At 43.0% G+C, this 144,179-nt stretch overlaps 3 protein-coding genes and 1 long non-coding RNA gene across 11 annotated transcripts; 2 read left to right on the forward strand and 2 right to left on the reverse strand.

Moving 5' to 3' along the window:
• Window positions 1–34,882: 34,882 nt before the first annotated feature.
• n6amt1 (N-6 adenine-specific DNA methyltransferase 1) lies at window positions 34,883–41,569 on the forward strand. Its single transcript, XM_071387797.1, has 7 exons — window positions 34,883–35,021; window positions 36,403–36,596; window positions 36,941–37,027; window positions 37,200–37,290; window positions 39,303–39,386; window positions 39,496–39,637; window positions 40,006–41,569. The coding sequence occupies exons 2-7, from the start codon at window positions 36,466–36,468 to the stop codon at window positions 40,113–40,115; spliced, it is 645 nt and encodes a 214-aa protein (XP_071243898.1). The 5' UTR covers window positions 34,883–35,021; window positions 36,403–36,465; the 3' UTR covers window positions 40,116–41,569.
• Window positions 41,570–45,606: 4,037 nt separating this feature from the next.
• LOC139566505 (trifunctional purine biosynthetic protein adenosine-3-like) lies at window positions 45,607–69,498 on the reverse strand. Of its 2 annotated transcripts, none has more exons than XM_071387796.1 (21): window positions 69,234–69,498; window positions 66,731–66,880; window positions 66,474–66,569; window positions 66,076–66,250; window positions 65,793–65,904; window positions 65,128–65,196; window positions 64,722–64,847; window positions 64,489–64,576; window positions 64,281–64,366; window positions 63,817–63,985; window positions 59,601–59,832; window positions 57,270–57,364; window positions 55,156–55,265; window positions 54,565–54,763; window positions 54,016–54,267; window positions 53,474–53,626; window positions 51,065–51,268; window positions 50,625–50,789; window positions 47,417–47,689; window positions 46,974–47,089; window positions 45,607–46,284 (listed from the first exon to the last, which is right to left on the reverse strand). In XM_071387796.1, exons 2-21 carry the CDS (start codon window positions 66,873–66,875, stop codon window positions 46,087–46,089), a joined length of 3,063 nt encoding a protein of 1,020 aa, XP_071243897.1. In that variant the 5' UTR covers window positions 66,876–66,880; window positions 69,234–69,498; the 3' UTR covers window positions 45,607–46,086. The 2 variants fall into 2 exon arrangements, with proteins under 2 accessions (XP_071243897.1, XP_071243896.1); XM_071387795.1 differs by having other exon boundaries at window positions 57,270–57,367.
• A 559-nt stretch (window positions 69,499–70,057) lies between these two features.
• LOC139566352 (uncharacterized) lies at window positions 70,058–86,476 on the forward strand. Its single transcript, XR_011673088.1, has 3 exons — window positions 70,058–70,110; window positions 70,917–70,958; window positions 86,164–86,476. It is a non-coding gene; the product is annotated as an uncharacterized lncRNA (long non-coding RNA).
• Window positions 76,652–91,964, reverse strand: LOC139566351 (uncharacterized). Of its 7 annotated transcripts, none has more exons than XM_071387474.1 (5): window positions 91,849–91,964; window positions 79,364–79,679; window positions 78,726–78,992; window positions 78,487–78,639; window positions 76,652–78,159 (listed from the first exon to the last, which is right to left on the reverse strand). In XM_071387474.1, the coding sequence occupies exons 2-5, from the start codon at window positions 79,662–79,664 to the stop codon at window positions 77,990–77,992; spliced, it is 891 nt and encodes a 296-aa protein (XP_071243575.1). In that variant the 5' UTR covers window positions 79,665–79,679; window positions 91,849–91,964; the 3' UTR covers window positions 76,652–77,989. The 7 variants fall into 7 exon arrangements, with proteins under 7 accessions (XP_071243575.1, XP_071243573.1, XP_071243572.1 ...); XM_071387472.1 differs by having other exon boundaries at window positions 79,364–79,682; XM_071387471.1 differs by having other exon boundaries at window positions 91,837–91,964.
• Between the last annotated feature and the right edge of the window lie 52,215 nt (window positions 91,965–144,179).

A 144,179-nucleotide genomic window follows, 5' to 3' on the forward strand; every position in this document is an offset into this window, starting at 1 on the left:
CAACCTTACAGAGCTTGAGAGGATCTGCAGAGAAGAATGGGAGGAACTCCCCAAATACAGGTGTGACAAGCTTGTAGCGTCATACCCAAGAAGACTCGAAGCTGTAATCGCTGCCGAAGGTGCTTCAATAAAGTAATGAGTAAAGGGTCTGAATACTTATGTAAATGTTATATTTCTGTTTTTTATTAGTAATACATTTGCAAAAATGTCCAAAAAGCTGTTTTTGTTTGGTCATTATGGGGTATTAAAATCTCCTTCCAGACTCACATTAAGCATCTCCATTCCAAACTTAAATCTAGAATCGGCTTCCTATTTCGCAACAAAGCATCCTTCACACATGCTGCCAAACCCAAACCCTCGTAAAACTGACTATCCAACTGATACTTGACTTCGGTGATGTCATTTATAAAATAGCCTCCAACACTCTACTCAGCAAATTGGATGCAGTCTATCACAGTGCCATCCATTTTGTCACCAAAGCCCCATATACTACCCACCACTGCGACCTGTATACTCTCGTTGGCTGGCCCTTGCTTCATATTCGTCACCAAACCCACTGGCTCCAGGTCATCTATAAGTCTTTGCTAGGTAAATCCCCGCCTTATCACAGCTCACTGGTCACCATAGCAGCACCCACCCGTAGCACGCGCTCCAGCAGGTATATTTCACTGGTCACCCCCAAAGCCAATTCTACCTTTGGCCGCCTTTCCTTCCAGTTCTCTGCTGCCAATGACTGGAACAAACTGCAAAAAATCACTGAAGCTGGAGACTCATATCTCCACTAACCTTAAGCACCAGCTGTCAGAGCAGCTCACAGATCACTGCACCTGTACATAGCCCATCTGTAAATAGCCCATCCAACTACCTCATCCCCATACTTTTATTTATTTTATTTATTTAGCTCCTTTGCACCCCAGTACTTGCACACTCATCTTCTGCACATCTATCACTCCAGTGTTTAATTGCTATATTGTAATTATTTCGCCACTATGGCCTTACCTCCCTTATCCTACCTCATTTGCATACACTGTATATATACTTTTTCTATTGTATTATTGACTGTATGTTTGTTTATTCCATGTGTAACTCTGTTTTGTTGTTTGTGTCGCACTGCTTTGCTTTATCTTGGTCAGGTCGCAGTTGTAAATGACAACGTGTTCTCAACTGGCCTACCTGGTTAAATAAAGGTGAAATAAATAAATACAAATAAAAGTATTCTGTCTAGATTGATGAGGGGAAAAAAACAATTTCATACATTTTAGAATAAGACTGTAACATAACAAAATGTGTAAAAAGTCAACAGGTCTGAATACTTTCAGAATGTACTGTACATAGATACATGCATACACGGACGCGCATGACGCACACATACAGATATATAGATTCAAATACATTATGATGTATGTCCTTAAAAGCGCACACACACATTAAATGTGTCTCGCATATGCATATACATACAACAGAGATATTTTCAGTTTCCCAAAAATGTCTGCCTCAGCATTTTACAGTCTTTTTTTTTTTCATGAACAGATTTCCCTGAAAAGTTGAGAGTCTTCCCCCAGGGGAAAAGAAAATACACATTTGCAAATGCCCCCACACCTCCTTCTCATCCCCCTCTCCCGCTCCTCCAATTTACAGTCATCCATCCAGACAAGAGAAGCACATTAACCCAGCTTCAGTGACCCACCAACACTTTCCCTCTCCCACTCCATCCTCTTTCCATCTTTTTCCCTTCACCAATCCTCTCCTTCTCCCACATACAGCCCAGGCAGTGTATGACAGCCAAGGGGCCAGGGTTCCGGTCTAGAAGCACGGTTTTGACTGCTCCTACAGTTTTGCTTCGGTACTACAGTTTAACTGACACCCAGCCCATAAAGAACATTTCCATAGACGGCCACATAGAGAAGTCGGATTTGAAAACTTCTAATAAGACACTGAAGACATCACCGTTGTGCACAAAACATCCATTGAATAATTCAAATAATTGTCTCTGAGGCCAAATTTCTTTCCATCACTCACAGCCGGAGATACAGTATTAAGATTTTATATTTAACCATGTCTGCCATGTTTTTGGATGACGTTGTCGCTGCTGGACTGCTCCCTGTGCACACTGACTGCTAGTGCGCATGTGATGTTGGTCCATATAAACCAGATGCAACCCAGATATAGATGGTCCATAAATCCGTGTATGTGAACTTGAGTAGATTACCTTGAATGCGGTCTCCAGTTGTTAATACAGTTTACCAGTGATGGCGGCTCCAGCTCAACTGAGTGACACACTTGGCAGTGGCTCAAAAGTGTGGTTAGACCAGGATAAACACGTTATCCGAAACCCTCCTCTCCCCTAGCTACCCCCCACTCCCCTCTCCCTCAGCTACACCCTTTAGTGCATTTGGGCAGTGTGGAAAGTGAATGCTGATGTTATAGGGGAAGGTCTGATACTTAAGTTCAGAGTAAGAGACTGTTGGAGTTTGATACATTCTTGATACAGAGACTACATTAGACTACATATTCGGTTCTACTGCAGCGCAGAGGCAGACAGATTGAAAGACAGACACATACCATGCGAGAAACGACACAGACACACACCCCACCGCTGACAGCCAGGCCACACTCCCCACCCACTCTACCCACCCACACCATTGCCTGTCAGCGTGTGCAATCATCTAGAAAGGAGCAAACACAAGAGAGTGAAAGAAGTGGTGAGGAGAATCCATCAAATCTCCAGGTCGGCCTCCCGGGCTGTGTCGCAGCCGACCGGGAGACCCATGAGGCAGCGCACAATTGGCCCAGCATCGTTGGGGTTAGGGGAGGGTTTGGCCGGCGGGATGTCCTTGTCCCATCCCGCTCTAGCGACTCCTTGTGGCGGGGCGGGCACATGCACGCTGACTTTGGTTGCCACTAGTAGGGTATGTTTCCTCTGACACACGGTTGCGGCTAGCTTCCGGGTTAAGCGAGCAGTGTGACAAGAAGCAGAGCGGTTTGGCAGGGTCGTGTTTCGGAGGATGCATGGCTCTCCACCTTCGCCTCTCCCAAGTCCGTACGGGAGTTGCAGCGATGGGACAAGACTGTAACTACCAATTGGATATCATGAAATTGGGGAGAAAAGGGGTAAAAATATCTCCAGCCCGGAGACACACGTTTTTCCCAAAACCACCTTATCATACTACTCTCAGCTCTCCAAAAGGAATGCAAAAATAACTTTGGCTTCTTTTCAAAGCATTCTTGGCACTCTTTCCCCCCACAGCCTGACAATTCCTTTAATTGTTTTCCCTTGGCAAGAGTAGGGCTTCTTTGAACCTCCAGAGTAGGATTAAGGCCTAAATGCAGAAATTCGCTTGCTGGATTCTGGATACTCCATATACTGTACTTAAGGGAATCATTGATCATTGGGACACAAACACCAGCATGCCACGTGCGGGCACACATACACTCGCAAATGCGTGCACACATACACATGCCAATCCCTGTTGCAGTACATGCAAATGCACGTTCTACACATATGTGCGCACACATGCATGCGCATGTACACACACACACACAAACACACAAACACACACTTCCTAGAGGCCTGAGGTTTGTCAGGTGACACCATCATAAATCAGGAGTGTATGACATCTCTCTGAGACCGGGGACCATGAGAGAGATTACCTATCTCCCATGTCCAAAGTCACATAGCCAGATACACACACACTGCTCCTACATGCAAATGTATTGCTCCCCGGGGGAAACATTGGTATGTGTGTGTGTGTGTGTGTGTGTGTGTGTGTGTGTGTGTGTGTGTGTGTGTGTGTGTGTGTGTGTGTGTGTGTGTGTGTGTGTGTGTGTGTGTGTGTGTGTGTGTGTGTGTGTGTGTGTGTGTGTGTGTGTGTGTGTGTGTGTGTGTGTGTGTGTGTGTGTGAGAGTGTGTGTGCGAATGAGCCCTTTTATAAGCCTGCTCCTATTCTTGGCACTGGGTGGTCACACAGGAGTTGTAGAGGCTGAGGAAAGCAGAGAAGACTCCCCTCTCTCCTTGTCTCTTTCAGTTTGAACATCGATGGCTCGCATGTTTACTTTGCTAGGGCTGATTCTGTTGCGCAGCGGGACACTGCTCTCGCCATGCTGACGGCTCATTTTGGGGAGAAAAGTTACCATCGTTTTCCTCCTGAGAGAGTATAGGCAGAAATAGCCGATCCCTCTGCGCCTGGCCCCCGACACGTCAGCAAAATCGAACAGGTCCATCTTTATGTCTAACAGTGTCCGCTCAGAGTGGAATGAATGGTAAGACTCGATATTCACAAGTCCATCGTGAAGTATAGTATATACAGATCTTGAGTGGCGCAGTGGTCTAGGGCACTGCATCTCAGTGCTAGAGGCGTCACTCCAGTCCCGGGTTTGATCCCAGGCTGTATCACAACCGGCTGTGATCGGGAGTCCCATAGGGCGGCACACAATTGGCCCAGCGTCGTCCAGGTTAGGGGAGGGTTTGGCTGGGGTAGGCCGTCATTGTAAATACAAATTTGTTCTTAATAACCTCTTGAAGCTAGAGGGGCAGAATCTTTATATTTGGAAAAATAACGTTCCCAATGTAAGCTGCCTATTTCTCAGGTCCAGATGCTAGAATATGCATATAATTGACAGAGTAGGATAGAAAACACTCTACAGTTTCCAAAACTGTCAAGATATTGTCTGTGAGTATAACAGAACTGATTTTGCAGGCGAAAACCTGGGGAAATCCAACACGGAAGTGCCTCTTATTTTGAAAAATTGCCATTGCCTGCCTTTCGTCCATTTAAAGGGATATCAACCAGATTCCTTTTCCTATGGCTTCCTCAGGGTGTGACCAGTCTTTAGACATAGTTTCAAGCTTTTATTCTGAAAAATGAGCGAGATTTATCAAATCGCGTCAGTGGATAGCTGTATGTCCTTCCATTAGTTCATGCGCGCGAAAGTTGTAGCTCAACATTTTCCTAATCTCTGTTATTGAATAGTTTACCGTGCGGTTGAAATATTATCTATGATTTATGTTAAAAACAACCTGAGGATTGATTATTAAAAACGTTTGACATGTTTCTACGAACTTTACGGATACTATTTGGAATTTTCTTCAACCCTTGATGACCTGCCTAAGGCTGTGGAATACTGAACATAACGCGCCAAACAAATTTAGTTTTTTTTAAATAAAAATAATCTTTATCGAACAAAAGGAACATTTATTGTGTAACTGGGAGTCTCGTGAGTGCAAACATCCGAAGATCATCAAAGGTAAGCGATTAATTTTATTGCTTTTCTGACTTTCGTGACCAATCTACATTGCTGCTAGGTGTTTGTAATGTTTTGGCTAGTGATCGATAAACTCACACAAACGCTTGGATTGCTTTCGCTGTAAAGCATATTTTCAAAATCTGACACGACAGGTGGATTAACAACAAGCTAAACTGTGCTTCGCTATATTTCATGAATATAATTTTTTTTTGCTATTTTTTTTTTATTTGGCGCTCTGCAATTCAGCGGTTGTTGATGAAAATTATCCCGCTAAAGGGATCCGTGCGTCAAGAAGTTGTTTATACTTGCGTACTATTGTTTGTACAGATGAACGTGGTACCATCAGGCGTTTGGAAATTGCTCCCAAAGATGAACCAGACTGGAGGTCTACAATTTTTTTCTGAGGTCTTGGCTGATATATTTTGATTTTCCATGATGTTAACTGACTTGTCTTGTTAAATAAAGGTAAAAGAAATACAGTAGGCAGTGCAGGGATCACAGTTGATATTTAACTAGCAGATCCCTATTCCTAAGTTTAACTGTAACACACTCATACAGTGTCTTCAGAAAGTATTCATAACCCTTGACTTATTCCACATTTTGTTGTGCTAATCATAAAAAAATGACAAAGGGAAAACATGTTTTTAGAAATAATTGAACATTTATTGAAAATGAAACACAGAAATATCTAATTTGCCTAATTATTCACACCCCTTAGTCAATCATTTGTAGAAGCACCTTTGGCGTTGATTACAGCTTTGAGTCGTTTGGGTCTGTATAAGCGTTGCACATCTGGATTTGGGGATTTTTCCCCCATTCTTCCTTGCAGATTTTCTCAAGCTCTGTTAATACAGTAGATGGGGAGCGGCGGTGAACAGCAATCTTCAAGTCTTTCCCAAGATTTTCAATATGGATTAAAGTCTAGGCTTCGGCTGGTCCACTCAAGGACTTTCACATTCTTGTTCTGAAGCCATTCCAGCATTGCTTTGGCTGTATGCTTGGGGTCATTGTCCTGTTGGAACATAAATCTTCACCCCAGTCTAAGGTCGTTTGCACTCTGAACAGGTTCTCATCAAGAATTTGCCTGTATTTGGCTCCATTCATTGTTCCCTCTGTCCTTACCAGTCTCGCAATCCCTGCCGCTGAAAAGCATCCCCATAGCATGATGCTGCCACCACCATGCTTCACAGTAGGGAAGGTGGTAGACGAGTGATGAGATGTGCCTGGTTTTCTCTAGACATAGCGTTTTGCATTCAGACCACAGAATCTTTTGCATTATGCTCTGAGAGTCTTTCACTTGCCTTTTTGCAAACTCCAGGCGTGCTGTCATGTGCCTTTTTCTTGGGAGTGGCTTCCGTCTGGCCACTCTCCCATAAAGCCCAGATTGTTGAAGTGCTGTAGAGACTGTTGTCCTTCTGGCAGGTTCTCCCATCTCAGCTAAGGAACTCGGTAGTTCTGTCATAGTGGTCATTGGGTTCTTGGTCACCTCCCTGGCCAAGGTCCTTCTTGCTCGGTTGCTCAGTATGGTCGAACGGCCAGCTCTTGGCAGAATCTGGGTAGTTCCATATTTGTTTTATTTCTCAATGATGTAGACCACTGTGCTCTTGGAAATGTTCAGCACTCCAGAAATTGTTTTATACCGTTTCCCAGATATATGCCTCATCACAATTCTATCTCGGCATTCTACAGACAGTTTTTTGGACTTCATGGCATAGTTTCTGCACTGACATGCATTGTCGACAGGTGTGTTTCTTTATAAATCATGTTCAAACAATTTAATTGGCCACAAGTGGACTCAATCAAGTAGTAGTGACGTCTCAAGGATGATCAAAAGAAATTGAATGCTAAGAGCTCAATTTGGAGTATCATAGCAAAGGGGTTTGAATACATACGTAAATTAGATATTTCTGTATTTCATTTTCAATACATTTGCAAACATTTCTCAAAATATGTTTTCACTTTGCCATTATGGGGCATATTGTGTGTAGATGGGTGAAAAAACAACAACATTTAATAAATGTTTTATTCAGGCTGTAACACAATAAAATGTGAGAATAAGGGGTATGAATACTTTCCAAAGGCACTGTATATATGCCGGTCAAGCATCCACTTTTGATGCAAATTTGATTTGATTTGATACTTACAATCATCCAATGTTGAACAAGCTGATGCTGGGCCTAAGTAATGCAATAAACTCTTATTTTGGTTGGTGATGTGAACGGTGATATGTATCATGTTAAGAGGGGAACTTCATCTTCATCACAGGCAGAATATTCAGTGCACATGTCCCCCGATGCAGGAATCAAACCCACAACCTTGGTGTTGCAAGCAGCATGGTTTAACCAACTGCATCATCAGAACTAAGTCATAAGGCCCAGATTTGTTTTGCTGACCACACGGCCTATCCAGGAAAAACTCTGGTGGGGTCCTAGTCAACCATGCACCAAAGCAGGCAACCAACCTCCTGTAGGCTCACCAGCAAACCACTTCCCTAGCAACTGCATGGCCGAACAGCAATGCTGCACAATGCTTTGCCAGTGGCTCTTGGCTAACTGCTAATAACGGAGTCATCAGAATCACTATGAGTAAGGCTCTGAATTTTGGTCACCAAACCATTAGCCTAGCAACACTTTGACTGTGCAGCTATACTAAGCTATTACACTGTCTCTTGGCTAATTGCTAACTGCGCCTCAGATCCGGTCATGGCTAGATGGGATGCAGCTTATGTCAAACTGAAGTCAAAAGTTGCATGTTTGGGGAAAATCTTTGCATTTTAGCTAACCCTAACCCTTTACCTAACCTTAACCCAATTCTCTTAACCTGCTACGTTAATTCTCCTGACCTGCTGCCTAAGTTCTCCTAATCTGCTACGAAAAGTCACTTTTGTATACCATCTAGTCAAAACCCTTAGACCCAGATCACCAGCAAATGCTAGTCTACCTTCTCACAGTTACTCTTGGCTAACTGCTCCTTAGTTCCTCACTCCTTACCCAGAAAATATTGGTGGGGACCCAGTCAACCATACACCCAAGCAGACAACCAACCTCCTTTAAGGTCATCAGCAACTGCTAGCTTAGCAACACTTTGGCTGTACAGCAACTATGCTATCATATTTCAATGGCTATTGGCTAACTGCTCCATGGTTCCTTACTAATTCTCTGCTTTTTTAAGAGCTGTAGCAAGCTAGCTAGTTGCTAGCCTAGCAACATTTCAACAGTACAGCAACTATGCTATATTACCTCAAAGTGGAGCTCGGCTAACTGATCCTTGATTCCTCACTCCTTCCCATAAAAAAATGTGTGGGGTCCCAGTCAACCATACCCAAGCAGACAACCAAACTCCTTATAAGGTCACTAAATCACTAGCCTAGCATCACTTTGGCTGTAGAGCAACTATTCTGTGTCTCTTGGCTAACGTCTAACTGCTTCTTTCACCAACTGAGTCAACAGAACAACCGTAAGTAAGGCTCTGAATCTTTATCACCAAACCACTAGCCTAGCAACACTGTTCATATATCAGCTATGCTACTTTATCCAGTGGAACTTGGCTAACTTATAACTCACTCCTCCTTTCCTCACTTTTTCATTTTTCATGAGATGTAGCGGAGCTACAGCGTCAGCGTGTTGCTTTAGCACCCTGCCTGTAGTTCACTGGGGGCACATTTGGCCAACACATGTTCTCCCCTTGGGCCTTGTTCCTCGCTGGGCTGGGGTGAGGCTGGAACCCGAATCAACAGGACCACAGACCACAACAACACGGCAGCTCAGGCAAAGGGGCATGGTCAGCAAAATACAACGTACACCTACCTAACCACCCCGTTCGTCTTCATCTAATGAAATACTGTCGATCTGCTTTGTGTTTGTGCGTGTGTGTGTTTGTGTGGGTGTACGGGTGTGCATGTTTACAGACGTGATATACACTAAGTATACAAAACATTAAGAACTCCTGCTCTTTCCATGACCAGGTGAATCCGGGTGAAAAGCTATGATCCCTTATTGATGTCACTTGTTAAATCTACTTCAATCGGTGTAGATGAAGGGGTAGAGACAGGTTAAATAAGCCTTGGGACAATTGACTAAAATGATTGTGTACATTTGCCATTCAGAGGGCGAATGGGCAAGACACAAGATTTAAGTGCCTTTGAACGGGGTATGGTAGTAGGTGATAGGCGCAACGGTTTGTGTTAAGAACTGCACAGCAGGCTGGGGTTTTCATGCTTAACAGTTTCCTGTGTGTATCAAGAATGGTCCACCACCCAAAGGACATCCAGCCAACTTGACACAACTGTGGGAAGCATTGGAGTCAACATGGGCCAGCATCCCCGTGGAACACTTACGAAACCTTGTACAGTCCATAGCCCGACGAATTGAGGCTGTTCTGAGGGCAAAAGGAGGGAGGGGGGTGCAACTCAATATTAAGAAGGTGTTCCTAATATGTGGTATATTCAGTTATGAGAGAGATCTACATGAGTCCTCTAGATTATACAATCAAAACCTGATTCATGCTGGCGAACCACCTGAGTCTAGAGTCTGGCATGTGGACAGTTAATCGCGCTGACATTTAGATTGAGACACTGAACTGCAAGTGTGAGCATCTGGTTTCAAACCCGGGTCTAATGTATGCCAGAAGAGTGCATGATTAGCCTGTTGAGTCAAACAATATGGCCTTGGGCATTGTTCAGAAGCCAATGTAACTCTGCAGGTCTTATCCAAGGTTACTCGCCATGTATGTGTGGTCAACAAATCACCTGCAGACACCTATAAATCTTCACTCTTTACATGTTGTCATCTCTAATTGATGTTGTGGGCACAGCGAAAGATGTTTCACCTTGTCGGCTCTGGTATTCGAACCAGCTGCTGGTTCTACCTGCTGCCGCATATTAGTCCATGTGTGTGTGGGGAGTGGTGGTGGATTGTGTGTGTGTGTATCGGTGCGCACATCTTTGTGTGCTTGCACTCACGTGGGTGCACATGTGTGTATCCTGTGTGTGGTAGTGTACCACAGCTGTGCCAATAAAACATTCGCATAGCTCCTGGCTCTCATCAGAGAAGGAATATCTAATTGTGTGTGTGTTTTAGGTACCGTTTCCTCTCTTATTTCCTCTCCTCCATTCTAAATTACACTCACAAGTAATGACTCAGCTTTTAATTGGAGTAGCCACGGTGACTTCTACTATAAAATAACATGTGTTTGAAACATGTATATATGAATCTCCAAAAATGACTCGTGATTAGAATGACTATTTCAACTCCTTCACTTCTAATTCCTGTGTCTTTAGCAATATCTGAAAATCTGAAAATCCTATAACGACCTTGCAATTTCCTTTTCCATTCTCTGGTATCCTTTACTTCAGCAGTTTGCCTTTGATCACACTGTAACACTGGGTTCCAACACATAAAGCAAAAAGACTTTACAGACCAAATACTTTACAATTTAGAAAACACGAACATGTAGTGCGCATGTTTGTGCATCTATCAGTTGCACATTGTGCCGTGAGGTGTTTTATTCATTTTTTAAAACCAGGTTTGCTGGTTACTTGCGCAATATGAGATGGAAGGGAGTTCCATGCAATCAAGGCTCTGTATATTACTGTTTGTTTCCTTGAATTTGTTCTGGACTGTGAAATGACCCCTGTTGGAATGTCTGGTGGGGTAAGTGTGTGTGTCAGTGTTGTGTATAAGTTGACTAACACATTACTGTTTCTTATAAAAACAAGAAGTTGAGGAAAGTCAGTCTTTCCTCAACTCTTAGCCAAGAGAGACTGGCATGCAAAGTATTGATATTTGCCCTCTGATTACAATGTACATTAAAACGTGTGGCTCTGTTCTGTGCCAACTGCAGTTTAACTACAGTAGATCCTTCTTTGCAGCACTTGACCATATGACTGGACAATAATAAAGATAAGATAAAACTAGAGCCTGCTGGACTTGCTTTGTGGGGTGTGGTGTCAAAAAAGCAGAGCATTTCTTTATCATGGACAGACCTCTCCCCATCTTTACAACCATTAAATCTATATATGTTTTGACCATGACAGTTTACAATCTAAGGTAACATTAAGTCATTTAGTTTCTTCAACTTGTTCAACAGCCACACCATTCATTACCAGATTCAGCTGAGGTCTAGAACTTAGAGAAAGATTTGTACCAAATACAGTTTTAGAGATGTTCAGGACCAGTTTATTATTGGCCACCCATTCCAAAACTGACTGCGACTATTTGTTATGGGCTTCAGTCACCTCATTAGCAGTGGTTGCTGATGAGTATATGGTTGAATCATCAGCATACATGGACACACATGCTTTGTTTAATGCCAGTAGAGGGCCTAGAGAGCTTCCCTGTGGTACACCACACTTTACATATTTGACATTAGAGAAGCTTCCATTAAAGAAAACCCGCTGAGCTCTATTAGACAGATAGCTCTGAATCCATAATATGGCAGAGGTTGAAAAGCCATAACACATACGTTTTCTCAACAACATGTTATGGTCAATAATATCAAAGGATGCACTTAAATCTAACAGTACAGCTCCAACAATCTTCTTATTATACATTTCTTTCAACCAATCATCGGTCATTTGTGTCAGTGCAGTACATGTTGAGTACCCTTCTCTATAAGCATGCTGAAAGTCTGTTGTTAATTTGTTTACAGAGAAATAGCATTGTATTTGGTCCCCCAAAAAATCCAACAGTTTGCTAAAAGCTGGTAGCAAGCTGATAGGCTCCCTCCAGGCCTGAGGAAAAACACCTTCCTCTAGGCTCAGATTAAAGATATATGATAGCTAGGAGTGGCTATAGAGTCCGCTAACATCCTCAGTAGCTTTCCATCTAAGTTGTCAATGCCAGGAGGTTTGTCATTATTGATTGAAAACCCCAAAAATCCACCTCTCTCACAATAACTTTACAAAATTCAAATTTGCAATGCTTTTCTTTCTCTCTTTTATTCGTTTTTTTTATGCATGAATACAATGACGCACTGCTCGTTTTGGGCATTTCCTGCCTAAGTTTACTCACTTTGCCAATGAAGTTTGCCAATGAAGTAATCATTAAAATAATTGGCAACATCAAATGGTTTTGTGATGAATAAGCCATCTGATTTGAAGAAAGATGGAGTTGAATTTGTGTTTCTGCCCATAATTTCATTTAAAGTACTCCCAAGTTATAATATTGATCTTGGATTCATAATACAGTTTCTTCTTCTTTTTGTTGCGTTTAGTCACATACATATTTATGTTTGCAGTAAGTCAGCCTACCAGATGTGCAGCCAGAGTTAATTGCCCTCCTTTTGCCCCATCTCTTTCATCCATACAGTTTTTAAATTCCTCATCAATCCATGGAGCCTTAAGAGTTCTAATAGGTGCATGTTAATCAATAATTGGAAGAGGCATACTCATAAATTCGTCAAGTGCAGCGTCTGGATGCTCCTTATTAATCACATCAGACCAACAAATACTTTAACAACATCCACATAAGAGTCAGAGCAAAATCTTTTTTTATGATCTCTTATATGCTATTTTAGGCCCAGCTTTCAGAACTTTGGCTTTCCTGGATATAACCACTACACTGTGATCACTGCATCGAATGGGTACGGATACAGCTATAGACCAAAGTTCTACAGTATTACTAAAAATGTGATCAATACATGTGGATGATCTTGTTCCTGTAGTGTTTGTAAACACCCTGGTAGGTTGATTAGTAACCTGAACCAGATTACAGTTACTGGTTACAGTTGAAGCTTCCTCTTGAGCAGACTGCTTGATGAAAGCCGGTCAATATTATGGTCACCAAGAAAGTAGACTTCTTTATTTACATCACATACACTATCAAGAATTTCACCCACATTATTTATATACTGACTGTTAGCAAAATAATAGGCTTTAGGTGAGGCAGGTGTACCTGCAACCACAACACTCCAATAACACTTGACATGAGATCTAGGGTTATGGCTCCTAGATACAGCAACATCTCCCCCATAAGCACCTGTCTCTTCTATAGATGTTATATCCTTGTATTGCTACTGCTGTATCATCAAAGGAATCGCCCTGAGTGAGTCTCAGAAATGGCTACCGTATGAATGATATCTGATGTTAGCTAGTTATTGATTTCATTAAGCTTATTTCTAAGACTACATATTAATATGGGCTATTTTCATCCCTTTCCTGGTTAGCTTATCAGAGATAGACATCAAATGGAAAAGAACAAAAAGCAAGAGGGGAAAAAAAGTCCATTCATCTGTTGGTGTGTTTAAGTGTGTGTGTCTGTGTGCTGAGGTTGAAGCTAGGAACCCACAGTCTTAGCTCTCTCATCCCACCAGGCTTTTGGGACGGGCGGTGGACAATGAGCCTGTCATAGCGGATGTAAACAATGTCCCCACGTGCTCTGGCAGCTTTCATGGCTTGGATGAGTTCTTTCCGCTTCTGGCGCACAGCTTCAGGATAGTCCTCATTGAGGAAGTTGTACAGTAAATTCATCTCAAATTCTTGGCACTTTCCAGAACAGCTACCTTGTCCTTTAACGTCAGGAACTTGACCACTATTGGCCTGGGCCTGTCACCTAGGCCGGTGATGGGTTTTCCAGTCCCGTGGGCGTGCTCCACCTCAATTTTCCTGTGGTCCATCTTCAGTTTCTCTGAGATCATTTATCTGTTTGTCCTCAGAATCTGTCCACAGCAATGTTGTTCCACCTTGATTGTTTCGCGTTTAGCTAGCTAAAGACTTACTACTGACCTAGTAACCTTTTTGTTTTTTTGTTTGGGAATAGATCTGCTATGAAAATAGCAGACAGATTAGTTCATCTCAGCCTATGCTGCCCTTCAGTCCCCTGATTTTTTTGGCCCTGACGGAGACATGAATCACCCCAGCTGACATTGCTACTCCAGCTGCTCTTTTTTCATCTGACTACATTTCCTCTCATAGTCCGAGAGCATCTGGTCGCCACGGTGGGGGCACAGGTCTACTAATTTCTTCTAAGTGGAGATGTTCTAGTTTCTCTCCCTCTTACCTGTCCATCTCCTCATTTGAATTATATGCTGTCACTGTCACTTGTCTACTCAAGCTTAACATTATTGTCATCTATCGCCCACCAGGTGCCCTTGGAGAGTTCCTCAATGAGGATGACACCTTAATAAGTTAATTTCCTGACGATGGCTCTTCGTACTTGGCGACTTCAACCTCCGGAAGCCTTCCTTCGATTTCTCTCTCTCTTTCCCCTCCTTGCCTCTTTTGACCTCACCCTTTCCCAATCCCCTCCAACTCACAAGGCAGGCAAGACGCTTGACCTCATCTTTACTAGTGGCTGCTCACCTATTAATTTCACTGCAACCCAACTCCAGGTCTCTGATCACTACATTGTTTCCTTTTCTGTTTCCCTTTCCTCCAACCCTAACCACTCAGCCCCTACCCAGATGGTCATGTTCCCTTGCAATCCTCGCTCTCTCTCTCTCCCACTACTTTCTCATCTTCTATCCTATCAACTCTCCCTTCTGCTAAATCTTTCTCCTGATTCTGCCTCTCCTACTCTCCTCCTTTTCCGCATCCTATGAGTCGCACTGTCCCATTCCCTCCTGGCCGGGTCGGCCCTCCCCCCCTGCTCCGTGGCTGAGTGACTCATTGCGAGATAACAGCGCAGGGCTGCAGGCAGCTGAGTGAAAATGGAGGAAAACTGAACTTCTGGAGGACCTATCATCTCGTCACTCCCCGCTCTCTACCATCTCTTCCTCTATATCCACTGCTAAAGCCACTTTCTACCACTTTACAAGCTTCTGCCTCTAACCCGAGGAAATTATTTTCCACCTTCTCCTCCCTCATTAATCCTCCACCCCCTCCCTCCTCCCTCTCTGCGGATGACTTTGTCAACCACTTTGAAAAAAAGGTTGACAACATCTGCTACTCATTCACTGAGCCCAATAAGTCCTCTGGTCTCATTCACACAGAACTACCCTACGCCTTGACCTCTTTCTCCCCTCTCTCTCCAGATGACAGCCTGCGACTAGTGAGGTCTGGTCGTCCGACAACCTGCCCGCTCGACCCCCTTCTCCCTTCTCTAGACCATCGCTGGAGACCTTCTCCCATTCCTCAATTCCCTCATCAACTCATCCCTGACCACTGTCTGCATCCCGTCTGACTTCAAAATGGCCTGAGTTGCTACCCTCCTCAAGAAACCAACACTCGACTGATCAAACGTCAAAAACTATAGACCTGTATCCCTTGTTTATTTTCTTTCCAAAACACTTGAGCGCGCTGTCTCTGATAAACTTTCTCGTTATCTCTCTCAGAACGATCTTCTTGACCCTAACCAGTCAGGCTTCAAGTCAGGTCACTGAACCGAGACTGCTCTTCTCTGTGTCACGGAGGCTCTCCGCACTGCACAAGCTGACTCTATCTCCTCTGTTCTCATCCTACTAGATCTATCTGCTGCCTTTGACACCTTGAACCATCAGATCCTCCTCTTCACCCTCTCAGGGCTGGGTGTCTCAGGGGCAGCACACTTTTGGATTGCATCCTACCTGGCAGGCCGCTCCTACCAGGTGACATGGAGAGGATCTGTGTCTGCACTACGTACTCTCAATATTGGTGTCCCCCAGAGCTCAGTTCTAGGCCCTCTCCCTGTTGTTCTCTGTAAACATCAAAGTAGTGACCCGCTCCTTCAGGTTCATGCTCTACAACATCCGTAGAGTACGACCTTACCTCACACAGGAATACGGCACAGGTCCTAATTAGGGCTGTTGCTTGGACCGTATTACCGCCACACCGGCGGTCATGAGACACGAAGTCAGTCAAATTCCACGTGACTATTTAGTCACTGTAATTAGGCTTATCCAAGCTCTGTTAGCCTACCAAACTTGCTAACTGCCTGGTACTCAGCACTCTATTGTCCCTCTAATTACACTGACATCAATGCAAATGTTTTCAAAAATCGAATCAAACACTTAATGAGAGCCCATGAGCTCGTGTTGCGCAACATTTCTATAGTCTATCCAATTGCGCAAGAAAACAGAGTGATGGCCTCTACTAAAAAGCAGAGGATCCCATCAGCTCTCTATAGGCTAGGCCTACCATATTTATTTCTCAACTTTCCTAATATTAAGCACATTGTTTATCTTGTAAACAATATAGAATAAACAACCCTTCACATAATACCATAGAAGCAGTGTTCTGATAATATAACAATGTGCACCTTTCATCTTTCCTTCCCAGCCGATACAGATACTGTGCCTATCTGCATTTTGTTTGTTGGTAATGGGGCTGCCTTGGCAAACATGTCAGAGTGGTCATACCTTCCTGTGTGGTGTCCCGTAATCAACAGGAGTTCCTATACCCCAAGGTGTCTCCCCCCCCATATTTACCGATACCATTCAATTCAATAATAAAAAAGACAATACAAGTAAAGGTTGTGTCTTGCAAAAATGTCAGAGTGGTCAAACCTTCCTGTGAGGTGTCCCATATACAACAGGAGTTCCCTGATTCTGGTGTAGAATACTGGTTTCTACCTTCCCATATTGACTGATACCATTCAATTCAATAATAAAAAAAGACAATACAAGTAAAAGTTGTGCCTAGTAAACATTTTCTATTACCAATGGCAGTTAGGATAGGTATTATCTGACACACAAACAGGTACTATGTTGAAGTTTGAACAGGTCAGATTAAACCTACCCAATGATGGTCTCCCCATCAAACGACTGAGGCTTCCGTGGAATAAGCATCTCTAGTCCATCTGTAGAAATAGGCAGAGTTGAGGCAGAGTTCTCCAGTGACAGATGAAATGAAAAGGGTGTTGGTATTACTGGACATTTGTGATGTACTGTATTATTAGTAATCACCTCATTGTGGATGTGTTGAGTGCCAGTTCTCTCTGCATCTCATGCCTCTTTGAAAACATACACACAGTCACTGTTCTATTACCAATGGCCGTTAGGGATACGTGATATCTGACACACAAGCATATAATATGTTGAGGTTTGAACAAGTTCTCCCCATCGACGACTGTTGGTGAGCATACAAGAGGTGAGACTGGAGGTGAGGTCTTTGCCAGAGCCTCAGTGATGGGCATATCAGCAGTAGATCAGCTCCTGGCCCCTCCTCACAGATACTGGTCAGTCACACACTCACACACAGAGCACTGGTTATGATTAGATTGGTGCAACCAAACTGATTGATGCGTTCAACTTTCTATTTCCCTTCAGATATCATAAAATGTGATGTGAAATAGAATGGTGAACACAGCGACCAGGCTGGTTCCACCATGCTAGGTTGTGCCCTGGACATTGTATGCGTCTAAGAAGTAGAGAACAAGCAAAAATGATGATTCACAAAATTACACTGTTTCTGACTCATATCAATGCCACATAAGCCATTTTCAAAGGGATTCGATGGTTTTTAGGTGAAGATACTCTTTAACTCTTGCACAGAATACAACCTAGCTGATGCGATGCAATTTTCACGATTTCTGATCACTTTTTTTCTCTGGCCTCCATTGATTTATTCACCCTAATTCTGGACATCCTACAAGGTAAAAACTCCAATAACTTCTGAATGGATTATGATAAAGATATGACAATTGGACTATTGCTTTTCTTAGATGATTATTATACCCATTGGACAAATTATGCATTTTTGATTGGACACCCTGCATTTAGGCTTGTCACCTACAGTCGGTAGCAGAGGGGATGAGAAACAACACTAGTGACCATTGTAATCATTGTGGGGCTGGGATTACAGATGGAAAAAATAAATGAGTCAGAGAAGGAGAGCGAATGAGAACGCTAGTGAAAGTGAGGAAGAGGGGGGGGTTGTTTTTTTACATTTTAAGTGTGTATTAAGTGTTTATGAAGTATATGACACATTACTCTGGAGCTGTGCTTTGCAAGGGGGAGAAGAAGAGGGGAGGAGAAGAGAGTAGAAATAACAGAACAGGATGGTCTGACCTGCTGTGTTCAGTGAAACACACACTACACCAGAGCAAAGAGCAAACCCTTCATTCCCAGTGGAGACTGATAACAGTTGTGACTATTCCCCATCACCCAGTGCTGAATGTGGGTGTGGTGTGGCGCTGAGCCATGACTGAGCCCTGGTGGTGTACGTGGGTGTGCCTGGGACAACCCTGAGGTGGTGGATTGTATTATGAGGTTAGATGAAGGCCACTGTGAACCCCTGACCCGAGAAGGCTATAGCTACAGTATACTGTATACCTCAGGTCCAAAACATTTTCACAGGGATCCACCCAGCCTCAGCCACATGTAGCCACACACACATGCGTGTGTGTGTGTGTGTGTGTGTGTGTGTGTGTGTGTGTGTGTGTGTGTGTGTGTGTGTGTGTGTGTGTGTGTGTGTGTGTGTGTGTGTGTGTGTGTGTGTGTGTGTGTGTGTGTGTGTGTGTGTGTGTGTGTGTGTGTGACACTGCAGAGAGTTGTGGTCGAACCCTAAAGGAGGAGTGGAGGTGTGAGGTGATAATGCAGGAAAAATCTGCTGTTTGTTCTACACACTCCCACTGGTTGGCTACTAACTCCCATAACTCCCCAAAGACACACAGTGTCAGCTTACTCACTCTCCCACCTTTGATAGTAATAGCCTGAGAACCACTTGGGGGCGATTAGGAGCAAAACAACTCAGTTACTGTTTTTATTGGTCATCTGGCGAATGTAGGCCACATTCTCTGTTCATGATAGCCCCCCCACCCACATCTCTCTCTCTCTTTCTCCTCCTCTTTTTCTCCTCCTCTCTCCTATCTGCAGTATAATGCCAGACTGACTTTAACAGGCAGCAGCTGTTCACTCTCCAGGAAACTCCAGGGAGACTGAGCCCATGGAGGTGGGAACGACGCACCTTCTCCCTGAGGAACGTCAACGCAGCCGTCAACAGGGTCTCTGCTCCTACTGCGGGGAGTCGGACAATCCCAGGAACACCTGTCCCAGAAGGAGAACCAGGAAGCAACAGGCCGAGGAGCGCTCCTGCACCTTCCCAGGTAGGCGTGGAAGTTCCTTGCTCCTCTCTGTCCCAGCCCACCCAGCCCGTCCTCCTCCCTGTCACCTTCCCTGACTATCCTGGCCCCCCACTGAGTCCTGCCCTAGTGGACTCAGGTGCTGCAGGCAATTTCCTAGACGGGTCAGTGGCCTTATCATTATGCATTCCTCTAGTCCCTTTACAACTCCCTATCCCAGTCCTTGCCCTAGACAACCGTCCCGTAGGAACAGGACTGGTGCGCCAGACCACGATTCCCATTTCCCTCACAGTTACTCACAACCACCATGAACGCATCACTTTCCTCATCTTAGACTCTCCTGCACACCACATAGTTTTAGGTTTCCCCTGGCTTCAGTTGCATAACCCCAGTATATCGTGGACAGAGAGGAGGTTGTTGGGTTGGTCGCAGGAGTGTCAGGTGAGGTGTCTCTGTCTCAATCTGTGCCACCTCCGTGAAAAGTCCGGAGCAGTCCACCCATATCCCTATCCCGGAAGAGTACCGGCACCTACAGGTGGCCTTTTCGAAGACTCGTGCCACGTGCCTGCCCCCTCATCTCCCTCTCATCGACCTACTGTCTGGTGCTACCCTCCCACAGGGGCACATCTACCCTCTCTCGCATGCATAGATCTAAGCCATGGAGGCCTACGTCCAGGGGGGGGTGCTGGCCCAAGGATTCATCCGTCCGTCCACCTCTCTGGCCGCCTCCAGCTTCTTTTTCATGAAGAAGAAGGAGGGTGGTCTCCACCCCTGTATCGATTACCGGACACTGAATAAGGCTACTGTTAAAGGGGCTGGGGGCTGTTCTCTCCCAACGCACAGAATCGCCACCTAAACTCCATCCATGCGCCTTCTACTCATCGAGCCCTACAGGAGCCCTCAGCTTCCCACTGTTCTGAGGGGCGTATCTACGTGCCCTCTGATGTGCGGGACCGTCTCCTCGCCTAGGCACACACAGCACGTGTGTCGGGGCACCCGGGTATAGCGCGTACTATCGACTGTCTCTCCGCCAAGTACTGGTGGACCACCTGGACGTCCAGGTTTATGTCTCTTTCTGAACCACCTGCGCACAGAGCAAGACACCTAGACACCTCCCTATGGCAAACTCCACCTGCTGCCGGTTCCACAATGACCCTGGTCCCATCTCTCCAACTTTGTCACAGACCTTCCCCCCTCGGATGGGCACACCACCATCCTAGTCATTGTGGACCAGTTTTCCAAAGCCTGTCGTTTGATTCCTCTGCCTGGTATCCCTACGGCCCTGCAGACCGCGGAGGCTCTCTTCTCTCACATCTTCCGGCACTATGGGATTACGGAGGACATTGTGTCTGACCGTGGTCCCCAGTTCACCTCCCGTGTCTGGAAGGCCTTCATGGAACGACTGGGGGTCACGGTCTGCCTCACCTCCGGGTACCGGCCCCAATCAAATGGGCAGGTGGAAAGGGTAAATCAGGAACTGGGTAGGTACCTTTGTAGTTACTGTAAGGACCGGCCGGGGGAGTGGGTTGCGTTTCTGCCTTAGGCAGAATACACACAAAACTTCCTCCATCACTCCTCCATTAACCTCATACCCTTTCAGTGTGTTCTAGGCTATCAGCCAGCCCTGGCATACTGGCACCAGAGTCAGATCGAGGCTCCAGCGGTGGATGATAGGTTCCGGCGTACCGAGGAGGTATGGAACACCATGCACACCCATCTCCAGCGCGTCGTCCTCCAGCAGAAGGCACAGGCCGATCGTCACCTCAATGTGGCCCCAGTCTTTCACTCCGGTGACAGGGTCTGGCTTTCTACGAAGGCCTGTCCGTCCACCTGCCCTGCCGGAAGCTGAGCCAGAAGAGCGGTGCTGGGTTCCGGCGCAGGACGTCCTGGATCGTTCTCTCATTCGGGACTTCCACAGGCGTCGTCCCGACCGACCGACCGGCCCGCACCGTGTCTCTGGGGTTGTCCCCAAGGTCGGCAGGGGGGGGGGGGGGTACTGTCACACCAGCCTTCGCTTTGGCTCCCCCACTTGTCCAGCTCAGGGTCAGGCCTTCTAGCTGCTGCCAAACCTACTGCTGGAAAACACCCAACATTTTTTTTATTTCACCTTTATATTACCAGGTAAGCTAGTTGAGAACAAGTTCTCATTTACAACTGCGACCTGGCCAAGATAAAGCAAAGCAATGCGACACAAACAACAACACAGAGTTACACATGGCATAAACAAGCGTACAGTCAAGAACACCAAAGGGAAAAAAAGAAAGTCTATATACAGTGTGTGCAAATGGCGTGAGGAGGTAAGGCAATAAATAGGCCGTGAAGTGAAGTAATTACAATTTTGCAAATTAACACTGGAGTGATAGATGAGCAGATGGTGATGTGCAATTAGAAATATGGGTGTGCAAAAGAGCAGAAAAGTAAATAAAAACAGGATGGGGATGAGGTAGGTAGATTGGGTGGTGTCATGACTTCCGCCAAAGTCGGCTCCTCTCCTTGTTCGGGCAGCGTTCGGCGATTGACGTCACCGGCTTTCTAGCCATCGCCGCTCCATTTTTCATATGTCCATTTGTTTTGTCTTGTTCCATACACACCTGGTTTTCATTCCCCAATCAATCTACATGTATTTAGTCCTCTGTTCCCCATCATGTCTTTGTGTGTAATTGTTCATTGTTAACGGTGTATGTTCACGCGCGATACTTTTATAGTTTATGTTCCGTGTTTTTGGGCACTTATGTCATTTTTTGTGCTTATTGTTGAATGGAATAAAAGTGCTCCTGTTTATTCTACTCTGCTCTCCTGCACCTGACTTCGCCTTACACAGCCTTAACAGGTGGGCTATTTACAGATGGGCTATGTACAGCTGCAGCAATCGGTTAGCTGCTCAGATAGCGATTTTTGCAATTCGTTCCAGTCATTGGCAGCAGAGAACTGGAAGGAAAGGCGGCCAAAGGGGATGTTGGCTTTGGGGATGACCAGTGAGATATACCTGCTGGAGCGCGTGCTACGGGTGGGTGTTGCTTTCGTGACCAGTGAGCTGAGATAAGGCGGAGCTTTACCTAGCATAGACTTATAGATGACATGGAGCCAGTGGGTCTGGAGACTAATATATATTTTGAGCACAACAGGGGTTGGGTTTAGTCCCGCTTTGTTCTATGGTGCTTAAATAAATTCAGTAGTTCTAAACCTACGACTACCTCCTGCCTACTCCTCTCTACACCAGTGACAACATCCATTTTAGTGAGCATTTATCCAAGATAATCCATCCCCCTGACAGGTGTGGCATATCAAGTAGCTGATTAAAAAGCATGATCATTACACAGGCACACCTTGTGCTGGGGACAATAGAAGACTATAATTTTCAGTTTTGTCTCAAGTTTTGACGGAGCGTGCAGTTGGCATACTGACTGCAGGAATGCCAGATAATTGAATGTTCGTTTCTCTACTTCGTTTTAGAGAATTTGGTAATAGGTCCAAACGGCCTCACAACCACAGACCACCTGTAATGCATCATTGAGCGAGCGGTTTGCTGATGTCAACGTTGTGAGCAGACTGCCATGTGGTGGTGGTGGGGTTGTTGAATACTGTGACAAGGTCCTGAGGCCCATTGTGAGGCCCATTTTTTAAAGATATCTGTGACCAACAGATGCATATCTGTTTTCCCAGTCATGTGAAATCCATAGATTAGGGCCTAATTCATTTATTTCAATTGACTGATTTCCTCATATGAACTGTAACTCAGTTGTACTGTAAAATCAATGAAATTGCTGCATGTTGTGTTTATATTTTTCTTCCGTATATTTAGGGAAAATGGGAAACAGCAGAACACATTTTATAGAAAAGGTTTTATGTCTAGTTCCTCGTTTAGAGCACATGGAGACAGGGTGTTGAGGAAATGTATCCAAAAGGACTCTCGTCTCAGGAGTAAATTGTCTATACCCCCCCCCCCACACACACACTCTTCAATTTACAGTAGCTATTAAAGTGAAAACATACCACGCTATCGTTTGAGGAGAGTGCACAGTTATGTACTTGAAAATGTATACATTGACCAATTAGGCACATTTGGGCAGACTTGATACAACATTTTGAACAGAAATGTAAGGGTTCATTGGATCAGTCTAAAACTTCGCACATACACTGCTGCCAACTAGTGGCCAACATCTAAATTGGGCCTAAACCGGAATAATACATTGTGGCCTTTCTCTTGCATTTCAAAGATGATGGAACAAAAAAAATGCATGATTTTTCTTTGTATTATCCTTTACCAGATCTAATGTGTTATATTCTCGTACATTAAATTCACATTTCCACAGTGTTTCCTTTCAAATGGTATCAAGAATATGCATATTCTTGCTTCAGGTCCTGAGCTACAGGCAGTTAGATTTGGGTATGTCATTTTAGGCAAAAATTGAAAAAAAGGGTCCGATCCCTAAGAGGTTGAGGAGGCGGAACACACCTCAATTCAAACTGTTGTTAGAAAATCATTTGAAATTGACGATTTGAAACATGGCCTTTAGATAATTAGCAGGCAGCGTGCCTTGGTTTGAGGGCAGCGTGGGTTAACTGTCCTGTTGCGTAACAATCACATTTTGGAACACTGAGTGCATTCTGACATAACACGCATTAAAAAAAAACTCATACTGGGTAATTGTTAGAGATATTTGAAACTCAGGTAGGAAAAGGTAAAAAATAAGAACCAGGATACAGACAGCTGAAGAGACATAGACATGCAGAATTTTTTTTTTTTACAGGGAATGAAGCATACTGATTACAGCTCTAGATTGCAGGAAAAAAAGCTGTTTCAGGTGTTTGAAAAATACAAAATTCTCCAACCACCCCAAGCTATCCTTATTTACTTTGTGCCCCCTCAGATTTTTGGGGTGCCTGACACCCCTTATAATGACCATCGATAGATTCAATAAACCTTCAATATAAAACTAGCATTTTACTCCTCTGTACCAAATGTTACATTACATCCTCCTCAGTTACACTGTGGTGTTTCACTGAAGAAAAGAAATCCTTTGAAATATTTTGATTACTGGTCGGTTAACAATAGTCGCCCCATAAAATACAACTTGAGTCACGTGAGAAGAGTGGGTAACTGGGTAACTGAAAAGTATGCAGTCAGTCAGAACATGCTGCACTGTATTAGCCAACAACAAAGCTAGCGATAGCCTCTTGACGCTTTGGCTGAGGGATGAAGGAGAACAATACTGCCAGTTGCCTAAGCTGGGCTAATCCTCGCTCATAAAGTTGTCAGTCAGACTTCTGAGGGAGAGCTGGAGGGGAATCAAAGTCTCAAAGATCTGAGCATACAGAGTTGGTTTTGTACCCATTAGCTTTAGTGCTAGAGGGAGCACTGCATAGGCGGTAAGCTCCAGTTCTGTTGGCTTTAAAGTCAATTAAATTTCCCTATCTTTGCTCGCATGACGAAGCAAGGACTACAGTATTTTGGCCAAATCATGACACAGAAATGACAGAGAAATAACACAACATATTATTTTCAACATAGCCAATGCATGTGATGACTGGTGATATTTGATGCAATAATAGGCATTTATTACTTGTACATCTTCTAACTAACTGAGATCCTCACAGCTGACCCATCCACTATGGAGAGGGAGTTTGTGATGTGCTGTCATAGACACCGAACGCACACATGCATAAAGGGTCAGTATGGTATATGTCAGCCCTCGGCTCCCCTTTTCAGACACGCCTTCTATGGTCACTGATAAGGTATCTTCTATGCTATGTCAGTTTAAAAAACATTACATTTTTGTACTGATGCCAAATTCCCCCCTTATGACTCATCCATACCAGGCTATACTTAGATATAGTCTAACAGGAAATGTATGGAGTAAAAGTTCAAGACCAATTGGTTGTGATTTGTGCTATACTGTGTAAGCTCCCTTGACACTCGCCTCTTGAGTTATACTTGGTATGCACCTGTACTGGGTTTGTACTGGGGAATTCAGTGATTATCAAAATACAGCCAAAGAAGCCAGTATTAATACCCAGAGAGAATCAGATCTTCAGGGATGGTGAGCAAACACTAATCGGTGCTCCGAGTTGTAGGGAGTTTTCTAAGATGTCTGCCCACACACACGTTCACCTTGTGATGGTACAGGAGGGTTGGCAGAAAGCCGTGAAGGTCAGATTTTAGTGTTATCCTGAGATAAAGTGGGATGAATCCTACATAGCTATGGTTCCTATCAAGAAGCTAGTTTCAACGTTGTTATGAAGAGGCCCACCTTTCTAACACTGGATTCGGCAACGGATAATAACCAGTAGGGTTAATGACATTAAAAACAAACACTTGCAAAGCATGCTGGGTATTATTCTAATAAGCTCTGCTCCCACACAAATAGAAATGTGGTCGGTCCAGGAACAGATCCAAATCTGAAAGAATGAAAGACGTCTAGGCTACAGTGCATTCGGAAAGTATTCAGACCCCTTGACCTTTTCCCACATTTTGTTAAGTTACAGCCTTATTCTAAAATAGATTTAACTGTTTTCCCCCCCTCATTAATCTACACACAATACCTGATAATGACAAAGCAAAAACAGGTTTTAAGAATTTCTTGCAAATGTTTTAAAAATGAAAAACAGAAATATTAAATTTACATAAGTATTTGGGATGGTGCCAGGTTTCCTCCAAATGTGAGGCTTGGCATTCAGGCCAAAGAGTTCAATCTTGGTTTCACCAGACCAGAGAATCTTGTTTCTCATGGTATGAGAGTCCTTTAGGTGCCTTTTGGCAAACTCCAAGCAGGCTGTTATGTGCCTTTTACTGAAGAGTGACTTCCGTTTGGCCACTCTACCATAAAGGCCTGATTGGTGGAGTGCTGCAGAGATGTTTTTTTGTCTGGAAGGTTCTCCCATCTCCACAGAGGAACTCTGGAGCTCTCTCAGAGTGACTATCGGTTCTTTGTCACTTCCCTGACCAAGGCCCTTCTCCACCGATTGCTCAGTTTGACCAGGCGGTAAGAGTCTTGGTGGTTCCAATCTTCATCCATTTAAGAATGATGGAGGCCACTGTGTTAATGGGAACCTTCAATGCTGCAGACATTTTTTGATACCCTTCCCCAGATTTGTGCCTCGACACAATCCTGTCTCTGAGGACAATTCCTTCGATCTCATGGCTTGGTTTTCGCTCTGACATCTGCGGGACCTTATATAGACAGGTGTGTGCCTTTCCAAATCATGTCCAATCAATTAAATTTAACACAGGTGGACTCCAATCAAGTTGTAGAAACATCTCAAGGATAATCAATAGAAATAGGATGCGCCTGAGCTCAATTTGATCAATTTTAGAATAAGGCTGTAACGTAAGAAAATATGGAAAATGGAACCGGTCTGAAAACTTTCCAAATGCACTGCATGTTTCACAATTTTGAACATCACAGTACAGCAGGGCACAGTTTAGTACAGTAAAGCACAGTAGAACACAGAAGAGTATGGTACAGTACAATATGGCACGTTACAGGACAGTAGAGTTTTATTCAGTAGAGTACAGTACATTACAGTACAGTAGTTTAATTTATTAGAGTGGAGTACAGTAAAGTACAGTACAGCAGAGAACAGTATAGTTTACTTCAGTAGCGTGGAGTACAGTATTGTACAGTGCAGTACAGTAGAGTTTAATTCAGTAGAGTACATTAGATTACAGTACAATAGAGTACAGTACAATAGAGTACAGTATAGTTTAATTCAGTAGAGTAGAGTACTGTACAGTTTAGTTAAGTACACTATACTTTACTTTACTGTACTCTAGTGTGCTGTATTGTATTGTACTGTACTATACTCTACTTTTCTTTTCTGTACTGTGTACTATAATGTACTGTACTCTGCTGTGATCTTCTGTGCTGTACTGTGAAGTCCAAATTTGTGAAACATAGGCCGTGTCTAGACATTACAGTTCATGCAGTTTTTGTGTTCTGATCATGGAGGTCTGATTATGGAATTCTGAACACATCATGCATCTACACCTACATTTGATTGTGTCTACTGTGTCCACATTGTGTCCAGATTCCTTTTCCCTGCGATATATTCAAATACCAGTATGCATTCTGAAAACGGTGGAACAGGCTAAATCTGATAATATCACAACAACAACTTGATGGCAGTAGCTACTGTAGCTAAATAGCCGGTTAACCTCTAACTAGCCAGCAAGCTAGCTAGCTAGCAAAGTGAAAGGGATTGCAAACAGGTTAGCATAACTCTAGCCAAAAAAATGTTTTCCTAATAAGCTAGCCGGCTAGCATTTATGAAGCCAGCAAACATATTCCTCAAAAACTAGGAACGTATTTCCTCCAATGTTTAAGGAAAAAAGATTCCTTTCGCTCCCAAAATACATGTTTTCTGGAGACTTGTGGGCAGACTGTTGATGATGCCACCCACTGTATGTGATTTCGGTGGAGAAATCAGCACACAATGTGTCACTGACCACCTCCTGAAGTGGCCAGCCAGATCTGAACAAAATCCGACCACATTGCGACTTCCGTGCATCTAGACTGTCTTTTCAACGCAATCTTCGTACTGAAATAGAAGAAGTTGAATGTAAGTGTCAAGTGCAGAAACACAGCCATGGACGTTTATGATTGGTTCTGAACCAATTATAGAAGTCTATGTTTAAGCTAAATCAAGGTCGGTTCGGACCAAATCTGAACATCTACAGTATGTTTGGGCCAAATACAGTTGAAGTCGGAAGTTTACATACACATAGGTTGGAGTCATTAAAACTCGTTTTTCAACCACTCCACACATTTTTTGTTAACAAACTATAGTTTTGGCAAGTCGGTTACGACATCTACTTTATGCATGACAAAAGTAATTTTTACAACAATTGTTTACAGACAGATTATTTCACTTGTAATTCACTGTATCACAATTCCAGTGGGTCAGACGTTTACATACACTAAGTTGACTGTGCCTTTAAAAATACAAAAAAATTATGTCGTGGCTTTAGTAGCTTCTGATAGGCTAATTGACATCATTTGAGTCAATTGGAGGTGTACCTGGGGATGTATTTCAAGGCCCACCTTCAAACTCAGTGCCTCTTTGCTTGACATTATAGGAAAATCAAAAGAAATCAGCCAAGACAGAAAAAAATGGTAGACCTCCACAAGTCTGGTTCATCCTTGGGAGCAATTTCCAAACGCCTGAAGGTACCACGTTCATCTGTACAAACAATAGTATGCAAGTATAAACACCATGGGACCACGCAGCCGTCATACAGCTCAGGAAGGAGACGCGTTCTGTCTCCTAAAGATGAACGTACTTTGGTTTGAAAAGTGCAAATCAATCCCAGAACAACAGCAAATGACCTTGTGAGATGCTGGAGGAAACAGGTACAAACGTATCTATATCCACAGTAAAACGAGTCCTATATCGATGTAGCGGTCTTTATATGTACCACAGGAGAACCAAGAAATGAAGAGCGACACCACGGCTCTTCTTGGCTTTTATGTCGATCTGCAATAGTATTGTGAAAAGACAGGACCGGAACACATCAGTCTCCAATGCACCATCTGACAAGTTGTTCTATACAGGAGCATGAAGAAAGGTAAAACACATATCCTGTCTCACATCCCCAATACATTGCTAGGTGCTTTCAGTGTTGACAGTACCAAAATACAACAACTCATGTACAAAAACACTGCAACACAAACCAGTTACAATGTGAAATCACCTCTATCCCATTCAGACCTAAGAGGGCCAAAACTACATCTCCCATAATGCAATGCCCACACCAGTCGGTAGCTCAGCTAACCATCTGCGTCACAGAAAGGCATGCCAGCTAGCAACAGCAACACCTTTTAGCACTCTGTAAACTATATTAATAACAACAATGAAACTCTCAAAGTTACATGTTTCAATAGTCTCACATATCTACAGCATTAACCTCAGGATGTTTCATTTATTTCACATTATGGACTTCTACAAAAGGAGTAATCTGCAACATATACCTTTCTCTCAGTGTTTTCTCAGACTGAGGAGAACGGGAGCTACAGGTAGTACAAGGGTGTTAGTAGGTGACGCAAGCACCCAGATGAAATAAAATACATTTAATGAAACAAAACCCGAAGATGTTAACATCATTCAGCTACTGTAGCTGCCTACCTAACATCAACAGGCAGCACCAGTAGCGCAGCAATTAAAAATAGACACTAAAAGTAAAGTTCCTGGCGATCATAGCAATCTGACTGCCCCCTTCTGTCTGAACTTGGAATATTCATCTACGCGGGTTTGGGCCACTGGCCTCCTGATTGTTCTGTTCTGTGTTGTGTACTATTCTAATAATTTGAAGTTTGATGGAATAACCTTTTTAACTCTCCTACATCGACATAACCTGAAAGGTCGCTCAGCAAGGAAGAAGCCACTGCTCCAAAACCCCCATAAAAAAGCCAGACTACAGTTTGCAACTGCACATAGGGACAACGATTGTACTTTTGGGAGAAATGTCCTCTGGTCCAATAACACAAAAATAGAACTGTTTGGCCATAATGACCATTGTTATGTTTGGTGGAAAAGGGGGGAAGCTTACAAGCCGAAGAACACCATCCCAACCGTGAAGCACAGGGATGGCAGCATCATGTTGTGGGGCTGCTTTGCTGCAAGAGGGATTGGTGCACTTCACAAAATAGATGCCATCATGAGGATGGAAAATTATGTGGCTATATTGAAGCAAAATCTCAAGACCTCAGTCGGGAAGTTAAAGCTTGGTCGCAAATGAGTCTTCCAAATGGACAATAACCCCAAGCATACTTCCAAAGTTGTGGCAAAATGGCTTAAGGACAACAAAGTCAAGGTATTGGAGTGGCCATCACAAAGCCCTGACCTCAATCCCATAGAAAATATGTGGGCAGAACTGAAAAAGCGTGTGTGAGCAAGGAGGCTTACAAACCTGACTCAGTTACACCAGCTCTGTCAGGAGGAATGGGCCACAATTCACCCAACTTATTGTGGGAAGCTTGTGGAAGGCTACCCGAAACGTTTGACCCAAGTTAAACAATTTAAAGGCAATTTTACCAAATACTAATTGAGTGTATGTAAACTTCTGACCCACTGGGAAAGCTGAATTAAATCATCCTCTCTACTATTATTCTGACATTTCACATTCTTAAAATAAAGTGATGATCCTAATTGACCTAATACAGGGAATTTTTACTAGGATTAAAAGTCAGGAATTGTGAAAAACTGGGTTTCAATGTATTTGGCTAAGGTGTATGTAAACTTCCGACTTCAACTGTACAGGCCGGTTCGGACCGGACTATGATTGGTTCAGATTTGGTTCGGACTGGAACAAAAATCTATGTCAGTGGATTTTGAAATCAAGGCCAGTCTGGATGGACCACACCAACAGCAACAACAAAAAAATATGGGGGAAAAATGATGTCAAATGCTTAGTGGGTAAGCACTCCTCTTCCAAACCTTCCAAAACAGAGGAGAGCGAAAGAAAGTAAACACAATCATGTTTTTCCTTGTTCAAGAGAGACCAGTGTCAGGAAAATACACACACACAATCCATTTCTGGGTCAGTCTGTGTTCGTTTGTTGTAAAGATCCATGCTGCCCTCCAGTGGCAATGAATGCTAAAATAACACTTTTTGAGAAAAGTCAAGAAACACCATCAGACCTTCACTACATATTTATAGTTGCCCATGAAGGCATTTCAGATTAAAATATTGTGGATATAGAGTCTTCATATTGGGGAAAATGCTTACTTCCTAACTTTGCATTTTGACTTAAGTCAACCATTAAGTCTCCCAAGTCTGCGCATGCTCCGAGGCAATTAAACGTGTTAACCCTCGCAAGGCTGCCGGCCCAAACGGCATCCCTAGACACGTCCTCAGAGCATGCACCATCACACTGCCATATCCCATCTGGACAAAAGGAATACCTATGTAAGAATGCTGTTCATTGACTATAGCTAAGCATTCAACATCATAGTACCCTCCAAGCTCATCATTAACCTCGAGGCCCAAGGTCTGATCCCTGCCCTGTGCAATTGGGTCCTGGACTTCTTGACGGGTCGCCCCCATGTGGTGAAGGTAGGAAACAATACCTCCACTTCGCTGATCGTCAACACTGGGGCCCCACAAGGGTGCATGCTCAGCCCCCTCCTGTACTTCCTGTTCACCCATGACTACGTGGCCATGCACGCCTTCAACTCAATCATCAAGTTTGCAGACGACACCACAGTGGTAGGCTTGATTACCAACAATGATGAGACAGCCTACAGGGAGGAGGTGAGTGTGGTGTCAGGAAAATAACCTCTCACTCAACATCAACAAAACAAAGGAGATGATCGTGGACTTCAGGAAACAGCTGAGGGAGCACCCCCGATCCACATCGACGGGACACCAATGGAGAAGGTGGAAAGTTCCTCAGCGTACACATCACCGACAAACTGAAATGGTCAACCCACACAGACAGTGTGATGAAGAAGGCTTGTCACCTAAAACCCTCACAAACTTTTATAGATGCACAATTGAGAGCATCCTGTCGGGCTGTATCACCGCCTAGTACAGCAACTGCACCGCCCACAACCGCAGGGCTCTCCAGAGGGTGGTGCGGTCTGCACAACGCATCACCGGGGGCAAACAACCTGCCCTCTAGGACACCTACAGCACTCGATGTCACAGGAAGGCCAAAAAGATCATCAAGGATAACAACCACCCAAGCCACTGCCTGTTTACCCTGCTATCATCCAGAAATCAAGGTCAGTACAGGTGCATCAAAGCTGGGACTGAGACAATGAAAAACAGCCTCTATCTCAAGGCCATAAGACTGTTAAATGCCATCATTAGCAGAGAGTGGCTGCAGCCTACATACAGTCTTGAAATCATTGGTGACTTTAATAAATGGAACACTAGTCACTTTAATAATGTTTACATATCTTGCATTACTCATCTCATTTGTATGTACTGTATTCTATACTATCTACTGTATCTCAATCTATGCCGCTCTGACATTGCTCGTTCATATATTTATATATTCATAATTCCATTCCTTTACTTAGATTTGTGTGTATTAGGTATTTGTTGTGAAATTGTTAGATATTACCTGTTAGATATTGCTGCACTGTCAGAACTAGAAGCACAAGCATTTCGCTACACCTGCAATAACATCTGCTTAACACGTGTATGTGACAAGTAAAATTGGATTTGAATACATGACTAAGTGAAAATTCATCTTAAGTGAAAGTTAGGTTTCGCCATGTAGAGAGTAACATCCCCATTGATTTCAATACATGACTTAGTAAAAATGCTTCTTATTGGAAGTTATAAGTTATTATCCTTGACTCAGTGAAAATGTAGCTTTTGTGAAAGTTAGGATTCACCTTGTAGAGTGACACCCTGCCTGAAGGTATGGGGAGGCAGCAACGGGATGGTTACGCAAATCCAGGTAAGAGTTACAGGCAGTTTCCAGGAGGTCAGAGGTCACAGATAGGGAGGGCCATGGGCATAGGTTGAGCAGGATTAGTGACACGACCAGGTGGGCTCAACTCAAGCCATGCACATCATCACTTTTCATTGAACAGCTCATGGCACACAGAAATGTATGAAAAGGGCCTATAGAGCCACCCAATCCTAACACTAGCGCCTTCGTGGCCACATCTGAGCAGCACATCTGAGCATAGGCCTGCAGTCGGTTATTGGTGTTCGGCCCATCTATGCCACGCCTCCAACACGCAGCCTCCATTTGGTGTGTTTGGGCCCCTATTAATCCATGGCTCTCTTTGAGATTAAAAACAAGTTTGATTTATCACTCACCACTTGCAAAAATTAAATGTTTTTACGGCCCTGTTTTTATTGGTCCCGGTTGTGTCTGTAATTCAGAGCGAAGGAGATCGTTAACGAGTTAAACAGCACATTTAATGTTCTGAGGCAATATGGCTGAGTTTTCTAGCTCTATATACTAGCTCTGGTCCAGGGTGTTACCGTTAAAAGTCACACTTGCTGATTGACATCTATGTTTGATTCAGATATGGTCTGGTCCGGCCGGAATTGATTTAGCCCAAACATAGGCGTCTATAATTGGTTCAGATTTGGTCCGGACGGGACCAAATCTGAACCGATCATAGACATCTATGTTTCACAAGTTTGGACAGCAAAGTACAGTAGAGCTCAGCAGAATGCAGTACATTACAGTATACAGTACAGTAAAGAAAAGTAGAGTATATTAAAGTACAGTACAGCAGCACAGTAGAGTACAGTAAAGTACAGTAAATAAAAGTAACCCACTTTAATGTACCCTACTCTACTGAACTAAACTGTACTGTAGTGTAGTCTACGGTATTAAACTCTACTGTCCTGTACTGTGCTCTACTGTACCATAATGTGATGTCAAAACTTGTGAAACATAGACTAGACATCCATGATTAGTTCAGATTTGGATCTGATCCCCACCGACCAAATTTGTACTTTTTTGAGGGGCGGAGCTTATCAGAATAATTACCACCATGCTTTGCAAGTGTTTGGTTTTTACATTTACATTTTGGTTATTCAGCAGACGTGACTTACAGTCAGTGCATTCAACTAAGGTAGATCAACAATAACATATCACAGCCATAGCAAGAAAATAAAAAGATGTAACCGTTACTGAGAATTATATTTTAGTTGAAGTGGTATGTTGCTTTATTCTATAGTTTGGATTACTTTGAACATCACTGTGGCCTGTTTCAAAGCTTTTGAAAAGGTTAATATAAGTGCATGTGACAGATGGGAGCAATAATAAATATCTGTGTTCAACCTTCAGTTTCCGCTTTCCTAAAAGAGGCTTGTAAAATTATTAGTGACATAAGGTCTACTTATTTGAGAACATACGTGCAGTTAAAATTTGTCTATAGATGTATTTTCAACGTCTGTAAATGACATATTTTCGACGTCTGGAAAATACGTATTTTCAGCTTTCGTTCAGCACCTAAAATGCACTTGATTTCGTCGTCCGGGAAATACGTAGTGTTTTCAACGTCCTGAAAATACGTATTTTCAACATCCGTAAAATACATATAAAATAGATACATACAGTCAACGGCTGTAAAATGAGTATTTTACCTTTCATTCAGCACCTAAAATGCACCTGACGTCAATGTCTGGAAAAGACGTCGAAAAGACATATTTTCAATGTAATTTTGCTTACTGGGATAGGCCTATTTCATTCATATAGAAAGGGGAATGCTTGAAAGTAGTATCTTTTCAGAATTTTCTGAAGCATGCAGTAGTCTAAGCCTCTGTCCCAAATGTCACCCTATTCCATTTAGTGCACTACTTTTGAGCAGGGCCTACTGTATGAGTAGAATAGGGTGTCATGTGGTATGCAGCAGCAGGACACAGTGTTAACAAGGATGATCCCACAACCCGCCTGGTGCCTTCATGTCTGGTTATGGCGTGTAAACCCAACACTCTGGATGCATTAATATTACCATTCTCTTTGGTTGTTAACCAACCCACATAAAACATAATGGCCATATGACACGCAGACTTGATATATACACGGCTTCTGCTGATGTCCATCAGTACTGTTAGTTGACTCATTCTAATCTTACAGTTCACTTATTTTTAAAAATCTTCCATCGACACAGTCTATCATTAATGATGTACTATATGTACAAATTAGCACAATGTTTTTATGTACTAATAACACAGACTCTTGGCGCATCGAACTCCAATGCCACGACCGTTCTGAATCTCCCATCATTATTGTTGCAACAGTGTGCTAATCAGAACGACAATTCCCACAATGCACTGCAACAACCGGAACCAGGAAAAACATCTAGTTAGTTACACGTGTGCCTCTTCATCGGCTTCAAACAAACGTATCATACCAAAAGCTTCAGGTAAATGTAACTTGCAGCTATGTAATCTAACAATAAACATTTGATCTAACATTGTCACTTAGTGTCGTTGAATTTGGCATGTACATGCATTACATAGTGAAAATGCAATATATTTGAAAAACTCATTCTCGCAACCTAGCTAGCTAACGGGTAATTCAGCTCTCATCATCAAATTGGTCTACGCCGACTAATGCTGTGTTCAGAACAACTCTGAAACTCCGTCTTCCGAGCGTTCACGACAACTGGGAAATCGGGAAAAAACGAGAGACAACTGGGGGAAATCTTTTGAACTGCCGACTTTCCGACCTGAAGATCACTGAGTCATAATTGTATGTCGTATTGTTCCGAGTTCCGAGTTGTCTTGAACGCACCAATAACACCGGTATAGACATATTTTTTATAATTTAACCAAGACATACACCAAACTGTTTCCAATGGGAAGAAATGAGGCAGTGGGCCAAACTGGAGTAGGATCCTATTGGCGCATTCATGCACACATCTGCATTTTTCCGTTAGAGAACACCTACAATGTGAAGTACATGTGTGCAATAACACAATTCGCCTTTGCGCTCCTTTTTAAACAACGCGAATTTAAAACGTTTACAAAGGTATGACGTTTACAAAACTTAGTCCACTCAGTTCATAGCATATTTTAGTTTTGGGGACAGAAACCGTATTGAGATCAAATGTTTAATCGATGGTAGTGAGTGGAAACGCCAAGCGGTGAAATGTCTCATTGTTCTATTTGTGGTATAGAGCTCACCAGCTCGTAGTCCTAATTACTTCTGGGTTCTTCATCCCTATGGGGAAATTTTTATTAAATTGTTGCGTGTTGTTTATATTTTTGTTCAGTGTAGGTCTATGCCCCACAGCTACTTATATAGGTCCATGCACCACAGCATCGTGCTTAGCAGTTTATGAACGTGAAAGTTGTTTATGAGTGTATAATGGTCATCAGACATCGTAAATGGCACCCAGAAAATATACTTTTCTAATCCTTTTGTTTTTCCACACTTTTACATGGCTGCAGGCGTTTGGTGCAGTTAAAACACTGCTTGTTAAAATGTCGAACATATGTGAATATACTGTCATGAATTTTTAACAGCTTCATGAAATGTTACAAACTTCTGTTGAACCCAGTCATTGGTGTGTTTCCTAAAAAACATTTATGCCATTGGCCAGTGGTCTCAGAAATATGGCCACCCAAGGCGCTGTTTGGGTTCATTTAGTGCAGTTATTTCTTCCTATGACCATCCAATAACCCCTTGACCTCTACCAAGTTGTCTGAAATCTATCCTGTCTCAGAGTTCCAGCACTTTGTATCAACCTTAGGATGACACACATTTACCTAATAGTTCTGTGTGTGTCCATCTCTGTACAGCTTCTAGTCGAGCACATCACTGTCCCCTGCCTGACGTCCTTTGTGTGTAAGTCAGTGGGCCAGATGTCCTTTCCCACCCCATTGTACTCCCATGCGGGCCGCGGGCCTTTCACTGACGTGTACGAGCCAGCCGAGGACTCCTTCCTCTTGATAGATGCCCTTGAGCAGGATGCTGACAGACTGAAGAAAATTAGGTGAGCAGCTTGTCACAACACCTGGGTTGTATTCATTAGTGCTTATGTAGCAAAAGATTTCGCAACAAAAACGAGAGTTTCTTATTGGACAAGTTCAGGTAGCCCGGCCCCGTTTTGATCCGTTTGGTATCTAGTGAAAATGACCCTTGGTTGTGTTCATTAGGTACCAAACAGAAGAAAACAGACTGAAAAGGGAGGAACTCCCTGGACTGGTCCAATAAGAATTTTTGCTTTCTGTTGCAAAACGTCTTTAAAGGTTTTCTGTTGCGTGCCCTAATGAACACCACCCTGATAACTGTTACTGGTCAACAATACCGTTCCTGACCTTTGACCCTCTTCTCCAGCCCCTCTGTGTGTCTAGAGGTGGGCAGTGGCTCTGGGGTGGTGTCCGCCTTTCTGGCATCCGTGATTGGACCTACAGCTCTATACCTGTGAGTAGGGGTGTGTGTGAGAGACTGACTGTGTTTGTTAGGATGTGCTTTAGTAACATGCCTATATCTGTGTTTAGGACGTTTTGTAAAAATAACTGTCTAGAGGGCTTGTGACTCGTATGTGTGTTTTAACTGATGTGTTTGACTTATTGTGTGTGTGTGTCCTCCCCAGCTGTACTGACGTGAACCCCGCAGCAGCCCAATGCACTCTGGAGACGTCTCGCTGTAACGGCGTTAGTCTGCAACCCATCATCACTGACTTGGTGAGACACACACACTAGGGATGTGCATCTTTCTCTGTCAAGAGTATTCGATACGTAGCTAGATACATGGGATACGATACAGGAATGATGCGTTTTGGTTTGAAGCGATTCGGTTTGATTAGAGGAACGAATGAATGCGATTAGGTTTGATGCCATTCACCCTAACAATGGGAGTCGTTGTCCACGAAGCGGCATGGCGGGCTGTCTAGCTCCCGCCTATCCTTTCTTTGGATTGGTGGATACATCTCATTATTGTAATCAGTTTTTGAATATTCGATGAGGGTTGTTGAAGTCAACCATCTGTATTCAATGGAGAGAGATGCTATGAATTCATGTCATGAATATGCATAGCCATCTTGAGACAACTCTGATATAAAGTGTTCTTTGTCAAAGTTGCCAGGATTTCACGTGACCTACTTATATCAATACACTCGTAACAACTTAAGCATTGCGAAACTTCTATTTGATCGAATAAGCCATATATTTTGGGGTTGACCAAATTTGACACTCATTGACCCCCATACAAAACACCACCTGCTGGAGGGAAACAGATTTTCCACTGAGTTGGACCTCTTCATCTCTGATGTAGGTGCCTGAGCTGAGCCATAAGGGAAACTGGACATCTACCACCCCACTATCAGACAAATGGGGGCAATTTTAGCTTTTTTGTTTTGTTTCAACTGCTTGCTGAGGGAAGACGATGCTCCTACTAGTCAGACTCAATCTCACAGGCACAGACTTGAGACCACAGTAACCTCATAGCCCTTAAAGGGGCAGGTGAAAATTTGTCTCATCTGTGATGTTTTGGTTTAAAGACTCTGGTCACAAAAAATGCAATGAAATTAAACAATATACCACATTACTTCTTACTAGTAAAACTTTTGTTTTAGAAACATTACAAAGCATGCTCGTCAGTTTTTTTGGTGTTTTGTTGGTGTAATTTTTCTGAGAAAAAAACTAAAATTTACCAATTTTGGTTGGTAAAAAATCTGAGAGGTGCTGGTAGATTTTTAAATCTACCTGTCACATTTGCTGGTGGACCAACATGTACATTTTAGGCCCTGGGCCTGCTGCTGCTGACTATGTTGAGTCTCATAGCAAAGGGTCTGAATACTTATGAAACTAAGGTATGTTTTAAAATTGTTATAAATTAGCAAAAATGTCTAAACCTGTTTTTTGCTTTGTCATTATGGGGCATTATGTTGTCATTATGGGGTAGATTGATGAAAACATTTTATTTAATCCGTTTTAGAATAATGTTGTAATGTAACAAAATGTGGAAAAAGGAAAGTGGTCTGAATACCCACTGTACACTGATTGTTAAAAGCAAAACTATCTAAACTATTGCTGATGGTGAACCTGAATAATCTAAATAAAATATAATGTAGCCTAAGCAGCAGGTAGGCTATATATCCAGATCAGCAGGTAGGCTATATATCCAGATCAGCAGGTAGGCTATATATCCAGATGAGTCGTGTCTCAGGCGATTGCTTAGGCGACTTTATTCCGGTAAAACAATTTTGAACAGCGCATTTGATAACCAATGTAATTTGCTTTATTATTGTCGTTGCTCAACTAATAAAGCCTGATGTTGCGCAAGCTATTTTTCCAAACATTTGAATGCTGAAGGTGATGCGCAGCCTACCTCTCGTTGGACAGCGTGTGAAGCAGCACACAATGTGCAGTTTGACTAGGCTACTCGTATTGCCTGTTGTGCGCCATGCAAAAATGACTTGTGGAACTGTCAACACAGTTACATGCTTTGTTCCACACTGAAGGAGAGGACGAGAGGTATTGTCAGAAGGTAAAAATAAGTTAACCGGCGATTCATACCGTTTGAATTGATATTCTGACCGATGCATGCTACATTTGGAACAGTTTGGGGCCCCGCAGACCGATGCACTCGCATCTTAAACATTTGAACCAGGCACACACAGGTCTGATGAGAAAGACCCACACACTTCCTTTCCATTTGTTCACCCCAACTTCACATCTGTCCTTCTCTGTTTTAGGTGGACTCTCTCTTGCCACGGTTGTGTGGAAAAGTGGACGTTCTTTTATTCAACCCTCCTTATGTCGTCACACCATCAGAAGAGGTAGAAAACTAAACTAGTGTTTGGTTGTTCTCCGTACCACAGTGACGGAATTGTGTTTTATAGTATGCGTGTTTGTATACCGCAACAAAGTGCGTGTATGTTTTGTCAGGTGGGTAGCCAGGGCATCGAGGCAGCCTGGGCTGGTGGGAGGTGGGGCCGAGAGGTGATGGACAGGTTCTTCCCGCTGCTTCCAAAGCTACTGTCCAATCAGGGATTGTTTTACCTGGTCACTGTGGCAGAGAACAACCCAGGTGAGCCTCCCACTTCCATTCTCTTTTGACTTCTTGGTTTATATTTACTCAGTCTACATTGATAAATGACATACGGCCGGCCTGATGTTATTTGGCACTGATGCATTTTTTACTATCTTTGTGAAATAAGCAGTCTACCCTGTATAGCTTGTTTAGGTCCAGGGTTAGAATACCACTCCTTGGAATGTTTTGTCATTTGTGTAGAATGAGTGACAGACTGAAGTATGTAGGTGGGATCATTAACATTTAATTACCACAACCTTGGTCTTTGCAACAACAAAAAAGACAGTTCCTCCCTGTTTCAGTTTGTTTGCTTCCATTTGATACCTAATGAACACTACCCTACTGTAACCTCTTTCTTCCACCAGAGGAGATCACCACTCTGCTGAGGAAGTTTGGCCTGCAGGGGGCGCCTTGTCTGTCCCGACGAACTGGTCCAGAGAGCCTGTCTGTTCTGCGCTTCCAAAGAACAACGTGATCCTCCCTGTCCCACAGAGGAGACCATGAACCTGCTGCTCCGACCACAGCGGTTTCAGCTTCATCTCAACAACCATGAGTGGTCACCTGAACTTTAACATAAATTGAGTGAAAGCCATCGTGGGTTCATGGGAGCATTGGTCAAATAAGTGACCATGTCTCAAGACTTTAACCCAATGCACTATACAAAGGCTAACAGGTTGTCCATGCTAAGGAGTGTTCAAGTTTCCTTGAACCTGTTTGTATTGGGAGAGGATCCAGTCAGTGTCAGTATTGAAGGCATGTTGTACAGGTGCAGGTAGAATTGACATGCTGACTACACCGGGCATGCGTATGTTGATTTTTTTCATCCACACCAGACGCCATAAGGAGACGCAGGTTAAAATATCTAAACGAAGTCTGAACCAACTATTAATTTGGGGACAGGTCGAAACATTTATGGACATTTAGCTACCTTGCTATTGCTAGCTGATTTGTCCTGGGATGTAATTAAACATTGGGTTGTTATTTTACCTGAAAAGCACAAGATCCTTTTTTTCCCTGGATCTTAGTAGAATTCTGACCCATTGAGTCACACACGATCCAGATAAAAGGGGAAACCTGGTTAAGTAATCTCTCCTTCAGTCTTCTGTGGACTTTATATGGTGGTTGGCCACCAACTTTAAGGTGCATTACCACCACCAACTGGACTGGTGTGGACCTCAGTTCAGCTTTCACTCACTCACATGGGTATATGCTCCTAAAAACCAATGAGGAGATGGGAGAGGTGGGACTTGCAGCGCGTCACGTGTCAAAAATAGTTATATAATGGTTATATTTTAGTGCCTAGCTGCGCCGATGCTCGTGAACAGTTTGGATGAAATGATTGATTAACGTGTACATTTATTTTGCAACGCAAGCGGTGTGGTCAGCAAGTGACTGACCCAAAGATTGTCTTTGGACTCATTTCATCTTAGGGCTCGATTCAATCCATAGCGCTTAAGATCGGCGATATACCGCAGTTGAAATGTAGAGATCATTTCCAATTGAGGCAACATGCAGCGTTTACTGTGAGTGGATGCAGTCCCGCGTACATGGGAACATTGCCTTTTAAATGTCATATTCCGCGCTACGGATTGAATCGAGCCTTTAGTTGATTGCAACATTGTGGTTTCCACAATCCTACCTGGGATGCCAACTGCAGTTTTAAAGGTATATTTTGGTATTTTATGCTCTTTTGGATCGAGGGGAGACGGGTGAATGAGTTCTGCTGAAATAACAATGGGCCGGATTCAAACACATGCTGCAACGGAGGCAGCAGTTTAGACCAAAGATTGTTCACTCAGGCTGCTTACCATTTGGGACAAAAAGTGTTCCTGTCTGCTTAACAGTGTGGCTCTCCCATAGTCAACAATGCAGTAGCATCTGGTCTGCTTAGTTTGACTTCAATTGAACAATAAAAAAAAAAGTGGGTTGTCTTGTTTCCTCTTCAGTCTCTGGTTTAGACTGCTACGCCACCCTAGGCCACTCGAAATGCAGTTTTGCGGGTATGAAAGTTTTTAGTAAAATAAGTTGTTTAAAATAGATGTGATCAACTATCAGTTTATCAAGGTATACAATTTGTTTATGTAGTTAAATATCCCCTGTGTTACTCTGTAACATGATGTTCAAATGTTATGAGCATACTTCATGTTTGAGCAGAGTTGAAATTGGCAGGGTTTATGGTGAATGGGTTCTCTACGAACGTTGGAGTAATTGCCTTTAGTCGACAGTAACATTGAAGGTTACCTTTATTTTGATAAAGGGCACCAACAACATTCAAACGTGACCTAGGCACTGGGATAGGGACTAGTCCACAGTGCCAACAGGGGGAAGGGCACCAATGTCAAACATTAAAGCTGCTCAGTCAATTAGAACGTGATTAGATGTAATTAGTTTGGAAAACAAAAGGTAGCAACCGGGAGTTGAACTGGGGATCTTGCGGGTTGCGTGTAATGATTTTTCAAACTAGTTTTCATTGGGAAGGTGGATAAAGCAATCACTTTTGCATGTGAAAACGCAGAATCTTACTCATTACCCCACGTGCTCGTTGAACATCTCATTACAAAATCATGGGTATTAACATGGAGATGGTCCCCCCCCTTTGCTGCTCTAACAGCCTCCACTCTTCTGGGAAGGATTTCCACTAGATGTCGGAACATTACTGCAGTCTAATTTAGCATTAATGAGGTCGGACACTGATGTTGGGCAATTAGGCCTGAACCGCAGTCAGTGTTCCAATTCATCCCTAAGGTGTTCAATGGCGTTGAGGTCAGGGCTCTGTGCAAGCCGGTCAAGTTCTTCCACACCGATCTTGACAAACCATTTCATACCAGTCATCCAACAGATTCCCATTCATAGCGACACACAGAAGCATCCAGGGTCAATGCCCTGCTCAAGGGCACATTGACAGATCTACCACCAGGCCAAAAAACATGAACCCGAACCCTCCAAAGTTCCCCAATAGCTGTCCCTCAACCATTCAAGACCCCTCCCACAGCCCCCCCAAGAAAAATTAAATGAATTCCATTCCCCCAAGAAACCACCAATGCACTGAAGAGAAAAAATGAAAACATGCACATTTTTTAAAAACAAAATACATGTTAAAAATAGGACATCAAGGACAACTAAAATCATAACAGCAATGCTAACTGTATGTTTGTGTGCATGTCTGGCACTATTACATGTATGTGTGTGTTCTTGTATGTGTTTATTTGAATGAGTGTGTATATGCATGTGTACAAACACCTGCACGACATCAGCCTCAGGCAAACCTGAGGCTGTAAAAACACTGCCCCTCAGTGTCATTAAAATGTACTTTTTAAAACCTTTTATCTCCCACACAGCAACTCCACTCCCACTTGTCTCCAATTCCACATCCCAACCCATCCCATTGATCTCTGCTGGCCACCCACATCTTTCAACTATTCTGTGATGTTTAATGTACAATTTCAATCTATCTAATCAAATCCACAGACTGCAAGTTGAAGATAAATATTGTTACTAAGAGTATTAGTAATTGACTGACCCGGTCTCACCAGATCTCCTAACAGTACTATTTCTAGGGTCAATTTTAGATCAATGCTATGCATTTTCAGCCATTCCTGAACCTGGGACCAGAAACCGGCTACATGAAGGCAATACCAAAATAAATGGTCTATTGATTCTGTATCCTCACAACAAAATCTGCAGCGCATCGATGATTTTATGCCACAGGAATTCTATATAATAATTTTAGCTGAAAAGCACGAAGTCCTGAATCTTGCGTTTTATATATAAACTCATACACCCTGCACCATGGAATCAGTACTTCAAAAATCTTCCCAACTGTTTTGCAATCTGTATGGCACAGTTGTCAACATCCTGGTCCTCAAATGAAACTGGTATACTTTCCTATTTATGCTATTTTTATTCCTCTGCCAGTTTTGAGCCTTTATATAGGGCAGACAGACCAGTTCCCTACCTCCTCCCGCTGTCACCTGCCTCCATTTTTGGGGTAATGCTGTAATCAATTGGTTGTACTCTTGGATTGAGCAGACCTTCCTGTACAATTCTGATAACTCCACCATTCCAATTTACATTATCATTTAAGAACAAAATACTATTTTCAAACATCTTTCCCATAAATACAGGTATTTTATCAACCAGCACATTTGAGTTCAGCCATAATATTTGTTCCATCTTTTCAATGGGATGAAATTGAAGCCATCTCTGCAGTGCTTGTTTGAAAAAAAGTATAATTTTCAATTAATTGAAAATGACACATGGCAATAAGGCCATTTTTAAACAATGGATGAGCTATTTTTTGTAATCTACTTGAGAACCATTTAGGGCACAAATAAAACTTTGAGTGACGCTTTGAGAGGTTTAGTGCTTTTATATTTAAATAATCTCAACCCACCCAATTCATATTCATTATATAAATTGTCTGGTTTAGCATCCCAGATAAAACGACATTGTTTGCTCATATGATTTCAAAAACGAATCATCAGGAGCAGGCAGTGCCATAAGTAAGTGAGTAAACTGAGATATGACTAAGGAGTTAATCAGGGCATTTTTTCCATAAATAGACAGGTATTTACCTCTCCATGGTTGTAGGATCTTGTATATTTTTACAATTTTTCTATTGAAATTCATTGTGGAGAGCTTATTTATATCTTTTGTGATATGAATACCGAGTATGTCTACTTCACCATCAGCCCATTTTATAGGTAAACTGCAGGGTAATGTAAAAGTGTTATTTTTTAAAGATCCAATACGTAATATTGTACACTTATCATAATTAGGTTTTAGTCCAGAGAATACAGAAATGTTATCTAGATCTTCAATGAGACATTGCAGGGATCTAGCTTGCTGACGTAATATAAAACTTGTCATTGGCATACATGGACATCTTTGTTTTAAAGCCTTGGATTTCTAATCCTCTGTTGTTGTTATTGGGTCTGATTTTAATAGCTAGCATTTGAATGAACAGTTCTTGTGCTGACGCTGCTTCGAGGCAGTTTGGAACTCGGTAGTGGGTGCTGCGACAGAGCACAGACGATTATGCACTACAGCGGTCCCGTTCTGTGAGCTTGTGTGGCCTGAGCCATTGTTGCGCCTAGATGTTTCCACTTCACAATAACAGCATGTACAGTTGACCAGGGCAGCTCTAGCGGGGCAGACATTTTACGAACCGGAAAGGTGGCATCCTAAGACAGTGCCGTGTTGAAAGTCACGGAGCTTATCATTATAAGGCCAATGTTTGTCTAGGGAGATTGCATGGCTGTATACTTGATTTTATACACCCATCAGCAACGGGTGTGGCTGAAATAGCAGAATCACCTTATTTGAAGGGGTGTGTACATCACTTTTGTTTTGAGCCGACTTCGCCCGGGAGGCAATCAACGCTAACCAGGTTCACCCGGGGCATTAATCGAATCCCCTCAAAGAATAATGAAACCTCAACTGAGCAACATTCTCAATTATCCCGGTTCGTCTTCTGCCCTCGCCTCCTAAAAATGGATTGGACGGAGCTTGGATCCATTGTGCTTTGAGGAGATGAGAGAGGAATCAAGGGCATGCCTTAACATAAGTGTTTCACCAGCTTTCACCTTTCCAGTCATTTGTAATAGGTGATTACGTCAAGGGATGCACTAGCCGATTGTGGCCCAGGTTTGCGTTCTTTCTCCTGAAGTGTACACTTCAGTAAATTACTAGTATAAGAGGGTGGAAAATCTTAACCAATGCCTACACCAAGGAGGAGAGTACAACAGAGCTAGAGAAAGGTAATTTGTTAATGTTTTCAGTTGTAACAAAGGAATGTTGTGTGCAACCTAAATACGAACATTAAATGATTCAGTAAATTTGAAATATTTTATGTTGGAACGCTTGGTATGTTGGTACACCTGTCACATAACCGATTTTGGTTTGCAGGGACTGTCATTAGCCTTTCATTACATGTCTTTCTGGTTTGCCGATAAACAAAATAAACCGTTGTTCAACAGCGCAAGTTTAATGCAAGGACAGGCAGAAATAGCAGTTTCGGGCATTGTCGCTAAGTGTTAAAGTATATGCAGAGCACAACCTTGACCCACTTCATGATAATCATACTACGACTTGCTATGACTGGTCATGCAATGTTGAGGATATACCTAAAATCATAGGTCAAGTACTACTGTAACATTCTTACATAATAGTACCCATGGAATGTGCACAAGGGGAATTATTTTGACATTGTAGCAATGGCATAAGGAATGTATCTGGAAGAAACCAGTTTGTAGCTACCCGAGACGAGGGAGGGAGGTATGGTCATGGGAGACATTGCTTACACTACGGCAATCCATTTACTATGCAGGTCAGTAGAGCCACTGCTTTTAGGTGGTGCCCAATGTATTCTGAGGTAGGGGGACAAGGTATTTTGGGGATGGGGGCCAGGGTGTGTTGGGGCAGGTGTGGTGGTATTGTGTTGAGGTTTAGCCCTGTGCATTGGGGTTCCAGATGATGCGTCCGTCATCCCCCAGCCTCATGCCGCCCCTGGCCACCAGCTCCAGGGCGGCAGGGAAGGCCCGGTGCTCCGCCTCCCGGATGCGATCTGATAGGCTCTCCTCAGTATCATTCATCAACACCGGCACCGCCTCCTGAGCAATGATGGCCCCGGCATCAACCTCTTCCTGTGGACAAAAATAAGTTGAGAAAGCAGGGAAATATTTAGGTCCTCTCCATAGACAACTCTGCCCAAAAGCATCTTTTAGCAGGGCATCACCATTTTGAAGTAGTCAACTGGGTGGGACTTCCTATGGGTTAAGGAAGGAACACATAATTCCATCCATCATGAGGGATCAGCCAACAAATTATACTTGTGATAAAACATTCCATAACTGCAGGTGGCAGTAAATCACCAACATTGGCTTTATACCCAGGTATGCACCCTTTCAGTAGAAGATGACCTCAATGGCACTGCCATTCTCAGACACCATAATGGGAGAGATACAAAAGATAAGTCGTCTATCGAAGTCTAGGGTCCTGTCCCGGAACAACCCCTAGCCTCTAACCCTAGGCACTTGTGTATCTGAAAGGACTGGATAGGTGTAGGCAATATGGCTATAATTCCACCTAATGTATCAGAGATATCCGTTTGGAGCTTGTGGTTAGCCCTAGGGGTTTCTGGAAGCCTTGTTGATATCAAGATATGGATAACAAAACTAAATGTGCATCCATTTTTTTAATGTTCTGCAGTAGACCAGGAAACACAGGATAAGTTTGGCTTTAAGATCTGATCCGAGCCGATTTTTATACCAACATCTGGTTATGGTTAGTATTGGTGAGCTGAGGCAGGATCTGTTCCGAGTACAGTACTTACAGCCACAAAGTGGACGGTGCAGCCAGTGACCCGTGCCCCCGCCTGCAGAGCCTGCTTCTGGGCATTCACCCCCTTGAATGAGGGCAGCAGGGACGGATGGATGTTCAGCAGTTTTCCTACAACACACAAAATATATTATTCTCACATGTGCACACAAACATAATATCAAAGCATTATTAATAGAATGAAAGCATACCCAAATACGCTCCAGACCAGCGTCATCAAAAAAGTAAATAAATTCAAAAAAAAAAGTTAAATCTAAAAATCGGGTGCTCGACTGGGATGAACATTTCAAAACGCATTCCTTTCATGGGGAAAGGGAGAGGGACTAACTTCAAGGGAGAGCAAGTGAAGTTAGGACTTTTTCCTGTGTGATACATTGTCATCACAGATAAAATGCACACAAACCTACTATTGATACACACAAAGCTGGGTGGTCCTACCGTTCCACTTCCTGACGAAGGACCCTGTGAGGATCCTCATGAAGCCGGCGAGACACACCACCTCCACATGAAATTCCTCCAGCACGTGGTCAATGGTGCCGTCAAACTCTGCCCGGCTACCGTACAGCTTATGGTCAACCACCCGTGTCTGAATGCCAGCCAGAGAGGCCCTTTTGAGGCCCAAGACCCCCGGCTGGTTGGAGATCACCACCACGATCTCTGCTGAGCTGGATGTTCTCTTGGCCTGCTCCATCAGCGCCTGCAGGTTGGTGCCTGACACACACACACAATACACTTAAGGCAGTGCACACTGATAAAAAGATTAAACTTATAACTGCAATTAGCTATGGGGCACTAGTATCCACTTAACTGCAATTCTACACATATGTAGGCTCTACTTAGACACCTTTCACACTAACGAACCATCTGAAATTTGGGTGAACTATCCCTTTAACAATGGACTACAGCAGGGGTCTCCAACAGGTTGACCGGCCGACCTATGAGTGGTGGGGGGACCTGTGAGTGGTGGGGAGGGCCGGTGGTGCGTGTGTAGAGCAGCGCATGTCGTGACAACTTTTTACTGGTTGTAGGTAGGCTATTTATACTGAACAAAAATATTAAATGCAATATGTAAAGTGTTGGTCTCATTTTTCATGAGCTGAAATAAAAAGATCCTCGAAATATTTCATACGCACAAAAAGCGTATAGCTCTCAAATTGTGTGCACAAATGTGTTTACATCCCAGTTCGTGTGCATTTCTCTTCTGCCAAGATAATCCATCCACCTGATGACGATTAAACAGCACGATCATTACACAGGTGTACCTTGTGCTAGGGACAAAAGGCCACTACTATAAAATGTGCAGTTTTGTCACACAATGCCACAGATGTCTCAAGTTGTGGGGGCGTGCAGTTAGCATGCTGACTGAAGGAATGTCCAACAGATCTTTTGCCAGACAATTTAATGTTCTATTTTCTACCATAAGCCGCCTCCTTCGTTTTAGAGAATTTGTCAATACATCTAACTGCAGACCACGTGTATGGCGTTGTGGGCAAGCGGTTTGCTGATGTCAACATTGTGAACAGAATACCACATGGTGGTGGTGAGGTTATGGTATGGACAGGTATAAGCTCTGGACAATGAACACCATTGCATTTTATTGATGGCAATTTGAATGCAGAGATACCGTGACAAGATCCTGAGGCCCATTGTTGTGCCATTCCCCCACCACCACATGTTTCAGCATGATAATGCACAGCCCCATGTCACAAGGATCTGTACACAATTCCTGGAAGCAGAAAATGTCCCAGGTTTTTCCACGGCCTGCATACTCACCAGACATGTTCCGTTTATATTTTTCTTTGGTATAATAAATGGCACAATTGACAGAAAATGGCCTAACACTACTTTTAAAAGAAATTAGTTTTTTCGAAGTGTTTCTTGCACAGAGATCCTCTGGCCAACTTTATCACTCAAACTCATGTTGGATTTATCTATAGTTATGCACATGCACAAAAGGGATTTATTTAAGTAATAAGGCCCGAGGGGGTGTGGTATATGGCCAATATAGCACGGCTAAGAGCTGTTCTTACACGCGGCGTGCCTTAGTCATGGTATATTGGCCATATATCACAAACCCCCGAGGTGCCTTATTGCTATTATACACTGGTTACCAAAGTAATCAGAGCAGTAAAAATACATGTGTCATACCCGTGGTATACGGTCTGATATACCATGGCTGTCAGCCAATCAGCATTCAGGGCTCGAACCACCCAGTTATAATTACAAGGTGGTTTGAGCCCTGAATGCTGATTGGTTGAACGCTGTGGCATATCAGACTGTGTACAACAGGTATGACAAAAAAGCCCTTAGTTGTAATATATTGACCATATACCACACCTTCCTCCTTTTTGCTTAATCATAGCAGTCAAAACAAGTAAACACGACATCCATTGATGGAAAATGATCTGGCAAGTTTAATAAGGGTGAATTATCTTTTCTATTGTGACATTCTTAAGCTCACAATTATTATTTTGATGGAAAAACACATTTTGTTTCTTAGCCTTGGAAAAACACTTTTTGTTTCTTAGCCTTGGAAAAACACATTTTGTTTCTCACACCTTTCCCAAACCGCTATCGTGCATAAATGTATTTTGCCCCCCCCACACCAAACGCGATCACGGCACGCAGGTTAAAATGTCAAAACAAACTCTGAACCAATGACATTAAATTTGGGGACAGGTCAAAAAGCATTAAACATGTATGGAAATTTAGCTAGTTAGCTTGCACTTGCTAGCTAACGTTAATTTGTCCTATTTAGCTAGCTTGCTGTTGCTAGCTAATTTGTCCTGGGATGTAAACATTGAGTTGTTATTTTACCTGAAATGCACAAGGATCTCTACTCTGAGAATTAATCCACATATAAAACGGCCAACCGAATCCTTTCTAGTCATCTCTCCTCCTTCCAGGCTTTTTCATCGTTTAAATTATATGGTGAACGCATCTAAACTTTCATTGTATTACCACGACTACCGGCAAAACAGTTTGTCTTTCTATCACCCACGTGGGTATAACCAATGAGGAGATGGCACATGGGTACCTGCTTCTATAAACCAATGAGGAGATGGGAGAGGCAGGACTTGCAGCGCGATCTGCGTCAGAAATAGGAACGACATCTATTTTAGCCCTTGGCGTCGCAGACGCTCGTTAGCAGTGTGGGTACAATAATTGAATAACATGGATTTCTAAATTTATTTTGCGACGCTCGCGCACGCGACGTGTCCGGTCTGGTCAGCATGTTAGCCTTGGAAAAACACATTTTGTTTATTAGCTTTGGAAAAACACATTTTGTTTCTTAGCCTACGTTACAAATTAAGCCGATATTCCTTCTTAATTTGCTCGATAGCGTAATGGAAAAGGGTTTATTGGATAAATGTGGCAACTTCTCTTGCTGCGTAAACTATTGTGCGGGGCTAGTTTTCAGGCCTTGTGGGTGGGTTGAGGGGTCATTGGGGCTAGAAATGTTTGCTTGACCTGGCAACCCTGGTGCCGACATCAGTATATAGCTAATTCTGCTACAGAGATCTGATGAGAGCATGACTTGAACATGTTTGCTTGTAATAAAAAATAAAAAAAATGGTATAAACATCTGTTGACACATGGCAGTGTTTTCAATTTCAGAAAGTGACACACCATACACAACACTAACCTGTGCCTGAGATGAGGACGCCCACCCTGGTCCTCTTGCGGGGGACAGTGCTACTGCTGTCCCCTTGAGATGCTCCGTTCTGCATGGGCCCCAGGTCTACTACACAGGGAGAGGGGCCTAAACGCAGGCTGTGCTTCATGTTCCTGATCACCACCGGCTCGGCCCCTTCACACAAACAAAACTCAGTAAAATGACTAAGATGAATACCACCAAGCGCTGTGTGAGATAACTGTGTGCACACGTTTGAACCCATCAATACAAAAATTACATTTAATGTGAACATCTGAAGAGCATTTCCTCATTAACAAGATTGATTCGATACAACATTCGATACAACATAAACAGTTTGTTTCCTTATCTGTCTGGGAGGGTACAGAACCCATAATTCCTGTAGCATTGTTATGAGTTTCACTACGCATACTTCAGCTCTCGTCTCTCACCAGGCTGCTTGTGGGCCAGCGAGCCCACGATCCACGCATCCTCGTGGGCTTGGAGCTGCCTCAGAACACTCTGGGCATCCGGAAAGGCCACCACCAGCACGGCCCCAAGGCCACAGTTGAAGGTGCGCCCCATCTCCTCCTCGCACAAGCCCCCTTCCTCCTGGAGCCATGAGAACACAGGAGGGATGATCCAACGGGAGGCGTCTGGGTGGGACAAAGCACACAGAGCAGCTCACACACGCATTCAATATGAAGTAAATACCAACCACAGTTTAGGGCTGACCGCAATTAGTCGACTGGTTGATTGTTTGGTCGTTAGGCTGTTGGTCGATCGAGATTATTTAAGTCGAGTAGTAACACAAACACGCATATATTTACACCCATCTCAGTGAACTAATCGATTGCGGGGGCCTAGACTAAAAGCCAATTTATGCTTGAGCTGAAAGTGTGGTCAGAGGCTCAATTGCAATTACAGAGCCTCCAGAGGCATGCATAGGCCAATTCGAGCTCCGTACTGCATCGCCATGCGCCTCAAAGCTACAATGCGAAGCGCAAGAAGCAACTTCTGCTGAGGCCATATCACTGTAAATGCTGCATGGCCAATGCAGATGTTAGATTGACCATGCACCCAGATGAACAATGCACTTTTCCCTCCAGAATGCGCTCTCCCCGTCCATTTTTATGACTTCATTGTGTGAATGTTTGCATTTATCAATTCCCTGATACATAAAATCACTAGTAGTACATTTGCCGTTAATTCCTAATCTACAATGTTACAGTAATTTATTTCAATGCATTCAATATTAATATTCCAGTTTTCCTGTTATCATTGTCAGAGTGGACACATTGTTTGCTATGCTTTACACTTGTGAGAAACAAGTTAAGGTTTATTTCATTCTATTTATGAGTTTTAGTCATCGTCTTTAGTTTGGAGCACTCCTGTCAATGTTGAGTAAGGACGCGCACACAAAGGCTTATAGGCTACCTGGCCTGTGCGCAAATGTAGGCAAATAAATGTGCCGATTTGGGGATCTGCTAGTATTTCTGATTGGCTTAAACGCACCACCACTAATGATCTGCGGAGCTTCTCAAAGTACTGTTTTCTTCACCTCAAAACAGCAAGCAAACAAAGTCTGTTTTTACATCTTTTGAGAATTACAATAGTTCCTCAATGCATTTGAAAAACCTTTCCTGTGCTCTCTCTTTCGATAACCATGTCATGCTCTGAACCAATGGAAACGTCATAAAATAGGCCTACCTAATTACTTCTTATTAGTGCTCGACTTGGACTGAAATAGGTATGCTACTCATTTTGGGCACTGGTACTGTTTACATTTAGCTGCAAGAGCTCCACAATGCTTTTGAGCTAATATTCTATAATAGGAACTGGAGCTCAAGCAGTAGAAAATGTGAGGTGTCGGTACTCAGCTCCGGTGAGCTCCTGCCCAAGTCAAGCACTGCCTCTTATCCCTTGCGCAAATAGCCTGCAGTTGTGTCTGTCCCGAGCTCACTGGCGCTGGAAACTGAGGCCCCAGAATATTTTATACAGCGTTTTAAGTTCGCTTGAGCAAGCTTCAGGCTAGGCCCAAGTTAATAGATACAATTGTTCAAGTTTGTTGCAGTCAGGTCATGTGTAACCAATGTGATTTATACGAATTTTTTTTCTTAATTTTTTAAATCAGGATATTTTCTACCCGCAGGCTGCAATGTTTATTTGTTGGCTTTATACATAGTTACATATTTGTACATAGTTGGCAACAGAAATACATTTTTAGTTTTGTATCATTTTCATTTCGATAGAATTTTGATTAACCACGTGACAATGACTTTGAGATAAGACGATATTATAAAGTTTCGCAAAAATGTGCATATGAAAACCATAACTGGCACGCAGATAGGTAAAAATTGTAAGATAAATTGGCATTCCACATGAGAAAGGTTGCCGACTCCTCTTGTAGCCTATTACAGGCACTCCAGGAGAGTAATGGCAGAATCTGCAAAATTCAGCAGGAATGGGAGGAGAATAGTTGGTTCAGGTTATGGTTTTTTGCCTTCTGGTTATCTAGATCTCTGGCACTCGAGGCATTTGTCTTATTTCATCAAACGGTAAGCTTTAAGCATCAGACAATCTCAATGCATATAGATGATTTAATTAAAACAAATAGGGTGTGTCTATATACGGAAAAATTACATGTTAAAACATTTAACCAATCGATTGGTCGAAAGAACAGACAATTTTCGGTCAACTAAGATTTTTTTTGTCGGAGACAGCCCTACCACAGTTAGTACAATTCAAAACAGCATCAGGTATCTGATATGGACAACTGTTTCATCCTCATATACATTGTCTACCACTACACTTTAAAAACCAAACATGGGCAATAAGAAAAGTGTGTTTCTCTCTCTCACCCAGGTCAACGGACAGTTCCTGAGGCAGCACTCGGGGGATGTTCTCCAATAGGCCGCCCCCAGTGATGTGGGCGTAGGCCTTGATGGCGCCGCTGCGCAGGATTGGCAGGAGCAGGCGGCTGTAGATCTTAGTGGGCGTCAGGAGAACCTCGCCTGTCAATCAACATGGGGGAAGACTTTAGACGGAGAAAAAGGAACTCTACGGGTAATTACTTTAATTATTATACATTGGATTCCTGGAGCACTTTTCTAGGACCCAGATAAACTCTACAATAATACAATTGAACAGTACAGTACAAAAGAAGACCAATAGAGACTGGGATAAGACCGCTAACAGGCAGGAAGATAGTACAAGGTAAGACACCTTATGCAGGTGAACCCTACTTAATGGAAAATATAAATGACCACAAAACTGTCCATTTATCTCCTTTCGAGAGAAAGTACGAGAGAAGAAAGATTGGGCAGACACACCCAGAGAAATTCTCCCTCAAAGAAACATAGGTTTACTCTGTGTAAGAGCTTGTATGATCTCATTAACCTACCCACGGTTTGTCCAGGTTTCCCAAAAGGTGCAGGGGAGCTGTAGGTGACTCCTGCCCTCTCCAGGACCTTCCGGACCAGGCTGAATCCGTTGCTGTGCACCCCAGAGGAGGCCACCCCGATGAGCAGGTCCCCCTCGCAGATGTCCCCCAGCCTGGGTAGCAGGGCGCCCCTCTCCACGGCACCAACACAGAACCCTGCCAGGTCGTACTCTCCGGGGCCGTACACGCCGGGCATCTCCGCAGTCTCGCCGCCTAGATGAACGAATGGAAAGAACGCACACAGTTAACACAAATATATGATCAAACACACATATATGCAGTTGCAAATGTGCGCACACACACAATGTAGAACCTAGAAATTGATGGCTGGCTCACGCCCAAAATACAGATGGTTTCCAGTGCAACTAAAACCCTACTTCGTTGTTTTCGCTACACCCCCAGTATACAGCCAGCATCTCCACTTTCTTACCGCCTGAACACACAAAATAGTGCGCGCACACACACACATCCATGCATCTTAACGATGACGTCAGACTGCTCCACCCTCACCCAGCAGAGCGCAGCCCGCCAACCCGCAGGCCTCGGCCACGCCCCTGATCACGGCGGAGGCCACGCCCACATCCAGCCGGCCACAGGAGAAGTAGTCCAGGAAGAAGAGAGGCTCCGCCCCCTGGGCCAGCACGTCGTTGACACACATGGCCACCAGGTCCTGTCCCAGGGTGCTGTGCTGCTGGCATGCCTGGGCAATCTAGAGAAGGCAGCGATGAGGGCAGAGGTGAAGTTATGAAGAGGTACGATCTTAATGTCTTTGTGATTCCTGGCATAATCTCTCCTCACCTGCTTAAAACACATTAGCGAAGGAGGTCTAAGGGTAGGGACCTTGGACCTTCTCCGCCAATACAGCAGAGGCGGCGGCAAGAAAATGGGATGTGATGAATCACAGAGTAATTGAGAAACAGCTAAAACATATGCACATGATCCTACATCTAACTTTGCAAGGCCAAAAAGACTGATAAAAAAAGAACGAAAAGCCTGTACTTGAAATATGATGCTCCCTAGCTTTATTCCAGCACCAAAACATGCAATGTGGCTGGCTGCAATGTCTCATACACAGTTTCTGTTTTGAGAATTCACGCATACCTTGAGCTTGGTCCCTACTCCGTCTGTCCCAGACACCAGGATGGGGTCGATGAAGCCTGCAGCTTTGAGATCAAAGAGCCCGGCGAAGCCCCCCAGCTCAGCGTTACACCCTGATGGACAGGAGGGGAATAAAAGCAACTGTTTATTACACACTCACTGGTCTTTCACAACTGAAGAACACATCGGGGGAAAAGTTTAATACACCAATTAAAAACATGTACAAATTTTAAAAAATAATAATATTCTAATCCAGTCTAAGATCAAAGAAACATCTGGTTGATGTAAAGGTAACTGGCAAAATAAAGGAAACACCAACATAAATTGTCTTAATAGGGTGCTGGGACACCACGAGACGCCAGAACAGCTTCAATGCGCCTTGGCATAGATTCTACAAGTGTCTGGATCACTCTATTCGAGGGATTCAACACCATTCTTCCACAATAAATTCCATCATCGGTGTTTGTTGGTGTTCCCATTAGTGTTCAATTGGGTTGAGATCTGGTGACTGACACACACTTTAAACCCCCTTTGCACCCTTTGAGACCCCTCTATCAAAGTCACAGATCCCATGGTAGGAAAATTAAAATGGACAACCAGGCATTTTTATACGTGACTATAAGCATGATGGGTTGTTAATTAACTCAGGAACCACACCTGTATGGAAGCACCTGCTTTCAATATACTTTGTATCCATCATTTACTGTGTTTGCTTTATTTTGGCAGCTACCTGTATGTCTTAAATAATTAACTAAAATAATCCATCCATCCATCCGTCCACCCATACGTAAACTCAGGGGGGGAAAAAAGAAACGTCCTCTGTCAACTGCAGTTATTTTCAAAATCAAAACTAACAGTATCTGGTGTGGCCACCAGCTGCATTAAGTACTGCAGTGTATCTCCTCATGGACTGCACCAGATTTGCCAGTTCTTGCTGTGAGATGTTACACCACTCTTTCACCAAGTTCCCGGACATTTCTGGCCCTAGCCCCCACCCTCCAATCCAACAGGTCCCAGACGTGCTCAATGGGATTGAGATACAGGCTCTTCGCTGGCCATGGCAGAACACCGACATTCCTGTCTTGCAGGAAATCAGCCATACTGCTCGTTCTGTGCGTGGTGGCATTGTCATGCTGGAGGGTCATGTCAGGATGAGCCTGCAGGAAGGATACCACATGAGGGAGGAGGATGTCTTCCTTAACCCTCTGTGTCCTTAATTGCCTACCGTCTGTAAACTGTTAGTGTCTGAACAACCCTTCCACGGCTGCTTGTTCATTAATTGTTTATGGTTCATTGAACAAGCATGGGAAACAGTGCTTATACCCTTTACAATGAAGATCTGTGAAGTTATTTGGATTTTACAAATTATCTTTGAAAGACAGGGTCCTGAAAAACTGATGTTTCTTTTTTTGCTGAGTTTATATTGTAGAAAACTAATTTAAGCTTCCTGCAGCAATGAGTTTGTAGTTCAAGTCGAGAAAACTGTTCCAAATTCTGTTTTAGTAAAACTGTAGCGATGGCACGCTGTCTACAGGTACAGTATTTGTTAAAGCCCTGGGCACTACAATAAATCACTTACTTTAATTATCCAACACCCAGATAAAGTAGACAAGACAAATAACCTAATTTCTTTCCTCAGGTTCATTTCACAAGGGAAGGAAAATCATTTACCTTCTTGGAGCTTTGTAATTAGTTGGATAAGGTGAAACCATGATAGGTTGACTGAGAGACTGCTTTAGTGCAGAGCATGTAATGAAATGCCCAATCCCAAACCGACCCCAAGCATCTTGTCCCTCTAAAAATAGGCTAGGTAGAGGTTTTTGCCATAATGCTTTTACCAGTGTTGCCCAGTCATTTCACTTATTTGTTCAATTCCAGTACCAGCACACCTGATTTAACTAATCAGAGGCTTGATGATTAGTTGACCTGAATAGTTCAAAAGGTGGAATTGGAACTGGCAGGGTACTCAGCGAGATTTGGGAAACTAATCATATATCCAATCTTACACAGATCATTACACGTGGATAGGTATGGGTTTGGGAAAAGCACTGCAGCTCTCCAGGGTGTCTAGCTAGTAGTTCAGCTGTAGCTGTTCTGGTTAACGGCAATGAGACTACCTGAGCGAGAGGTGGCCTTGGCAAATGGCTTGATCATGTCTACCAGTCGATTTCCCGCAGCGATGTCCACTCCGCTGTCCTTATAAGTTAGGCCTCTGCTGGGGGAGGGACACACAGCAAGGGTCATAGGTTATGGTGAGACGACCACCCAATCAGGCTAGAGCGATTTGCCCTCTACCAATGTCAGAGTGACGCAACAGGCTATTTGTCTGTCTATGTCATATCAGGTGGTCCCTCAATTCAGCTTCTACCTCACATTACCAGATAGAGTGTACTCTAAAATAAATACTGTCATGTATAAGAATGACTTTGGGTAGACTGCCTACAAATGTTTCTCTTTCCGAAGCCCATCGACCCATTCTTAAGGGTTACAAATCATAAGTCATGTGCAAGCTAGGCCAACCTACAATTTAATGCGGGTTAACGTCACCATAGGCTTACACCAATCCAACATAAATAACTAGGAAAATTCTTCAAATATGAAAACAAAAAGTCAGACTGGAATTCTACACGATAACAGTATACAGAATGAAATGAGACTAGACAATCTCTACTGGAATGTGAGAGTTTCTAAGCCAAATCTACATGTACAGTTGAAGTCGGAAGTTTACATACACCTTAGTCCAATACATTTAAACACAGTTTCACAATTCCTGACATCTAATCCTAGTACAAATTCCCTGTCTTTGGTCAGTTATGATCAACACTTTATTTTAAGAATGTGAAATATCAGAATAATAGTAGAGAGAATGATTTATTTCAGCTTTCGTTTCTTTCGTCACATTGGGTCAGAAGTTTACATGCACTCAATTAGTATTTGGTAGCACTGCCTTTAAATTGTTTAACTTGGGTCAAACGTTTCAGGTAGCCTTCCACAAGCTTCCCACAATAAGTTGGGTGAATTTTGGCCCATTCCTCCTGACAGAGCTGGTGTAACTGAGTCAGGTTTGTAGGCCTCCTTGCTCGCACAGGCTTTTTCAGTTCAACCCACAAATGTTCTATAGGATTGAGGTCAGGGCTTTGTGACAGCCACTCCAATACCTTGACTTTGTTGTTCTCAAGCCATTTTGCCACAACTTTGTAAGTATGCTTGGTGTCATTGTCCATTTGGAAGACCCATTTGCGACCGAGCTTCAACCTCCTGACTGAGGTCTTGAGATGTTGCTTCAATATATCCACATAATATTCCATCCTCATAATGCCATCTATTTTGTGAAGTGCACCAGTCCCTCTTGCAGCAAAGCACCCCCACAACATGATGCTGCTACCCCCCGTGCTTCACGGTTGAAATGGTGTTCTTCGGTTTGCAAGCCTCCCCTTTTTCCTCCAAACATAACGATGGTCATTATGGCCAAACAGTTCTATTTTTGTTTCATCAGACCAGAGGACATTTCTCCCAAAAGTACGATCTTTGTCCCCATGTGCAGTTGTAAACCGTAGTCTAGCTTTTTTATTGCAGTTTTTGAGTAGTGGCTTCTTCCTTGCTGAACGGCCTTTCAGGTTATGTCAATACAGTACTCATTTTACTGTGGATATAGATACTTTTGTACCTGTTTCCTCCAGCATCTTCACAAGGTCCTTTGCTGTTGTTCTGGGATTGATTTGCACTTTTTGCACTAAAGTACATTCATCTCTAGGAGACAGAACGCGTCTCCTTCCTGAGCTGTATGATGGCTGCGTGGTCCCTTGGTGTTTATACTTGCGTACTATTGTTTGTATAGATGCACGTGGTACCTTCAGGAATTTGGAAATTGCTCCCAAGGATGAACCAGACTTGATTTCTTTAGATTTTCCCATGATGTCAAGCAAAGAGGCACTGAGTTTGAAGGTAGGCCTTGAAATACATCCACACCTCCAATTGACTCAAATTATGTCAATTAGCCTGTCAGAAGCTTCTAACGCCATTACTTTTTCTAGAATTTTTCAAGCTGTTTAAAGGCACAGTCAACTTAGTGTATGTAAACTTCTGACCCACTGGAATTGTGATAGTGAATTATAAATTAAATAATCTGTGTAAACAATTGTTGGAAAAATTACTTATGTCCTAACCGACTAGCCAAAACTACAGTTTCTTAACAAGAAATTTGTGGAGTGGTTGAAAAATGAGTTTTAATGACTCTAACCTAAGTGTATGTAAACTTCCAACTTCAACTGTAAACATCAGACAGACAGAGGTAGACTTTGTCTAGGATTAGCCAATACTCCCTCCTGTCAATATGTACTCAAACAAAATGTAGGGTTCTAACATTAAGATGGTCAAACTATTACAGTGAAATGAATGAGGGGTGTTTGTGTGTTCAGTGCGTGTCCACCCTGTCCTCTCACACACACCTGTGCTGGGTGAGGTGGGCGATGGCTCGGTGACCGATGTCACGTCGGTACACGGCTCCCGGGAACCCCACAGCGGCCACACCCCGATTGGCTGCGTGCAGGGCCATCTCCAGGGACGACCTAACAGCGGTGACAGTGAGGACACGCCCCCCGCTGGAGACAACACCCCCTTCCTTCAGTGACGTGCCGGCGTGGAACACCTGCACCCCCGTCTCCTCCACCTGAGACAGACCTGAGAGAGAGAAGAGAGCGATGAGGGAATTAGAAAGATATGGAGGAAGAGAGAGGGAGTGTGGATGAGAGGTAGAGAGAGAAGGGGGGGGGAGAAAGCAGGAGATAAGAGTCCCTAATCTCCCCCCTACTTTAAATCATTTTTATGCAAATATTCTAAAATCCGCATTTAAAAAAACGTGCATTTTCCCACCAGATACATTTCCATAAAAGGCTGTGCATAATGACATAGCGCACATAAAAGTAACTTCTGGGGTTAAATTCCCAAGTACCAAATAAAAGTTATATGGGTTTCCATTGCATTTTCAACTCAATTGATGGTTGTGTCACAATAAATGTGTATATCACGAATGGGCACACTCTGGTCTTGGCACGTGCGCTCTATATAGAACGGTTCGCAGATACAGTGCTGGTATAACCTACATGAGATTATTATGGACTAAAAGAAACTGTATTTTGATTTGTCAAACAGCAGCCATGGATCAATTATGTCACCAGAATAATATAATATTTATTGGAAAGGAGAATCATGCTTATCACTGTGCACTTTCACCACCCTGTGAAGTTCATCACTTATTCCAACTTTTCCACTCAGGGCCACCCTTCCAGCATTACAAGATATCTGGGCTAAAAAACATTGGACATTTCTGACAAGTTATAAATAGCTCTAAGGTATACAATGACTCACATGACAAGAGGAACTGATGATGCACTACCCAATTTACAAATTGCACCTTATGCATTCTACTACAACTTTCAAGAGCAAATTTAAAGTCGGACTGAGTTCCTTTTTCTCCATTATAGACATTGATCAAGTGCACAAGGCTACATGTGGGCAAAAACATCATTCACCGAGTAAAGAATTAAATAATCCCCCTCTCACACACAAGTGTTACTGTAAAGTTCAACACAAAAGCAATATCTTTGGGCTACACTGCACATTCTTACATTGTACACTGACTGTAAACATGTGTTCTACAATGTGCCAGCAGAGCATGATACCCTTTGTTGGCATTATTGATCTCTTTCAGGCAGAGAGTACACCTGGCATACCCCTTTATACCACTGTATTGAAAAAATGAGAAAGAGGGAAAGTGTGTGGTGTTTCTCTCCCCTCGATAGTGGCATCCAGCTTAAGCCAGGCTCGGCTCCAGCTACACTTGTTTAACAAGCAACGCCTCATTTTCACCTACTGTAATTCTCTCATTAACCACATAGTGTATAGAGAAAACATTAGTTCACAGATAGTAGTTTGTTAGCTAGTTAACATTTCACACAGATTGCCTGGGTCCAGTAAGCAACTAACGCGTTATAGCTCGAAGAACGGCAAGGAGTCGTATAACGTTACAGTACCAGGACACCTACACCACCCGATGTCACAGGAAGGCCAAAAAGATCAGCATGGACATCAACCACCCGAGCCACTGCCTGTTCACCCCGCTATCATCCAGAAGGCGAGGTCAGTACAGGTGCATCAAAGCTGGGACCGAGAGACTAAAAAAACAGCTTCTATCTCAAGGCCATCAGACTGTTAGCCAGCACTAGCACATTAGAGGCTGCTGCCTATAGACTAGAGAGGCTGCTGATAGACTAGAAATCTCTGTCCACTTTAAGGAATGGAACACTAGTCACTTTAATGTTTACATATCTGGCATTACTCATCTCATATGTATCATCCCCCCCCTCTGATAACCAGGTGGTGAATCGCATCTCTGCATGTCTGGCAGACATATCAGTGTGGATGACGGATCACCACCTCAAGCTGAACCTCGGCAAGACGGAGCTGCTCTTCCTCCCGGGGAAGGACTGCCCGTTCCATGATCTCGCCATCACGGTTGACAACTCCATTGTGTCCTCCTCCCAGAGTGCTAAGAACCTTGGCGTGATCCTGGACAACACCCTGTCGTTCTCAACTAACATCAAGGCGGTGACCCGTTCCTGTAGGTTCATGCTCTACAACATTCGCAGAGTACGACCCTGCCTCACGCAGGAAGCGGCGCAGGTCCTAATCCAGGCACTTGTCATCTCCCGTCTGGATTACTGCAACTCGCTGTTGGCTGGGCTCCCTGCCTGTGCCATTAAACCCCTACAACTCATCCAGAACGCCGCAGCCCGTCTGGTGTTCAACTTTCCCAAGTTCTCTCACGTCACCCCGCTCCTCCGCTCTCTCCACTGGCTTCCAGTTGAAGCTCGCATCCGCTACAAGACCATGGTGCTTGCCTACGGAGCTGTGAGGGGAACGGCACCTCCGTACCTTCAGGCTCTGATCAGGCCCTACACCCAAACAAGGGCACTGCGTTCATCCACCTCTGGCCTGCTCGCCTCCCTACCTCTGAGGAAGTACAGTTCCCGCTCAGCCCAGTCAAAACTGTTCGCTGCTCTGGCACCCCAATGGTGGAACAAACTCCCTCACGACGCCAGGTCAGCGGAGTCAATCACCACCTTCCGGAGACACCTGAAACCCCACCTCTTTAAGGAATACCTAGGATAGGATAAAGTAATCCTTCTAACCCCCCCCCCCCCTTAAAAGAGTTAGATGCACTATTGTAAAGTGGTTGTTCCACTGGATATCATAAGGTGAATGCACCAATTTGTAAGTCGCTCTGGATAAGAGCGTCTGCTAAATGACTTAAATGTAAAAATGTAAATGTATATACTGTATTCTATACTATTCTACTGTATCGTAGTCCGTTCAGCTCTGACATCACTCGTCCATAGGTACACAACCATTCAAAAGTTTGTGGTCACTTAGAAATGTCCTTGTTTTTGAAAGAAAAGCACATTTGTTGTCCATGAAAGTAACATCAAATTGATCAGAAATACAGTATAGACATTGTTAATGTTGTAAATGACTATTGTAGCTGGAAACGGCAGATTTTTTTATGGAATATCTATATAGGCCCATTATCAGCAACCATTGATCCTGTGTTCCAATGGCACGTCGTGTTAGCTAATCCAAGTTTATCATTTTAAAAGGTTAATTGATCATTAGAAAACCCTTTGCAATTATGTTAGCACAGCCGAAAACTGTTGTGCTTATTAAAGAAGCAATAAAACTGTCCTTCTTTAGACTAGTTGAGTATCTGGAGCATCAGAATTTGTGGGTTTGATTACAGGCTCAAAATGGCCAGAAACAAAGACCTTTCTTCTGAAACTCGTCAGTCTATTCTGGTTCTGAGAAATGGAGGCTATCCATGTGAGAAATTGCCAAGAAACTGAAGATCTCGTACAACACTGTGTACTACTCCCTTCACAGAACAGCGCAAACTGGCTCTAACCAGAATAGAAAGAGGAGTGGGAGGCCCCGGTGCACAACTGAGCAAGAGGACAAGTACATTAGTGTACAGTTTGAGAAACGATGCCTCACAAGTCCTCAACTGGCAGCTTCATTAAATAGTACCCGCAAAACACCAGTCTGAACATCAACAGTGAAGAGGTGACTCCGGGATGCTGGCTTTCTAGGCAGAGTTCCTGTCCAGTGTCTGTGTTCTGTTGCCCATCTTAATCTTTTCTTTTTATTGGCCAGTCTGAGATATGGGTTTTTCGTTGCAACTCTGCCTAGAAGGCCAGCAACCCAGAGTCGCCTCTTCACTGTTGAAAAATATCCCACCTTGTGTAGCGCATTTAGTTTTGCCAACATTTGTAAAGTTCACTGACAAATGTGCCATTTCCATCAGGCCTGTCGTAACATTTTTTTATCCTACATGTACTTCACTCACGTTAAAAGGTTGGAAAGAAACCAGATTAATGTTATGTAATTAGTTGATAGGTCGGTTGTTCAGCATCGGTTTCGACTGACAGCAAAACTGTTCCAAACGCGAATATTCACTAGGCTCAAAGGGGAACCATACAAAAGAAGAGGCAAACGGAATGAAACGTGGAGGAATTTGTCCAATGGAAACTTATTTCCGGTGCAAAACACTTTGCAACAGTGTGACTAATGAATACACCCCAGTCAAGTAGCGATCGACAGAAGCGTACCTACCTGTGATTGCGACACCTTTTGTATAGGAGCCAGGGTAGCCAGGGCTGGCCATGACCACGGTAACTGCAGAGCTGTCCTGGTGCCACTCAGGTGCACTGGATGCTAACTTCCCCTCCAGGGTGCTCTGGAGTACCTCATACAGGTCACTCTTCAGCAAGGGCATCAGCACCTGGAACAGTAGGAAGAAAATATTTTGATTCAGAGTGAAACAGGGATGTAATACTGGAATTCCCATTTTCCCACTACAAAATGTTTAGCTACGGTTTGCCCAACTGAACATGATTCAGGCAGGATCGGAATTGTCCTAATAGGCACAGATTAAGGACCAGTTCATACTCCATTTATCTTAACCTTACCCATTAGATGAATACAAGTGCAAAACTTGACTTATCAGCTCCATGATGATAACATAGAGCAGTGACATATACCAATAACACATGCTCACACACACACAGTTGACCAACCTGACACTCTGGGTCGCCGAAGCGACAGTTAAACTCCAGGACCTTCGGCCCCTGCTTGGTCAACATCAGCCCAGCATACAGCACACCTGATAGAGGATGACAACATGTAAACGAGCGAGACAAATAAAAGAGAGAAAGAGGGACACGATTTTGCACCCCTTTCATTTCCACTCAATAACCAGTGTGCTGCCTGCAGTTCATTACTCACCCACATAGGGGGTTCCCTCCTCCTTCATGCCATCCACAGTCTTCTGGAGGACAGTCTCTCTGATCTGCTGCAAAAGCTCCTGAGACACCTGGACACAAATGGATGTGTGATTGACAGACAGAGGACAAACAGATGGACAGATAATAGCATGTTGTGCACAGAGAGAGAGAGTCCTTCACATTCTGAGCAATGTGAGACAATGGTCGGTGGTTGTCAAGTGTGTGTGTGAGTACCTGGGGGGTGGGGCAGTAGGCCCCCATGCCGCCCGTGTTGGGGCCCAAGTCCCCGTCCCGCAGGCGTTTGTGGTCCTGGGCCGGGGGCATGGGGGACACACTGCAGCCATCACTGAAACACAGACACTACACAGGGAAGGAGATCGAGACAGAGAAAGAGCAAGTAGTTAGTAAATGCCAATAATGGAACCGCATATTGAATTGTCGTCCGGGTACATACAGGCCGACATTTTGCACAAGCAAATGGCAGTGAGCAAAACCATAACATTTTAAATAGACATGGAAAGCACATTAGCCAATGTATTCTTTGCATAGATCTTTGCTTTTTTGCTCGACGAAAATGTTGCCCACTGTGCATGTAAACGTGGGTATTTCACAAGTAAAAGAAAGAGGACCGGACACTCACAGACACTTCTTCTCCCTCCAGTAGTTCCTCCACCACCACAGTCTCCCCGGCAGAGCCAAATGTTTTGTCCTGCAACACACACAAACCTTGTTTAAATTGGGAGCTGGATTTGTCGAGTCGCGCCGAATACAACTGGTGTAGACCTGCTTGCTTACCAGCCCTTCCCAACGATGCAGAGCTTAAAAATATAAAATAGTAACACAAGAGGAATAAAATAAAGTACACAAGAATGGAGCTATATAAAAAGGGAGTACCAGATCAATGTGCAGAGGTACGAGGTATTTCAGGTAGATATGTACATGAAGGCAGGTTAAAGTGACTAGGCATCAGGATAGGTAAGAGTAAAATAAAGAACAGAGTAGCAGCAGCAAATTATGAGTGTAAAAGTGTGTGAGCGTGCGCGTTTGTGTTGTCGATATGTGTGTGCGCGTATGTAGTGTGTGAGATTGAGTGTGTATATAATAGTCTAGTGAGTGTGCATAAGTGACACCTCATCTCCCCCAAAAGAACAACATTCAAGGCCGAGCGACATTCTTATGAAAACTGCTGTACCGAGGCACACACACAGATACCATTTGTGACAATCAAGAGAGGATAGACTGTGGTATTCTTAACTATTATGGTGGGAAATGCAAAACTAACTTTGGGTCACTTTGAAACTATACCTTCATTATGTCCAGCACAGCCTGGCAGGCCTCCTCCTGGTCCTTGGCCACAATGACACCCTTCCCTGCAGCCAGGCCACTGGCCTTCACCACCAGAGCAGGAAAACTGGCCCTGGGGTTAAAGGTTAGAGAGCCACAGAGCCAGGGTCAATTATATTTCAGTTCAGGAGATGGGGTACAAATTCATCATGACAGACTACCTGGACTTGTCCGATTAGAAACACTGTTTTCCATGAACATGACCCCATCTCTCTAACAACTTCACCCCCACCCCGGTACTGACGTGCGGATGTAGCTGCAGGCCTCCTGGGGGTCGGTGAAGGAGCACCAGTTGGCTGTGGGGATGCCGTGACGGTCCATAAAGGCCTTGGAGAAACTCTTACTGGCCTCCAGCTGGGCAGCCTTCGCCGAGGGGCCAAAACACGGGACCCCTGCCGCTTGCAGGTCATCTACCATGCCTGGGGGGGGGGGGGCAGAGAAGAATGGGAGGAAAGGAAAAGTATTATATTTATAGTGCATTGATACTTACATATTTTCTACACTTTATTTATCCAAGTGAGTCAATTAAGAACAAATTATTTTTTACAATGACGGCCAACTTGGCATTTCCTTTGTACCTGTACTGTACTGTTTCAGAAGGCTGAATATGAAATGGGGAAGATAAGGATGTATGCCACTCACCTGCTGCGAGAGGCACCTCGGGCCCTACCACCACCAGCCCCACGCTATGCTCCTTACAGAACTGAGCCAGGATGGAGTGATTACTCACAGACACCTCTGTGCAGAGGGGGGGAAGAGACGCGCACACACAAATTTCAGATGCAACGGAGCGGCTAATAGTTTTTCTAGATCATACGATTCCTGGTAATGTCAGGTGATCATAAAAAGACCTCAGACATATCATGATGTGAAACAACAGTTATGCGTGTCCTTCTAACCAGAGTTGGAGATCTTTCCACAGTTGGCGGTGCCAGCGTTCCCTGGTGCCACCAGGACCTGCTGGATGTGTGGTGACTGTGCCAGCTTCCATGCCAGGGTGTGTTCCCGCCCACCACTGCCAATCACCAGCAACCGCACTGCCATGGCAACTGAATGACAGGTAGATGGAAAAACCAATCACACAACATACACACGTGATCAAATCACATCACCGAACCAGGATGGTGCTCAGTAAGACAACATCACGGAACTTTCAGACAGAAATACATTCTATAGAACAGACATGCTTCGCTGACATGTAGAATAAAGAAACTTGTCAGCTCTATACAACACATTTCTATCTGCAACCTTCAGAACATTGCACCCTTCTGAATTCAACCCAGGTTAGTCACTGGGCACTAACAGCGACAGTAAATAAAACAGCTTCTCAAATGACTTTAATTTATCAGCCATAAAGGAAGCTATTTAATTGCATGTGAAAATTGACCTATGGTGCAGGAAGCCTGCAAATGAGGACCTTACCCAAGGCCTCATCACCAGGCTGCTGTGAAGGATTGGTGACCTTTTGCTGGAGCCTAGCATTTAAATCACCTATTCATACATCACATTTTTAGGGACACTGCAAAAATCTGTCTCCAATTAGTTGTCATTGTCCAAGAGCCCATTCTGTGTAGGGACCCATTAAAATCGATGTGTCATTTGCATTAAAAAACAAACATTTTAAGCAACATATCATGTATCAGTGTGTTAATGACAGTTGAAACAGGTTGGGGGGACTAACATGTACAATCCCTTGAATATTGTTTTGTGTTTAATTTGCCTCAGAAAGACGTAGATCAGGGATGGGCAACGGGCAGCCCAAGAGCCTCGGATCAATTTCCAAAATGGGGAACTATGTCGGGGTCTCAACTTACGAGTTACAATAGACAAGGTACAATATCCACATTTGGTTATGGATCAGCAGCTTTTTCTTGTTCTTCTTACATCAGTTATTGATAGTCAATTAGACCATGTCAGCAACATTTTGGGGGCGGGGGGGGTTGCTGAATTAGAAGGCCGCTAAACTGCCGAATTAACGGCCAGTGGGCCCCCATTGATTTTGTTAGTCAGTCTCACTCAGATATCATGTAAAAACAAATCTGCAACCATTTCTCTCCGCTGTCAACAGGAGAGCCACTCGGGTGGGGTGGGTACGGGTATGCAGACCGTTGAGCAACTGTGCCCATCAGTGAGTTTTTAGTGGCCCCCACCCGCATCTAAGTTTGCTATCCCTGTTGTAGATGGCCAGTATTTGGGTTGAATAAGTGGTGGGCATGCCTTTGCCCCAATCAATACTCCCCCTCCCAACAAACAAACAAACCAGGGGCTCAGAGTTTAAACCAGTCCAATCTCCCATTTTACCAAACGTTACGTTGCAGATAGAAATGTGGCTGCTTGATCTACATAGAAATAGTCTATCTGAACGTTCAATCCTGCTGAACATGCCTCTGGAACGTCATGGCTAGAAGGGATCAGTTGCCAAATTAACATCAGAATTTACTTTTCATGGCAGGTTAGGAGAACTTAAGCAGCAGGCTAGGATAATTAACTTAGCAGGTTAGGATAAATAGGTGTTAAGGTTAGGAAAAGGGTTAGGGTTAGCTTAAATGAAATAAATAAACACCTTTTTACGTTAAATTTGACAAAAAGCTGGATCCCTTCTGAAAGAGATTTGCTAAACATAAATCCTAACACTTCTAGCCATGACCCCTGGAATGGCCTATACGCCTACTGATACAATTCCTGAGGAGTATGTACAACTAAATTACATCAGCAGACTATCAAATATGAGCTTTTACATAGATAATGTGAGTAGCACGATGCGCGTGGTTCCCAATTAGTCGACTAGCTCCCTTTGATTGGAAATACTCACTCATGTGACTCACGAGGCAATGGGACTATTAATTTACAGAGGTTTGAGAACTTTTGAAAAGATAATTTACTAAAATGTATAAAATGATTGTCCGCAACTCATCGCTTTTTTTCCTAATAAAAAAATAATCAGCACAATTGATGCAATCAGTACTAAAAACACAGGGTGGACAAGGAACTTTTTTTTACAAAGTTTGTTGACCAGTGATGGCAGAATGAGCCCACTGGCTACAATTTAACATGTGGGTGGAATGGCTCCACAAGCAACGTTAAACTACATAGTTAGACAGCTACAGTAGCTAGCTACAATTGTAGCCAGTTAACTCAAAAGCTGTAGTTTCGCCACACTATCGTTTGATAATTTCATTGACGTATCTATAGATTTGCAGCCACATGCAAAAATACTAACAAAAATCACCCTCTTTCGCAATGAGTCGTGTTCTTGTAGTTTTACCAAGGTACTGTAGCCAACTTCCCCAGTTGATTCCAAATTGTAATTAGCATCACGATGGTAAAACTCCGAGACCACACGCGCATCACTGCAAGTTCTCATAAAACAACTTAGATTAAGTCTATTAAAGCCAAACTCACATGTATCTTGTGTAGTGGCGAGTTAGTATTTTTGATGACAGAGCCCACGTCCAGCAGTACTTTCCTTGCCCACAGCTAGGGGAGACTACCCTGTGTGCTCCCGGGCAGTAAGCACGCGGAGTATTGCAGCATTAAATTGCTAGTCGAAACTAGCAAACTCGTACATTTTCGACTTTTAACTGGTTCTGGTTATACACGCGCCGCATTCAACCAGTTAACAAGTCGGACTTTTCCAGTTGCAACTAGCACTTGAACGCAGCATATCAATTCTCAAACCACGTGGACCCAATATGATACATAACTGTGTTTGTTTAGCTTTTAAACGCGGGTCAAATAATAGATAGATGTAACTTCTATAAGCCATTTATGTAGGCAGTGTCTAGTAAAAGGTATTTAGATAAAGTTTATAATGTGCATATCAAGTTTTGTTTCTGTAAACATGTGTTAACTTCCTTAGCCTCTAGTCGTTTTTTCATTCAGAGAATCATGGGAGTTGTAGTTTTTAGGTCATCTCTATATTTTAAGCATGTAGAGCAGGGGTATTCAACTCTTAAAGGCGCTGCATGGTCAATCTGAATCCTGCATTGGCCGTGCAGCATTTTCGACGATATGGCCTATGCAGAAGTCAGGGTATTCATACATCTTGCTCTTTGTGGAGCAGCACAGAGCTGTTGTGAAGGAAGTTGTCAAGGAAGTACATTTTTCTTTATTTAGGACCTCCCACCCTCTACTGTCAGCCAATCATGCCAATGCAGAGCTATATGGATTAGCATTATCAAATCCAATTTATGCTAGATCAAAAATGTGGTCAGAGGCGCCATATGGATGGTGCGAAGTAATTGGCGAACGTCTGGAGGAATGCAGAGGCCACATTGAGGTAATTACCGCATGGCAGTGTCCCTCTCAAATGTGTTAATAATGCGGATGGCTCCATATAGCGCTGCATTGACATGATTGATTGACGGTAGGTCCTGTATAAAACACACTCACTTCCTTGACAACAGCTCTGAGCTGTGCCGCAAAGCAAGAAGTATGAATGCCCCTACTTCTGCAGAGGCCATATCACCGTAAATGCTTCAGCACGGCCAATGCCGATGTCGGATTGACCATGCAGCGCCTATTAATCCTTTTACAACATTTTTGAGGCGCACAGCGATGTGGTATGGAGCTCACTTTGGTCTCTGCGCCAACGGAGGTTCCGTATTTCTGGATCAAGCATCAATTGGCTCTTACCCTATGAGGTCCGGAGCCTGCTAGTTTTCTGTTCTACTTGATAATTAATTGCATCCACCTGGTGTCCGAGGTCTAAATCAGTCCCTGATTAGAGGGTAACGATGAAAAAAATGCAGTGGAACTGTCTTCGAGTTCCAGAGTTTAGTTTTTAATTTTTTTAAACTAGGCAAAACAAGTTCTTATTTACAATGACGGCCTACCGGGGAAAAGTGTGTTAACTACCTTGTTCGGGGGCAGAACGACAGATTTTTACCTTGTCAGCTCGGGGAATTGATCCAGCTACCTTTCGGTGGGAGTTGAATCAATAAAAGGGAGTTGAATAAAACGCATGAGCAGGCGCACACCCTGAGACAATTATTTTGTGTAGAGGTGCTGACTAAAGGAAAATAAACTGTAAGCTCTGAGAGAACCACATTTAGAGCAAAAAGTTAATTCGTACCTCCCCCACAGGCATGTGCATCCATGGAAACCTGCAGGATTGTTGAAAATGATGTAAGTGACCTACTGGAAGACAAACAGAAACACAAATCCTAAAATAACCTGAGTAGAGATGAGAGAATGGCTCTTAAGGACTTTACAATCAGATCCTTTGATTATCATTAAAAAACGAGACAGTCACATTTGTTTTGTATACAAATCCTCCTCTATGTGAATGAATGTCACCAACAACTATTTAAAGGTGACTTCTATCATAAACTGAATTATGACCCTAGACATCCAGCATAATATCACATCCACAGTGGAAAGCTGTTTGGAATCAGGACAAATCACCAAAAAATAATGTGAATTTCTGTGTGAAAATTTCCTAAGATACCAACTTTTTATACAGTCGCTAAATTACACAAAAAATGATCTCCTCCCCCAGGTAGACCCATTGTAGCTTCATTTGACTCTGTGACGTCCAACATTTCTAAGTTTGTGGAACACCACATTAAACCGATGGTTGAGAATCTACCATCTTAAGTCAAATACAAGAGACTAGTCACATGATCTCATTGATAGAGGACTTAAGGATACCAGAGGGCACCCTGCTGGCCACTTTTGATGTGGAGTGCTTGTACACTAATATTCCACACACTGGAGGCTTGCAGGTGCTGCAACACTTTCTTCAGCAGAGACCCTACCCCTGCTCCATCCAATGATTGCATCTTGCAACTCACTGAATTGGTATTATCCAAAAACTACTTTGTCTTTGTGTCAGACTTTTCCTTCAAATTTGGGGTGTAGCCATGGGCTTCCACTTCGCCCCCAACTATGCAAACCTGTATGTGGGACAAATTGAGGAAGCACTCATTTACAAAACAGAGACACACCCCCTACTTTCTAAAACACTCCTATGGAAGAGATACAAAGATGTCTTTGTGCTCTGCGAAGGAAGTCAGCAGGAACTAAATGAATTCTAAACTCCGCTAAACAAGAGCTCTGAATACCTCAAATTCACCATGCAGACTGATGAGAGAAAAATAAACTACCTGGATTTATGGATCAAAGAGAATGATGCATTACACATAGAGTTATACACAAAGCCCACAGACCGCAATACCATGCTATGTGTGGATAGTATGCATCCCCTTCCCCTCAAGAATGGTCTACCATATAGCCAGCTACGCAGGGTTAAATTAATCTGTGGCCACCAGTCAGATTTTGACAGCAATGCTAAGAAAATGACAGATCAATTCAAAATGAGAGGCTACAAGGACATTTACATTTAAGTCATTTAGCAGACGCTCTTATCCAGAGCGACTTACAAATTGGTGCATTCACCTTATGATATCCAGTGGAACAACCACTTTACAATAGTGCATCTAACTCTTTTAAGGGGGGGGAGGGGGTTAGAAGGATTACTTTATCCTATCCTAGGTATTCCTTAAAGAGGTGGGGTTTCAGGTGTCTCCGGAAGGTGGTGATTGACTCCGCTGACCTGGCGTCGTGAGGGAGTTTGTTCCACCATTGGGGTGCCAGAGCAGCGAACAGTTTTGACTGGGCTGAGCGGGAACTACTTCCTCAGAGGTAGGGAGGCGAGCAGGCCAGAGGTGGATGAACGCAGTGCCCTTGTTTGGGTGTAGGGCCTGATCAGAGCCTGAAGGTACGGAGGTGCCGTTCCACTCACAGCTCCGTAGGCAAGCACCATGGTCTTGTAGCGGATGCGAGCTTCAACTGGAAGCCAGTGGAGAGAGCGGAGGAGCGGGGTGACGTGAGAGAACTTGGGAAGGTTGAACACCAGACGGGCTGCGGCGTTCTGGATGAGTTGTAGGGGTTTAATGGCACAGGCAGGGAGCCCAGCCAACAGCGAGTTGCAGTAATCCAGACGGGAGATGACAAGTGCCTGGATTAGGACCTGCGCCGCTTCCTGTGTGAGGCAGGGTCGTACTCTGCGAATGTTGTAGAGCATGAACCTACAGGAACGGGTCACCGCCTTGATGTTAGTTGAGAACGACAGGGTGTTGTCCAGGATCACGCCAAGGTTCTTAGCACTCTGGAAGAGCAGCTCCGTCTTGCCGAGGTTCAGCTTGAGGTGGTGATCCGTCATCCACACTGATATGTCTGCCAGACATGCAGAGATGCGATTCGCCACCTGGTTATCAGAAGGGGGAAAGGAGAAGATTAATTGTGTGTCGTCTGCATAGCAATGATAGGAGAGACCATGTGAGGATATGACAGAGCCAAGTGACTTGGTGTATAGCGAGAATAGGAGAGGGCCTAGAACAGAGCCCTGGGGGACACCAGTAGTGAGAGCACGTGGTGCGGAGACAGATTCTCGCCACGCCACCTGGTAGGAGCGACCTGTCAGGTAGGACGCAATCCAAGCGTGGGCCGCGCCGGAGATGCCCAACTCGGAGAGGGTGGAGAGGAGGATCTGATGGTTCACAGTATCAAAGGCAGCCGATAGGTCTAGAAGGATGAGAGCAGAGGAGAGAGAGTTAGCTTTAGCAGTGCGGAGCGCCTCCGTGACACAGAGAAGAGCAGTCTCAGTTGAATGACTAGTCTTGAAACCTGACTGATTTGGATCAAGAAGGTCATTCTGAGAGAGATAGCAGGAGAGCTGGCCAAGGACGGCACGTTCAAGAGTTTTGGAGAGAAAAGAAAGAAGGGATACTGGTCTGTAGTTGTTGACATCGGAGGGATCGAGTGTAGGTTTTTTCAGAAGGGGTGCAACTCTCGCTCTCTTGAAGACGGAAGGGACGTAGCCAGCGGTCAAGGATGAGTTGATGAGCGAGGTGAGGTAAGGGAGAAGGTCTCCGGAAATGGTCTGGAGAAGAGCGGAGGGGATAGGGTCAAGCGGGCAGGTTGTTGGGCGGCCGGCCGTCACAAGACGCGAGATTTCATCTGGAGAGAGAGGGGAGAAAGAGGTCAAAGCACAGGGTAGGGCAGTGTGAGCAGAACCAACGGTGTCGTTTGACTTAGCAAACGAGGATCGGATGTCGTCGACCTTCTTTTCAAAATGGTTGACGAAGTCATCCGCAGAGAGGGAGGAGGGGGGGAGGGGGAGGAGGATTCAGGAGGGAGGAGAAGGTGGCAAAGAGCTTCCTAGGGTTAGAGGCAGATGCTTGGAATTTAGAGTGGTAGAAAGTGGCTTTAGCAGCAGAGACAGAAGAGGAGAATGTAGAGAGGAGGGAGTGAAAGGATGCCAGGTCCGCAGGGAGGCGAGTTTTCCTCCATTTCCGCTCGGCTGCCCGGAGCCCTGTTCTGTGAGCTCGCAATGAGTCGTCGAGCCACGGAGCAGGAGGGGAGGACCGAGCCGGCCTGGAGGATAGGGGACATAGAGAGTCAAAGGATGCAGAAAGGGAGGAGAGGAGGGTTGAGGAGGCAGAATCAGGAGATAGGTTGGAGAAGGTTTGAGCAGAGGGAAGAGATGATAGGATGGAAGAGGAGAGAGTAGCGGGGGAGAGAGAGCGAAGGTTGGGACGGCGCGATACCATCCGAGTAGGGGCAGTGTGGGAAGTGTTGGATGAGAGCGAGAGGGAAAAGGATACAAGGTAGTGGTCGGAGACTTGGAGGGGAGTTGCAATGAGATTAGTGGAAGAACAGCATCTAGTAAAGATGAGGTCAAGCGTATTGCCTGCCTTGTGAGTAGGGGGTGAAGGTGAGAGGGTGAGGTCAAAAGAGGAGAGGAGTGGAAAGAAGGAGGCAGAGAGGAATGAGTCAAAGGTAGACGTGGGGAGGTTAAAGTCACCCAGAACTGTGAGAGGTGAGCCATCCTCATGAAAGGAACTTATCAAGGCGTCGGACAAAACCCTTGATGCTGCAATGATGAAAATCTCAATATCTCAATTACTAAAAACTAAACCGAAGAAGAAAAACAATTCAACAGTCTGTGTGTTCGGAGAAAATGAAAACGAGTAATCTATCTCATCACCTGTTCATGTGAGAAAGCCTACGTAGGACCAACGAAAAGACAAGTAAAATAACGCATTGCTGAACACCGCAGCTCAATCAGGTGTAAAAATACTGACAATCCTGTAGCAGCTCAAAAATCGAGATCCTACTACTAGAGGGAGGCCTACCGGATATCCTGTCTAAAAACATTGACCCCTAGTGGTCTGAAAATTGACTTGGATCTCAGGCCCTTCTTATGAACAATAAGTATTTTAAATGAATATATAATTTCTACTGTTTATCAGCGTACCCCCAATATGTTCCCCTTTTTGATGCTTATTATGCATTATGGTTGAACCAAAATGTTACATGTAACAAAAATGTAATGAATTTGGAAACAATTAAATATATACAGTGCATTCGGAAAGTATTCAGCCCGCTTGACTTTTGACATTTTGTTACGTTACAGCCTTATTCTAAAATGGATGAAATAGTTTCCCCCCCTCATCAATCTACACATAATACCCCATAATGACAAAGCAAAAAAGGTTTTTAGAAATTTTTGCAAGTGTATTTAAGATAAATAACGGTCTCTCCAGAGATGATTGATCGGGTTCAAGTCTGGCCTCTGGCTGCACCACTCAATGACATTCAGAGACTTGTTCCGAAGCCACTCCTGGATTGTCTTGGCTGTGTGCTTAGGGTCGTTGTCCTGCTGGAAGGTGAACCTTCGTCCCAGTCTGAGGTCCTGAGGGCTCTGGAGCAGATTTTCATCAAGGATCTCTCTGTACTTTGCGCTGTTCATCTTTCCCTCGATCTGACAAGTCTGCCAGTCCCTGCCACTGAAAAACATCCTCACAGCATGATACTGCCACCACCATGCTTCACCGTAGGGATGGTGCCAGGTTTCCTCCAGATGTGACGCTTTGCATTCATCAGACAAGAGAATCTTGTTTCTCATGGTCTGAGAGTCCTTTAGGTGCCTTTTGCCAAACTCCAAGCGGGCTGTCATGTGTCTTTTACTGAGGAGTGTCTTCCGTCTGGCCACTCTACCATAAAGGACTGATTGGTGGAGTACTGCAGAGATGGTTCTCCCATCTCCACAGAGGAACTGTCAGAGTGACCATTGGGTTCTTGGTCACCTCCCTGACCAAGGCCCCTTTCCCTGATTGCTGTTTGGCCGGGCGGCCAGCTCTAGGAAGTCTTGCTGGTTCCAAACTTCTTCTTGGGGACCATCAATGCTGCAGAATTTCTTTGGTACCTTTCCCCAGATCTGTGCCACGACACAATCCTGTCTTGGAGCTTTCCGGACAATTCCTTCGACCTCATGGCTTGGTTTTTGCTCTGACATGCACTGTCAACTGTGGGACCTTATATAGACAGGTGTGTGCCTTTCCAAATCATGTCCAATCAATTGAATTTTCCACAGGTGGACCCCAATCAAGTTGTAGAAACATCTCCAGGATGATCAATGGAAACAGGATGCAATTTCGAGTCTCATAGCAAAGGGTCTGAATACTTATGTAAATAAGTTATGTTTTTAATTTTGAATACATTTCTAAGAACCTGTTTTCACTTTGTCATTATGGGGTATTTTGTGTAGATTGATGAGGATTTTTTTATTTAATCCATTTTATAATAAGGCTGTAATGTACCAAAATGTGGAAAAAGGGAAGGGATCTGAATACTTTCCAAATGCACTGTATATAACAGTTTCACTCAATTCATTCACACCCCTCACTATTGTCATTGGTTACACTAATTGCACCGTTTGTCTTCATAACCTGGTTCAAGCATTCATGACAGTACCCTGAAGAAGGCACAGTGATGCCGAAACCTTGGTGTTTTACCCAAGAAATGACTGGGAGTTTTTATATATAGATCTTGCAACTCTCTTTATGTATTTTGATAGCTTACAAATAAAAGGGAGTTAACATGACAAACATCACATCCTGGAACGACAACAGATACACGTTGATTGATTTAAACATCTTTTCATATTTGGTTGGTTTCCTGGACACAGATTAAGCCTCGTCCTGGACTCAACTGCTACTGTTAATGGAGAATCTCCATTGAACATCATTCTTAGTCAAGGACCAGGCTTAATCTGTATCTGGGAAACTGGCCAAATAAGTGGTAGCCAAAAATCTTGAGCACAGAAAACGGCAAATCATGAGCCCACTTAGATATATACCTAATCGTTATCTGTGTAGATGAGCACAGCATCACATTTACATTCCAGTGCCACATGATTTAGCTTATCTGGTATTGCACAGAGTGGCGCATTAGGGTTGATCGTCCCGCTGCAGAAGACAGGGTTTCAAACCGTACACCATTTCAATGTGCAGGGCACAGGAGGTTGGTGGCACCTTAATTGGGGAGGACGGGCTCGTGGTAATGGCTGGAGCGGAATTAGTGTAATGGTATCACATTCATCAAACACATGGTTTCTATGTGCTTGATGCCATTCTATTTGCGCAGTTCCAGCCATTATTACAGGCCGTTCTCCACTCAGCAGCCTCCACTGGTGCAGGGGCATACATCAAGTAGGCTATTCTTAACGTCACACACATAAGATCAGGGTCGTATTCATTAGTGCATACTGTAGCAAAACGTTATGCAATGGAAAAGGAAAATTAATGCTTGTTATTGGGTAAGTTCAGGGAGTCACTCCCTGTTTCAGTTAATTTTCTTCTGCTTGATGTCAGTGAATACGACCCAGAAAAGTGTTCAAACAAGGTATTACTGTCAGGGACGGATATCCTACTGTACAGCAGCAGGGCCTCGTTCAGGTCGGAGTAACGTTACTGAACGTTCAGATAAAAATGTATTGTGTACAACATGACTGGCCAATATTATAGACATATCAGAATTATGAGTTGTGCCTGAATAGGAAATTGAGTCAGCTCTATCAATTCTATAGTTTATATCTGTTTTGAGTATTTCACCTCACTGAATACGCCTGGGGCACATTCAGCAGGGTGCAACATTGTGGGATGTTCAGATAGAAATATATTATGTAGAACAGACAAGCCTCTCTTACCTGTAGAATAAGGAACCATGTCAGCACTATTAATGACATTTCTATCACCAGTTTGTGAACATTTCCCCTCACCGAATACATGTAACAATAGCGGGAGGGTCAAATATGCATTGTCCAATCACAGCAAGATTTTTGGTAATGATGTGTCCACTGTCCAGCCATATCAAAGCAAAGGGAGTTCAGGGGTGTGGAGAAGCTCCTGTCCTTGGTCTGAGTCTCTGAGGGCGAAGACTGTCACACCTGAACTGTACGCTGCAGGGATCACGACATGGCTCATCCTAAACTGATCTTCATCATCATGGTCTTCCTCACGAATCATCTGCCTCAATTGACCTAAGGGAGTAAAGGACCACACGCACACAAACACACAGGTGTGCACACACACACGCACACGTCATTGACATCCTGCTTTGGCAGAACTAAATTGTTTGTGTGTTATTCTGAGACAAAGAGTGAGAGAGAGAGAGAGAGAGAGAGACAAACATAGGGCGCCTTCCTCTGCCCAGGCGTTACTGACGCATGCCAGATCTTAAAGCGGCTGGATAGGTATTTTACATAACACAGTCGATGACGTGGCACACAACCATTGGTTGATGCATGCAACATCTGAGCAGGGGAACATGACCAGAGTAACAGAGAGCGGTGAAATCTCTCTCTCACCCTCCACATCCAGGGCTTTCCAGCGTGGGTCAGACTGGTTGTCTGATAGGCTAGACAGAGGGGTGTCACCTGTCAATCTCAGCAGCACATCCTCTCGACGTATCAGCAACACAGATTCACTGCAGAGTCGCTGATGCACCTCCCGCTCACTCACTGAGACATAGAATGCATGAAGTCACACACAGGCTATACTCTCTCACACACACACACACACACACACACACACACACACACCTTACCCACATCCAGGGGGTTGGTCATATAGACAGTGTCGGGTCCGACCCCAAAGATGAGTTGGTGGTGCCATGCGTCGGGAACCTCCTCTCCCTCTGGCACTGCCAGCTGCATGTTCATTGTGGCCACGGGCACTGCCCCTTTCTGGATCCACTGTGCCAGCCAGGGTACCAGCCTCACCCGCCGGCGAGGGTGGAGGGGGAAGTGGCGACCCAGCACGCGCCCACCACTGGCCTGCTCCGCCCCAGCTATCAGCTGTGCGTGTGTGGCACCTGGGAGAGGGGAAGAGACAGAGAGGAGGGTGCATCACAGATATACAACAGTGGAAAATAAATACAGAAACACACGAACATGCATGCACGCACACATACACACAAACACAGTTAACAGAGCATTTGGTGGTCATGGTTGAGGGCCTGTGGTCCAGTTAGAGAAATTGTGGTATAATGAGGAAGTTCTAAGGGTTGTGGTCAGAGTAGACTGCTGGATGAGTGTTGTGTTAAGTCAAATCAGGGTTGGGGTCAAAGATTCTTGTCATAAATTGTGGTAATTAGGTTAGTTTGCGGTCAGGTGATTATTGTGAAAACAGTGCACGGTTGTTAGCTAAATAGAACAAGGACAGTAAGCGGTCAATGGTCAGTACCAGCCTCGCTCCGGGAGAACAGGTAATCGGGCAGCGGCGCCTCGTTCCTCCTCAGGCACGTCTGCACACACCGGTCAGCCATCTCGGGTGCCACAATGATGCCGAGGGCCTGTAGGACGTCCACTACGGCCGTTGCCCCACAGGCGGACACTCCTATCTGCATGGTCTGCCTCTCCACTGCTTCCTGGATGGACCATAACATAGCCCTTTGTCCCTGCCTCTCCTCTCCATCTTTGGGACATTGGGATGCACAGCAAGCAGTTTCAGTCTGCTTCTCCTCATGAGGATGCTCTCCCTCCATCTTCACAAACCAGACCTGCTGAAAAATGACTTCTATGATGATCATATTTATTTTTTAGACTGCATTGCACATTGATATGTTGGACCGATATAGACTCTTATCAGAATCACTGTTATGAGTTGTATAGTTATGCTAGGTCTGTGAGAATCGCACACGGAGCCTTTTGATATGAATCTACATTTGGGGAACCTTACAGTACATGTTCTATTTAAAGGCAAATTGTCTCTGGCAGCCAAAACAGCCAAATACACCATCTAAACTTAAATCGATTCTCAATTGGCCTACGGTTTTAGAAACATAAAAGTCCTTTACTTCATATCACATAAAAAAAATGTTTTCACAAATGCAAAATATACACTTACTGTCCACTATTTTAATATAGTTGCAGAAGACAGTATTTTTCAGTGACAACAAAGGTGTAATCATTAGCCAAACAGTTGCAACTAAAACTAGTTTGTATTGGACAAATTCAGGTAGGTCCCTCCCCAATTCGTTCCGTTTGCTTCCGTTTAAGAAATGTTTTGCGTCCTTCTTCCGTTTACACCAAGGGTTGGAATCCAAATAATTTTCCAATCGTTTCGTTCTGAACAGAACTATTTTTTGGGTTCCGTTCCAGTACTGTTCCAACCAGCAAAATAAAGTTCTGAACCAGTTTGAACCAAAACAAGTAAAGGTTTATATCGTTCCTTTCTGTTACTTTTTAAGCCTCTGAAATCGTTATATATATATTATTTTTTTTACATTTAGCGCCACATTAAATTACTTCAGCAATCAATGTGGATAGAGCAGCTTGCTATGGAGTGGGCCAGATATAGTTGTTTACATGCATTGGACAGACAAGTGTAGGGCGCGAAATGTGACTTAAATTTTGCAGCTGGGGAGAGAGCGAGAGAGGGTGGAGGAGGAGGCTTGGCTTGAAGCGCTGGACATCTTGCATTATCTGAATTAGGCCAGAGATACGGCAGTGAAAGGGAGCAAACGGAACGGAAGATGGCGGATAAGAAAAAAAGAGGAACATATTATGAATAAATATGGAGTGGGGGATTGCACAAGACTTCTGGAAGATCTGATGAGGGAGAAGATGGCAGACAAGAAAAAAAGGGGAATATGTTTTTAGTGAATATGGAATGGAGGATAACACAGAACGTTTGAAAGAGCTAAAGGAAATGGAACGTGACGTCGAGAAGGAACTGAGTGTAGAGGGAAGCGGTGTGGTGAGGAAGGTTGGTGTCAAATGCAAAAAGAGGGATACATGCTCCAGTAGTTCAGAGATTGAACGTGACAAGAGTGAGGATGAAGTACCTGCGGTGAGGATTGCCGAGTTCGAGCCTCGTCCCAATGATGACAAGGATGATACTGGCCCAGCAGGAGTTAGATTTGTGGAGAGAATGGATCCTTGCATTCTGTCTTGTATTCTGAGGTTGGGGACTGTTGAGTCGGTGAAAGTAACACAAAGTGGACTCGTGATGATTTATTGTGTTCCTTCCGTCCAGAGGAACTGTGCGCTCTGGACCACGCGACTACGGACAAGAACTGTGACTTGCTTTGTTCTCCGGAGCAGGGCGCCGTTGAAAGGGTTGATAACGGGGGTGGCATTAAGTGTTGAGGAGGATCAGCTGAAAGTGAAGATTCCTGGTGTCTGTGAAGCCAGTGTGGAGACCCGGTGTGGAGCATGGTGAAACGGAGAAGACATTGTCCTGATGAGTTTTGCCCGACAAGGTCAAGTTAGGATGTGTCAGTTATCCCAGATATGAGATATTTTGTTCTGAAAATACTATGGTGTTTTAGGTGCCAAGCTTATGGTCATGTTGCAGCAGTGTGTATGATGGAGATTCCTAGATGTGAGAAGTGTGCAGGAGGGCATTAGAGGAAGGAATGTGAAATATGGGTGGAGAAAGTTGTGTGTGTTACCTGTGGGGGTGCCATGGGGCTGAAGATCGGAGGTGTCCAGTGAGAGAAAGGCAGGATGAGGTTGTCAGAGTAGTACAGAAGGTGTTGTATGCTGAAGCAGTGAGGAGAGTGGTAGAGGAAGATGGGTACAGGGTTAGGGATCCTAAGAGGATTCCTGCAAGTAGGCAGAGACCAATAGAGAGGGATGGGAATAATATGTACTTCAGTAAGGTGGGTTTCTTAGCATTCATAGCCATGGTTGTCAACTGCAGAAATGGAACGTAAGTCACAGAAAATAGCTGTTGTGGTGGCAGCTGCAGTACTTGGGATTGGTAGTACTTGGGATTGGTGGTAGTTTTCTGTCTTCTCAGACCGTTGGCCTGTAGTAGGATTAGATTGGGTTAAATAGTGGATTGGGGTGGTGTTTTTTAACTTCGTACGGGCTAATAGTTGGCATGGTATGAAGGAACTTTCAATGTCTGAACTTCTGAGAGTTGGCTTAACATTGGACCAGAGCTACAAGCTTGTATGTGCCAGTAGCGGTTAGGGTGACCACATGTCCCGGATTGTGCGGTACAGTCATGCATTTTGACCCTTTGTCCCGCAACAAAACAATCATGTCCGACATTTTATCAACAAATTCAAGCAACACTAATTTAGAAAAAAGGTTAATTTGTCTCTTATTTTAGTCACACATTACAACTTGTCTCTTGCAGTCACAAAATATATATAACATAAGCATGTGGTAGCCTAAGCCTACTGGTAATGTTAAACAATTCTCCAATCGTTGTTGAGATTTGATATTCTGCGCAAGACGAGAAGTAGGCCAATGTCATAGATAGGCCTATTGTCAACCAATCATATTTCTTAAATCCTTTTGGCTTAAATCCAGCTAAACTTGAAGAGGACATTAGGCCTAACTGCCAAATGTTTTTAATAATGTAGGCTAAAATATCCAGGGAATGTCCCGCAAAATCATCCTGTTGTCCTGCATTTGGGTATTTTAAATGTGATCACCCTAGTAGTGGTGTGTGAGTAAAATCACTGGGGAAGACAAGCCCCCCCCCCAAAAATGAATTGCGTCGTTTGCTCTATAACCTGTTAGTTCATATACGCATTGACACCGTGATATATAGGCCTAAGGCCAAGACAATAAGATGACACAGTGGCAAAATAAATTCAACCACACAATTGTTTCATTCCAAAACCAGAGAGCAACATCTGTCCGGTGATGTCCACAAAACATATTGCATGTAACAAACAGTTACATGACCTACAGCAAGGCCATGTTTCCCACATTTTCGGACTACGAAAAAACGATACATTTAGAACCAGAGAGTTACCGCAAGTCGTAAAGAAAACAGGAGCTTCCTCCACTATTCCAGCACCATTTCAACTTCAACATCATCTCATCACCTATGCTTAGTCTAATACAGTGACAACTAAAAGATAACAAAAACGAGTTAGTCCAATCAACTTGAACTAAATATGGTGTGGCTGTCCATGGTTCTGATTTCTGTGTGTGTGAGTGTGTGTGTTTGCAAGTAGAAAAAACATGTTGAATCACCATACTTGTAGAAACGCCAATGCCATCCTCCTCTTTCATGATGCCTAAACAGTCTATGACTCTCTCATACAGTACACAGTTTTAGTTTTTGTTGTCCTAGGCTACCTGGCTAAAATGCTTGCTCGCTACCCTAACTTAATTTCAGGAGCAACAATGCACCAGGCCAGCTAGTAAACATTAGCATACTACATCTAGCTACATGTTGAACTTCCATCCTTTCAGGTCAGGGGCACAATGTATGAATTTATGGTTGGATCCGAATCGCCGTTATAATCATTGGGGAATTCAAAGTCCAAATCCCTATCTCCATGACATTTGGTTTCTGATGTGATTGCTCTGAAGCCAAATCCAAACTGGCTTCCTTTGATACTTTTTTTTGGCACACTATGACCGTTCACAGCTGAGATAACTCAGTTTAGCTCAATGCTGGTTGGCTATTATTTAATAAAGGGAGGCCAAATGCTTGCAACAATGTAATACTCTATTTTGACCAGACAGCATCAAATAGATAACTGTTTTGTTCGCTCTGATGCGTTCTACGGTGAGATACATTCAGCTTGTTGAATAACACTTATGAAACACAGAGAGACGAAAGATAAATTATTATTATTTTATTTTTTACAAATTATTTTTTGTTGTAATTTCTTTGGGGAATTCTGGCTTCCCTTGGCATCCATGAATACCAGAATTTAAATAAAAACACTTAGCTTTTTGTACTTAATGAATCCAACGTAAAATGTGATAACTATAGTATCCTTAACAAGCATTGAAAAAGTGAATTAATTCTTCTCTAATAAAAAAAGCGGCGCAGATCCGAGTCCCTTGTGAGAATTTGTCTGCCAGTGGGTAACCCGTCTCTACCATTCGTTCTATTGACCAACGTGCAATCACTGGAGAATAAACTGGATGAGCTCCATTTGAGACTATCTTTCCAACAGAACATCTTATAAACTGTAATATATTATGTTTCACTGAGTCGTGGCTGAACGACGACGCTGGGCTTTCCGTGCATCGGTAAGACAAAACAGCTACCTCTGGTAAGACGAGGGGTGGTGGTGTGTGTCTATTAGTCAATAACAGCGTGTGCAATGTCTAATATTAAGGAAGTCTCGAGATATTGCTCCCCTGTGGCACAGTGCCTCATGATCAGTGGTGAAAAAAGTACCCAATTGTCATACTTGAGAAAAAGTAGAAATACATTAATAGAAAATGACTCAAGTAAAAGTGAAAATCACAGTAAAAGTAAATATTTAGTATTTAGTTTTAAATATACTTAAGTATCAAAAGTAAATGTCATTGCTAAAATATACTTAAGAATCAAAAGTTTAAATGATTTAAAATCCCTTATATTAAGCAAACCAGACAGCATCATTTTTATTTACGGATAGCCAGGGGCACGCTCCAACACTCAGACATAATTTACAAATTAAGCATGTGTTTAGTGAGTCAGCCAGATCAAAGACAGTAGGGATGACCAGGGATGTTCTCTTGATAAGGTTGTGAATTAGACCATTTTCCTGTCCTGCTAAGCAGTCAAAATGTAAAGAGTACTTTTGTGAGTCAGGGAAAATGTATGGAGTAAAAAGGACAGCATTTTCTTTAGGAATGTAGTGAACTAAAAGTAAAAGTTGTCAAAAATAGAAATACTAAAGTACAGACACCCCAAAAAACTAGTAGTACTTTAAAGTATTTTTACTTAAGTACTTTACACCACTGCTCATGATAGCTGTAGACCCAACTACCTACAGTGGTTCCTCCTTTAAAAGTTGTGTGCTGCTGCAGCATTCTGTGGCAAGTCATTTAATTCTCAGCCATTTCTTGTTACTGCAAGTTATTGCTAGTTTGACCACCAGAGAGCATCTTTGAGAAGCATGATAGTATGCCGTATTGGCATTAACAGAGAATTTAAAACCTTTTTTGTAATAACATAGTATATGGGATTGATTTTAAGAAATTTTACTTAATTAATTTGATTAATATTACGGTGTTTCCATTCAGAGAAAAACAAAACCCTAAGGGTTTCCATTAGGATTGAATGGAAAATATGGCGCTGTACAACGTGATTGTCGGGAGTAGGCTACAAGATTGGAGGACTCTAAATTGTTAGCCTTCATTAGACAACTTTTGTTACAATATTTCTGTAAATCAGTGATATTTATTCCCATAGTAATTTGTTATGGATCTATAACTAAATCAACATCTGCATTTTGAAAGAGTATTTTTATCTATATTTTATTAATGAAATGAGTAGGTGTGTCCAAACTTTTGACTGGTACTGTGTGTGTATATATATATATTCTTTTTTTTACGAGAAATGCCATGGCGGCTGATGGCTATAGCTATGCTCAAGTATGCTTAATTAATTTGATTAATATTATGATGTTTCTACTCCATGAAAAATGAAAAACCCTCTGAGTTTCCGTTAGGATAGAACAGAAAATATAGCGCTGTACAACGTGACGCTCATAAATTCAGAGCATTGTCAGATTGTCAGTTTGTAAATACAGAACGTTTCGCTCTCGGAGCGCACTGGACGTTCGGGCCGAGGAGTAGGGTTGATTTGAGTGTTCTGGCCTTACAACGACAGTCAAGCACCCAAGCTAACGTTGGTTAGCTACTTACAGACACAAATGAGACCACTCTGACCATTTTACTTGCCCTAGCAGAGCTGGTAAGGCAGTTTTCGTGTTAACCAGAGCGTTGGCGACTGTAAATGTGCTGCTGGAAACAATTTAATTACGCTTTTTTTCCCGATGTTTACTGACACCGGCCATATTCAACGGGTGTTGAGTGCTCGTAAAGTAATTATTCTGCGCTCTGGTACACTCAGACGAGAGTGCTCTGAACTCTGTGTACATTAGATAGTTGGACACATGACATTTTTAACAACGTTCTTTTCTGATAAAAACTAGTTCATTGCATGCGCCGTGGAGCCCAGTATCATAATATTATTTATCCTGATTATGATGACTGACCGTGTTAGAATAAAAAAAACAAGGCTTAATCATGCTCTCTCTCTATCCATCTGTCACTCGTCTGCAGGTATGTTTTGATGTGAGAGAGGAAGCCAGTCCCGTCATCGCCACCTCACCCGCTCTTAAGATAACCTTCGGGCCAACTGGCTGGTTAGGAGACACCGCAATTGTGATGAACTGAGAGAATATTAGGGTAGCACTGTAATTCATGAATCATATGCTGTCTGCCGCTGTTCTTACCTCTTTCCCTTTCTGTCTTCTACACCTCTCTCCCCACCTCGTCTTTCTTCCTCGTTTTATAATGCACACCATATGTGCATTGATGTACAGATTGAACTTGTATTTATAATATTACAATTATCATAATTATAATGCATTTATAACACCTGGATAATGAACTTCATTCAATAAAACGTTTCACATTCTCCACTGGTTGAATTTAAGTATCTCATTGAAATACTATCCTGTGTCCTCAGATTAATGGTAATATGTATATAGGACTTGCATCCTTGGCACAATAAAGTTATTATATTCTACTCTATCCATAGGCTTCATTAATGCCATTCAGAATTGAAGTTGATACAACTATGATAGCTGAGGTTCATAGATCGGTATGAATATTAGTTTAGAACCTAACGTTTTAGGGTCCATACACAGATCGGCTACATACTGTAGCTAGCTACACATCCATAGGCATACAGTTATTTTTATCCTCCACTACACAATAAGCAAGTAAACTGTTAGCTAGCTATGTTACTTCAGCTGCATTGCAAGGCAAATATAAGCAAAGCAAGCTTACACAATTGTATATTACATTTGCAGGAAATGCTTTAGCTAGCTAGATTCTTTACATCCACTGTTTCCCAAGATGACAGCCTGGTTTGCTGGTTTTCTCAGGAGTCCCTAAAACATCAACCAACACGAATTACAAATGAATTCTCCTAACACTAGCTAGCTGGCTAATGTTAGCTAGTCAGATAACTTGATAAATAGCAATTTTCGTAAATTAACTTTATGACAAAAAAATATGCACAAACGTTTGACTCTACATTAACATATTCCTTTCAATTGTAATTGTTTGCTTGACTTGTTATGACGTTATAACAACTTACATTTGGTTCCACTGTAATGTTTTGTCAGCCATCTTTGTTGAAGAACGCCACCAGAACACGGGTGGCTCACGTCAAAATTCGTCTTTGGAACCACTCGACATGATTGGTCATATAAAAACCTTGGGACCCAAATGCATAATGAGTGCTCTACTCCCCCTTGTGGTGGTCTGGAGCAATGACACTATAACGCTGGGTACCTCTAAGTCCCGCGGTGCAAGCTCACAAAGGAGGAACCACTGTACCAAGAGAGTTTTCATCTATATTTTTCATAGCTGTCTATTTACCACCACAAACCGTGGCCATAAGCAGGAAACAGGAAAATGTTCATCCAGAAAACTTAAAAATGTAGGAAAACTTAAATCTATTTGACCTCGTTTTTACCAGCATTTCACATGTGCAACCAGAAGAAGAAAAATAACGTAAACCACCTTTACTCCACACACAGAGATGCGTTCAAAGCTCTCCCTCACCCTCCATTTAGCAAATCTGATAATTCTATCTTCCTGATTCCTGCTTACAAGCAAAAACTAAAGCAGGAAGTACCAGTGACTCGCTCAATACGGAAGTGGTCAGATGATGCGGTTGCGATGCTAGAGGACTGATTTGCTAGCAGACTGGAATATGTTCCAGGATTCCTCCAATGGTATGGAGGAGTATTCCACCTCAGTCACCAGCTTCCTCAATAAGTGCATCGACGACATCCTCCCCACTATGACCATACCAACCAGAAGCCCCTATTACCAGCCTGTTCAACCTCTCTTTCGTACCGTCCGAGATCCCTAAACATTGGAAAGCTGCCGCGGTCATCCCCCTCTTCAAAGGGGGTGACACCCTAGACCAAAACTGTTACAGACCTATATCCATCCTGCCCTGCCTATTTAAAGTCTTCGAAAGCCAAGTTAATAAACAGATCACTGACCATTTCGAATCCCACCGTACCTTCTCCGCTGTGCAATCCGGTTTCCGAGCCGGTCATGGGTGCACCTCAGCCACGCTCAAGGTACTAAACGATATCATAACCGCCATCGATAAAAGACAGTACTGTGCAGCTGTCTTCATCGACCTGGCCAAGGCTTTCGACTCTGTCAATCACCGTTTTCTTATCGGCAGACTCAATAGCCTTGGTTTTTCTAATGACTGCCTCGCCTGGTTCACCAAATACTTTGCAGACAGAGTTCAGTGTGTCAAATCGGAGGGCATGTTGTCCGGACCTCTGCCAGTCTCTAATTGGGTACCACAGGGTTCAATTCTCGGGCAGACTCTTTTCTCTGTATATATCAATGATGTCACTCTTGCTGCGGGCTGCGGGCTGATCCACCTCTATGCAGACGACACCATTCTGTATGCTTCTGGCCCTACCTTGGACACTGTGCTAACCAACCTCCAAACGAGCTTCAACGCCATACAAAACTCCTTCCGTGGCCTCCAACTGCTCTTAAACGCTAGTAAAACCAAATGCATGCTGTTCAACTGTTCGCTGCCCGCACCCGCTCGCCCGACTAGCATCACCACCCTGGACGGTTCCGACCTGGAATATCTGGACAACTATAAATACCTAGGTGTCTGGTTAGACTGTAAACTCTCCTTCCAGACTCATATTAAACCTCTCCAATCCAAAATTAAATCTAGAATCGGCTTTCTATTTCGCAACAAAGCCTCCTTCACTCACGCCGCCAAACTTACCCTAGCAAAACTGACTATTCTACCGATCCTCGTCTTCGGCGATGTCATCTACAAAATAGCTTCCAATACTCTACTCAGCAAACTGGATACAGTCTATCACAGTGCCATCCGTTTTGTTACCAAACCACCACTGCGACCTGTATGCTCTAGTCGGCTGGCCCTCGCTACATATTCGTCGCCAGACCCACTGGCTCCAGGTCATTTATAAGTCTATGCTAGGTAAAGCTCCGCCTTATCTTAGTTCACTGGTCACGATAACACCCACCCGTAGCACACATTCCAGCAGGTATATCTCACTGATCATCCCCAAAGCCTACACCTCATTTGGCCGCCTTTCCTTCCAGTTCTCTGCTGCCAGTGACTGGAACGAATTGCAAAAATCGCTGAAATTGGAGACTTTTATTTCCCTCATCAACTTTAAACATCAACTATCTGAGCAGCTAACTGATCGCTGCAGCTGTACATAGTCCATCTGTAAATAGCCCACCCAATCTAACTACCTCATCCCCATACTGTTTTTATTTGATTTACTTTTCTGCTCTTTTGCACACCAGTATCTCTACTCGCACATCATCATCTGCTCATTTATCACTCCAGTGTTAATCTGCTAAATTGTAATTATTCGCTCCTATGGCCTATTTATTGCCTACCTCCTCATGCCTTTTGCACACAATATATATAGACTTTCTTTTTTCTTCTGTGTCATTGACTTGTTTATTGTTCTTATTGGCTTGTTTATTGTTTACTCCATGTGTAACTCTTTGTTGTTGTCTGTGTCACACTGTTTTGCTTTATCTTGGCCAGGTCGCCATTGTAAATGAGAACTTGTTCTCAACTAGTCTACCTGGTTAAATAAAGATGAAATAAAAAAATAAAAAATTACAGGCAACATCCGCACCGAGCTAAAGGCTAGAGCTGTCGCTTTCAAGGAGCGGGACACTAATCCGGACGCTTAAACGAAATCCCGCTATGCCCTCAGACTAACTATCAAACAGGCAAAGCGTCAATACAGGACTAAGATTGAAACCTACTACACAGGCTCTGATGCTCGTCAGATGTGGCAGGGCTTGCAAACTGTTACGGACTACAAAGGGAAACCCAGCCGTGAGCTGCCCAGTGCCTCGAGTCTACCAGAGGGGCTAAATGCCTTTTATGCTCGCTTCGAGGCAAGCAACACTGAAGCATGCATGAGAGCACCAGCTGTTCCGGGCAACTATGTGATCACGCTCTCCATAGCCGATGTGAGCAAGACCTTTAAACAGGTCAAGATTCACAAGGCTGCGGGGCCAGACGGATTACCAGGACGTGTACTCAGAGGATGCGCGGACCAACTGGCAAGTGTCTTCACTGACATTTTCAACCTCACCCTGTCCGAGTCTGTAATACCTACATGTTTCAAGCAGACCACCATAGTCCCTGTGCCAAAGAACGCGAAGGTAACCTGCCTAAATGACTACCGACCTGTAGTACTCACGTCTGTAACCATGAAGTGCTTTGAAAGGCTGGTCATGGCTCACAACACCATCATCCCAGAAACCCAAGACCCACTCCAATTTGCATACCACCCCAACAGATCCACAGATGATGCAATCTTTATTGCACTCCACACTGCCCTTTCCCACCTGGACAAAAGGAACACCTATATTTGAATGCTATTCATTGACTACAGCTCAGCGTTCAACACCATAGTGCCCTCAAAGCTCATAAGGACCCTGGGACTAAACACCTCCCTCTGCAACTGGATCCTGGACTTCCTGACGGGCCGCCCCCAGGTGGTGAGGGTAGGCAACAACACATCTGCCACGCTGATCCTCAAAAGGAGGAATCTACTGAGATGAACTTGATCAACCAAGTTGATTTCACCTTTCTCTCAATGCCACACACTTGTCACTAATTATCAGCACTTCCCTGACAGGCTCATTCACACCTTTTTTGTACTTAAATCCTCTCCTCAGTTTTTTTACAGTTGTGTGTGTTCAAGTTATGAGAAAGTTTTTTTCCTATTATCCATGTATATTTTCGTTAAGTCATAAAATTAAGATGTCATGTAATTTCCTTATTTTTGTTATTTGAGATATATTGGTTTAATAGTAATTCTTATCACCTTTACCTTTTATGTTATGCAACCTGCTTGGAATGCATCTTCTTTGTTGCAGAACCACACACAAATCCAACTTTACCATGTCCAACCACAAGTCCTCAATAAATATGTGAACTTTGGCACTGTGTCGTCTGTCGTCAGCTTGCTCTCTGACCGGTGCAGAGAACCCCTGGTGACATCTATCCAAGCAGTTACCCATCTTGGGTTTATTAGACTATTTTTCAGCAGCCATATTGGATATGACCACCAGGGGGTAATGGACTAAATCTGCGATGGCACTATAGCCAAAAAATATCCGTATTTAAACATGTCCTAGCTGTGTGTGAAATTTGGTGGCTGTATCAAAAACATATTTTTATTTTTTTACATAGCTGCTGGAATATGACCAAAATTACCTCAATATGGCCCATATTATGGTCTTACGAGTATCTTATGATCAGAGTTATTGTCTACCTGTGGGGTTTATTTAATGAGTAAATAACATTACAAAGTAATTTTTATATTGTTTGAAATGATTTTACCCTATTTTCTAACAGGAAATCTGGATGGCTGGTTGACTGACGGGCTTCCCAAACTGGCTCCAATCTGTAGCTAATGTTCATTATGCTATCTAGTGTTAGTGTACCAAGTGTGATACTTGTATCATAAAATGGAACAATTATGTCACCCATCCCTGGACTATACCGTAAATTAGGCGCTAAAGCTAGTTTGCGTCTATGAATGGGTTAACTGACACGTGACCATGGTAGCTCGCTACTGTATAGCAAGCTAATCTTATCAAGAAGTCCCAATGAGAAGTCTTCACAAAACCGAATGTAACGTAATTTTTTTTAAGAACACTAACCTTAACACGAACCTAGATTTGCTCTGCTTCCTGATGTCTGCACTTTTACTGTAATTGCAGAGTATGCAATGACAAGAAAAAGCAACTGTCCTGCATTCTATATTTAACGTTGATTCCGGTTGGTTTGGTATATCCTCTGCTTGGATTGGACGAGAACATTTCCATCCTGTATTACTATTGGTAGACAAATATGTCAATCACTCATGGCACGCAATGAATACGTCTTGGAGCGTAGTTGTCTGTACCTACGGCAGCGAATGAGAGGGGTGAACACTATGACCACACGAGGGCAGTGATGTCCATTATTTTCCAGGTAAGACATTTAAAATCACAAATGACTGTCTACATAAAAGTTGAGGGATACTTTTAATACCTTCACTTTCATCCTCATCAGACTGACTGTTTACAAGAACTGCATTTTGTTCTGGGCAAAACACGTTAACTAACAGGTATGTTTCTGCATTTACTTCTGTTCAATGTCAAGTGGAGGTCAATTATTTATGAATGATTAAATCAAGAATAACAGCATTTATGAAGTCCATCTTTAACAATTTCTTGATTCAATTAATGTTGTCATAGAAAGTTGCACCTCTACATTCGCAAATGTTTGTGTTTCATTTGAAAGTTGTTTATGTATGACATAGCATTGTAAAACAGGTTCAATATAGCCAGTTAAAGAATTACACTGGCAGATTGCAGGCTAAAAGTACATTAACAATGTCATTATACAAAAACTTGTATGTATACCGGTATTATGTTTGTTTGAATTATTGTCTTCATTATCTCCATTATTTTGCTGTAGGTTTAACAAAAGCATGTGGACAGTAGTTGGCATGTTGGCCTCTGTGTGCCTCACTGGTAAGTCTGTTACTATACTCTGCCATACAGACATAAAAAAAAATCAGAAAATAGTGATTGAAATGGATCATATGGTGAGAATTCCAGATATGTATTTTTCAACATGGCACCAGTACAATTGCAGGCTAAGCACCAAAACAGAACAGGTTGCTCCTTGGTATTTTCAACCTTTCTTTCAATAAACCCCAGAAGCCTTCCTAGATGTGGTCTTAAATTCAGAATAGCATAATACAATTAATCATACTGTAGCGATCTTTGCTATATGGGCCACATTATAATTCCCACCAAGTGTTCGCGACCCGGGTTTGCTTCCCTTCCCCATGCTCACTACATTGGCTCACTACACTACTCACTACATCAGAAGTAGGATGGCGGTTGTGAGGCCATCAGAACGCAAGGCCCGGACGTGTGAGGGGGCTGAGTAGTCGAATCATGGGTACGTGCCTTCCCATTCGGAGGGGCAGTGTAACGAGTCTCGCTATATGAGCCACGTTGCAATTCCCACAAAGCGAGTTAACCCTATTGGAAAGATGAGTTGGGTGTTTGCCTTTCATGCCAGTGACCCAGGTTTGTTTCCCTGTCCCACCATTCCCTACAATACCATTGGTAATACAAAGTAGGCATACAGTCTATCAAACATTGAAGGTTTGGCCTAGGTAGAATTGAATTAACTAGACACAGACTCTGGAAAAGAAGAAGGGAAACCTGACACAGCCACAAGACCACAAAAGTCTGAAATTCAATCCCAAATACGTGCCAGTAGTTAAACCACATATGTACCTAGTAAACATGTGGTTGCAGAAAGCACATTATATGTGGTGGCCAAGATATGAAGATGTCTTCTTGAAATGTTATGTAACACAGACACTAGCCACCATCTCCCAATGAGGTTTCGAGGCGGCACTTAAAAAGCTGTAGTGTACCCGTACAGACAGGCTAAAAAGCCTTATCTGAGGAAGTGTAAGGGGAAATTGCGATACTATTGTTGCCGATTGTACCTGAACTAAAACGTATTATTTTTTAAATGGTGAGCGAATGTGTTTTCAGCACTTTTAACTCCAAAACTAATTTTTGAAAGGCTCCCTTGTCCAGTAAATCCCTAAAGCAATGTTCCCAAATCTAGTGGAACCCCTTTTGCCAGAAGTGTGGAGGCTGTTATCGCAGGGGGTACCAACTCCATATTAATGCCCATGATTTTGGAATGAGATGTTCGACAAGCAGGTGTCCACATACTTTTAATCATGTAGTATACATATAGAATCTTAATACATATGGTATTGACACCTCAGTATTGTGATAATATTGTATCATGAGGTTCCCGGCAATTGTCAGCCCTAATCTGAGGCGCTTGTGACGTAGCATTTCTCTTCTGTCTAAAACTGTCAAGGGATATGAGACAGGTGTTTTTTTTCCATTCACCCAAAGGATCCTGTGCGGTTCAGTTGGTAGAGCATGGTGCTTGCAATGCCAGGGTTGTGGGTTCATTTCCCATGAAAGAATGAAAAAAAAGTATGAAAATGTATCAACTCAGTACTTTAAGTTGCTCTGGAGAATGTAAAATGGGTATTCAACGGATTCTGTGAGTGCCCTTATTGGACAAGAGGTCCTACTCCCTTAGTCTTGCACTCCCAGTAAACAACCCACCCTAGTCTGGCAGAAGAGTGACCACACAGTTGTCAACTACTAGATCGACGTTAACACTGTGTCGGCCCCTTGCTATCGGAGCACAACTCAGCTCTTCCTGAACATAGAGGTTTGGAACTGCTCCCTGCTCATCGCCTCTGTCACAGACGAAGGAACATTACTACATTACAGACGAAGACACATTACTACAAGTCTTCCACTAATTTACGCTAATGTTATTCTTACCATCGCCGGTGAGTGATGCCGGTGCCGTTCCCTTCTGTTTGAGTAGTTTTCAATTGCTTTTTTAATGTCATACATGAGAGGTTTTGGCTGAATAATAATGAGTAATATCTCGAGTTAAAATGAGATTCTGCTTCGTTTCATTTGTCATTGTTCATTTGAATGTTCATTTGAATGTTCAATCATCAATTCATTCCCTTATCTCATCACTGCATGAAAAGAGGGATCTACAGTATGATTATGAAATTTGAGGAAATGTACCATAATTGCAGAGATTTGACTTGCGTCCACCAATCTACAACTCAAAAACACAAGTTGTAAATGACCTGGAAACATCCCCCCCCCCGTGTCCACACCAGCAAACTACAGCACACATCTACAGTGTCCCATCAGTGAAGGAAGCTCTGCTCATGGAACATACCACGGTGAGGCCAGGGAGGGGTATCCTGAAGGGACCCAGCACTCCACCAATCAGGCCTTTATGGTAGAGTGGCCAAACGGAAGGCACTCCTCAGTAAAAGGCACATGACAGCCCGCTTGGATTTTGCCAAAAGGCACCTAAAGGACTCAGACCATGAGAAACAACATTCTCGGGTCTGATGAAACAAAGATTGAATGCCAAGTGTCACGTCTGGGGGAAACCTGGCACCATCTCTACGTGAAGCATTGTGGTGGCAGCATCATGCTGTGGGGATGTTTTTCAGCGGCCTGAAAGAGGCCTGAAAATAGCTGTGCAGCGACACTCCCCATCCAACCTGACAGGGCTTGAGAGGATCTGCAGAGAAGAATGGGAGAAACTCTTCAAATACAGGTGTGCCAAGCTTGTAGCGTCATACCCAAGAAGACTCAAGGCTGTTATCGCTGCCAAAGTACTGAGTAAAGGGTCTGAATACTTATGTAAATAAGGTATCTGTTTTTGATTTTTAATAAATTAGCAAAACATTTTTTTATTTTTTTAACTGTTTGCTTTGTCATTATGGGGTATTGTGTGTAGATTGATGAGGGAAAAAACAATTTAATGCATTTTAGAATAAGGCTGTAAGGTAACAAAATGTGGAAATAGTCAAGGAGTCTGAATACTTCCCAACTGTATATCCCTTCTGCTCAGAAGAGAAAATGCAGATTATCCATCCAGATGAGTGGCCTATATCTCCAGCATCTTCCCCGTTCTTGGCTGTGGTTGGAACAATGACGGTGTTAATAGGACTGACAACATTACTACTGATGGTCAAAAGGTGACAGCAATATCACAGCTCAAGTGTAAATACAACAATTCTCCCTTCTCTCCTACTAAAATGAAATGGTGCAGTTATTGTTGTGTTTTATTAATACGAAGACATGTTAAAAAAAAACTGACCACTTTAGAACCTCATTTGTCACATGATTCACCTACCAAAAGGTACATTTCAATAAGTGGTGCAGGTCTCCACATTACATTTTCAGAGTTGCTCCTCTGTTCTGACCAACTGTGTTTTTCTTTGTTGTCTTTATGCAGGAACCGGTGTCTGATGATCCACAGAGGAATACATAAGCCCCTCTAGGAACATGCTCGATTCACCTATCCTCTCCTTTCACCAGGATACACGCACACAGACCCTTCTGTCCTCATCCATTTTGGATAGAGTGTCTGGGAGGTGCATAGGAGTGTCTGGGAGGTGCATAAGAGTGTCTGGGAGGTGCATAAGAGTGTCTGGGAGGTGCATAGGAGTGTCTGGGAGGTGCATAAGAGTGTCTGGGAGGTGCATAAGAGTGTCTGGGAGGTGCATAAGAGTGTCTGGGAGGTGCATAAGAGTGTCGTTGGCAACCTCATCTGACTACAGAAATTCACTCAAGCTTTGTCATTCAAGTTAAGTTGAGTGATAAAAATGACTTTTGTGGTACTACAGTATTTGGGTAAACTGTCATTAGTATGAAGTTACATTGTTCTGGCTGGGACTCAGCTCACTCAGTATTCAAAACAGGTACTGTAGGTTGCGTTTGGGACGGCTCTCCATTTTTCTCTGTACTGATAGGGCAGGAAATATCTACTTTGCAAGGCTTTCAAAGTCCTGCTTTAGTTTTTAGTTGTATGCTAACCTTTTGAGTATGTGCATACATCCTAATGTGTGGCTGATCTGATAAGACAGGGTCAGCGTTAGGTCATATCATAAAAAGTGTGTTTGTGTCCAGCCAAATACAAATATGAGAACATTTAGATGATGTTTCTAATCTATCTCAGTAGTTGCATTGCATATTGTCCAGAACAGTCATGATTGTAAAGAAGATGAGACAGTAAATGATGACAATTTAAAGGCCAGCTGGCTCTTGTCTGCCTCTTTGATCCTTATGCCACATGTAAGTAAAGTAAGCCTTGTCGGAGCCTGTTTCTATAGTGGGAGGCATCTTGGTCTACAAGTACATGTACACCCTATGGACGCAGGTTGACATTTGTCACGAGTCTTGCCCTGGAGGCAGAACTGAGCGGTTTCTACTAGATGGGCCAGCTGCCAAGTAAAAATTGGCTATATCATAAAAATCGATCTTAATTTAAGGTTAAGCATTAGGGTTAGCAGTGTGGGTAAGGTTAGGTTTAACATCTCCGGCGCGGCCCACGCTTGGATTGCGTCCTACCTGACAGGTCGCTCCTACCAGGTGGCGTGGCGAGAATCTGTCTCCGCACCACGTGCTCTCACCACTGGTGTCCCCCAGGGCTCTGTTCTAGGCCCTCTCCTATTCTCGCTATACACCAAGTCACTTGGCTCTGTCATATCCTCACATGGTCTCTCCTATCATTGCTATGCAGACGACACACAATTAATCTTCTCCTTTCCCCCCTCTGATAACCAGGTGGTGAATCGCATCTCTGCATGTCTGGCAGACATATCAGTGTGGATGACGGATCACCACCTCAAGCTGAACCTCGGCAAGACGGAGCTGCTCTTCCTCCCGGGGAAGGACTGCCCGTTCCATGATCTCGCCATCACGGTTGACAACTCCATTGTGTCCTCCTCCCAGAGTGCTAAGAACCTTGGCGTGATCCTGGACAACACCCTGTCGTTCTCAACTAACATCAAGGCGGTGACCCGTTCCTGTAGGTTCATGCTCTACAACATTCGCAGAGTACGACCCTGCCTCACGCAGGAAGCGGCGCAGGTCCTAATCCAGGCACTTGTCATCTCCCGTCTGGATTACTGCAACTCGCTGTTGGCTGGGCTCCCTGCCTGTGCCATTAAACCCCTACAACTCATCCAGAACGCCGCAGCCCGTCTGGTGTTCAACTTTCCCAAGTTCTCTCACGTCACCCCGCTCCTCCGCTCTCTCCACTGGCTACCAGTTGAAGCTCGCATCCGCTACAAGTCCATGGTGCTTGCCTACGGAGCTGTGAGGGGAACGGCACCTCCGTACCTTCAGGCTCTGATCAGGCCCTACACCCAAACAAGGGCACTGCGTTCATCCACCTCTGGCCTGCTCGCCTCCCTACCTCTGAGGAAGTACAGTTCCCGCTCAGCCCAGTCAAAACTGTTCGCTGCTCTGGCACCCCAATGGTGGAACAAACTCCCTCACGACGCCAGGTCAGCGGAGTCAATCACCACCTTCCGGAGACACCTGAAACCCCACCTCTTTAAGGAATACCTAGGATAGGATAAAGTAATCCTTCTAACCCCCCCCCCTTAAAAGAGTTAGATGCACTATTGTAAAGTGGTTGTTCCACTGGATATCATAAGGTGAATGCACCAATTTGTAAGTCGCTCTGGATAAGAGCGTCTGCTAAATGACTTAAATGTAAATGTAAAACATCTGATTTTATGACTGTGGCTGTGCCAGCTAGTGACCAATAAATGCCAACCTGCCTATGGACAGGACACAGTGCTGAGTGCCAAGCAGAGAGGCATTTCATAACTTGACCGGGGATCAAAACCCTAACCTTCCAATCTTAGGGCAGACACTAACCACAAGGCCACTGAATTGGTTGATGAGTTGGTTGGTATGCCACATGTACCTATCGTATTCTATGTTAGAGTTCGATGATGGTTCTTGTTCCTACAAAAGGTCACACCCATCACAACTGATTGCTCAATAGTTCATAGCAATACACTAATGCCTTACATAGTGATGATTGATGACTATTATTTGGGCAAAGCAACATACTTTTGTATATATAGTGTATGTGGACACCCCTTCAAATGAGTTGGAATCGGCTATTTCGAGCATACAGCCATGCAATCTCCATAGACAAAAATTGGCAATAGAATGGCCTTACTGAAGAGCTTAGTGACTTTCAGGATGCCACCTCTCCAACAAGTCAGTTTGTCAAATGTCTGCCCTGCTAGACCTGCCCCGGTCAACTGTGAGTGCTGTTATTGTGAAGTGGAAACATCTAGGAGGAACAACGGCTCAGACGTGAAGTGGTAGGCCACACAAGTTCACAGAACGGGACCGCCGAGTGCTGAAGCGCGTTGCACGTAAAAATCGTATGTCCTCGGGTTGCAACACGGCTGAGTTCCAAACTGCCGTTGGAAGCAATGTCAGCACAAGAACTGTTTGTCGGGAGCTTCATGAAATTGGTTTCCATGGCCGAGCAGCCGCACACAGGCCTAAGATCACCATGCGCAATGCCAAGCGTCGGCTGAAGTGGTGTAAAGCTCGCCACCATTGGACTCAAATGGAATGACAAATAACGCTTCACCATATGACAGTCCAACAGACAAATATGGGTTTGGCAGATGCCAGGATAACTCTACCTCCCCAAATGCATAGTGACAACTGTAAAGTTTAGTGGAGGAGGAACAATGGTCTGGGGCTGTTTTTCATGGTTCGGGCTAGGCCCCTTAATACGAGTGAAGGGAAACCTTAACGTTACAGCATACAATGACATTCTAGACGATTCTGTGCTTCCAACTTTGTGGCAACAGTTTGGGGAAGGCCCTTTCCTATTTCAGCATGACAATGCCCCCGTGCACAAAGTGAGGTCTATACAGAAATGGTTTGTCGAGATCGGTGTGGAAGAACTTGATTGGCCTGCACAGAGCCCTGACCTCAACCCCATAAAACACCTTTTGGATGAATTGGAACGCCGACTGTGAGCCACGCCTAATTGCCCAACATCAGTGCCCGACCTCACTAATGCTCTTGTGGCTGAATGGAAGCAAGTCCCTAAAGCAATGTTCCAAAATCTAGTGGAACCCCTTTTACCAGAAGAGTGGAGGCTATTTTCGCAGGGGGGACCAACTCCATATTAATGCCCATAATTTTGGAATTAAATGTTCGACGAGCAGGTGTATGCACAAGTTTCAATTGATAGATAAGCAGTCACAGTATGCACTCATCTCTGTTGATGTGTTTGTTTGTCTTGGCAACCCCTTTGATCGATGCCTGACTTGGCATCTGGGCTCCACGGTGTCTGATGGATTAAGTGATACTGGATCAAGATGACTCAAGCTCTGTCAAAGCATTTGCTCACAATAGCTGACCCCTACACAGATACTCTAACCATAACATGATGACCATGACTTGTGACAAACAGCCCATGACAACAAGCTACGTATTGGGATGCATTCATGTGCGATCAACGGAAACTGCTAACATGCCTGGGCAATTGGTAATATCGTAGATTATCCCAATGTCATAAAGCCTCTCAGAGTACGAGTGCTGATCTAGGATACGTTTTTCCTCTTAAATCATCATGAATAAGAGGGAAGACCTGATCCGGGATCAGCACTCCTACTCTGAGATGCTTTGTGCAATGGTATTTTTACATATCTGTCCATCTTCTACACAGGAATAGAGATTGTTGTTCTTTATGATAAATATCCCCCAACGCCTCTAGGTGTCAGTCTTGCTTCACACACTCTCTTACTGCACACTATGAGTATCATTAAGGTACCATCAATAGGCATCCTACAGTAGCTGCATTGTTGATGTTGATGCTTAGTGGAATTGCCATACAGTCTATGTTAACTCCTTTTTCTATGTTCTGGTTTCCACAAATCCCTTTGATGCAAGGTGGAAGCTCTATCATGAGCCATGCATACCTAGATCATAGCGTCACAGAGAATGTATGTCCTCCTCGAGTGCCATGCCTGCTTTGTATGCAGTATCACTCTATGTGTGCTGTGTCCTCATCACATTTCTCTGGTTATATCCCTATCCTCTCTAAAGGGTATAAGGGGGTGTATATCTGCCAGGGTCTATGGCTCGTGTGTTGAAACAGATTTAGATTTAAAGCCATGTGATGTTTTGCCGTCATTTCAATTACATACCCCATCATTTTGAAACATATGACTCATGGATGAATATACATTACATGGCCAAAAGTATGTAGACACACCTTCAAAATAGTGGATTCGGCTATTTCAGCCACACCCGTTGCTGACAGGTATATAAAATCGAGCGCACAGCAATGCAATTTCCATAGACAAACATTGGCAGTAGAATGGCCCGCACTGAAGAGCTCAGTGACTTTCAACGTGGCACTGTCATAGGATGCTACCTTTCCAACAAGTTTCTGCCCTGCGAGAGATGCCCCGGGTCAACTGTAAGTGCTGTTATTGTGAAGTGGAGACATCTAGGAGCAACAGCGGCTCGGCCGCAAAGTGGTAGGCCACAAAAGCTCACAAAACGGGACCGCCGAATGCTGAAGCGTGTAGCTTCAGCACGGTTGCAACACTCACTACCGAGTTCCAAACTGCCTCTGGAAGCAACATCTGCACAAGAACTGTTCGTGGGGAGCTTCATGAAATGGGTTTCCATGGCCGAGCAGCCGCACACAAGCCCAAGATCACCATGTACAATGCCAAGCATTGGCTGGAGTGGTGTAAAGCTCGACGCCATTGGACTCTGGAGCAGTGTAAATGCGTTCTCTGGAGTGAGGTCTCAGACTTCACCATCTGGCAATGTAGAAATTACATAAACATACTATGAAAGGTAGCGTCTTGCATTATTACTCAACTGACATGGCACCAAATAGAGAGAGAATGATAGTGGTTATGTCTTATATGGTTATTGTCATTGTGTTTTTTGACACTGACATATTTAAGATGAACTTTAACTAGTTGTCCCTATTCTTCTGTCATACAACAGTTGTTTTATCTATTGAGGGGTAGCATCTTGGGATGTGACTGAACTGATATGACACCATAGACATATAACGACAGTGGATATGTTTGTGTCGTATATGGTTATTGTCATTGTATTTTATGACACTGACGGATTTGAGTTCAAGGTTAACTAGTTGTCCCTAGTTTACTATCAACTACAGTCGTTCAACTGTATGACATCTCTGCACTGCAGCCTTACTTTAGCTGTGGTGTCATGATGGTGTAGACTAGACTACATGGCATTTCAAAACAATAACGTCAACCAGCGGAAATCATATGAGACACGGGTAACCTTATAATTGTTTTGATTCAGACTAAGCCATGTCGTCAGTATCTAGGTGGGGCTCATTGTTTTATTTCACGGAGCCATTCGGGGACCAATTGTCATAGTTGGTAGAGTGGTGACAACATGTTGTGTTATCTAGCTTGTAATAAACTATGTCTGTGTGTGTGTGCGCGTGTGTCTTTATGCTGCATTCATTCTATATTCATTGCACAGCCAAATGGTAACGTGAACTACCAACTGTGCTTTTAAGTCACAGCCATTTAGCTTGTATGCAAAAGAGAATCTCGTGCTGAAAATAACACATTTCAATTCATTAGAAGACCTTGCCTCATCTGAAAAGGTAGCATAGTTCTACCATAAAAGGCCACATTATTCTTGTCAGTCTCCCTTGCTACACATGCTGTTAAAAATGAATAAAAAAATAAAACAGAGAACCGTACAATCCTACAGCCCCTGTGGACATCTATTTTTAATAATGGTGCGAAGGCGAGTCTATTTAAACACTATCTCTGTGACCTCTCTCTGTGCCTCGACTCTATGGGGACCAAACGGATTAACCACTTGCTTCTGAGGTAAGCTGACTCATAATAAATGTAGCTAAAGCTTTCAAATGCCCATAATGTGGTATTAGTATTGAAACGAGCTACATCTTGGTGTGCGAGGGTGGTTCCGGGTCAAGGTAGACACACATGGAATCGTGCCTGAGGGAGGTGGAATGCACAGAGGCTCCAATAGCTTGTCTACTGTATCCACAAAGTCAATATGGTTAACATCACTTACATGTAGAGAGAGCGGGGTGAGACAAGGAGGCAATTGGTTGAATGTTCATGTCTCCACTTGCCACACACTAGTCACATACTTGGGCTAAAAACATACAAATGTGCATGATTATGTTCCAGATCAACGAGAAAAGCGGTAGGCATGTCATTTAGAAGGATGGACTGAACTAACGGTTTAGGCCAGCATGTATTCTGTTCAAATGTCTATCAACCCTAAAGCACATGCATGGCTCTTTCAAATGTTGTTGCCTTATTCTCCCATCCATTCACATTTCTGAAGAGAGCAATTTATTCATTCAATATATTCAACCTTTATTTATCCAGATTAGTCATCAAGTAAGTAGCGCACGGGAAGCTAAATACCAAAGCAAGGTGATGCTATGATATCTAAGGAAACAGTCACAGAAAGCAACCATCTTTGACTCAACACGTGAACATTCTGTACAGTGCACGGTTGTCAAACATATATTTGATTACATGTAGACTCACAGTGAATGGGATCATCTATGGTTGTTGTGTCATATATGGATTTAGAAAAAAGATCCCTTACCTCTTAGTTTTGACCAGGAGACGTTGTCATTCCCAGCCGGCGATATATGTTCGGGTCCTGCTTTAGCGATCCGGGTCACGGCACCAAGAAATGTTGTGGAAAAAACACTCAGAAGGCAGTCCAATCTCAATATACAAAAGCTTTATTATGAGCATGCATTCAAGGGAAAACCAATTTGACTCACTCTTTGTTCTTGTTATACAGACCGAGAATGGGTGGGGTGTTTCACATGCCCTTCGAATGAGTCCGGTATTTATGCCCATTACCACAGATAGTAGGCCTAGAGAAAGACTGCTCATACCAAGGACATGTCCACTCCCCCACACATCCTGGGATAACAGAGACAATGAAAGATTGCCTCACAGAAAGCCAGAACAGGGCAGCTCAGAAACAGCTACAAAACAAACGGGTCACACCACACATCAAGGAAAAGAGCAACCCCACAGACAATACGAGGAACAGGATGACCCGCATCCCCCCCAGTTCATACAAGACAACAAATCGTATTTCCTCCTCCACACTCTCACTCTCTCTCTCTGATGCCTGTAGCATAATCTGCCCAGCGACCTCTCCTCTCAAATTGAAAAACAAAAATCACAGGTGGCGCACCACATTCTAAATGACAGTAATGGGGTAACAAATGCGATTCTGCGTAACCACAGCTCCTCTTGAAAACAAGAAAAACACACTGTGATCCAATTTACCTTACTAGTTCATGTTTGGAGAGTATCTTCACCATAGAGATTACATTTCTATGAATTACAGGATCTCTGTGATCGCCACCCTCTGCAATTCATTAACTATCATTTCACTGGCGGGTACTCGTCTCTGTCTTATATAGTGCTTTTCCAGATGGTATGGGAGAAACTTAATCTACCATCAATGTGTAGCACCCACCTAGACTCACAAAGTTAGATATCTTTGAGATTCTGAAATGTTACCGGTCAAAGCCATGGCTAAAATCATGCAATGGCTCATTTAAAATCAGCATTTGCATAAAAAGGTAAATCTTCAAGTGATTCACTTCCATTGAGATGGAAGAGAGAGTCTCCTAAGTGTGCCGCTATCCATCTCTATGTTCACTTCACACGTTCAGACCCTATATCCACCCCTTATAATGAGTCTGTGAGATATCAGACAGTTTTATTAGCTCAAACACATTTAATCTGATGTCTTTATATGTTTCAGATAAATGCCCAAAGTTTACAGGATCATGAATTCCTCTAAGTCTGCTTTTAAGTTCCTATACAACCAGTGCAGAGATTGCAGGTGAGTTTACAGCATCGTGAATACCACAAGTGTGCCCTCAAGTTCTTAGAACCTTGAAGCACATATCTGATGGTGTGAAATGGGATAAGAAGAATGAGGAATAGCATAGGTGGATTTGCTTTCTTCATAGTTGTTACAGTATATGTATGTAAGCATATGCTTTACAGTTCGGATTATAGGGCCTACTTTCAGATCAAGCAGATATTGAAAGTATTACAAACAAAGACTGCGATTGATGATGCAGGGATGAGAGGGAAGAGATTAAATAAACTATGAAACAGTACAATTAGTCAACCCCCCCCCCCCCCCCACCCCACAGTAATACATCACCATGGTAATATGAAAATAACAGATTAATTACCATGTATTTACAAGCAATAAGAAAATTGAGTTGTTGACTTTAAATGTTATCAAATCAATTGAATAACTTCAGAACTGTTCATGTACCATGCCAAATCGGTAAGCTATGAATAAAAATAAATATCACTGCAGAAATCACTTGTTTACAATGAGTGGCACAATTCTAGAATTTCCATCAACTACAGTTGAAGTCAGAAGTTTACATACACTAAGTTGACTGTGCATTAACAGCTTGGAAAATTCCAGAAAATGATGTCATGGCTTTAGAACATTCTGATAGGCTAATTGACATCATTTGAATCAATTGGAGGTTTACCTGTGGATGTATTTCAAGGCACCGCAGAAATCAGCCAAGACCTAAGAAAAACAATTGTAGACCTCCACAAGTCTGGTTCATCCTTGGGAGCAATTTCCAAACACCTGAAGGTACAATGTTCACCTGTACAAACAATAGTAAGCAAGTATAAACACCATGGGACCACGCAGCTGTCATACCGCTCAGGAAGGAGACGCGTTCTGTCTCCTAGAGATGAATGTACTTTGGTGCGAAAAGTGCAAATCAATCCGGTTTAGGCCAGCATGTATTCTGTTCAAATGTCTATCAACCCTAAAGCACATGCATGGCTCTTTCAAATGTTGTTGCCTTATTCTCCCATCCATTCACATTTCTGAAGAGAGCAATTTATTCATTCAATATATTCAACCTTTATTTATCCAGATTAGTCATCAAGTAAGTAGCGCACGGGAAGCTAAATACCAAAGCAAGGTGATGCTATGATATCTAAGGAAACAGTCACAGAAAGCAACCATCTTTGACTCAACACGTGAACATTCTGTACAGTGCACGGTTGTCAAACATATATTTGATTACATGTAGACTCACAGTGAATGGGATCATCTATGGTTGTTGTGTCATATATGGATTTAGAAAAAAGATCCCTTACCTCTTAGTTTTGACCAGGAGACGTTGTCATTCCCAGCCGGCGATATATGTTCGGGTCCTGCTTTAGCGATCCGGGTCACGGCACCAAGAAATGTTGTGGAAAAAACACTCAGAAGGCAGTCCAATCTCAATATACAAAAGCTTTATTATGAGCATGCATTCAAGGGAAAACCAATTTGACTCACTCTTTGTTCTTGTTATACAGACCGAGAATGGGTGGGGTGTTTCACATGCCCTTCGAATGAGTCCGGTATTTATGCCCATTACCACAGATAGTAGGCCTAGAGAAAGACTGCTCATACCAAGGACATGTCCACTCCCCCACACATCCTGGGATAACAGAGACAATGAAAGATTGCCTCACAGAAAGCCAGAACAGGGCAGCTCAGAAACAGCTACAAAACAAACGGGTCACACCACACATCAAGGAAAAGAGCAACCCCACAGACAATACGAGGAACAGGATGACCCGCATCCCCCCCAGTTCATACAAGACAACAAATCGTATTTCCTCCTCCACACTCTCACTCTCTCTCTCTGATGCCTGTAGCATAATCTGCCCAGCGACCTCTCCTCTCAAATTGAAAAACAAAAATCACAGGTGGCGCACCACATTCTAAATGACAGTAATGGGGTAACAAATGCGATTCTGCGTAACCACAGCTCCTCTTGAAAACAAGAAAAACACACTGTGATCCAATTTACCTTACTAGTTCATGTTTGGAGAGTATCTTCACCATAGAGATTACATTTCTATGAATTACAGGATCTCTGTGATCGCCACCCTCTGCAATTCATTAACTATCATTTCACTGGCGGGTACTCGTCTCTGTCTTATATAGTGCTTTTCCAGATGGTATGGGAGAAACTTAATCTACCATCAATGTGTAGCACCCACCTAGACTCACAAAGTTAGATATCTTTGAGATTCTGAAATGTTACCGGTCAAAGCCATGGCTAAAATCATGCAATGGCTCATTTAAAATCAGCATTTGCATAAAAAGGTAAATCTTCAAGTGATTCACTTCCATTGAGATGGAAGAGAGAGTCTCCTAAGTGTGCCGCTATCCATCTCTATGTTCACTTCACACGTTCAGACCCTATATCCACCCCTTATAATGAGTCTGTGAGATATCAGACAGTTTTATTAGCTCAAACACATTTAATCTGATGTCTTTATATGTTTCAGATAAATGCCCAAAGTTTACAGGATCATGAATTCCTCTAAGTCTGCTTTTAAGTTCCTATACAACCAGTGCAGAGATTTCAGGTGAGTTTACAGCATCGTGAATACCACAAGTGTGCCCTCAAGTTCTTAGAACCTTGAAGCACATATCTGATGGTGTGAAATGGGATAAGAAGAATGAGGAATAGCATAGGTGGATTTGCTTTCTTCATAGTTGTTACAGTATATGTATGTAAGCATATGCTTTACAGTTCGGATTATAGGGCCTACTTTCAGATCAAGCAGATATTGAAAGTATTACAAACAAAGACTGCGATTGATGATGCAGGGATGAGAGGGAAGAGATTAAATAAACTATGAAACAGTACAATTAGTCAACCCCCCCCCCCCCCACCCCACAGTAATACATCACCATGGTAATATGAAAATAACAGATTAATTACCATGTATTTACAAGCAATAAGAAAATTGAGTTGTTGACTTTAAATGTTATCAAATCAATTGAATAACTTCAGAACTGTTCATGTACCATGCCAAATCGGTAAGCTATGAATAAAAATAAATATCACTGCAGAAATCACTTGTTTACAATGAGTGGCACAATTCTAGAATTTCCATCAACTACAGTTGAAGTCAGAAGTTTACATACACTAAGTTGACTGTGCATTAACAGCTTGGAAAATTCCAGAAAATGATGTCATGGCTTTAGAACATTCTGATAGGCTAATTGACATCATTTGAATCAATTGGAGGTTTACCTGTGGATGTATTTCAAGGCACCGCAGAAATCAGCCAAGACCTAAGAAAAACAATTGTAGACCTCCACAAGTCTGGTTCATCCTTGGGAGCAATTTCCAAACACCTGAAGGTACAATGTTCACCTGTACAAACAATAGTAAGCAAGTATAAACACCATGGGACCACGCAGCTGTCATACCGCTCAGGAAGGAGACGCGTTCTGTCTCCTAGAGATGAATGTACTTTGGTGCGAAAAGTGCAAATCAATCCCAGAACAACAGCAAAGGACCTTGTGAAGATGCTCGAGGAAACAGGTACAAAAGTATCAATATCCACAGTAAAACAAGTCCTATATCGACATAACCTGAAAGGCCGCTCAGCAAGGAAGAAGCCACTGCTCCAAAACCGCAATAAAAAAGCCAGACTACAGTTTGCAACTGCACATGGGGAAAAAGATCATACTTTTTGGAGAAATGTCCTCTGGTCTGATGAAACAAAAATAGAACTGTTTGGCCATAATGACCATCGTTATGTTTGGAGGAAAAAGGGGGATGCTTGCAAGTCAAAGAACACCATCCCAACCGTGAAGCACAGAGGTGGCAGCATCATGTGGGGGTGCTTTGCTGCAAGAGGGACTGGTGCACTTCACAAAATAAATGGCATCATGAGGATGGAAAATGATGTGGATATATTGAAGCAACATCTCAAGACATTCGTCAGGGAAGTTAAAGCTTGGTCGCAAATGTGTCTTTCAAATGGACAATAACACCAAACATACTTCCAAAGTTGTGGCAAAATAGCTTAAGGACAACAAAGTCAAGGTATTGGAGTGGCCATCACAAAGCCCTGACCTCAATCTTATAGACAATTTGTGGGCAGAACTGAAAAAGCGTGTGCGAGCATGGAGGCCTATAAACCTGACTCAGTTACACCAGCTCTGTCAGGAGGAATGGGCCAAAATTCACCCAACTTATTGTGGGAAGCTTGTGGAAGGCTACCTGAAACAATTGACCAAGTTAAACAATTTTAAGGCAATGCTACCAAATACTAATTGAGTGCATGTAAACTTTATTACACAACAGGATGTATCTTAGTGGCACAAATGCTAATTCAGTTAATCGCTGGTGTAACAAAAGTTGTTGGCTGCTGTGCATCTTTAAAATGTCTGTTGTGTTCCCATTCCCCTCCTGTGTACGGGAAAGAGCAGTAGGACACTGATTAGAAGAAATCTATTTGGTAAAGCTACAGAATAACTATTGAGTTCAGCGTTGCGTCCCAAATGGCACCCTATTCCCTCTTTAGTGCACTACTTTTGACCAGGGCCCATAAGGAAGAGAGAGCAATTTGGGATGCATTCCAGGTCAAAGATCAAGTAGAGAAATCCAGTAGATCATTATAATCTATAGGAGATTAACAAGAAGGGCACCAAAGGGTAAATCACCCACTAAAAGAACAATTAAAATGTCTATTGAATGAATTCCAATGAGGTTATGATAACCTCAAAGAGGTGTTGCATATATTTTTTTCTGAGCAGACCCGGGTTTCAACTACTTCAAAGATCGATTAAAAGACGTCATCTTTGCCTGTTTGAGCTTGCATGGTTCAATCCAAAAATAGAAAAGTCCCAGAATTGCAAACCAGGCCAACTGGCCCTCCAGGCTGACTCAAGCAAACGCTGAAAATATTTGTAATATTTGTAAGTATTCAAACCCTGGTCTGTTTCTGATTCATTTACTCCATCCAATGTTGAACAAATACATTTTTCGTCAAGTTAGTCATAAATCCCACAGTGCTCAAACTGAGGTTAAACACTCCAAAATGTTTAAATTATCTTTATCGCGCTAATGTTTCTTTCTAGGTACTGTATGTGTGTATCACACCTCACTTTATTAAATCCCACCTGACAATACATTAGTCTCCGGCTCAAACATGAGCTAAGTAGGTCCTCCGCCGTTGTGAGCAAGAGGTGCACTATGGATATTGGGTTAGACAGCGTCCGTCTCCAACACCTGCATCAGACAGGCGGGCATTAGCTCACAATGCCCGCTGCGCTGCCTGTCAGCACAGATGAGTACCTCGTGGTTCCGACACCAAATGCCATTTTCTTCGCCACATTTCCAGAGCCCCTGCCGTCCCTGCATGCCGGCGTGCCAATTTAGTCGTCAACCTGTGACATTTAGAAGATTTTCCGGCACCCTGGCTCCCCCGCCCTCCTTTAACCACACGGGCGAAAGGGACGGGAGGGAGGCGGGGATCGATCCTGGTCTTATAAAAAATGTACAACCTGGAAGTGAGTAGTGATACAGAAGAGGCTTCCATTTGTTCCTAATGGCCACTGTGGATTGTTAGTGTGAGCCAGGCCGCTAGGGAGAAGATTAGGGCATCTCGGAGACCGGGATGGGGAAAGGTTGGGTCATGGCCCCAATGAGCAGCGCTGTTATGTCTGATTGCTGTTACACCCCTGAAAGGGGGGGTATATGAGAAACGATTCACACTGACACGTAGCATCAGTGACTATTCAGTCAGTTGTCATTAAGAATTGCATAAAATCCTCATTCACATGTGTATTCCTACGCATTACTAATCAAGCTCTGTACAAACATCAATGTAGCACACAGATGATCATATTATCACATTCACATGAAGTATTAGAATATTATTTACGATTCTGTATTAATATCAGTGATGTAGTGGTAAAAAAAAGGTGGGTAATGGGTCAACCTCAAACTTCAGTGGTCGATTGGAATAAGATGAACAACCGCCGATAAACGAAAACGTATTATGTTGAACTGTATTGTTTGCATTTTGATAGAATTTTAATGTAGGGCTATAGGGAAGATAGGCGATGGGGAGTTGTTGATATTGTCACGCCCTGACCTTAGAGAGACGTTTATTTCTCTATTTGGTGAGGTCAGGGTGATGTGGGGTGGGCATTCTATGTTTTGTATTTCTTTGTGTTTGGCCGAGTGTGGTTCCCAATCAGATGCAGCTGTCTATCGTTGTCTCTGATTGGGAATCATACTTAGGTAGCCTGTTTTCCCACCTATGTTGTAGGATCTTGTTTTTTGTTAGCTCTGTGAAGCCTGCAGAACGTGACGTTCATTATTCTTTTTGTTGTTTTTGTTTGGTGTTCTGAGTAATTAAAGAATCATGAGCACTTACCACGCTGCACCTTGGTCTCCTTCAAACAACCCTCGTTACAGATGTTGAAACATGTCTTCTTTTTAAGTTCCTAACTTGTTTGATAAGATTAGTACAGATTTTCTCAGGGGACCCCACATGAGGCCCCGACCTCAGGTTTGGGAACCACTGTACTAATCTCTCTTTCTGCTCTTCTTCCTCCTGCATGAATTGAAGACTGCCTCAGCCTCACCAATGAGTGCCTACTCTCTGTAAAGCAAAGTTATTATGAGAGCTTAGTAGCCTATTTTTTGCTCCTGCTGTGGTAGGCTCCGTTTAACGTCAGCTTCTTACTTCACCCTTCTAGCTAACTTAGTAATACTAGCCAGAGCCCTTCAACGTTATTGCAGTAGAAGTTTCTGCCGGCAGCTAGCCACCTGACTGACTGTTTTTATTTACTAGTTGTTCATCATTCTCCGAGAGTCAGTTGTTTGTTTGTTTGGGGGGGGATGTCTGTAGACACAGCAGGAGTCCGGCATCTCGCAAACCCACTGTCAGTAGCGTCTCTAGTTGCCTCTCGCGCCGACTCCGAGCTGGGGTAGTTCGTTTCACGTCTCATGCTCTTTTCCATGAGACGGTGGTTAGTGGTGAATGTGCTGCTAAAAAGGCAAATCCGAACAACATGATTCCACTCGTTCGCAAAGAGGCAGGCACGATTAGAACTCAGATCAAGAACATAAGCGTTCTGAGCTTTGATCAACGCTGGGAGCAATATTTAGATGTTGATCCGTAATTTATTTTCTTATTGTGAACAATATGTTATTTGTATTTCAAATTGTTTAAATTAGAGCAAATTACAGACCTTGGTAAAAATATGTAAAAATAATAATAATAATACGATTGTTACTTACACCAGATAGGTGTAGTGAAATACAGTATGTTGTTTAACCATAGTAGTATGGCACCCCTGGAGCAAATTAGAGTTAAGGGCCTTGCTCAAGGGCACATCGACAGATTTGTCCACCTTGGGTATTTGAACCAGCAACCTTTCAGTTACTGGCCTAACACTTTAAAACGCTATGCTACTTGCCGTCTAAATGTAGTTAAAGCCCTGACAGGGTCTGCACCAAAGACTCCTGAAGCACAATCTTTAAACACACTGACCATTTACAAACATATACTATTCTCCAAAATCACAACATGCCTGTTATGTCCGTATATGCCTCAGTAGGGACTTTGAATGAAAGAGATTCAGAGAAACCTCTTGCTGTGTTCGACTTCCTCTCTCATTCCCTCGCTCTCATTTTCTCTCTCACTCTCATTCTCTCCTCCCTCTCGCTCTCTCTGTGGTTTGTGCTCTTTGGTAAACATGAAGTGAAGCCTCAGATCCATTCCTCATCACGTCTTCCCTCTGACTTCCTTGTTGAGTGTTTATTGTTTCTGAGTGATTGTGCCTGGACGAGTTTGCTGTGAGTGTGTATGTGTGCGTGTGCGTGTGTGTATGTGCGTCCGTCTCTAGATCTAAAACTCATTTCTATGGAAATGATCCAAACTGCTTAAGAGAGACAAAAAGTCGGAATTGTCATACACGAATAGCATACGTACACTCAACACTGTGTCTGTGTTGAGTGTACGTATGCTCAACACAGGGACTAATGCTGAACACTACACCCACTTAAGCTACCATCCCTGCCTAATGGCAGACAATTCCGACTTTTTGTCTCTCTTAAGCAGTTTGGATCATTTCCATAGAAATGAGTTTTAGATCTACACACACACACACACACACTCTCTCTCAGGAAGATTTCAAGAGCTTACCACATGCATGCAGCGTGCTCCCATCTGAGACCACTGTGTACGGTTACATTTTAACCATGATGCATTTGGCCATAGGACAGTGGGGGAAACACAAGGCCAGAGTGAAGGGCGATGCTTCTCGATGACCCAGGTATGACAAACGGCTTTGGGGAAGAGGCGTCGCTCACGGGGGAAGAAGGTGCCAAAGTAATTGAGGGGACTGAAATACATTTTCCTCTTGGCTAATGGGGCGAAAAGCCACTCGTCCATTTTTCTCGGTCATATATCGAAACCAAATATTATGGCGTCTGTTCCTAGCAATGATTCAAGCCAGCCGCGACTCTAGTGCAACATCTTTCCCCAACCCCTACTAGAGCCATTTCAGAAAAGACTCATGTGTACTATTTGTGTTGATGACTTGGCAATGAAGCCTAGCAATTTGCAGTGTTCCTCTGTGCTAATTTGTCATTGGAGAGGCAACAACATATGAACTCTAAACTCTCTGTTGTAGCCTGTGGGGAGGCTAGTGTAAACAAATACAAAATCAACTTCCCCTTTTCAGAGACGAAATGCATGCAAATATTTACAGATATCAGATTTAAAGTAAAGCTGTAGTATAACTTTAGTTCCTTAAGAAGCGTAGTCTTCTTATACATCCAATATTTGCTTTCCTCTTTAGCACTTGCTTGCATTCACATGAACATACAAAACGCACACACACACACGCGCGCGCGCACAAAAGAACAGGTTGTCTTTGTGAGTGTGACCCTCATTTCACATCGTCTGTGTCTGTGACTGACTTCACACAAACAGCGGGAAAGTGCAATCTCATTCATATACACTCCTGCATACAGGCTGTTTGATCTTCAGATTTAAGCGGAATAAACTACCAACAACCACCGAAGTCAACCTCACACATTCAATATGAAATACTCCTTATCAGTCAGCCGATATCACAATCCAAGACAACTTTATTGTCCCTTGTATGCCGGCCCAACCCCCGACATCACTTTTAACAACACTATACGAAAGGTTTTACTGTCAAATCAAATGTTATTTGTCACATGCACCGAATACAACACCTTAACGTGAAATGCTTACTTACAAGCAGAGTGAGAAAATTAAAAGCTTACGAACAGTGCAGAGTGAGAAAATATTTTCTAAATAAACTAAAGTAAAAAAGAAAGTAACAATAAAATAACGAGGCTGTGTGAGGGTACGCGCTAGTGGAGGTAATTGAGGTCATATGTACATGTAGGTAGGGGTAAAGTGACTATGCATTGACAATAAACAGTGAGTAGCAGCAGAGTAAAAAAAAAGGGGGTCAATGCAAATAGTCCGGGTAGCCATTTGATTAACTGTTCAGCAGTCTTCTTATGGCTTAGGGGGTAGAAGCTGTTAAGGAGCCTTTTGGACCTAGAATTCAGCCTCTCCACATGGCCCATTCTGTCACACCTCTGTGAAGCAGTAGGTGATGTTGTGATGATATTCAAGACAGAGTTATGCATGCAAAGATTGACAGATATTTAGATTGTTATTTTCAATACTCAAATGACAATATATTTGTACACAATTGACTAAAATCTCATTAATTCTTGCATTATGATACTACATACCAGTGTAGCAGTTGTACTATACTGCTAAGGCGTAAAGGTTCTTAAAACCTCTAAAGGATTCACCCCTTTCTTTCAATTTTCGCCTGAAATGACATACCCGAAGCAAGGATATGCATATTCTTGGTACCATTTGAAAGGAAACACTTTGAAGTTTGTGGAAATGTGAAAGGAATGTAGGAGAACACAATAGATCTGGTAAAAGAATATACAAAGAAAAAAATATATATATTTTGTATTTTTTTGTACCATCATCTTTGAAATTAAAGAGAAAGGCCACTAGAAAGCAGCAGTGTATGTGCAAAGTTTTAGATTGACCCAATGAACCATTGCATTTCTGTCGAAAATGTTGTATCACGACTGCCCAAATGTGCCTAATTTGTTTATTAATAACTTTATGTTCAAAATTGTGCACTCTCCTCAAACAATAGCAGGGTATTCTTTCACTGTATTAGCTACTGTAAATTGGACAGTGCAGTTAGATTAACAAGAATTTAAGCTTTCTGCCAATATCAGCTGTCTATGTCCTGGGAAAATTTCTTGTTACTTACAACCTCGTGCTAATCGCATTAGCCTACGTTAGCTCAACCGTCCCGTGGAAGGGCACACCGATCCCGAAGAAGTTCAATGTGCATCATTAATTAAGGTAGAGACATCGCATCCGCCTATGTTGCACTTCCGCATCTGCGGAGGAAAGGTGGCAGAGCTAGAGCCGTGTTTGTCAGACCATGAGACATCCCAAAAATCAGTCTTCTCACTCAAACTTCTGTAGCGTCCTACGAACGATGGAAAGAGGAGACTCTCACGAGCATGGTGGTGTTCTCCGTTTTGCTCTACGACTCCCACAAGTGTCACGGGACTGGTCTGAAGAAAACCGGTAAAACATTTTATGGAAGTATGGAGGTAGTTTTGTGCCTACCAAAAAAGTGATTAAATATGTGTAAAAAATATATATTTCCTGAGCTTTCTTATATCTCCTAGACATAGGACAGACACTTCAAAACCTTGTTTCTTATGTGTTATTCAATGCGTTTCTCTGGGCTATAGTAGATAATATTTTGTTTAATTATTTGTTTTATATATTTTTTGATACCTAAAGGGGTCCTAAAATTCTAAATCTAATAGCTAAATGATCCATAGTATGACCATCTTAAAACAAAATACACCACCCACTTAGGTTGCCTTGTTAAAACCTGTCCATTCTCTTAAATGAAATACCATGACTGTTTTCTCATTTGCTGGGAATGTTGTTTGACATTTCTGATACAACATCCTTGTTAAAACTTGTTAATTCTCTTAAATGAAATACCATGACTGTTTTCTCATTTGCTGGGAATGTTGTTTGACATTTCTGATACAACATACTTTGGTTATATCTTTATCAAACTACTACATACCCCTTAAAAATATATATTTTGATGTGCATGGTGTGCTATTAGCATGCTAACACTCATTAAGACAGATAGGCAGAATAGCAAGCATAGCTAGCCATCGCTAGCATTCACTGAAGTAGCTTCTGGGTGTAATGGAGTGGTCTGGTAACTATGACATGAATATTTACAGTATATACAGTGCATTTGGAAAGTATTCAGACCCCTTGACTCTTTCCACATTTTGCTACATTACAGCCTTAGTCTAAAATCAATTAAATTGTTTTTTCCCCCCTCATCAATCTATACACAATATCCCATAATGACAAAGAAAAAACAGTTTGAGACATTTTTGCTAATGTATTAAAAATAAAAAACAAACTTATTTACATAAGTATTCAGACCCTTTGGTATGAGACTCGAAATTGAGCTCAGCTGCAACCTGTTTTCATCGATCGTCCTTGAGATGTTTCTACAACTTGATCGGAGTCCACCTGTGGTAAATTCAATTGATTGGACATGATTTGGAAAGGCACACACCTGTCTATATAAGGTCCCACTGAAGATACTGAGTGGCATATTAAGTGTTCCTCTACCTGGGTTTTCCCTTATCTTCTTACAAGTCTGAGTTTTAAGACATTTACATTTTGAAAAAGATGGGAGACTAATTAATAATAGAGATTTGGGTGGGGAGGGGGGGGGGGTGGGAGGGAGGGAGGGAGAAATGTGGACATGAATAATAATGAAAGTTCATGTCCTGGACCTGGCATGGCTAAGCAGCTAATTATGCTACTTCACCTATAAGTCATCCATCTTGGCTCTTGCCGACAGAGACACACCATGAATAACCATGTCGAAGCACTACTAAAACACAGGTACGGTATCCTGCTGAGACTGAGGCTGTCCTAATATGGACACCATACAAACGTACAAATTAGGTAGACTCGCTCCAAGATGGTGAATGCGATGCCTCAGGCTCAGGCCTCAACACTGTCTGGATGGAGAGCTAGCTGAGAAAGACTTTGAATTATTGACATTTGTCTTTCACATCCGCTCAGTGAATGAGAACTTAAATACTACAACAAGCTCTGTTCTCTGTATTCTCTGCGGAACAAGAGGCTATTGAATTTGTGGGAATACTGTAATAAAGACTGAGATTCAGAGTTGGATCTTTTTCTACTCTAACTTTTCCCATGTTTTGCATTTGTACAAGCAATTGTGTTTTTGTTTTGTTTCTCGAGGTCACAAGAACTCGATTGATTGAGATTGGGTAACGTTGTGGACTCTTTGAGAGAGTAGGGATGAGGCTGGGGTTAGTTTTAGATACTTTATTTGAAAGAGCTTTCATACAGTACGTCTTTGAAAATGCTAATAAGGGTATAGCAGAACCATAATATGAGCGCATCTCACTGAGACATAGGTATTATAAATACAACATACTGTAATACTTTGTATTTACAGAGCTCACAGAGGACAGTAAACAACTTGTTTACAGCAACAAACCAACATACAGTACATTTACAGCCACAGTTAAACACACTGGGGAAAAAATGATATGCTCAAAACCAACAGCAGCCTATTCAATTGATAGAAACCTGGATTTCTCCTTTAGACAAGTTAAAAAGCAGAAAGCCTGAAGTAATCATGAATAATAAATGTAACAATCTACCAATTAAAATTGAAGGCTGTTATCCAAACCAAACTATTTGGGGTGAGGTGTCAAGAGAGGTCAAGCTGTATCACTATGGATGTTTACTACCCAATGCAAAGCTCACTTTCTTTACTACCCAATGCAAAGCTCACTTTCTTTACTACCCAATGCAAAGCTCACTTTTCTTTCCAACCGAACTGTTTGCCTTAAAAACTGAGGGCTTAACAGATGCTGTGCCTCCTCGACTGGCAGCTATTTGGCATACAGCGTGCCAGGAAACCCAGCAGATCTCCGATGGTTCGCTGGGGCCTGTATGAGCTCGGTGCACAGCAGGTAATTGAAGGCGCAGCTGGAGAGCGCTAGTCATTCGCCCTCGCCCAGTGCATGGAGAGGTTGTTGACACCGCGGATCTCCAACAAGAGACGAAAGCAGCTGGGGTCTCGGAGTGCCGGCAATAGGGGGAGAGAGAAAATGAAAGAGAGGAAAGAGGAGCTCTCAGCAGATCCGGTGACCCGTGACACCAGCTTCTTCAACCATTGGGGACGGCATGAAAAGCATACGCCTAAAAAGATTGGAGAGAGAGACAACAGCGACTGAATCTGCCCATTGGGACAGAGAGAGGGATGTGAAGGGAGGTAAAGCAAACTATATTACACTGAGAACAGATTGAAATGGAAAGCAGAGCACAGAGGTGGTGCTTCTGAATGAGGGATAAGGGGCTTATGTGATACAACTCCTCATGATAGAGATACTCTCCATGGACACAGGAGAAGAAGATAAGTTAGGTGACGGGAGGACCATGACCCATTCACCCCCACCCACCCCCACTTCACTTGTACACGTGTACTTCTCTGTAGAGATGGCTTGCGGCCTCTGACTGGTCTCTGCATAAAATGCATACAACCCTTCTGCATTTTATGATGATTTTGTAACGTTTATTGTTGGAAAACGTTGAAAAACGTGTTGACATTGTGCCAGTGCTTAGCTAGCTAGCTACATTACTGAATGAGAGGGAGATGCTAGTTCGCTTGCTAGCTTTACCACCAGCCTGTGCTAGTACGTTTAACTAAATAAAATAGTTATTGCTTTGAGTCTGAAATGGGCAATTTAATTTGAATGGTTTGAGTATGAATAATTTTCAAATCCATTACAGAAAAGTCAAACTGAAAATGTTTCTCCTGTCTCTTTATTTCTCCTGGTTAGACTATGTACTGTAAAGGTTACATTGTAACTACAAAGTAATTGAAATGTCACTTCACGTTACATTAAGTTGCTTGCTCATGGGTAAGTACATTGTAATTACAGAGTTGGTTGTTAAAGATTTTTTTACATTGTTAGTACAATTTAACTTAAAACTTTATGCCTAATGTTCTCCTGTCTCCTAATTTCTCCTGGTTAGCCTATTCTCTGCAAAGGTTGGTACATTGAAAAAGGCTCAAGTGTACCGTTGGTTCTGCCTGAGCGAGTCTGACCACAATTCAGAGATCACTATGATGACACACCAAATGTGTTTAATGGATCGCGGGAAAAGAGCAGGAATAGGCTTTTAGGCTATGTCTTCCAATGGTGCTACTGCTGACGAAATCCAAAGATTTTCCAACGAATAAATGCTACATAGCGCAATGATGTGAATCATACTGCTACTCTCTCATTTAGATATTTGCGCCTCAGATTATGGTTGTTGTGGATGGCTGTTCACAAATGTATATATGTACTTAAATCAAAAAATTGTTGAATTGAAATAGTTGAACCTCTACAGGATCGGTAGAGAAAAAAGAAACGCATGCTTTTTTCTTTGTGTTATCTTTTACCAGATGTGATGTGTTTTATTCTCCTACATTATACCACAGCATACCACTGCTGGCTTGCTTCTGAAGCTAAGCAGGGTTGGTCCTAGTCAGTCCCTGGATGGGAGACCAGATGCTGCTGGAAGTGGTGTTGGAGGGCCAGTAGGAGGCACTCTTTCCTCTGGTCTAAAAAATATCCCAGAGCAGTGATTGGGGACACTGCCCTGTGTAGGGTGCTGTCTTTCAGATGGGATGTTAAATGGGTGTCCTGACTCTCTGAGGTCATTAAAGATCCCATGGCACTTACTGTAAGAGTAGGGGTGTTAACCCCGGTGTCTTGGCTAAATTCCCAATCTGGCCCTCAAACCATTCACGGTCACCTAATAATCCCCAGTTTACAATTGGCTCATTCACCCCCCTCCTCTCCCCTGTAACTATTCCCTAGGTTGTTGCTGCAAATGAGAATGTGTTCTCAGTCAACTTACCTGGTACAATAATGGATAAATTAAAAAAATATTTCACATTTCCACAAACTTCAAAGTGTTTCCTTTCAATTGGTATCAATAATATGCATATCCTTGCTACAGATGTCATTTTAGGTGAAAATTGAAAAAAAGTGTCTGATCTTTGCTACTTATCAATCATTGTTTTTGTGACCAGTGGACAGCCAGTGAAAAATGAGCTCTTGCAACAGCTGCATAGTGTGGATCCCAGCCTAAGGAGTGAAAGTTTGAGGGAGTTCCTACGTAGTATTGTGCTCCATACTGTCAAAAACGTGATTCATTTAAGACACAAGTGGGGCTTTTATTGCACAATTGAATTCATGCTGATTTAAAAAATAATAATAAGCCTAACGTACTAATGGACTCAAACTCACACTTTTTATAGATTTAAACAGATGCAAATGATTGTGATATCAAAGTGTCACCAACAAAAATGTAAATAATAGGCCTATAGCAAATCCAGCATATAGCATATATTTTTCACATTCAAATTTCACTTTTTGGTACTGCTCAAAGCATGTCATTCCATGAGAGCAGTACCTCCTTTTTCAACTCGAAGCAATGAGCCCAAAATCATAAACAACAGAGTAGGCTAATTAATCCTTCGTTTTTGGGTTATGCGCAGGTTAAACAATTTGTCCCTAATCTATATTTCCATGTCCTATTCTTGAAGATCAAGGGGTATTAAATTAATTGGAATGACTGGAAATGTGACAGAGTTTGGTTTATAATGTAAAGATATAGCCTAATCGTATTATTGGTTGTATTAAAGTAGAAAGAAATGGGTTAGAAGAAGCCTACATAACCAACCCATAAAGTAAAATGTCGGCATTGGGCCAATAAACAAAAGCTCACTGGTTCAAATCCCGAGCTAACTATGGAAAACATCTGTCAATATTCCATTGAGCAAGCCACTGAACACTAATTGCGCCTGTAAATTGCTCAGGATATGAGCGTCTGCTAAATTACTTAGATGTCAAATGCAACATCCAGCTATGTAAACTCTAACATTGATTTATCCTGCAATAGATGTCATTAAAATTGGTAAGAATCAATTTTGTCTTTCTCTAATGTAAATCAGATTACGTTACTCATTACGTTACTGAGTTTAGGTAATCCCAAAATGACGTTACTGATTACAATTTTGGACCGTTAACCAGTAACTGTAACGATTTACATTTAGAAACTAACCTACCCAACCCTGAACGGATGAGGGAGAGCTCCCATTTCACTCCCAATATTTCATAAATGAGACATTGTAAAATAAATAGTGTTTAATAGTGTCGGCATAATCACTTTGCTGTAGTTTCACCTCCCCCTGTCCTTTTCATTTCCTTCTCTTTCACCGTGTGGATTTTTTTAACACATTACACATGCAGAGTAAATTACCTTTCAGAAAAGTTTTTTGGGGCAGAAGTTTGAAATTGAAATAAAACCTGGGCCGTCTCGACGGGAAATGCATTTAGTCTTTAATCATACACTCATCTGATAAAGATTGCAGGGAATAATGAATAATCTGACGGTCTGGGTTAGGCAGATGAAGACCATTGGGAATGATGAGCAGGTGAATGGTATAGTGAAGCTGTAGCACAGACTTAAAGAGAACATATTCTATCTCTATGTGCTGTACTTTGAATATATATTGGAGAGTAATGTTGGGTAACACTTCCTTTGACGGTTATTATTTATCTGAAACTTAGAAGACTGGTGAGGATACTGAGCAGGTGAATGGTATCCTAGTGCTGCTGTAGCACAGAACTAAAGATGACATATTGGATGTGTCCCAATCCAAAGGCAATTGCCTGCTGCCCACCTGCCTCCAAAGACACCTACCTTAGTAGGTAGCACTTTCCAGTAGGTAACTGCCATTTAAGACGGGATTCGAAGGTAGTTTCACGTGACAACACATTCGCATTCCACCGATCGTGAACAACTAGTGCTAGCAATTCCGTTTACAACTACCACAAAATGGAAATATCTGACATGAATAAAAAGTTACAGAATCGATCTCCTCAGTAGCTGCTCATGAATTAAGTTGGCACCGACCAGAATAATTATCCTACAGTATAGGGTCCTCCTCTCTCATAATGCTTGGTCTGCAGCGCCATCTTTGTGGATATGACAGGTAAGCTTGCATGCATTTTTTGAGATAGTAAAATAGCTTATTTAGCTGACTGTTTAAGAATGATTAATAGCCAGAACAGTGGTGTTTCACTGGGAAGCTAATATTGCTGTCACGTTCCTGACCTGTTTTCTGTTGTTTTGTATGTGTGTGATGGTCAGGGCGTGAGTTTTGGGTGGGCAGTCTATGTTTGCTGTTTCTATGTTGGTTTTGGGTTGCCTGGTATGGCTCTTAATTAGAGGCAGGTGTTTTGCGTTTTCCTCTAATTGAGAGTCATATTAAGGTAGGTTGTTCTCACTGTTTGTTTGTGGGTGATTGTCGCTGTGTCTGTGTATTTTGCACCACACGGTACTGTCTCGGTCGTTCCTGTTTATGTGTTCCTCGTTTCATGTAAGTTCATAGTTTAGGTCTGTCTAGTTCGTTTTGTTATTTTGTTAATCATTCAAGTGTATTTCGTTTCGTGTTTTTCCGTCTTGTCAAATAAACATTATGTATTCATCACCCGCTGCGCCTTGGTCTACTCACTCACCGAGGGACGGCCGTTACAATTGCATTAGAAATGCTAATGTTTTTATGAGTAGGCTTAGATTGTGATTAATTTATACAACTACCACACCTGTGCATAATATTAAATGACAATGATGTTCAGGATAACAAGGTTTTCCATTTGTTGATAACTAATACTGAAAGGTGATATGATGCAAACTAACAACATAAGGCCCAGGCTAATTCAAATTTAAAAAAGATTGTCACATGCACCGAATACAACAGGTGTGTAGACCTAACCGTGAAATGCTAACTTACAAGTCCTTAACCAACAATGCAGTTAAGAAAAAAGAGTTTAGTTAATTTAGAAAATATATTTTTTAAGTTTTTAAAAAGTAACAATAAAATAACAATAAAAAAGTCCATATATAGGGGGTATTAGTACCAAGTCAATATGCAGGGGTACAGGTTAGTCAAGGTAATTGAGGTAATATGTACAGTTGAAGTCGGAAGTTTACATACACCTGAGCCAAATACATTTAAACTCAGTTTTTCACAATTCCTGACATTTAATCCTAGTAAAAATTACCCTCTTAGGTTGGTTAGGATCACCACTTTATTTTAAGAATGTGAAATGTCAGAATAATAGTAGAGATGATTTAATTCAGCTTTTATTACTTTCATCACATTACCAGTGGATCAGAAGTTTACATACACTCAATTAGTATTTGGTGGCATTGCCTTTAAATTGTTTAACTTGGGTCAAACGTTTCGGGTAGCCTTCCACAAGCTTTCCCGTACACAGGAGGGGAATGGGAACACAACAGACATTTTAAAGATGCACAGCAGCCAACACCTTTTGTTACACCGGCGATTAACTGAATTAGCATTTGTGCCACTAAGATACATCCTGTTGTGTAATAAAGTTTACATGCACTCAATTAGTATTTGGTAGCATTGCCTTAAAATTGTTTAACTTGGTCAATTGTTTCAGGGAGCCTTCCACAAGCTTCCCACAATAAGTTGGGTGAATTTTGGCCCATTCCTCCTGACAGAGCTGGTGTAACTGAGTCAGGTTTGTAGGCCTCCTTGCTCGACAAGCTTTTCAGTTCTGCCCACAATTTTTCTATAGGATTGAGGTCAGGGCTTTGTGATGGCCACTCCAATACCTTTATTTTGTTGTCCTTAAGCCATTTTGCCACAACTTTGGAAGTATGCTTGGGGTCATTGTCCATTTGGAAGACCCATTTGCGACTAAGCTTTAACTTCCTGACTGATGTCTTGAGATGTTGCTTCAATATATCCACATACTTTTCCATCCTCATGATTCCATCTATTTTGTGAAGTGCACCAGTCCCTCCTGCAGCAAAGTACCCCCACAACATGATGCTGCCACCCCCGGCCTTTCAGGTTATGTCGATATAGGACTCGTTTTACTTTGGATATAGATACTTTGTAACTGTTTCCTCCAGCATCTTCACAATGTCCTTTGCTGTTGTTCTGGGATTGATTTGCACTTTTCACTCCAAAGTACGTTCATCTCTAGGACACAGAACGCGTCTCCTTCCTGAGCGGTATGACGGCTGCATGGTCCTATGGTGTTTATACTTGCGTACTATTGTTTGTACAGATGAACTTGATACCTTCAGGTGTTTGGTAATTGCTCCCAAGGAAGATCCTTGTGGGTTTACAATTTTCTTTCTGAGGTCTTCATTGATTTCTTTTGATTTTCCCATGATGTCAAGCAAAGAAGCACTGAGTTTGAAGGTAGGCCTTGAAATACATCCACAGGTACACCTCCAATTGACTCAAATTATGTCAATTAGCCTATCAGAAGCTTCTAAAGCCATGACATCATTTTCTGGAATTTTACAAGCTGTTTAAAGGCACAGTCAACTTAGTGTATGTAAACTTTTACCCCACTGGAATTGTGATCCAATGAATTACAAATGAAATAATCTGTCTGTAAACAATCGTTTGAAAAATTACTTGTGTCATGCACAAAGTAGTTGTCCTAACCGCCTTGCCAAAACTATAGTTCGTTGACAATACATTTGTGGAGTGGTTGAAAATCAAGTTAATGACTCCAACCTAAGTGGATGTAAACTTCTGACTTCAACTGTACATGTAGGTAGGGGTAAAGTGACTATTCAAAGATAATAAACAGCGAGTAGCAGCAGCTTTAAAAAAATGGGGTAATCAATGGCTTGGAGGTAGGGAGCCTTTTGTACCTAGACTTGATGCTCCGGTACTGCTTGCCGTGCAGTAGCAGAGAGAACAGTCGTATGACTAGGGTGGCTGGAGTCTTTGACAATTTTTAGGGTCTTCCCCTGACACCGCCTGGTATAGAGGTCCTGGACGGCAGGAAGCTTGGCCCCAGTGATGTACTGGGCTGTAAGCACTACCTTCTTTAGCACCTTGCAGTCGGATGCCAAGCAGTTGCCATACCAGGCAGTGATGTAACCAGTCAGGATCCTCTCGATGGTGCAGCTGTAGAACTTTTTGAGGATCTGAGGACCCATGCCAAATCTTTTCAGTCTCATGAGGTGGAATAGGCGTTGTCGTGCCCTCTTCACAACTTTCTTGGTGTGTTTGGACTATGATAATTTGTTGGTGATGTGGACACCAAGGAACTTGAAGCTCTTGACCTGCTCCACTAGAGTCCCGTCAGTGTGAATGGGGGCATGCTCGGCCTTGTAGTCCACGATCAGGTCCTTTGCCTTGATCACGTTGAGGGAAAGGTTGTTGTCCTGGCACCACACTGCCAGGTCTCTGACCTCCTCCCTATAGGCTGTCTCATCATTAATGGTGATCAGGCGTACCACCGTTGTGTTGTCGGCAAACTTAATGATGGTGTTGAAGTCGTGCTTGGCCACGTAGTCTTGGGTGAACAGGGAGTATAGGAGGGGACTAAGCACGCACCCCTGAGGTTCCCCCGTGTTGAGGATCAGCGTGGCAGATGTGTTGTTGCATACCCTTACAACCTGGGGGTGGCCCTTCAGGAATTTCAGGATCCAGTTTCAGATGGGAGGTGTTTAGTCCCAGGGTTCTTAGCTTAGTGATGAGCTTTGAGGGCACTATGGTGTTGAACGCTGAGCTGTAGTCAATGAATAGCATTCTCACATAGGTTTTCCTTTTGTCCAAGTGGGAAAGGGCAGTGTGGAGTGCAATAGAGATTGCGTCATCTGTGGATATGTTGGGGTGGAATGCGAATCGGAGTTAGTCTAGGGTTTCTGGGATGATGGTGTTGAGGTGAGCCATGACCAGCCTTTCAAAGCACTTCACGGTTACAGACGTGAGTGCTACAGGTCGGTAGTCAGTTGGGTAGGTTACCTTGGAGTTGTTGGGCACATGGACTATGCTGGTCTACTTGAAACATGTAGGTATTAGACTCGGTCAGGGACACTTGCCAGTTGGTCAATGCATGCTCTGAGTACACATTCTGGTAATCTGTCTGTCCTTGCGGCCTTGTGAATTTTGACCTGTTTAAAGGTCTTACCCACATCGGCTATGGAGAGTGTGATCAACAGTCGCCCGGAACAGCTGGTGCTCTAATGCATGCTTCAATGTTGCTTGCCTGGTCTGGTAGGCTCGTGTCACTGGGCAGCTCTCGATTGGGCAGCTCTCGATTGGGCTTCCCTTTGTAGTCCGTAATAGTTTGGAAGCCCTACCACATCCGACGAGCGTCAGAGCCGGTGTAGTTGGATTCAATCTTAGTCCTGTATTGATGCTTTGCCTGTTTGATGGTTCGTCTGAGGGCATAGCGGGATTTCTTGTAAGCGTTCGGGTTAGTCAAAGCCTTGAAAGCGGTAGCTCTACTCTTTAGCTCAGTGCAGATGTTGCCTGTAATCCATGGCTTCTGGTTGGGGTACGTACGTAGGTCACTGTGGGGACGACGTCATTGATGCACTTATGTACGAAGCCGGTGACTGATGTGGTATACTCCTCAATGCCATCGGATGAATCCCGGAACATATTCCAGTCTGTGCTAGCAAAACAGTCCTTTACCTTAGTATCTGCGTCACCTGACCACTTCCGTAGTGAGCAAGTCACTGGTACTTCCTGCTTTGGTTTTTGCTTGTATGAAGGAGGATAGAAGGAGGATAGAATTATGGTCTGATCTATCAAATGAAGGGCGAAGATAGCTTTGTATGCATCTCTTTGTGTTGAGTAAAGGTGGTCTAGAGTTTTTTTTTCTCTGTTTGCACATGAGACTTGCTGGTAGTAATGATGTAAAACAGATTTAAGTTTCCCTGCATTAGAGTCCCCGGCCACTAGGAGCACCACCTCTGGATGAGCATTTTCATGTTTGCTTATGGCCTTATACAGCTCGTTGAGTGCGGTCTTAGTGCCAGCATAGATTTGTGGTGGTAAATAGGCAGCTAAGAAAAATATAGATAAACTCTCTCGGTAAGGAGTGTGGTCTACAGCTTATCATGAGTTACTCTACCTCAGGCGAGCAAAACCTTGAGACTTCTTTAATATTACATTTTGCGTACCAGCTGTTATTGACAAATAGACACAGACCATCAGCTGTTCTGTCTTGCCGATGCATGGAAAACCCAGCCAATTACATATTTTCCATATCGTCGTTCAGCCTTACTCTGTGAAACATAAGACATTACAGTTTTTAATGTTCTGTTGGTAGGATAGTCTCGAACGGAGATCATCCTATCATATTCTCCAATGATTGAACATTGGCCAATAGGACGGATGGTAGAGGTGGGTTACCCACTCGCCGACTAATTCTCACACGGCACCCGGATCTGCGTCCCCTGTATCGGCGTCTCCACTTCATGCGAATGACGGGGATTTGGGCTTGGTCCGGGAGCAGCATTTAATCCTTCACTTCCGACCGTTAAAGAAAACAGCAACATCCAGTTCCAGGTGAGTAATTGTTGTTCTGATATCCAGAAGCTCTTTTCGGTCATAAGTGACGGTGGCAGAAACATTATGGACAAAATAAGTTACAAACAATGCGAAAAGACACAGAAAATAGCACAATTGGTTAGGAGCCACTAAACTCTAATTTTAAGCTAAATGCATTGGATACAAATTATGGCATGTGACAAAGGATAACATGTCCAATATAATTATATAAATGCATATCAAACAGGAATTTATATTCAATTAAATGAATAGAGCATTGTAATATTGATGCCTTTCTCTCTCCTTCCAGGGGATTAGACAGATGAACAACAGGCACCAGATGCCCAAGCCTCAAAACCAAAAACATGTGGAGACATCAACACTTGCTATTTTGAATAAATATTAACATTTGTGTTGGTTTTCCTGTATCTGTGCCTGAGTCCTTAAAACACAGTCCATTGTACGAAATAAGTAAGCGAGGGACATCTCCAGGAGATTAACCTCCAACATTCATAAACTTGAGAGTTACATGAGGGCAAATTGACCGCCACAGGTTTTCATGACCACCACAGGTTTTCTTATACACTGTCACGCCCTGACCTTCGAGACCCTTATTATTCTCTATGTTTGGTTAGGTCAGGGTGTGACTCGGGTGGGAAAGTCTATGTTTTCTATTTCTTTGTTTTTGGCCGAGTGTGGTTCCCAATCAGAGGCAGCTGTCTATCGTTGTCTCTGATTGGGGATCATATATAAGTTGTCATTTGCCTTTTGGGTTTTGTGGGATCTTGTTTTCTGTTTAGTGTCTGTGCCTGACAGAACTGTTAGCGGTCGTTTTTTTTTTTTGTCTTTGTTATTGTGTAGTCAATAAAAAGACGATGTACGCCTAGAACGCTGCGCCTTGGTCCACTCTTCCTTCTACTAACGAGAGACGTTACACACACAGGACAGGAGTTTACATGTTTTTGTTCCAGCCCTTTATTAACACCTAATTTCAACTAATTGTGGTCTAAATTGAAGAATTGTCCACAGTGCAATGCCCTGGGACAGAAAATCAGTTCTGTATTTTAGAAAGAGCTTCATAAGTTACAATGTCCTGACAAATCTGTATGATTAACAATTACATGGGTGAATCTATTACTATCGTTCTTTACTTCTATCTGCAGGCTGTCAGAGTGATATGTCCTTCAACTTTGAACAAACAACTACCTTTATTAATGTGCAATCGTTTTGTTTACAGTTTTGCATATTAGGCTTGTTCAGTTGTTTACAGTAAGAGTAGAATAACTGAGTCTCTAATTTCAACTAGTAACACCAAACCCAACGGTTACTCAACATTTGAATTGAAACTTCATATGAAAGTAATTTGTTGAACATTTTAACATAATTTGGTGAACAAATAACATTATACTTACATTTCGAAGTTATGTATTATTCTTCTGGAAAATGTTCTCCCAAGCGGGAACTTGTGTATGCCATTAATTCAGAATTGTTTAGAATTTTTGGTGCGCCACAAGGTGTTATGTGATAGCCTCCCTGGCGAAGGATACATGGGATGCTGCTTTTAAAATAAACCCTAATGAAGGCACATTTGACGGCAGCATTTTAAGGTACCTTGGGATTGGGACACAGTCATTGTATCTATATGTGCTGTACTTTAACTATTGGAGAGTACTGTACATTGACATTTATCTGAATGTCAGAAGACCAATGCTACGCAGGTGAATGGTAGTACTGCTCTACCACCGAATTAATTATTTGCTGTGTGTAACAGAGTTGGATCGCTAACCTCATTCCTTAGCTTGAAGTATTTTTACCCCCACTATTGAACTGGTAGCTTTTCGGGGCAGCAGCTGGCTAACATGTTATTAAGAGGGGTTGTCACTTGTGTTTGCAAGACAGAGGACCGAGATTGCTCCCAGTAAAGGATGTGTTGATGCTCTTTAATTATTTGTTAATTTTCTATTTTCTTATTTTTTTTCTTTATTTGTACTTTTTTTTTTTTTTTACTTCAGTTTATTTCAGTAAATACTTTCTAACACTTATTTTTCTTAAAACTGCATTGTTGGCTTGTAAGTGAGCATTTTACTGTAAGGTCTTCAGCTGTTGTATTCGGCGCATGTGACAAATACAATTTGATTTGATTTGACACACACAAACGCACACACCAGGGTAGGGTTCAATTCGAATTGAAGGCAGTCATTTCAGGAAGTAAAATAAAAATAGAATTCAATAATTGAAAACATTTAATTTATTTTCAACAAAAAAAAGAAGTAAATCACTTCCTGAATTGACTGCCTTCAATTCTAATTGAGCCCAACCCTGCTGTTTGTGTGTGAGGGTGCCCGCGTGCGTACATTCCTGCATGCATGTAACCCCCCCAAAGGTAACAGGCGGTGAGCGGATATAGTTTGACAAATAAAAACTATTCTTCTAGCCACGTCTGTCTTTTTGATGAACCTTACATGAATGGCAGGCGAGGGAAAAGACAACAAATGAGTCTCCCGGAGAAGAGAAGAGGAAAATATTTTGTTTACCGCTCTCATGATATGATTATCAGTGTGATCTTTCTTTACAAAACTATTTGTTAATCTTTCAGTGGGTAGATCACGTTTGCTGTTTCGCTGATGGACGTGACGGAGGTAGATCCATCTATCATTGCAGACAGCCCATCTTGTTTGGAAATGAAACGGTATATTATTGATTTTGGTACAGACTGTGATCAATCTCCAATTCCATTTTTTTCTTACATCACATAAGCCATCCATCTATATTTCTCCATAGAGCTATCGTCCCCCTTCCCTGGCTAGAACAGCTTTGCAGTGTTACTGTTAGTTGAGTATAATAGGAAGTGGGTGTGTGTGTAGACGTTTGTGCATGTGTGTACATTTGTGTGTTCCCAGCTTGTCAAACTAGCCTAATAACATAACACGCCGCAGTAATATTCGTCTTTCAAGGATGACCGACGATGTCCGTAACACTTTGGTCATTATGGTCTTTGTTGTTTAATCATGTTTTTTTCCCCCTCACTCTTTTCCTCAAAGCTTTCAATAATTACTTCCCTTGTGATCGCGCTGTTTAAAGTTCACCCCCATCTGACAAAGCTCCTTCCAAATACCAAGGGAATACAAACACAGAAAGAGAGAGAAAGAGAGGCACAAAGATCTGCGCGGCACTCCGTAGAGGTTAAAATCCAACACACACAGATCCCTATCACCTGTTCATACTCTTTTATAGCACCAACCCTTTCAAAACAAATGGGTTTGAGTGATTAACCTTGTCCAACGTTTCGTCCAATGCGTTTTGAATGCCATTATCTCCCTCCTCGTTCTTTTTTTGGAACGCTGTGGGAATTAATGGAATTGTTGTGATGATGATGTATGGAGGATTCGGGGATAGGACAGATGGGAATGTAATTACGGATGTTACAGGGCACTGGAAATACTCGCCATAAAAGAGGGTTCAAGAAAGCACGACAACACCATCCATCATGCCAGACAACAGTCAGTAAAAATGGAATCAAGGGAATATGTATTCTTCGCTACGTGTTAATTAACTTGAAATTATTTTGGGTTGGCTTTGACGTCACAGGTTCTACACTTGAACAAAATATATATATATTGATATCTTTGTGCAACAATGGGTTCTGTCTGTTACGAGATGTCACCAAGCCAATAGATGGCGCTGCTGTTATGTGTATCTGAGTGTGATACTAAAAAGTTCTAGTGAGACAAGTTAGGCATTACTTACTATGCACTGAATGGAGCTGTATGCGTACTACAGAGTGATGCTGATGTAAATACTTTCTAATCAACATTACCTTGCTTGTATAGAATAAACACCATACAAAACAATCAATTTCAACAACTGTCTAATACCATACTGTGATATTTATTGTGTTGAAGTAGACTTATAAAACATGTATTTATTTATTTGATATCTTTGTACAACAATGGGTTTCGTTAATTATTTTCAACAACTGTCTCATACCATACTGTGATATGTATTGTGTTGAGGTAGACTTAGGCTATATACTATATAATGTAACTGCTCTACTTGGTCATTTAAATAAACCTTTCACTTGAAAATAAGTTTAATCCCAAATTTGTTCACTTCATAGGGAGATAATGTATGGAAAATCAAGCTTTAAGGTTGAAATAGTGATTTTGGAAACTGCCTCCAAAGTTTGACTGTGATGCTTTGAGTATCCTCTAAGCTGGTTTATGGCAGCAAGACAGGAGGGTTATAGGAGATGGGAGATCTGGGCTGTGAGCCAGAGATGGACAGAGGAGGGAGGAAGGGAGGGAGGGAGGAGTGGCCCTGAGGCCTAACAGGATCATGGGAAGGTGGGTTCATTCCAGATCACAGTCACGAGGTGCTTCCCAAATGGCAATATGTTTCTTACATAGTGCACTACTTTTGACCAGAGCCCAATGGGCCCTGGTCAAAAGTGGTGTACTATATAGGGAATAGGGTGCAGTTTGGGACGAAGTCACGGTGTGCTAAACTGAAGGGATGAGTCAGGGATGAAGAAGACAAGAGCATTTTATCCCTCACCCATCTCCTTACCCTCCTTTTTGCCCTTTTCTCTTCCCCTCTCTGCCTGCCCTCACCTCCTCTTCCTACAAGACAATTTGTCTGAGAGGGTGGAAGGAGAGAGACACGGGTCACAGAGTTCAAGGGGGGTTGTATTCGGGACACGAGAAGACAGTTTTGACACATCAGTTCAATAGATAGCCACAAGGGGGTGCGTGTACCGTTAGTCTACAAATTAGCATCTTTGACATCTTAATCCCAATCTTAACTATAAGTGTTTAAAATGCAAAACTGACCTGAGATCAGCATCTAAGAACAACTTCACCCTCCTTTTTTGCTCTTTGGATCAGCACAAATCATGAGTTATAGGGAATCAATAAGGTTCTGTATCTAAGGGTAATTGCTCATGTAGAGTAATGGAGCATAGATACAGAACAGTTCTCTGTGTGTTTCCATCAATTCGCAGGATGATGAATGAAACACAGAGTAAGTCACGTTTAATTTCTCATGTCCTTTCATCTTCATGATACTCTGCACTCTAGAAGGAAGACTAGTAGAATGTACCTATCCCTCTTAGTAATCTTATAACCAAAGCCTTTTTGTCCTGGAATCCCACAGGAATTCTAATGGAAGGAATGCCAGGAAAAACTAAAGGCCAAGTGGGTAGAAGACCAGGAAAATAATTCCAAGCCCATCCAGAAGATGAATGGACAACGTGATGCATATATATATATACACAAACACCCACTACAACATTCCCATGTTCTTCCTATCTTGTCTCCGGGAGCTCTCTTCACTCCTGTGGAGAAAGTGATAGAAGAACTAGTGATTTGTGTGTCTCACCTCGGGATGTAGAGAGAGAGATTACATTTTACCCTGAGGGACGCGAGTTGAGGACGTGAGAGCATTCTCATTGACATTCATACGTCATTAGCTGAGACACTAGCATCGGTTCCCTAGCTGTGTGATATTATGTAAAAATAGTACATATCGTTATGAATGGCAGTTTCACGGGGTGTGGTCAGGGAAACAGGTAATTGATTACAACAGGGAACAATTTGCTGTGTGGACGAGCCCACCTGTCTTTCTCTCCTGCAGACCTGCTGCCTTGGGGAGAAGCCCTAAATTAATGAGCTTGCTCCATACTATATGAAGGCAACATAAGGCAACAGTGGAAATCAGCGCTGCCTCATTTAATCCATGCTAGCTAAAGCAGCCTTCTGTACACTTCAGTACAAATGCAAATGCCTTGTAATTGGTCATGCTAACTAAGGGTCCGACAAGTAACGTAAATAGCACCTCCATTAACATTCTTAAAGAAGACCAAGATCAACACTAGATGAATGTTCCAATGGGCCTGTTCATGTGTATAGGTGCGTGTGTGTGTGCATCCATTTGCAAATGTGTTTGTGTGTGTGCACGCGCATCCGTGCAAGCGAGCGTGCATTTGGGTTTCCAGGGCTCATGCAGGAATCCATCTCTGTCTCTTCCTCTCCGTCTCGTCTGAAAGGTCAGTCAGCTGTCAGCAAATAAATTCAATAGCACAACCTTTCCCGACGTCTTTCTCTATCCCCGTGTCTCCCTTCAGGGCTACACAATACCTCTCTAACACAGCTCCGCCGAGCAAGTCACTTGGCCATTGATGTGACCATTACACCTGCTGCCAACAAAAACCTATAATCTCCACTGACATTGACCACCGACAACTTCAATCATCTTATGGTATCTACTTTGCTCTACTGTGAAATGACGCATTAATTCATTGAAAGCAGAATGGAGGAATGTTATCAAGACCAAAATGTTCAAATGAAACTCAGGCAACCTAACAGGAATGATATGTTTGGCTTCAGTGTCAATAACTTCACATGGGTAGGCTATATTTGAATCAGACAGAAGCCTTGATATGATATTTATACTTTAAAGGACAGGGAGGCACCAACAGTGAAAACAGACTGAAACAGGGAGAGACTACGTGAACTTGTCCAATAAGAAATGCTTGTTTAAGTTTTCCTTTGCAAATAATTTTGCTACAATGTGCACCTATGAATATTACCAAGGCTTAGATTTCAGCACCATGGACAGCGATGCTCAGCTACTGTACTACTACTACACCTGGCCATGGCAAAGCATTTTCTAAGGGGAAGACCAAATGAGATGTCAGTTAAGAGCATCCACTTTGACGTATTAAATTATGTGTTCTAGACTCCTATTATATTCTACACAACTCACACAACAAGAATGAGGCAGCCTACTAAGCATAGATGTGTGGCGTCAATTTAGGGTCAGTATGTTGTAAATTAATGAACAATAATCCAATATTAGTATTGTTTATTAAAATGAGTGGTCAGTTGTGCTGTGGCTGGTGATTATTTACCTAATTATATTATTCACAGATCACGAGGACACTGGAGTTGTGAAGGTTATTGTTTGTCTAAAGTCAAGGAAGTGACATGAGTGCAAAATGGCACCCATACCCGGGTTGCATTACTTTGATCTATGTGTGAGACAGATGCCTTTCATTCACTTTGAAGAGAAGGTCAGGAGAAAGAAACACAGAGAGATAAGGGCCATACTGCAAACACATCCACAACAGCATCACCAATATTTGCTATGGCACCCTATTCCCTATGTAGTGCACTACTTTTGACCAGAGCCCTATGGGTCCTGGTCAAAAGTGATGCACTACATAGGGAGTAACGTGCCATTTGGGATGCAACCATAGACCTTCAGCCATGAAAGTAAATGTCACTGCTCAGAAATAGTTTGAAATCAACTTCCAGTAAAAAGCATCAACTGAGAGTAGGAACAGCGACAACAACAGTTGAGAGAAGCATGGACGACAGAGTATTATTACCGTTATGATGGGTTAAAACAAGGTTAAAACGTTACAGGTGCCATGAAAATTATGACTATGGCTGTCTCGGTGATGTCACCTCAGGGAGTATATGCAAAGTCACACTTAAGTTGTTATTCCGGCTATGATTGGACGATGTCCCACCAGAGAAAGCTAGGTGGAAATGAGATCCTCCAATCACGTTCCACATCACTTAAACTCCCCTCGTTACACAAACAAGCTCCATCAAAATTCCCTCTCACATCGCCCGTTCTATTTGCTGCTTGATTTTCCAGCAAACTGGCAAGAACCATCCCCCTCATCTTCATTGCAGTGGGAAACGACATTACCAGCCCACCCTCACTGAGCATCTCATCAAGTAGCCCAGCATCTCATTGACATGGCAGTGGGTGGACTGGTGGGCTAGGGAGAAGCCTATTGGATGTGAAGTCAATTCCCATAGCCACTGGGCGTCAGAGGGGGGGAGAGAGAGAGAGAGAGAGAGACCCCCGAGGGGAGATCTAATAAAGAAACACTCAGCCTCCCGAATGTGTTTACATCAATATCCACCTCCACAATGGAAGGGAGGAGGAGGAGAAATAGAGAAAGAGAGAATCTGTGGGAGAGACGAAGAAAGACTGGGCGGAGATTTGATAAAGAGGGGGAGGATATGGGGAGTCTGCGATAAACAGAGGGTGAAGAGGAGAGAAAGAGAGAGGGAGTTGGAACATGTGAGATTAAAATAAATGAAACTTTTGAGAGGGAGGTGGTGGGAGGAGAGAGAAAGAAAGAGAGAGGGGGAAAAAAGAGAGCGAGAGCGATCCTTTGGGACGTGGACCAGTTTATACAGTAGTAACAAAGGGAGTGTATTGCACGAATGATTAGTATGGCGGAGCGTGGGGGGATGACAATATGCTTTCTGCCTCTTCCATAATGTGCTGAGCCATAGCCGGCAGCAGAGTCAATACTCCTCACTCTGTGGGACTTCTCTTTTCCTTTCTCTTCTCAATCCATCCCTCCTGCCAATTAACTCAACCACCTGCTGCATGCACACCCGCTAATTGACTGCTACCCTTGTCAACACAGCCACGCGGAATGTCAATCTAGTCCATAGGAGACAGGCTTGTTGATACATGTTGACTACATTATAGTTGAAATTGAAGGGGTAAAAGCATGTGATTATAGGACACAAGTTTTCTCTATTAGAGAATTTGATTGAATGAGTGGGAATCTATATCTGGTATGGTATATACTCTCAATTCAAAGGGTTGTGAGGCTAATGAGTGAAGGTTTGGAGGTGTGTGTGTGTGTGTGGTTGCATGTGTGCAAACAAGTGTGTGTGTGTGTGTGTGTGTGTGTGTGTGTGTGTGTGTGTGTGTGTGTGTGTGTGTGTGTGTGTGTGTGTGTGTGTGTGTGTGTGTGTGTGTGTGTGTGTGTGTGTGTGTGTGTGTGTGTGTGTGTGGGGGGGTGGGTGGGTGGGTGTGTATGTGTTTATGGGTGTGTGTGTCCATGCTTGCTCGTGTGTGCCTCATCCATCGAGAGATTACAGTTGGCCCGGACTGTTCCATGCTCTCTACTCTCTGGACTCATCCATCTTTGTGACCAGGACCTGGATCAAAGAGAACACTTTGATGGATGAGAGAAACTACGCTGCTGTGAGGATCAAAGTGAGAGAAAAAAATTGTTGGCCAGAGCAGTTCCACAGACTATGTGTTATAATGTCAAGAGTGTAAGTCCATTATCACCCTATTGTATCATTAAAAAGTTAAATGTTCCACAATGTTCCATTATACTGTAACTATACTGTAACATCCATAGAGAAACACCCAATCCCTTGCACATACAGCTACAAATTAAAATATAGTTGCAAGCAACGATGTCGGTGTTCAAGCTTTGGCCCCACAGTACCACTTTCAGGACAAATTGGACAAATCACCCTTGGATGAGCTACATCTGTACTTCTTACCACATTTACCAAAATAACATGGCAGTTATAAGCCAATGAGCTTGCTTGAATGGTTTTTCCTGTCCAACAGTGCCACCATGAGGCCAAACAGAGCTGGACTCTACAGGTTAGCTAGATACATCGCTGGGCGATGTGGACCTGTTATAGCGCCACCATTTGGTGGATCTGATTGCTCTTGCAGATGCTAAGTCTTGACAGTGTTTGGAACATGTGTATCAAGTTTTGTTTCAATACGAATAACCGTGTCTGATTTATATGTATTTATGTGCCAGACCATGCCCACGTGAATGTTTATTGGTCAGTAGCAGCCAAGTTGTTTGAGATGCTAGCCGGAAAAAACACATTTGTGAGAGCTTGGTCCATAAACTTCTGAACCACTCATGAACATTTCTACAGAGAGTATTTCTCAGCACCATTATTGTACGGTTTGCAAATGGCAGCTCTTAAAGGCATTTTAACACCCTCGAGGGTGTCTATTTTTGTGTCCATTTTGAGCCACACAGGCCAGTTAAGTAGTATTAACAGGCACTTTCTACCCCTCAAGATTACCTGTCATCATGGGGAAATTTGACAGGTACATTTCTTAGCTCTCGCTCCTGCATGCTCAAGCAAATATTTTAGTGACTTTTAGCAACTTTTTGTTGGTCTGCAGTCCCCATCCACACAGTCAGGTGCTCCCCTAAGGGAAGTTAACAAATGGTGTTAGGAAAAAACTTGGAGAATGGTAGAAACTATGTTGTGTGTTTAAATTCATTTTTGTCTCGAGGGTGACCGATATGATAATTGCAAATGTAGGATCTCAATTTGATCACTTTTGTTGCTGAGAATGTTCCTGCACAGCAGGAAAGTGAAACTTGTAGTGTATTCAAGTTTTAAAAAGGCTTCTAAAGTTTGTAATTTCCACTTTAAAAATGTCAAGAAGATTAGCACCATTCTTTTTAATCAATCCCTACAAAAAAAAGGAATTCATTATAATTCACATAATAATTTAAATTTCCTGTTGCTGCAGGATTATTTTCTATGCTGTAGCTAAGTGGCTCAAATTAAGGTCCTATGTCTGATTAAAGCTGATCAACCTCCAAAAAACAAAACAAAAATCCTACATCAGTATAGGTCTTCAAAGAATTGGAGACAAGAGAATTCCCTAAGTAGTCATGTACAATTTATTTTAACGTTGACAACATGTGAACATACACACACAGAGACAAATGCACAAACACACACATGCAAACTCCAAACATACACTGAGCATACAAAACAAGTTGGCTGGATGTTCTTTTGGCGGTGGACCATTCTTGATACACACGGGAAACTGTTGTGCGTGAAAAATCCAGTAGCTTTACAGTTCTTGACACACTCAAACCGGTGCGCCTGGCACTTACTATCATACCCCGTTCAAAGGCACTTAAATATTTTGTCTTGCCCGTTCACCCTCTGAATGGCACATATACACAATCCATGTCTCAATTGTCTCAAGGCTTACATTTTGTTCTTTAACCTGCCTCCTCCCCTTCATCAACACTGATTGTAGCGGATTTAACCCGTGACATCAATAAGGGATCATAGCTTTCACCTAGATTCACCTGGTCAGTCTATGTCATAGAAAGAGCAGGTGTTCCTAATGTTTTATACACATGCAAAAGCATGCACACACGCATGCACACAAAAACAGACACACACACAATCAACTCTCACACACACACACACAATCAACTCTCACACACACACACACACACACACACACACACACACACACACACACACACACACACACACACACACACACACACACACACACACACACACACACACACACACACACACACACACACACACACACACACACACACACACACACACACACACACACACACACACACACACACACACACACAATTTATGATATGTACTGGTGGATTCTCCTTCAACCTTAGTGGGTCTCATCTTGACAGAAGAGAAGAGATTAATTTGTTTGTTTGACAGGCCCTGGTCCAAAATCTTGCAAGTAGCCTACACAGATCACAGATCAACACAGCTTTATGACCTCCAAGCAAACATGTAGAGAGCCTCGAGTAAGCTGAGGAGATCCTCAATCCTCATCTCTGCACCAACAACCTTCCACTGCTGCTGCTGAAAAATGACCTGCCCCATTTCTTTTTTCTCCACCCCATCCCTCTTTATATTTCACTTTCTCTCCCTCTGCCTCTTCCTTCCAATCTCACTCTCGTTCTGTCTTTCACTCCCTATTTTGTCTTCCCCTTTCATCTTCTCTTTCTCTCTCCCACCCCCATAGAGGGAGAGTGAGGGACGCCAACACCCAACATGCACCACAAGACCACTAGAACCCTATGGGGAAATGTTATTCATACAAAAAAAGGACAGCTTGATCATGCTGCATAATCAATAAAAGGAGAGTCACATTCAGACCGGGAGTCGTATCTGAGTGAAGTCTTAAAACATGTTGTGTTTTCTTTAAAAGAATTAGGGCCACTTTAAAAGAAAACAATTTTATATATTTTTTGTATTGCCTTTTTCTTTGAAAGCAAACATAACATATTTTCAGACTTCACTCAGCAACGACTCCCTGTCTGTATGTGACTCTCCTTTCGTTGATTATGCCGCATGATCAAGCTGAGCTGTATATTAAATGAAACTGAAGTACATTTGTGGAAATTGTGGAAATTACAAGACCAATACTGTTTTTTTTTGTTCCTTAGCAACCGTATAGCAAATAATATTGAAAGTAGTATTGACTAAATATGTGTATTATTGCCATTGCATAACACAGTCCGAAAGTCATGTAACTCATTCGTTTTTCCTCTAGAGCATGTATTTACCTGTACCAGCTAGTAGGCTACTAAGCTAAGAGCTAAAAGGGCTGCATGGTGGCAGTGATTGAGTCAGTCCAGAAACCCGGACAGCTCCTGACTCAAGGACAACTCTGTGATGGGATATACTCAATATGTTACCGGTTTCGGTTTTTCCATTTGTGTTTTGAGGTTGGACTTTTGCACGTATAGCTGGTTAGCACGTAGGGCGCGCCAATTGGTGTCACCTCATTAGTCAGTATGTGTTACACCTGTGCTGGTTGCCATCTTGTTAGTGGGAAGGTGTTTCACCTGTGCTGGCCCGGGTGCTATTTAAGAGTGGCTGGCCCAGTGCACCATTTGTCTTGAAAGATGTGGAGGGTCAACAACTTTAGCTGGCTCTCCCTATTTGATTTCTGGAAGAAAAAAAACATTCCTTTGTCTGATTTTGTTTTGCTTCCTGTCTTTCATTTTGCTGTGGGTTTTTCTTTTCTTTGCCTCTTCTTGGGCAAATTTAGTGGGTTCTTACGGTGGGTGTCTTTTAGGTTCCAGTTGTTGTTGCTAGTCAACTTTCAGTGGAAAACCCCATGAGTGTCTTTCAAAACCGCACCTGTTTCGTTTCGGTTGTTGGTCAGCGACTTTGTTAATTGCTCCTTCTGTTTGAGTGACGTTTTTGGTTTTCTTGCTGGGGAACGTAACAAACGAGAGGCTGACCCTGGGTAGAACCTCAGGGATGAAAGTCTGTGTACGCTGGAACCTTGTGATGTCGCACCGCACGCAGCTACGACATTCAGATGTCAAGGACGCACGCACACACACCCACCCACATCCCACTCTTATCCACAACACTGACCTTATCCTTTACTCAGTTAGTTTGTCACAAAGCTTATTTAACTCATGACAGGCAGCTGTGTGTGTGCTTGTGTGTGTGTGTGTGTGTTTGCATCCCAAATGGCACCCTATTCTCTATGTACCCAGCAAACAATAATGAGTCATTAAGACGTCACAAAATATTCTAAAGTCATCAGAACATTATCCCCTGAAGGTCCCCTGAATGTTCTTGGGATGTTGTGTAATGGTTTCCTGGAGGTTTTTGTTTAGTTCTCTTTTTGACCCAGGGACGTCACCTGATGGTTGCAAAGAATGTGTTTTACGTAGGGCACGTGCACCGCACCCTAGTGTCATTAGGCATCACCCCTTGTTACTGTTGCCAAGCCCATCAAGGGCCTGATTGGTGAGCCACTGATCCAGTCACAGCTCTTTGTCTTTTGGCAATGCTAGGGACACCCACACACAAACAGTACTTTGAACATAGTGTTTTCAACTTACATATTTGACATGATTGCATTGTGTATATTTAATCATATAGTGATTATTATTTAACTTGTCCTTACCTGGGATTTGCAATCACAATCTCCGTGGTTCACGGCATTTGGATCTCCCTGCCAAGCCACGATGTCTGTATCAATTACGGATTTCACCTTTAGGCCTATTCCAACACCTTGCACCTTGCAAAGAAGGAAAAACTATTATATTTATCGTAGTGATTCAGGAGTAACATTATAATAGAATAATATGCCACACCAACTTTAGACAACTATACTGAAAACCCAAACTCAAATTGCCAAAATAAGTAATTGAAATCAATGAGAGAATAGTCAGATCAACTGATAACTTAAAATAGCAGTGCAGATGGCATTATTTTGCGAAGTGCAGATATGCATTATAGGTCTTGAAAGTGTAGGGGACTTCGGAAATTCTGCAGACTTTGTGGCACAGCAGAAAGATAAGCGTACCACAAATCCAGAGATTGTGAATTCAAATCTCAGGTGGGGTCATATTGAAAAGTCAGTACTAAGTGATCATGTCAAATATAATCAATGTCATTGATTAAAGATTTGTACACTATTTTAGCTGAGCAGCGTACCACTTACCTTAAATCCCCAATACCATTGAATTACTTTACTTATAATGGTTTGGGACACCTGGGACCATCATGTGACAAATACCTCCAGGGGACCATGACACAGCGTACCAAGAATTTCCTAAAAATGTCCCCAGGACAAACCAGGAACTAGAGAACATCCCCCTAGGACCATCAGTCCTGAGAACATCCTAAAAAGCCCCCGACATGGGAAATGTACAGGGAACTAAACAAAAGGTCCCACAGACGACATTAATCTGGCGGCGAAAGAAACGCAACCCTGTTTAGGCGAGGTGCTGGCTAGCGGAGTCGAACACTTGAAAAAGAAAAAGGAGAGCCGCACCCTTTAGGAGCTCAGGTGCAATAATTTAATAACCTAATAACCAACGTTTCCACAGACAAGTTGTCTTCAACATTCCCTTGGGACCATCAACAACACTCTTAGAACGTTCTCAAAACGTCAGTGGTAATAACTTCTTGCCGAAACCCATAAGGCACCAAATGGGAACATCACCGAATGTCCTCAGGACGTCCCCTGTTTGCTTGGTAGTGCACTACTTTTGCACTACTTGGGACGCAGACATATTCTCGTGGGCAGAGAAACATTTATATACTAGACCCGCATAATATACCGTGTAATCAACATGTCACGCAACGCAGAGCATTGGGGCGGTGTGGGTGTGCTAGGGTCAATTATTATTATACGCTATGCCAGATTAAAATCTTGGCAGTGTTCTATACTTAACTTTACTGCACAGTAGCCAATCGAGTGAGTTCAATGTAGTCACAGTACTGTATATTATTTTCAACCCCCTTAAAGTGTTGCTATCGTTTCTGGTCCCCGTGGTTTCTGGGCAGAGGTGTCTGCTCTAGTAGAGATGTGCGGGGATCAGACACAAATACCCTTGACGGACAGGCCATTTTAATAGCCCAGACACCAGGAGTGAGTGTCTCCAAGGGAGCTCTCCTGAAAGTGTGTGTGTGTATATGTGTGTGTGTGTGTGTGTGTGTGTGTGTGTGTGTGTGTGTGTGTGTGTGTGTCTGTGAAAGAGAGAGAGCAATAAAGACTTGAGCCCTGACAAGATGGGGGATACAGAGGATCTTGTAACCTTCACTTTGGCTGCACACACGTGTCATCACTATGGGACTGGGCATAACAGCAGTAACACTATCCACTATACAGCATTTGACATTGAAGTCACTGGCTTTTTTCCAACCAACTTGATTACCCCTTATCCTTATATGTAAACACAAATATATTACACAATGTACTACATGATGTTTGATCATTCTGTACATTACCGTAGCAAGTTACAGACCTGGATAGTGTGTGTGTTTGTGTGTATGTAGCCGCCAGTCTCACACACACTATCCACAAGAATGTCTTCAAGAGCTAAACTTGTCCGAGCCAGAACAGACCAGAGATTAATCTGTCACAGGGCCTATGGAATGGCTATGGTACCAGTTTATTCATGATGATATACTGTATCGGTACCATGACTAGGGCTATGACAGTCATGGAATTTTGGATGATGGTTATTGGTCAGCCAAATGACCACAGTCACCGTTATAACTGTTCGAATAGCATTTTTTTTTTTTTTTTTTTACATTTTATCCTCTCCTCCGCTCCTGACTGCATGTGCTGCTGCTGAAGAGGAGGGAGTTGCCTAGGCAACCAAATACTTGTTTGTTACAACACCTTGCTTGTGTCAGAAAGGAGCAACAAATTTATCACGGTTTAGAGTCCATGTTACAGCAAAAACAGATTCTCTCTCTCTCCCTCTCTTTCTCTCTCCCTCTCGCTATAGTCCGTACCGGGATGAGGTTGCTCCAACGAGCCGTGCGCGTTGACGGGCCATACAAGAGTGGACAGGAAGGATTAAAAAGGAAGATCAGATATTTCCAATCCAATATGACTACGACGGTGGCGTAGCAGTGGAAAATTCCGTAATTCTCATGAGCGAGATCAAAGTGGAGGGCCTCCTATTCTGCCTTTGGTGTCTGGGATTAAAGTTCTCTCTCACTGGAACATTGAGCTCAACCAACAACATCAAAGAACCAGCCGTCCAGGCTTCTGATTCATCAGAGAACACATTCGTCAAAAGCATAAATAAACATTTATTAAAGCATGCTTGTGGAAGCTTCGGATTTGATCCAAAAGCTTCTGCTGTGGTTTAGGGATGGATCCAGTTGGCAGGGAGAGCGTCCCCGAAGACCACAGATGGATTAGGCCTGGTCCACGCTAGTGGACGTCAGGGTGACAGATGCATCGCTGAGAACCAACACATGCTTTATGGGAGTGGTGGATTAGTTATTGTCACGTTCTGACCATAGTTCTTGTGTTTTGCTTGTTTTAGTGTTGGTCAGGACGTGAGCTGGGTGGGCATTCTATGTTGTGTGTCTTGTTTGTCCGTTTCTATGTTTGGCCTAATATGGTTCTCAATCAGAGGCAGATGTTTTGTGTTGTCTCTGATTGGGAATCATATATAGGTGGCTTGTTTTGTGTTGGGGATTGTGGGTGGTTGTTTCCTGAGCTACCTCTCTGTCCTGAGCTACCTCTCTGTCCTGAGCTACCTCTCTGTCCTGACAAACAAGACACACAACATAGAATGCCCACCCAGCTCACGTCCTGACCAACACATGACAATCTAGGGGGGACCTTTGTGAAGGTTCCTAGGCCAAGGTCGGGGGCGAGGGTCGCCACTCAAAGGACGCTAAGGAGGGGGACAAAGACAATGGTGGAGTGGTGGCCTCGTCCTGCGCCGGAGCCGCCACCGTGGACAGATGCCCACCCAGACCCTCCCCTTGAGTTTTAGGGGGTGCGTTCGGAGTCCGCACCTCAGGAGGGGGGTACTGTCACGTTCTGACCATAGTTCTTATGTGTTTTGCTTGTTTTAGTGTTGGTCAGGACGTGAGCTGGGTGGGCATTCTATGTTGTGTGTCTTGTTTGTCCGTTTCTATGTTTGGCCTAATATGGTTCTCAATCAGAGGCAGATGTTTTGTGTTGTCTCTGATTGGGAATCATATATAGGTGGCTTGTTTTGTGTTTGG

Source organism: Salvelinus alpinus, chromosome 38 (genome assembly GCF_045679555.1).
Source record: "Salvelinus alpinus chromosome 38, SLU_Salpinus.1, whole genome shotgun sequence".
Classification (NCBI taxonomy): Eukaryota; Metazoa; Chordata; class Actinopteri; order Salmoniformes; family Salmonidae; genus Salvelinus; species Salvelinus alpinus.

Excerpts from the sequence above, each read along its gene's own strand:
- n6amt1 (XM_071387797.1), top strand. The coding sequence starts at position 36,466 with ATGTCCTTTCCCACCCCATTGTACTCCCATGCGGGCCGCGGGCCTTTC. Across the intron at positions 39,387-39,495 it reads TCGTCACACCATCAGAAGAG|GTGGGTAGCCAGGGCATCGA; the intron begins GTAGAAAACTAA and ends ATGTTTTGTCAG. Across the intron at positions 39,638-40,005 it reads TGTGGCAGAGAACAACCCAG|AGGAGATCACCACTCTGCTG; the intron begins GTGAGCCTCCCA and ends TTCTTCCACCAG.
- LOC139566505 (XM_071387795.1), bottom strand. The coding sequence starts at position 66,875 with ATGGCAGTGCGGTTGCTGGTGATTGGCAGTGGTGGGCGGGAACACACC. Across the intron at positions 65,197-65,792 it reads CTGTGCTGGACATAATGAAG|GACAAAACATTTGGCTCTGC; the intron begins GTATAGTTTCAA and ends TGTGTGTTGCAG. Across the intron at positions 54,268-54,564 it reads GGCGGGCTGCGCTCTGCTGG|GCGGCGAGACTGCGGAGATG; the intron begins GTGAGGGTGGAG and ends TCGTTCATCTAG.
- LOC139566351 (XM_071387468.1), bottom strand. Across the intron at positions 78,993-79,363 it reads GTTCTCCCGGAGCGAGGCTG|GTGCCACACACGCACAGCTG; the intron begins GTACTGACCATT and ends CCCCTCTCCCAG. Across the intron at positions 78,160-78,486 it reads GAAAGCCCTGGATGTGGAGG|GTCAATTGAGGCAGATGATT; the intron begins GTGAGAGAGAGA and ends TTACTCCCTTAG.